At 36.4% G+C, this 144,179-nt stretch overlaps 1 protein-coding gene across 1 annotated transcript; it reads left to right on the top strand.

Annotated features, from left to right (window-relative positions):
• The first annotated feature begins 58,836 nt into the window (after positions 1-58,836).
• Positions 58,837-130,939, top strand: Fgf10 (fibroblast growth factor 10). The gene is made up of 3 exons (XM_048368449.1): positions 58,837-59,817; positions 125,711-125,814; positions 127,946-130,939. Exons 1-3 carry the CDS (start codon positions 59,463-59,465, stop codon positions 128,141-128,143), a joined length of 657 nt encoding a protein of 218 aa, XP_048224406.1. The 5' UTR covers positions 58,837-59,462; the 3' UTR covers positions 128,144-130,939.
• Positions 130,940-144,179: the final 13,240 nt, after the last annotated feature.

Below are 144,179 nucleotides of genomic sequence, written 5' to 3'. Positions count from 1 at the left end.
AGCCAAAGTTTGATACTCGTCGAGTCCACAAACTGTGGGATAGGTGTATGATAGGTATGATGGGAATAGAATGAGAATGTTCCTGTAATTTTTGTACAGTTGGTTTATCTCACTTATTGACATACCAGTGGCACTCCTTGATGTGTGTAGCAGTGTTAAACATAGAGTTGATGATCTGCAAGTATAGTGAGCCTCTTCCCAGAACCACTATTTGAGGGCTAAAGCTCCAAGTGTCCAGGATGAGGTAGGAAAGGATTATGGGGTCATATGTCCTAAAAGATCACTCAGGACTCCAAAATGTTCTGCAAAGGCATTCAAAGGAAGTAATATGTGACTATTGATTTCTGAAAATGCAACTTCATTGCTATTATAGAGAACATTGCAAAAGACTTCAAAAATAAACCAAATCATCCATTCGTTTTGAAACTGCTAACACATTCATCATAAGCATTTTGCAACAGTTTACAGATTGATTTTTATCAGTTCCCTAAAACAAGCCTTACTAATGTTGATAAAAGGGACTTAAGAGGTCCTCATCTTGAACCTACAAATAAGCCAAAGCTAAGTGGGGAGTTTATGAATACTTTTTAAACTTCTTACTAATCCTGATACCTTTTCCCTAAATTGAAACTATTGCAAAATAAAATCTGTTCTGTGGTACATCTTCTCAACAGACATTTCACTTTCATCAACAAATCACTTAATGATGTTTAGGCTATTTCCACTGGCTAGCTCTGCTCTGACTGAAGGCTAACCATTCTTCTTTAGAGTTGAAAAATGCCAGTTTAAGGTCTACCAGCCTGAAGTGGCTAAATCCATGCTAATGGACTTTTGCCATCTGTTAGCTCTCTCTTTTCTCTGATCACAGAGTGCTTCTAGAAAGAAAACCGTGTATGTGTGTGTATGTGTGTTTTCTCAAAAGCAAATGCAGAAAAGAATGATCTTTCAAATTAAATGCTCTTTAGAAACAAATTTACCCACTTGAATTTTGCCACTGCCAGAGGCCACTAAAAACCAAAACAGGATGTTTTTTGTAAAAGGAGTGGCTGGTTTACCTTACTTTCTTATTATAAAGTGCAACTATCCACCTGGGGGGTCACTGTTTTGCTCCAGCGGAAGAGCAATTAAGACTCAATTTAGGTCACTTAAATCTCTAAGTTTAAAAGTCCTTTAAAAAAACACCCTAATAGTTCTCAGGGATCACTGACAACAACTATTCTGTACCATTTTTAATGTTTTTCCATTCTGCACTATTGTCTCCACCCACTGAAGAGATTGTATCCTTTTGTCATCTTCTTAAAAATAATTTTAGGCTAGAAAATGCTGTGTGGGTGCTGAGCAAACAATATGCCACTTAACATACTGGGTCCTTTGAACTAAAAGGGCAGGCTCAAGTTCCCTTTGTCCCCCTCCTCCCTCCCCCACTTACTCCATCCTCTTTCTCTCCCAAAGAATTGGAAGTGCTTTCTCTGCAGGCTCCTTATCTAAGAGAATGCCTCCAGAAGATATGATTGTCTGGTCTCCCCCCTATAATCACATCCAATGTGAAGATTCACTCACAGTAGATAAAGGTGATAAAACATAACACTCACAGTCTGGGTAAACTCTGGCCCAAATCTTTGTCTATTCCTTGAGGTCATTGATCTCTACCAAGAAATTACTTAGGAAAATTGTCTACAGCCCTCAAGGTTCCCCTCCTTTATTGAGAAGAACATAAAAACTTCAATATCTCATTAAATTTTGGAAACTCACTTTCCTTTCAGGTCTACCTGCTGGTAAGGAAGTTGAATAGACAGCCTCCTCTTCTGTTTCAGCAGACTCAATTACCAAACCATCCTAGGCAGAAAGAAAGTTCCTTTTGCCATATACCTCAAAGACTTTTAGGGACTCTTTTAGACTTTGTATTTATTGTGTTGCTGTTAGTGGTAGTGGTGGTGGTGGTATTATAAAAATCATTCCACACTCAGAGAAAATGGCTCACACCTATTATCCTACCTATTCAGAAGGTAGAAGTTAAGAGAATCACCATTCCAAGCAAGCCCAGGTAGAAAAGTCTAAGAGATTCTTACCTCCAATCTACTGACAAAAAGGCAGAGGTGGATGCATAGAACAAGTCATAGACTATAGGAGAGAAAGGTAAGTAACGAACAAGAAGATCTGAGTTCAAACTCCAGTACTACCAATGCAAATGCACATACACATACACACACACACTTATATACATGTATATACACACACATATATATATATATATATATATATATATATTCATAGCACCAAAGATCTTCTTGTAAAGCTTTATAAATGTTGGAATATATAAAACAGAGAGCTTACCAAATATTGTCTTCAACAAATTACCAGGCTGGGAATATGGCTTAGTGGTAAAGTATTTGCCTTGTATACATGAGGCCCTGGGTTCAATTCCTCAGTGCCATGTATATAGAAAAAGCCGGAAGTGGCACTGTGGCTCTAGTGGTAGAGTGCTAGCCTTGAGCAAAAAGAAGCCAGGGACAGTGCTCAGAACCTGAGTTCAAGCCCCAGGACTGGCAAAAAACAAAACAAAACAAAAATTACCAAGCTAGAACTTTAGCTAATCAGAACAAATTTCTGAACTATTTCCTAGGTGCTGCTATCTCCCCAGCCCAGTTCATCCTGCAGAAAAGGTAGTTTGGCTACAGTGAATTTCACCACAAATACCAGCACAAAAAGCTATTGAGAAGTATGGACAGAAGAGAAAGATAGGAAGAAAAAATTACACAGAAACTAACCAGAAAAACCAAAGATGTAATCTCTTCATTCTAAAGTCCAGTGACAGGTTCTAGCCTCTTCCTCTTTTTGTAGTAGGCCAACCAGAAAATCAAAGATTTTCTGAATGAAGGACTAAATAAAAACTGGCTGAACAGGAGGCTATGTGCATCTGACAAAAAAAATCATAGTACTCTTGTCAAAAGTAAACTCTGAAATGTATTTCTTACTTTAGAATTGGCCAAACATTGATAAATTCCTCTGTCACACACAGATTATCTGTAGAGGGTGGAAGTATTAGGATTTAAAGTATTAGAGGACAGCTTTTTTACCACTCTGTAATACATAAGCAAGTTGTCCCTCAGGAAGACAAGATAAAATAAGTCACTAATATGAGTGACTAGCCTAGCACCAGTGGCTCACCCCATAACCCTAGCTATTCATGAAGCTGAGACATAAGAATCATATTTCAAAGCCAGCCAAGCAGGAACGCCTGTGAAACTCTGCTTCTCTCTAATTAATCACTAAAACGTGGTGCTGTGACTCAAGTGGCAGAGTGCTAGCCTTGACCAAAAAATCTCAGGAACACTACCTACGCTCTGAGTTCAAACCCCAAGACTGGCAAAGGTGAATAGATAAATGCATACATACATATATAAATACATATATATGTATATACATGTGAGATAAATTCCCCAAAACATATACAGAAAGACAGAAATGCACAGAAGAGAACAGAGTGCTGAGCAAATATATCTGTAATTTTAACAAAATATAATACATACACACTTGTATTTTCTTAATTGTTCATAAAATCTAAGATTATGTTAATGTAAAATTATAAAAAAATTTGCTTTGTTTTAAGCAATAGTGCATGTAATATTCATGATAATAATACAGAAGAATAGAAGATCAATAGGACTGCTCTAGAACAAGGGTTCTGTAACTACTACAAAATTAGATTCACATTAAGCAGAAGTTAAATATGTGTTGCAACATCTAAAGCAGAAAATGAGAAAAACAGTTCAAGAATATAGTTTAAATTCAACAGAGAAAGTAATGAACTAAAATGTTTAACAAAACAGAAATCTACAGAAGGTACAACATTAAAAAATCAAGCATGCATACAACAAATAGTAAAGCAAAATATGAAATTCCACTCATATAATACAAGTTCACTAAATGGTAAACCAAAAGACCAAAAATATTATACTAATTCCAAAGCAAAAGGCAACTACCTTTTGTCTACACAAACCCCACTTTGTAGTTGTGGACACCTGGAGTGGGAAGTAAATTGATGAAGAATATAACTATGTCTACACATAGCTATGTGTAAATGCAAATGTAAATAGGGCCAGAAAACATAGAACCTTCTTGTTGAGGCAGGAGAGAGCAAAGGTTAATGGTAAAAAGAGATAGTATGTCCTGTGTTCTGACTGAGACAATGACTTGCAAAATATCTATAATCACAATGATAGGTAAGTAACTTCATTGAAACATAAAGGAGGAATATTATTAGCAAAGCTGCTGTGCTGATGAGGAAGATTGAGCATTATATTTATGAGTGAAACCCCCAACTTTTATAATGTACAACCTACACAACTGCACCTAAAGCATTGATTACAGATAGCTTCCAATAAAGCAAGAAAAATTGAATTAGAAAGACTCATGTAGCACTGGTTCCTATGATGTTATTGAATTAAAATGCCAGTACTCAGTGGGCACTATGTTAAAAATTAACTATACAAATTGAGGGTAGGTATGGCGGGAGAAACTGGGGTGACATTGTCCCAGAAGAAACAAACTGATTTCCAACATAAAGTCTAATATGTACATTACAACTTGGAGAGAAGAGGAGTTGGAGGGGGTAGGAAATGGGAGAACATGAAGGAGGGGGTAGCACTGTTCAAATAGAAATGTACTCATTACCTTAACCATATAACTGTAACCACTCTCTACATAACCTTAACAATAAACTTTAAATTATAAACTTATAAAAAGAACTCATTATTTGACTTATGAAGCAGCAACTCCTTTGAATATCACCTTAATGATAATATTTTTAAATGCCAAAAACAGGCTATGTACTTTACTGTCTTTGGGATTTTATCTTTGTGATCATGAAATAGTATTAATAAAAGGGTCTCTGAAACCTGTTGATTTTTTTTAATTAACTAGCTTCTATATATTAACCACAGATTTTTTTACCATGAGACCTTCGGGAGCACATGGTGCTTATAGTTGAGGTAGGATAGCAAGATTTCACATTTTCATGAGGAATTTTAGCTTTCTGACAAGGAAGATATGAGGAAACCATAAGGCTAACTCAAAATATTAATAGTGCGCCTTGTCAAAAGTAGAAATATATTCTGAGCACCAAACTGTAACACTAAAATATCATTCAAGATCCATTCAAGTTCACAGGAAGAGTAGAAAAAATGAAAGTAGAAATGAAATTTTCTGCTTTCTCTTTGACTTAAAGCTTCTAAGATTAATACTATGACTCTGGATTTAGAATCTCTGAAATGTGACATCCACATGTTCAAGAGATTTACATTGTGATTTTGGATTATCAAGATCCTCTTGTATCCCCTTCCTGTGGTTGTCCTCATGCTATCACTGTATCTCATCTGAGTACCCTGGATACTGTATATACTGATATTAGAACTAGGGAAGGGAAAGAGAATATAAAAATCGAAAGATAAAGGATAAAAAGACAAATGACTCCAAAAGCAATACTTACAAAACCATTTTGTGCAAACCAACTGAACAACTCATGGGGAGAGAGGGAAAAAGGGAGAGAGAGGGGAGAATGAGGGAGTATGTAACAAATTGTACAAGAAATGTACCCACTGCCTTATGTATAAAACTGTAACCCCTCTGTACATCACTTTGACAATAAATAAGTAATTATTTTTAAAAACAACCCAATTGTATTATAATAAATATGAGGGTACATACTTCAAATCACATTTTGTAAGTTAATAATTATTGATTCAGGTACCAGTTTATAATAGTTCATGTATATTATATTGATAGATACAGGAAATGCCCATTTTTATCTTATTAAGAAATGAGAAAACTGAGATCCAGAGATAATAAGTAATATATCTAATAGTAGATTAGTGAAGCATATGATATGAATAACAGCCATTTACTTTGAGCATATGCAATATTATTCACAATCACAATTAATAATTGCACAAAAGGTCTATTTTTTTAAACCTTTACTATATGGCAACATTTTTTCAGCACCTAATGCATATTAATACATTCAATCTTCACAACAAATATGTGAGGCAGTTTTTATAAGTCCTTGTTTTACAAATAAGACAGTGAATGAACAGAGGTTGAATTATTTTCCCAAATAGCTAGTAAGCAAGCAGTGGTAGCAAGATTTGAACAGAGCCAGTATGGACTTGGGCTACAATAGAAAGACTTGATCTGCATCTCTCACATTAAACATCTCAATTACTGCACCGAAAATCTGGGTATTAATGTGTTCTGTTGAAAAAGAATGGCTGTGAGATAAATGGATATGTGGGAAGAGATTTACTGTAGGAATTGACTCATGTAGTTTTGGTAGCCATGACGATCTGTTACCTGAAAACTAGATAACCAGACTAGTTAAAGGTGTAATTCAATGCAAGTCTGAGTCTACATCCCCCAAACCAGGCACTCTGATTTCCAAGTATGTAAGAAGACGAATGGATGTCTTTGCTCAAGACAGGAGAATGAATTTGCCTTTCATCAGCCTTCTTGTTCTATTTATGTCTTCAATGGATTCAATGCCCACCCCTATTTAGGAGGGCCATCTGCTTTGCTCAGTCCAACACTTCAGGTCCTAATCTTTCCCAAAGATTCTCATAGCTACACTCAGGTAATATTTTGCCAGATTTCTGGATACCCCTTCACCCATTCAAGTTCATATAAAATTAACCATCGCAACCCACAATACCCCACTGTTATTTTAGTCATTATTAACTCTCACACAGAACCTAAAAAGATGTCCATGAATTAAGAGGTTTAGAATAAAATGTGATAAACATCCATACTGGATTTCATGATCTCCTGGCTCTGAATTCCTCCACCATCAGTGCTCATTGTGCTCTTTTGGATACAACCCTCTATCACACACACACACACAAAAAAAATAGCATCAAGTTCCAAGAAAAAAGTAACTAATTTTCTATGAATACAATAAAGATGTTTAACTGTATTTGAGTATTAGTTCTGGGGGACTTTGGACTCAGCCAAAGTGCACTGTGGCCACTAAAGCCACACTATACAGCCCTTTTGAAGTAGAGTATAGGATATCATTTCCTATATAGGGCAGTTTATACAATAGTTGGGATGGCAGTTGCATGCCATCATGCCCAGTCTTTTTTGTTGAGAAGGAGATCTCCCTAATTTTTGCCTGGGTTGTCTTCAAACTGCAGTCCTCCCACTACCAGCCTCTAGAGCTGAATGGTGGCTTCAATTACAAGCATGAGCCACCACATTGGTGGTTATTCTGTGGAAAGATTAATAAAACAAATTCTTAGAAAGATTGGCTAAAGGAAAAAATAGTGAGAATAAATAAATATTATAAATGATAAAGATAATATAACTAGAGATAGAGCCATGACTAAAAGAAAAATATAAGAGAAGTCTACGAATAACTTCATGTCAGTTTAATTTTGCATGCTCAAAATCACAAATTTGAACAGGCCATTCAATTTATTACTGTGATTAGTTAAAATTTGATATTCAAAGCAGAACTGAATATCCTACATAAAATAGTATCAAATGGAATTTAGGAATGTGAATTAAAAGACATGACCAAATGAATTTTCCATGCAGGGCAAGGGTGATCTTAATTTACAATAGTCATTCATGTAAGATTCATGAACAGATGAGAGGGGCACCAGCTGAGGACCTTGTGTAGAAGTTTTTTTTTATCAAGAGTTCAATTAAAGTACTCATTTGTAATTTTTCAAAAAACATTAACCAAGAAAGAACAGAAAAGCTTACTTTTGCTATTAATCATGAACCTTTAGAAGCGTTCCCAGTAAGGTTAAGAAGGATTACTTGAGGTACTAATTAGACCAAAGGAAAACAAAACGTTAACAAAATGAGTTAGCAATGTAATAAAGGGGCATTTCCTTTCCTCAGTGGCTCTGTGAATGGGCAGCCCATACTCTTTCCACATACAGACTTTCTATTGATGTCAATAGGATTAGTGTGAGATTTAAGTACAAAACAAGCAATTGGGATCTACTCTTTGTTTGAGATATTTCCTATGCGAGATGTTAAAGAGGGGCCAGAGTTCTGCCATCCTGCTTGAGGGCCAAGTCTTCATGTTTAAAGCTTTATTAACGATTTGGGTGATCAGACTTGTTGCAATAATAAATCAGACAGGGTACCCTAAGTCTCAAACATGAAAGTTCTTCCATTTTAAAAGATTTCTCATGGTCATTAAACAGTTCAGACAAACACTCGTTATGAACTAATTGGTAGCAAATGTTAATTTGAAATGTTAAGCTGGCTTTGAGCTGTGGTGGTTTGGTTTGGAGTTTTAAAAAACCAAAATAATGAGAAATTGTGTGAGCATCCTCTAATGCTTCAAAATTCCAATCACCAAACCCTATTGTTCCTTAGAGCCAGCTCTGAAGAAACTGGGCCTTCTAATTCCAGCGTTAGAGAAGCCACTTTCAATTCTTCATATCATGAAGATAATTTCTTCTGATCTGTGCCCTGCCTTTATCCAATGCCATTCTTTCAATCTGTTGAGACATGTTTGTGAAATTCTCCTCACATTGTGAAATCCTGAGGATTAAAAGCAGGCATTTTTCTATAGAGATATCTACCCATTCTTAGAATTCCTTTACTTTTCCCGTTGTCTTATGGGAAAAAAAAATTCATGGAGCATCTCAGAATGGACTAATCTAAACATCTCAGCAATTATCTTCCTGTCTACAAACCCTGAATTCCTAAAGCAGCATGGTTTCTTTTTCTTCCACAAACCCTGTGTCTGTCATTCTGTTATATAATAATGTTCTCACCTTTTGTCAATTTGGAGACAAGCAGATCTGTATATGCCAGGAAGAGCCAGTGTGATCACACACAGAGGTTCTTTGCCCACACACAATGTCATTTCTGTGTTTTCCTCTGCAACTTTTCTCTGCTATTCTGCTTTCCCACCTCCTTTCATAATGACTGGCTTGGGGCTGGGAGTGTGGCTTAGTAATAGAGTGCTTGCCTAGCATGCATGAAGCCCTGGGTTCGATTCCTCAGTACCACATAAATAGAAAAAAAGCTGGAAGTGGTGCTATAGCTCAAGTGGTGGAGTGAGAGCCTTGAGCAAAAGAAACTCAGGGAGAGTGCCCAGGCCCTGAGTTCAAGCCCAGGTCTGGCAAAAAATAAAGACTGGCTTTTAGGAATTCTATCTAAGCTAATAAGTACTCTATCTGCTTCAACTTAAAGTCAAGCTTAGAAATGATTTGGAAAACATTGTAAAAAAATCTTTGTTGAATAAATTTATTTTACTTCTGGGAATTTGTGGCATGTTTCCAGTTGAAATTATTTGTCTTTCTTTCCCTCTGTCTCATTCATTCTTTTTCCTCCTTTCCTCCCTTCTTGCAGTTTTGAAACCTTCCTTTTCCTCCTTCTTTCTGCTCTTGTCTTATTCTTAAAACTGTTCTTTAATGCTTCTTGACCAACCAAAAATTCAATTTTTGCTTGCAGATATTATAGAATTGATTAAAATCCATAAGAAAGTCAGACATATTTTATTTATAGGAGATTGAAGAAAAATAAAATAAAAGCTTCAAACATAACTACCTTATAGCACTTATAAGACTGTGTGCTTGTTTTATCATAACTGAGAAGAATTACATGTTGCTTAATGCAAAGATAATAACACCATGCTTCATGTGTTCAGATCCAAGCATAGTCTCTCAAAGGGTAACTCAGGCTAACTTAACTTACTTGTTTTACATTCATTTTTTTTTTCTGGTTGTGAAATAGTAATGATCAAACCATCCATCTTGTAAGACAGTTAGAAGAATTAAATAAATTAGTATAGAGAGAATAGTGCAATATAAAAGCATCGCAAAAAAAACGTATTCATTACCTGGCTTATGTAACTGTAAACCCTTTGTACATCACCTTTATGATATTTTTTAAAGCAACACAAATTTTAACTGACATAGTTGGAGTCTCTTACTCATAAACCCAAACTCCAAAGACTTCTGGAAATAAACTTAGTTTTCATGACTAATATTTAAGTACCAAACTTAACTGTTATATGACTATTTAGCTTTAATGCTAAAAGGCAGTAAAAAGTACAGCTATATATTATTATGCAAATATATTAATGTATGTATATTATATATTTATGTAAATTATATATGTATGTATATTAATGTATATACCAACATGACTAAGGCAATGCAATATCAATTCTGTGTATAAAATTAAACAGAGTCTGGGAACCCGTGCTCACTCCTGTAATCCTAATCAGGAGGGTGAGATCTGAGGATGGAGGATGGAAATGAGCCCAGGCAGAGAAGTCCCTGTGAGACTCTGATCTCCAATTAACCACTCAAAAAAAACCAAAGTGCAGCATTAAGAGGTTGAGAGACAGCACCCAGGCCCTGAGTTCAAGCCCCATAACTGACAAATGAAAAAAAAAAATTAAACAGAAAGAAAATCTTTTGAAATACTTCTATCTATAAGAGTTTCCAGTAAGTAATGATGTGTTATCATTTCCTTCCCTTTCTTCTCTAAGAGCAGACCTAATGTATCAAACTGTCTTTTGCATACTACATCTGATATATGTGGCAGTGAATAATCATTTTTATTTCTTGTATAAGAATGATTGACTTTTAGACATATTTATTGTGTCTAAAAGGAGGTTTTATTTTGACATTTCCATCCATGTATGTCTAACATGTACCTTTATAAGACTTACCTCTACTGCTACTCTTCCTCATCCCTCCCTTCCCAAACCAGACTTAACAAACTTCATTTTTTTCCATTTTCGGACATATACACAAGGGATTTTGACTATATTCACTCCATTTGCCACTTCATTCAGGATGGTGTTTCCATCCTGGCTAAGATCTGTCTTAAATTCCTCGATGCAAAACAACAAGAGGAAATTTCTCTGAATGATGATTTCCATTTCTAAATTCATGTCACTCTAGAGAACCTTTTGGAATGGAAGATCCTTCTTCCTTTGTGTTTATTGTTTCTTCTTTTTCTCTTTATTTTATGTTCTTCCTATCATTCTATAGCAACTAAAAATTACATTTAAGGAGGACAGACAGAAAACATGAAAACCACATAACCTTGGAAAAGTTTATATGATGCTAAACATAAACATGTCAATGTCATGGCTGACAGAAGTCAGTGATTAAAAGTGCAGGGCTGGTACCAGGGCCATTAGTCTAATGACACATCATGTCCAGGAAAGAAGCACCCTAAGTTGCACCTATATTCCATGCTCACTTACAACTGAAAGCAAAGTCAGAAAGTGTGTGTGTGTGTGTGTGTGTTTGTGTGTGGGTGTTTCCTGGGACTTAAACTCAAGCTCAAGGCTAGCACTCTACTACTTGCACCACAGCTCCACTTTCAGCTTTTTTGGTGGTTAATTGGACATCAGAGTCTCATGGAATTTTTTGCTTGGGCTGGTTTTAAACAGCACTCCTCAATCTCAGTCTCCAGAGTAATAAGGATTAGAGGCATGAGTCACTGGCACCAGGCTAACAGTTAACTTTTTTTCTTTAAGATTTTCAACTATCAACCAACTTGTAGAATCTGCCACTGTGTTCATACACAGAGTGAGAGAGTGAAATTGAGTTAGCAGTGTGTGTGTGTGTGTGTGTGTGAGAGAGAGAGAGAGAGAGAGAGAGAGAGAGAGAGAGAGAGAGAATTTGGATTGTGACTATCCCATAAAGGCTCATGTGTCAAAGGCTTGAATCACAGGATGAAAGTCTAGTGGGAAGTCTTTAGGTAATGGGGTGGGGTATCAGGGTCTCTAGCCTCCCGCACTCTCCTGACCTGCGGGAGAGATGGGGAAACACGACTGACCAATCGGGTGAGCCAAGAGGAGGAAAGGGTGGAAGGACCGCCCCCACCCAGCCCTCCCTCACCAGAGGACAAACAGACAGCCCGGGAGCTTAAGTCAGTGCAAAGGCTCATTTATTGAGGTAGATCCTTCTATTAAATAAGCACAGGAACCAATCAGGTCAAAGATAGGCAGGAAGGGGAAGGGTGTACATGCACCTATCTAGGGACTGTGAGGGGCAGCCTGAGTTGTTCATCAAGGGTGGAGGGCCAAGAGACCATTCCTAAGAGGCAACCTTATTTTACATCACAGCCCACAGGACTGCCTCAGGGTTCGCCACCAGGCACCATCTTGGCCACACGTGGTCCCAAGGCTGGGAGGCGGGCCAGCTAGAACGGCCTTTCCCGTGTAATAGCCACACATGACCCTCAGGCTGGGAAACAGGCGGAGCCAGCTAGGACCACCTCTGAGGCAAGGCATCCGGCATGCCCCACAGTGGGGGGACAATTCTCTTTCAGGGAACGCTTTCTGCTTCTTAGCCATGCTTTGCTCCATTATAATTTCCATCATATCTTCCTTCATGATGTTCTACTTCACCACAGGCCCAAACCAAGAATCCATCCAATGATAAGATTAGGATCTCTAAAAATGTGAGTCAAAGTAAACCTTTTCTTATAAAATTGACTTTCTAATGTACTTTTAGTAAAAGTTGACTAATGCTGAAATGTTAAGGAAGTATATTTCATTGTTTAATGACCTTAATGTCATCATGTGAATGTATTAGTACCTCTAATACCTTCAAAAGTGAAATAGCAAGTCTTTTGTCCTCTTCTCTTAAATATATATCCAACCTTTAACCTTGAAGCACATTATCATATTTTTCTACATCCACTAAGCCATATACAGAACTTCTTCTTCATCTTCACCTAACCATAAATACCAAGATTCTGTGAGAAAATCTATGAAATGTTCTATATAAGCAGAAGGAGATTAAGGAAGTGATTGTATGTATAAACACATGTTTGACAGTTCAGTAAGTTAAAAACAGATGGGATGCATATTATTATTAAGGGAAAGTAAAAACATAGTGATCCTTCCTCCCATACTCTCTTCTCCTACCTTTATATAAATTTTTGAACAACAAAAGCTTCCTTTTCATTCCAAACCAGTTACTCCTTTGCTTTTCATTGATCATTTTGTATTGTAAATATCTCCTCAGCAGCTACCAATAAATAGAATCATCTGTAATAACTGATAATAAGAATAATCATTAATACTAGGAATGCTGGAAATCAGTGAAACCTGTTTTCCATATTTCCCTGAAACTAGAAACCCACAAATAACTTATTAGAATATTACTGAACCCCAGTCTATATTCTCTATCACATTTATTTTACAATTATTTCATTCATTCTTTCAACTAGCTCACTTTAAGAGCACCAGTCATCTCCTACATCTTCAGCAGATAGCATGCTAAGATGCCCAGGGCTGTCTAAAACCAGGGAGAGAAGTGAACTCTGTATAGTACCTTTTACCCTGTATATATATTCCAACAATAAAATTTCATTTCTAAATTAGGTATAGTAGAAGATCTGTAATAATAAATAAGGACAACATAGAATTATTACAATAATGGACTGTTATGAAAATAATTACTTACAAATCATTTCCTTTTAGAAATTCCATTTCATAGTTTTAGATTGTTAGTTTGCCCCCAAGTCACTAAAACCTTGAAAAGCAAAACAGTATAAGTTCATGTATGCGTCAACAAATGTTTGTGCTGGAGGGTTACAGACCATTAAGAAACTATTGGCATACGTAAGCTATCAAATTTTCCTGTCATTATTTTTCTCCATGGTGCTTGTCTGTGTTGAATTTAGATGCTTTTGTGTTGATCAATTATTACTTTTTATAGTCCTCCAGAATTTATTTCCCTTTATTTGTTAAACCAAATACTTTGTCATCAACAAATTCTTCCCCCTTGCTACTCTCATGTTTTTAATATTCAGCTTATTTGACCCCAATTATCCCCATAGTAACTCCATTATGCTATTTTTCCATACTTGGAATTACTCATTCATTCTCACTCTTCACTCATTACAGAACAAATACAAAATCCATAAGATGACCTCTATTTTTTTGTTCATTTGCTTACCAACCACCATGCATGTATTTATTTTACAGAAATTAATTTAAAACTCCCTTTTGGCATTATAGTAAGTTATATTTGTGAGCATTTAGTAGTCACTGTTTACTCCTTTTAAGAAAATTTCCAACATCTCACAGAATCCTGAGGGTCAGAGGGATTCCTCTGAGATCATCTTGCTCATGTTCCTGAGTCTGGGATTATGCTCTCGCACCGTGATTAACTTTGTATGCTTTTAATATGAGATGAAGCAATCAATCCATGTTTAGCTCCTATTTGGTGTTCCAGCTCTAAGACTCTGGAAGGGTGTGGTAGTGAGGAGCATTGTGTTCTAGACAACACTCCCTGGCTTCTGGTGTTCTGCTCACACTTGCTCAGTATAACCATGACTGAAGGGCAAGACAAACCTTCTAGGATTTCTGTATGTGAACGCTATTAAGAGTAATCCCACTTTCCTTCTGGAAACAATAATACTTGAAAGCAACCTTGCTTTATTGAATCAATCAATTAACACAATTGATTGGTACAAACAACTTATTTTGCTTTTGTATTATGGTTTTTTAAAAATACTTTACATTAGTTTTACTTGCATTCTTGTTCGTTTTTTTTTTCAGTATCCCAAGCAGTTTGCCACCATTGGGAGTTTAAAATGGAGTAATGTGTGTGTATACATATGCATACATATGTATACGTATGTATATATACATACATACGTATACATATACATATGTATGTACACACACACACACACACACACACACACACACACACGGCTTTCAAGTCAACAAAGACTCAAGATCTAATGGATACAAATTTGCTCCAAAAGTGCTATGAGGCCCTCTAATGAAGACTTCTCTGCTTTCTCTCTGTAAATTAACCTCATTTACTTTTCCTCTTGTATTAAAGAAAATGAAAGTGGGTTTGTTTTGTGGCTAATTTATTTGTTTTGGATGAACAGCTGGCAAATTGGTGACTTCTTATGCTTGTAGGTCAGGTTTCATGATACACAAAAACTGTGTGTTTAAATTGTTCTTTGGGGGCTGGGGATATGGCCTAGTGGCAAGAGTGCTTGCGTTGTATACATGAAGCCCTGGGTTCGATTCCCCAGCACCACATATACAGAAAACGGCCAGAAATGGCACTGTGGCTCAAGTGGCAGAGTGCTAGCCTTGAGCAAAAAGAAGCCAGGGACAGTGCTCAGGCCCTGAGTCCAAGGCCCAGAACTGCCAAAAAAAATAAAAATAAATAAATAAATAAATAAATTGTTCTTTGGGGAATTTTTTTTTCAGTATAGAAATAGAAATGCGGGGCCTCACACATTCTCTTCTGGTGCTGTACCACTTTAACTGTACTTGCCTTCAACCTCATTTGTTTATTGGGGAGTTAGTTTTTTTAGAAACCACGTCTCACAGAACTTTTTTGCCCAGGCTAATTTCAAATTATGATCTTCTAGATCTCAGCTTCCTGCATAGTTAAGAGTGCAGGCATAAGCCACTAGTACCTGGCTAAAAGGTCTCTTATAAGACTAGAGTTGTAAACTAAGCCAAGAAACTTAATTTACAGAATAAATATAAATCTAAAAGTGAATCTTTATAATTTATAGACATAACCATATTGAGTGGAATATTGGACAGAATTTTCCATACTAATTTTATTATTATTACTATTATTAATCCTATTGTTCACTTTGGATGAGTATGTATAATTGAGTTCCAAGAGTGTGAATTCTATGCTGCCTATCTTTACCATATATTACTAAAATTGACTGAGTTGTAATCACCATAGTATCCAGTTAAAAACTTTGAGTTAATAAAATTCTCTGCTTCAGTGATTCCACTGGCCACATTCTCTTTCTATTTACTAATTCTATACTTGCTTAGTTTTAAAAAGCCATTCATTTTTACTGATTTATACATTGCTCCTGTGTTTACTTGTTCTGAGTCAATATAGGTAATTTTTCCTTAAGCTAACTCTTAAATATTACCATTTTCTTTACTTCTTATTTTACCTACACACCTTGATGCTTACAGTGTTGACCATCCTGATTTCCAAATGTACAATCTCTGTGCTATTAATTCATAGCTTTTATTGTTCATTTGCTGCCTCCATCTTAAGGTTCCTTTGACTTTGATAACATAAGTTCCTGATCTTTGCTCAAAATTTATCTTACAGCATTCCTTCATTTAGTTACAATCCACAGCTTGTTCAATTTCCTGGAAAGCTTAGTCATTTCATCTTTTGTTTTTGCAATAAAATCTTCAAAATTTGCACATTTTTCCTGTCAAACACACTTCTTGAATATCTAAAAGAGGTTCTTGTCTTTGTGGTTCAATCCAATTTTTTTTTCTTGAATTCTACAAAGCATTTCCTCAATACTTCCCCTAATTCCAGTTTGCATCAAACATACCAGTTACAAAGAATAGTACCTAGATAACACTTTAAATTTTTTAATACTTAGCATTATCTTATGCATTCATAGGGGCATAACTATTAGGCTCTTGTGATCCTCTGCTATGACTAGCCTAAGCCTGTGCTAATTATTCCCTGTGAGGGAGACCATAGAGTCCATGTTTCTTTGGGTCTGGCTCACTTCACTTAGTATAATTCTTTCCAAGTCCTTCCATTTTCTTACAAATGGGGAAATGTCATTCTTTCTGATAGAGACATAAAATTCCATTGTGTATATGTACCACATTTTCCTGATCCATTTGTCCATGTTATGGAAACAAGTGATATGTCACTGTTGTAATTACTTTCAACATGCCATGATCCTCTTGTATCCCCTTCCTGTGGTTGTACCTGCACTATCACTGTATCTCATCTGAGTACATTGGAAAAAAATATATGTATATATATATATATATATATATATATATATATATGTATTAGAACTAGGAATGTGAAAGGGAATACCAAAATCGAGAGACACAGGATAAAAAGACAAATGACTACAAAAGCAATGCTTGCAAAACTTTTTGGTGTAAACCAATTGAACAGCTCATGGGGGGGAGAGAGAAAGAGGGAGGAGGAAGGGGGGAATGAGGGAGGAGGTAACAAACAGTACAAGAAATGTATCCAGTGCCTAACATATGAAACTGTAACCTCTCTGTACATCACTTTGACAGTAAATAAGAGAAAAAATAAAATGTTTAATACAATACAATCATTACAGTCTAGTGCACTTTTAAAAATTACTGAGGTTCCATAACTGAAAATAAGAGATTACTCAGAAATTGAGCCATGGCTGATGTAATTTATTAGCATGTAATTATACTACAGTATAGTAGATCCATTATGACTGCTGTTCTTATAAAAATGAGAAATATGAAAAAGGAATACTGAAAAGGAACATGAACATAAAGGTAGAGATGGAAATGATATACCATGAACACCAATAAACTGAAGCAAAAGGAAAGGAATGGAACAGGTCCTTTCTTACAACCTCCAGAGGAATCAAATCTACCAAATCCTTAGTTTCTGATTTCTAGCCTCCAGAATAATAAAAAGATATATTTTTGTTGCTTAGTCATACATTATGTGGTACTTTGTTTTGATACTTTATTCTAATAAACTACCATAACAATGACATTTTATTTTTGTACTCTTAACAGCTTTCAATTGTCCAAAGCCACCCTTTTTCTATGGTATCAATCACAAATGTTTTATCACAATATGTAGCAGTAAATGTGACCTAGCATACATTTACCCCTATACTTGTGTTGTTCATTTTCTTGCTCACAACATTCTATTTCTCTTAGATGTTTATGCATAACAGTCTCTACTCTGTTATTCACTAAATAATTTCATCTTACCTTTCACGATGCATCTACTCTGTTTCATCCTCTGTCAGTTACTTCAATGCAGAACAGGATTCTCATTCTCTCTGCTCTCAGAATTCTCCCTCACCTCTCTTCCCACGCTTACCAGATGGCTTTCTTAGCTTTCATTAGCTTTTCCAGTCTACCCATGTATCCCTCAAACAATAAATTCTCCCTTTCTTCACTTTTTTTCTTCCTTCCTTCCTTCCTTCCTTCCTTCCTCCCTCCCTCCCCCCCCCCTCTCTTTCTTTCTCTTTGGGCCAGTCCTGGGGCTTGAACTCAGGGCTCGTGTGCCATCCCTTAGCCTTTTCACTTAAAGCAAGGGCTCTACAACTTGAGTCATATTTTCACTCTTAGTTTCAATGAATTCTTCTGAATTCTCTCTTTTCTGAGCAGACGAGCAGCCAGTCTTCCTTTCATTAAAGAAGAAAGATGATGAAATGGGACTGCTTTGCCTGCAAATCTGAAAACACATGATGTACTTAAATGCATTTTTCATAAAGTTCTTGTCTTCTGTTTATGGAGACTGGGAGTCATCATATAGGTAACAGTTGAACAACCTTACTGAATACTTTTTCTCAAACCCTAGAGTAGTGAATCATACCTCTTTGGAACTTTATAGAATACTAAAGAAATTTGAGTGTCTTTTACAAATTCATTGATCAATGAATTAGAATATTCAAGTGCCATGCAGATATCAGATACCTGTGTGCATTGTGCACATTCTGTTTCTCTCCTCTCTCTTTCTTTCTTTCTCTCATGTGTGCGTGCATGCAGGTGCACACACACACACACACACACACACACACACACACACACATGCACACACATCTTCCTTATGTAACTATGGGCAGACCAATCTACACAGGTCTGTTTTTCCATGTTAAGAATATGGTTCATTACAGAACAGGTTAACCAAGTACAGTTGAAATGTCCAAATAGGGGTACACCTGAAATAGAAGGCAGGAGAGGAGGAACTCTTCAATCCTCCATGTATTTGCTTATACTAACTAAGGGTAGATACTTTTTAAAGCATAGAGCACATTTTTGAGCACTTGCCTTCATGTTTGAATGGCATTTCTGGTTAAATGAAACCACGTCTTACCATTACTGATCAAACATGTCTCTCTTCATTATGCTTAATTTTAAAGCTCTTCCAATTTTGTGTAACCCATGGTTTTTACACTTCAGAATTTTCCATCCCCAACTACTCTTTGCACGTCATAGGAAATCTATTCCATTTAAAATAAAGAAAAGATTTTAAATTAAGCCACAAAAGATCCAGAGAACTCTAAATTCAGTCCAGTTCTTCTTGGAAACCACAACGGATGAAAAAAAAGAGAGAGAGAGAGAAGTCTTCTGCAAATTTCAGTTTGTGTTACATTCCTAATTTTATTTAAATGTAGGTATTTTGAAATTTCCGTTTCTTTTCATGTAAAAAAAGTAGCTGTCTCAGTGCATTATGCACATAAAGTTTCATGAGTTACATGTATCCTATAAAAGATGTTCTTGCATCATGCATTCATCCTCCTTTTATGAGTAGCACAAATTATATACCTGATCTGATATACACAGAGGACAACAATTGTCTATCAACAACTTATCTAGTTAGCAAATACTTAAACATTTCATACCTTTTGTGTCACAAAGGACATAAAAATGAAGAGAATTAACTTCTCTCCAGAAGCTTACATAAAACATTTTAGCCTGTTTAAAACATTGGCAATCATATTTCAGGTTTTACATGGAATTTTTCCACATTTGAAACATAATTCAGTAAACTGATATTTGAGTAATGAAACACATTCATTTTAATATGCCTCAAAGTACCTATTATATTATGTGAAATTCCATTCCCATTTATTCCTCCTTAGTGGGAGATGTAAAACTTTTAGACCATAAAGGTTGCTTAATTGATTCATAAAGGGATCTAGAAACTGAAAGGAAATACTTCAAAGGTGAGAGAAATTTCAGATGTCAAGTAGGTGTTCATTCAACAGGTACTTGCTAATTGAAAAAATAATATAAGAGAAAAGAATTTATATTTTAATAAAGTTAAGTAATTGCCTCTATTTGCTGTCCATGACTTTATCTAGTTCTAATACAGCATTCAATAATCTAAAGCTAAAATATTAGCATCAGGTACATATCATATGTTCACAAGAAGTAGAGAAATGAGAAAGCCATAAAATTATCTTTAAAAAAAAACCCATATGCTACAAGAGGGAGAAAAGAATAATTTATATAAAGACTTTAATCACATATTATGCTGGTGACTTCAGATAAATCTTGAGAGAAATTGAAACACTAGAATTAACAGATGTTTATACTTCTCAATACTGAAAAAGAAAATGTCTTCCTAGAAACATAGACAATCAATTCAAACAAGAAACAGAAATGTACAAGGTTTTGAGAAGGCAGGGAAATCATATCAAGCAAGGTACAATGAAAAACGTAAGACTTTCACATGAGAGAGAAACAAGAGAGAAAATTGATCTACTGAAACAAAGAAAGCAGTCTTCTTTAGAAAAATCTTCTAAATTTAAAGAATGTTAAGAAATTTCTAGATCTACAGAGAAGAACCAGAAAAAAAAGAGAGAAAGAGAGAGAGAGAGAGAGAGGAATTTGCAAAGACAATCAGTAGTTGTTCTCTCTTCCTAAAATATTTACCTTTGTCTTATTGGACCATTGACTAGGACTTACCTACTTACTGGTCTACTGCTGTACCTAAAACAAACTTGACAGCCAAAGCAATGAATCTTGTAGATAAATAAACAAATAATAAATCCTGTGGCTTAATATCACGTTCTCATCATACTGAATGGAGATGAACAATGCAAACAAATGAAATTTGGGAAACAGTTCTAAGAATGAAGAAGCCCGAGGCAGTAGAATGATTTGTTGAAACAAAATATTACCTGTGTTCCTATTTTAGAGGTAGAGATTTTGTAGATAGAGGATTAGAAAAAAAATAATGGTTGGCTAAAACAAAAGAAGTAAAAACTGTATCTGGTTATTATAGCCAGGATTATTCTTCAAAGATGATGAACATGTGGAAAATACTGCACAGTTTTATACTAAAGAATAGAAATGTAGGGGAGAGGCAACATTGTCAGATAAAAGTACAAAACCGAAGAGATTGCTGAACATCAACTATTTTAATAGAACGTGGTAGGTAAGTGGTATAGAAAAAAATAAATTTATGGTTTAAGATAGAAAACTAAAAGGAAGGACAATAGTTGTGTAAATGAGAGCCCAGATCATTAGCAATATTTGGGATACAAATCAAAGCAGTAAAATACTAAGAGATTGGTTTGAATTGATTATCATTGCAATGAAATTTGTACTTCATTCAAGCAAAGACTTGGGAGCACATGTAATTTGCTTCTACATGTAATGATGATATAAGGTTATATAGAAGTCTTCAATTTTGCTTTGGATATCATAAAAGAAAATACCTCAGTGAGATGAAAGAAGACAAAGAACAGTGAAATGGCACAGAAAATGTTCCAAGCCTTACATAATGAAAGGAAGTCTTCTTCTTGACCCTAGAACTAGAGTAAGCTTGGATCCTGGGATTGTGATAAAAACTGGCCACGTAGGGGTCCAGAGCAAGGTCATATTAGGGACAGTGTTCACCTAAGGAGTTAAAGGCCTGGTGGCTAGAGAAAAAGCCTGGCTCTCAGTTGAAAGGAAACAGCACTGAATGGAAGATTTAAAGATCAAGACAAGGCAGAAAATAGGAGTGGGTCAGAAGCCGGAAGGATTAAGGGTGAGCTAGTGTGTTATGGAAAAGTTTGTGGCAAGCAATTCATGATTAAAGCAATGAACAGAGAGCAACAGCGTGTTCAGATTATCCTTCTAAGGGATGTTTAGTGCATGGGAGGTGCCTGTGGGCAGGAATACAGACAGGTGGCTGTGGCAGCAGCTTAAAGAAACCAGAGAGCGCAAGGCTGGAAGAGAAGGCTAATATAAAGATACTGGGAATATTTATCTTTCCCATTTAGCAGACTAATGATATATGTTTAAATGCTTGAAATGTCTACAATCTAATTTATAGATGCATATTAGTTTAACCTTATTAATATTTAGCTAAAATATTCGTAAGTTCTTTTGCCTTTAAGTAGGTTGTTTTCTACTCAGTGTCAATGTCAGTATCAAGGAAGGTGTTTTTTTGTTGTTGTTGTTTTTTGGGGTTTTTTTTTTGGCCAGTCCTGGGCTTGGACTCAGGGCCTGAGCACTGTCCCTGGCTTCTTTTTGCTCAAGGCTAGCACTCTGCCACTTGAGCCACAGTGCCACTTCTGGCCATTTTCTGTATATGTGATATGTGGTGCTGGGGAATTGAACCCAGGGCCTCATGTATATGAGGCAAGCACTCTTGCCACTAGGCCTTATCCCCAGCCCCCAAGGAAGGTTTTTGAAGGGATGGAAAGGAAACTGCTCAAAAGTGGTGCTGTGGCTTACAGTGGAAGGACAGTAGTCTTGGGCAAAAGAGCTCAGAGATAGTAGTTCAAGTGCCAGGACAGAAAAACAAACAAGAAAGAGAGCTTGTGGAGGAAATGATCCTATTTTACCATCTAAGAGCAGTTCGTAAAGGCAATGTGCTTTTAAATCATTTGAAAGGCTTTAAAATAGGCTCACACTGACTTGGTGGGCTTAGCATAGGTATAATCGTAACTAATACTCAAGAAATTTAGTGAATAAATGAATAAAATACGAATGAATTGACCAATAGTGAGTGTAACAGGAGCTTTTGAAAAGTACTTTAAGTTTATGTTATATAGTAATTTATCCAAGAAGTCATATATTGAAGGATCAAATCTTGGATTCTTTATTAGAGCATTAGCAGTCTGCAGGCATCCAGTGGTTACAAAGGCCTGCAGACCACAAATACCCTTAACACTGTCAGGCCAGAGAGGAAAGAAAGAGCAAAAAACATACCAACAAACCAATTCAAATGATAAAGGTCTAAGGTAAAGCGGTCATTGTGTCCATGAAATTCAAATTTAACTAAACACCCTCTGTTTTATCTAGTAACTCCATGTTTGAGAAAGAAAAAAGAAAAATCCTAAGTGGAAAATTTGATAAAAACCTTCGCTATTTACCTATTATGGTAAGGAAGAAATTATTTTCCTTCCAATGTTATGTTGAAAGGTATAAGGAGATCACTGTAGTTTACAAAACAAAATTCAAAAATAATCAAGAGATAAAGGCAAATTCTCTCTAAACATGAAGGTTGTGTTTTTGAAAGTCATGCTAGACTTAGAGATGTTATGAACTATCCCCTTGTGTGTGTGTGTGGGTGTGTTTTGGGGTAAACCTTAAAACAGCTTTTAAGTGTTTTCTATAATTTGTCCTTCTTTATTTGGAGGTCATCAGAGGTGAGTTGCTGCTATTGGTGACAAGCATGACCTGGAATTTTGAGTTTTTATAAGGAAGCCTCACCAGCATTATTAAACTAAAAGTGGCAGAACATCCATTCACCTTAGCAAAATATCAAATAGAAATTATTTCATTCACTCACAAGTAGACAGGTGACTTTTTTTCTAATATTAAGCAAATCCTTCTAGACAGGTCTTACTGACCTTACTACTCTATTTATCAATAGCAAGCACAAAAAGATCCGTTTGTGATAACACCTGTATCCTAAGACATCATAAACTCTATGTATATTATCTGCAGTGTCTACATTGTGTACATTTAATGCTTAATATCGATCCTGCTATATCAAACTCAGGTATTAGGTAAATGAATCAAATCATGGAATAAACAAAACACTATCTTTCATTATTTTTTTCCTTTTTATATGATTTCTCAGTATATTTTTTTTATTCTCTCCTTATATATTTTGAATGAATTAATGAATGGAACCTTGGCACCTCCATTACTTTACCTGTGGTATCAAGGTATTATTTGGGATAAAAATGTACCTATTTCAATGTAGTTCCTATCAAGATTAGATAAGTTAATATTAGTATAGGTAAGTATCAGTATAGTATAGATATAGATGTAGTAAATTCTATTCATCACATTAGCAGCAGTGGCAATATTTTTATGTGGGCCTTTTTCCAGTGAAGCTTGCCTTGTTACTACTATTCCAGTTAGAAGCCCCACCTCAAGCTAGTGAAGAGCCTTAAGTGTTCAAACAAGCATCTTTCTTCTTCTGAAGGCTAGTCTAAAATGTTTCCTTATAAAGTCTCATCCTGCCTAAGTTTTGTTTGCTTCTTTTTCTTTCCCTTCTTGCTTTCATTGTACAACTACTTAATACCAAAAAAAGGAAAACGAATCTTCTCTTAACTGGAAATTGTGGCCCTTGAACTCTGTTTTACTCTACTGTGTCCCTTGCCAATCCCCCTGACATTCTGAAAGACTATCACAAAGTTATTTTCTCAGCTCTTCTTAATCAAATTCTCTCAATTGAAAGGGGATGTATACCCTACAAACTGATTTTTTTTATCATCTGGATCTGTTCAACAGAAAAATAATTTTATATTGCATGGACTATTTAATAGTTATATTATAACTCTACCATTTATTGCTTGAATCAACTCAGATAAATTGACACAGAATTAATATTCAAGAGATAGTTATGACTTGGAATATCCAACATGCTTAACTAGAAAAGTTCTTTCTCTATACAAGGCATCTCTCAAGTTCTCTTAGATCAGAATTATTTAAATAATTGAAATGAGTATAAGTTCAGCTTAGTAACATTAATTTGTGGTTATATAATTAAGCAGTTACAATTATTTTCCTCTATATTGCCACAGTTTCCCTCCTGATCATTTTGGATCATGGTTAAAGATAGAACAAGAAATTGTTTTTACTGGGATTTCTTAGTGTAGCAACACAACTTGCGGATGAATAATGCCCTCAAACTCTCAGAAACCATTCTCTCCATGTGGTTTCCTAGAACCCTAGAGCAGTAACCGAGTCCTAATTCCCCAACTTTACTTATCCTTTAATTTGCTCCATAAAGTATTATCTATTGCAATGAATATGGGCCATGCTCTTTAACTTTCCATGTATTTTTCATTGCTAAGAAAATGTTTCCGGGAAGAGGAAAGATGGCGCCAATAGAATAGGGAGGCACCCCGACTCGCTCCAACGGAATAGTGAGCTGGGAACTCCAACACCCAACACCCCATCAAGAACCCAGAAAAACCAGCAGCCAGAAGCAGTGGAGAAATGCAGGAAAGCAAAAAGGAGCAAAAAAGAAGAACCGAAAACCTACACGGAGCCGGAGATTCTCCGGGGCACCCTCCCCCCACCAGCCGACCCTGGCCCAAACAGGGCCAGGCTGGGAAAGGGGAACCCGGCGATCGGCAGACAGGCTGCCAGGAGCGCAGAATTCATATAGTGGGAGACCCCACGGACACAAGGCAGGGTGCGGACCAAGACACACACCGGCAACGACGAGAAGTTCGTGTCCACACTGGGTTCGGACAAGGGAACCCAGCGCGGCAGAAATCGGGAACCAGGGAAGCCACCACGACACATAGCCAACCCCTGGAGGGCCAACGGCTGCGCAGGACACACACACAAAGCAGCAAAAGTGAGTGCCCCATTATCCCCTCCCCCAACGGGAGACCAGCTATCTGAGACCCAAGCCCGACAAAGAAGCTAGATCTCCCTCCCTCCCCCTCCCCCACCCTTGAGGGAACAAAGAACCCTCAAATCAGGTGGGGAAGCTCCCATCAGGCCCTGGGAAGTCAGTATAGAGGGGAAGGGCGCAGCAGCACCAACACCCCACAGGTTCCTGAACTGGCAGAACCGGCCCCGCCCCCTTCCCAACAGGGGCCGGGAGACGGCCGGTTATGCAAACCCCACCCGAGGCGCCTGGACCTCGCAGACTCTTACAACTAAAACCACAGGCACTGGTGGGCAATAAAGCCCAGCAGGGTCACCTGAGCCTGATCAAGTCCCCCCCTCACAGCGGAGGTGAGGTCTGAAGGTGCCAAGCCACACCCGGACAGTCGATCCCACTGGGCCCCACACATATCGCCCCCCCCAACGGACTCGCGGGAGGGCGCAAGCACAACCCAACAACCCGGGACTTGCTCTGGGAGGCATATCCTGCCGAAGTGCCTGTTGTAGTGGACGCACAGCGCACAGGAGGGCAGGGCCCCCGGCGACAGCGCCCACTCTGGTAGGCGTACACTGCACTGGTGGGCGGGGCCACAGCGGCAGCACCTGCTGCCGTAGTCACGCCTACACAGGACGGAAGGAAGAGCTACAAACCAAACCTGAGAAGCCATCCAGATCTCCAGATGCGCAAATCACAAAGAAACATAACTCAGTTCATCAAAGGGCAAGCCAACTCGCCAGCTCCAAAAAGCAGCACGACTGAAGAGTAGATGGAGACTAAAGAAGCAAATGAGGCCATGTTAACAGGAATGATCGAAAGCATCAGAAATGAAATCAGAAAACAATTCCAGGAATTTAGAGCAGAAATCTGGAAGGACACCCAGGAAGCCAAGAAAGAAATGGAAGCAAAAATGGATACAATGCAAGCCTGCTTTGAAGAAACGGAAGCAAAAATGGATACAATGCAAGCTGCCTTTAAAGAAAATCTCCACATCCTGAGAATTGAAATGCATGAAAAAATAGATTTAAAATACAACTCTTTAAAGGAAGAAATCTCTACGATCAGAGCTGATATGACAACCATAAGTAGCTCTCTGACATCCATAAACTCCGCAATTGAAACCATAACACAAAGAGTGGACCATATAGAATCCAGAATCTCTCACCTGGACGATGAAGCAGCTGACAACAACCAGAAAATGACCACACTCCAAGAAAAGGTGAAGCTTCAGGGAAGACTAATCCAGGAACTAATGGACAAAGACAAGAGATATAATCTGCGCATAATTGGAATAGAAGAAGGAGCCGAATACCAGAACAGAGGGCTTAATCATGTTCTCAATAAAGTTATTGCAGAAAACTTCCCAATCTCACAGGGGACCCCATCCAGGTAACAGAAGCCTATAGGACACTTGGCAGGCCAGACCCCAGGAAAGCCACCCCAAGGCACATAATATTCAAGACTACAGACCTCAAGATTAAAGAGCAAATTCTGAATTCAGCCAAAGCGAAGAAGGAAACTTTTTTCAATGGGAAGAGGATTCGAATAACATCCGACTTATCCACACAAACTTACCAAGCTCGAAGTGAGTGGAAGAACACCATCCAAGTACTCCAGAATAACAATTTACAACCTCGGATCAAATATCCAGCGAAATTGGAGTTCACATTCGAAGGGAGAACCAGATCTTTCCACACCAAAGAGGAGCTAAAGGAGTATGTGAATAAAAAACCAGCCCTACAGCGAATATTAAGAGGGGAACCCCACCCAACAGAGATTGTAAAAGACACAGAGACAGAATCAGAAAGAAACTTCAATAGCCAAAGTCCAGCAGAAACACCAGCTCACTAAAGACAAGAAAAAAAAAGAGGAAAAAACAGCCCACCAAGAAAATGGAAGGAGAAAAAACACCCTTATCCTTGATCTCTTTAAATATAAATGGTTTAAACTCCCCGATAAAGAGGAGCAGACTGGCAGAATGGATTCGCAAACAAAAAGTTGACATCTGCTGTCTACAAGACACCCACCTTACAGCAAGGGACAAAAACAGGCTTCGAGTGAAAGGATGGAGCAAGATCTACCAAGCAAATGCACCCACCAAAATGGCAGGTGTAGCCATTCTGATCTCAGACAAGCTGGACTTCTCTTTAAAGTCCACTCAAAAAGACAAAGAAGGACACTACATATTAATACAAGGAAAAATCCAGAATCAAGAAATCACAGTGATAAATGTATACTCACCGAACAAAAGAGGCCCGACATTTGTCAAGCAAATTCTCAAAGAATTACAGAGCAAGATAGACACAAACACAATCATAGTGGGTGACTTTAATACTCCTCTCTCTCCAAGAGACAGATCCAACACCCAGAGGATTAGTAAGGGAGCTGAGGACCTAAATAACACCATTTCCCAAATGGATCTAACAGACCTATATAGAACCTTTCACCCTACAGAGACCCAATACACCTTCTTTTCAGCAGCCCATGGATCATATTCCAAAATAGACCACATCATAGCCCACACAAAGAACCTCAGCAAATACAAAAGTATTGACGTCATCCCATGTGTTATATCTGATCACAGTGGATTAAAGGTAACCCTCAACAACAAAGGATACCACAGAGCCTATACACACTCTTGGAGGCTAAACCCCACGCTGCTATCCAACACTTGGGCCACAGAACAAATTAAAGATGAAATCAACGAATTCATAAGCCACAATGACAAAGAAAACACATCACAAAGAAACCTATGGGACACAGCTAAGGCAGTACTGAGGGGCAAGATCATTGCACTCAGCACCCACATTAAAAGAATGGAAGCAGAGCAGGTGAATACCCTCACGATGAAACTAAAACAACTGGAGAAACAAGAAATGAAAGAATCTAAAACGACTAGGAGGGGAGAGATCACAAAGATTAAAGAAGAGATAAATCTGATTGAAAATAGAAAGACCATTCAACAAATAAATAAGACTAAAAGCTGGTTCTTTGAGAAAATAAACAAAATTGACAGACCCCTTGCAAGACTTACAAAAAAAAGAAGAGAAGAGACTCATATTCGTAAAATCAGGGACTCCACAGAAAAAATTACAACAAGTACACACGATATTCAAACAATCATAAGGAGCTATTTCCAAAACCTCTACTCAGCAAAAAACAATAATTTTACAGAAATGGATCAATTCTTAGAGAAGTACAAACTGCCCAAACTGAACCAAGAAGAAATAAATCAACTAAATAAACCAATAACTTACGGTGAGATACAGGAGGTAATCAAGAACCTCCCTACTAAGAAAAGCCCAGGCCCAGGTGGATTCACCAACGAATTCTACAAAACCTTTAGTGAGGAGCTAATTCCAATACTCCTCAAACTCTTCCGCGAAATAGAAACAGAGGGAGAAATCCCAAACTCATTCTACGAAGCTAATATCATACTCATTCCCAAACCAGGCAAAGATCCAACAAAAAAAGAGAACTACAGACCAATATCACTAATGAACACAGACGCAAAGTCCTCAATAAAATATTAGCTAATAGGATCCAGAAACTGATCAAGAATATCATACATCATGACCAAGCAGGCTTCATCCCTCAGTCACAAGGATGGTTCAACATCCGTAAATCAATCAACGTAATTCACCACATAAACAGAACTAAAATCAAGAATCACATTGTTATCTCAGTCGATGCCCAAAAAGCCTTTGACAAAATACAACATCCATACCTATTAAAAGCTTTGGAGAGAACAGGAATAGATGGAACATTACTCAAAACAATAAAAGCCATATACAACAGACCAACTGCTAATATCATATTAAATGGAGAGAAACTTAAATCATTCCCCCTAAACTCAGGAACAAGACAAGGATGCCCACTCTCCCCACTTCTGTTCAACATAGTGCTGGAATCCCTAGCCATAGCAATAAGGCAAGAGGAGGACATCAAAGGGATCCACATCGGCAAGGAAGAAATCAAGTTATCCCTATTCGCAGACCACATGATCTTATATCTGATGGACCCAAAAAACTCAGTGCCCAAACTCCTACACCTAATAAACCAATTTGGCAAAGTAGCAGGACACAGAATCAACCCACAAAAGTCAGCAGCTTTTCTGAACACCAGCAATAGACAAACAGAAAAGGAAATTATGGAAACAATTCCATTTACAGTAGCCAAAAAAAGAATAAAGTACCTAGGGATCAACTTAACCAAGGACGTGACGGACCTATTCAATGAAAACTACAAAAATCTAATAAGGGAAACCAAAGAAGACACAAGGAGATGGAAAGACCTCCCATGCTCATGGGTAGGCAGAATCAATATAGTGAAAATGGCCATATTGCCCAAATTGTTACACAAATTCAATGCAATACCTATCAAAATCCCAGCCACATTCTTCACTGAAATAGAGAAACCAATCCATAAATTCATATGGAACAGAAAAAAACCTAGAATAGCCAAAGCAATTCTAGGCAAAAAAAGCAGTGCAGGAGGTATCACAATACCAGACTTCAAGCTCTACTACAAGGCCATCATAACAAAAACAGCATGGTATTGGTATAAAAACAGATCGGAAGACCAATGGATTAGAATTGAAGACCCAGAAATAAAACCGCACTCTTACAGCCAACTGATATTCGACAATGGAGCTAAAGACATACAATGGAATAAACATAGCCTCTTCAACTACTGATGCTGGGAGAACTGGGCAGCCATATGCAGAAAACTCAAAGTAGACCCAAGCCTATCACCATGCACCAAGATCAACTCAATATGGATCAAGGACCTCACCATCAGACCTGAATCCTTGAAACTACTGAAGGACAGAGTAGGAAAGACACTAGAACTTATAGGCACAGGAAGGAACTTCCTGAATAGAGTCCCAGGGGCACAACAAATAGGGGAAAGACTCAACAAATGGGACTACTACAAATTAAAAAGTTTCTGCACAGCTAAGGTCATAGCCACCAAAATAGAAAGACAGCCAACGATATGGGAAAGGATCTTTACCAGCACAGCAACAGACAAAGGCCTGATATCGGTCATCTACAGAGAACTCAAAAAACTAAGCCCCTCCAAGCCCGATAAACCTATTAGGAAATGGGCAAAAGAGCTAAAGAGAGACTTCACAAGAGAAGATATAAAAATGGCAAAGAAACACATGAGGAAATGCTCAACATCCCTGCTAGTAAAGGAAATGCAAATAAAAACAACCCTGAGATACCACCTCACCCCAGTTAGAATGGCCTATACTCTGAACTCAGGAAACAACAAATGCTGGAGGGGCTGTGGGGAAAGAGGAACCCTTCTCCATTGTGGGTGGGAGTGCAAATTAGTACAACCACTTTGGAGAACAGTATGGAGGTTTCTCAAAAAGCTCAATATAGACCTACCCTATGACCCAGCCATACCACTCCTAGGCATCTATCCTAAACAGCAAAATCCAAGATATCAAAAAGGCATTTGTACTTCCATGTTTATCGCAGCACAATTCACAATAGCCAAAATATGGAAACAACCCAGATGCCCCTCCACAGACGAATGGATCCAAAAAATATGGTACTTATACACAATGGAATACTACATAGCGATTAGGAATGGTGAAATACTGTTATTCGCACTGAAATGGTCAGAACTTGAACAAATAATGTTGAGTGAGACAAGCCTAGAACACAGAAAACAAAGGGGCATGATCTCCCTGATATATGACTGTTAACAAAGGGAGACGGAGAGACAGTAGAGACCAAGTCTGTGAATACTGTATACGTGCTTGATACATTGTATATTGCATATATGTCAACCTGACCTAGACAAGGGATAGAAAAACAGGTCGTAAGATATCACAAGAAATGTACACACTGCCCTACTATGTAACTGCACCCTCTTTGCACAACACCTTGTAAAAAAATTTATGTCCAATTAATAAAAAAAAAAAAAGAAAATGTTTCCCTTTAACACAAATATAACTGGATGTATCTCTCACCTCTTTGTAACTAGCTCTTCTCTAATGTAACAAAAGTGGCTTCAGAAACACTTTTATAATACAGATCTTCTGCTCTCTGAAGAGAAAGCTTTTAAGGGTTCTTTTGAGAAATCTCATGGAAATATTCATGAGTGGAAAGATGATGTTTTCTTTTTAAATAAGTTTTAAAGAACTTACCTGTGAAATTCTTCCCATGTAATCCGAACTGAGACATGATCCACCAAAGTAGTTCCACAAGTTTTATTATATGCAGAAGACACTTATGGAAATGTACCGACAGATGCAATAAAAATAAAAATCAATATTTAAATTAAGAATGAAGCATATAGCCAACTTTTTCTTTACATCCATTGTTCTTGAGGTTGTTTTTTTATCTCTGATGAGAAATGGTGGTGATCATGTTGAAAAATTTCCTATAGTACTCTTTAAAATACATTCTACATACATAGGCAATATACTGATTGCATTTACTCGTCTTTTACCTGTTTGTGCCCTTACTCCTTTCTAACTTTTACTTAACTAGATGCTCTCCACTTCTGTCCATTTTTTTCCCAAATGAAATAACTTTAGTCTTTATACGTAAGTATAACTTTACTGTGTACATATGCAGCCACATTTTCTTTAGTCATTCATTGGTTGAACGGCATCTAAGGCAATGCAATAATTTATCTACTATGAATAGTGCTGTGGTAAACATGGATGTGCAGAGATCTCTATTATATGTTAACTTATATTCCTTCAATTATAAACCCTGGAGTGAGAAAGCAGGATCATATCTTCTTTCTATTTGGGGCTTCATTATGGAAGAACCATCACTGTGATTTCCATAGACTGTCCTAATTTCCATTCATTCAAACTGGAGGAATGTTACTTTGAGTAACTTCTGCATTGGTTGTCTAGTGCTCATGAGTTGCTTTGGTTTGTGCTTATCTGAAGAATTCTTTATTTTAAAGGATAACTTCACTGTATACAGTAATCTAGATTGTGTGTTAGGTACTTTGAGAGCTTGAAATATACTGTGTGATGTGCTGCTGGCTTTTAATGGGTTTTTTTTGTTTGTTTTCCCCAGAAACCTCAGGGAATTCTGATGGGATTAACATTAATTTTTTTTTTTTAAGTAGAGTGGGTTGGGAAGGTGGCTTAGGGATGGAGATCTTGCCTAGCATGTATGAATCCTGGGTTTGATTCCCCAGTACCACATAAACAGGAAAAGCCAGAAGTGGAGCTGTGGCTCCAGGGCCTAGATAACACTGTCTTCTAGCTTTCTCACTTAAGGTTGGCACTGTACCATTTGAACCACAGTTCAACTTTCAGGTTTTTTGGTGGTTAATTGAAAAATAATAGTCTCAGGGACCTTCTGGTCCATGCTAGCTGCAAACTGCATTACTGAGAGGTCAACTTCCTGTCTGCCCATAGCAGCTCACCTCTATCTTGAAGCCCATGTATTCTTGGATCTGGTCTCCTAATTACATCCCAGATGGTTGAAAATTTTAGTTGTACTTGTTTAATTTGTTGTATTGCTATCTAATTATAATATTTTTTGACTTTTCCTTCCATTCTCTGTCTAGTTTATCTTGATGCTTTCATTTAAGTTTTTCATTTTCAATAGTTCAAGAGTATGTGTCTGTTTATTTGTTTTAAGTCTAAATATCTTTGCTTCTGATCCATACTGACTTTCAAATATAGGTCTTGAATTGACTTTCTTATTTTACATCATTTATTTGTATTCTCCTTAAAATTATTGATTATCTTAAACATGGACTTTTGGGGGTTTTTTTCTGGCATTTCAAACAGTGGAGTCTCTTTGTATTTGGTTATTGGGGACTTATGAACATTTGGAAAAATCAAGCATTTTTTTGCTTAGAAAAACAAATGCTTCTAAGTTCTGTTTTGTGTATCTGTTGGCATGGCTATGTCTCCCACTTTTATTCAGCTGACTTCTAAGTGAGTGTTGTTCTCACATGATTCTAATCTTCAGCACTATTCAGAGTGGACAAACTAAACCACTATAACTGTTCCAATGAATTCTCTTTAGATTTTTCTTTTCCTTTTGGACCAGGAGCTTCTGACAGCTACAAGGAACTGTACAGTGGGTTGGGTGGGGTTCTACTTTTTCTACAATCTTCACTCCCTAATTCCTGACCTCAAGGGCAGCAAACATCTGAGTAGGGGAATCAGAGAATTGAGTTCTGCATTGGACAGGGAGAAATAAGGAATTCTTTCTTTACTTATTTTGTGGCCTATGAATTCGGCTTGTTGAAAAGAGCCAATCAATAAATAGTCACATTATGTAAATTAAGTTCTTTGAGTTAATTATTAGCAATAATTTGCAATGTGATGAAAAGATGCACTCATTTGAATGTTAACAATCAAGTTTTATTCATATGTTTTAAAAATAACTTGCAGCTTAAGGAAAATGGAATATATAACTGTACTTTTAAAACTTTCCCTTAATCCCAAACATATTGTATACATTTTAAGTTAATGCTAGGCAAAAGATACAGTATCATAGTACTTCAATTACCCATTTGCTCTTAATAACATTCAGAAAAGTTGCTAATCAATATGCATTGTGATTAACCAGATAAAGTCCCAAGCAGTTCTGAAGCCAAACTTCAGAAGAATCTTAGGAGGGGGGATATTTTTCATGGAAAGTTTGTACTCTTAAATTTAAATTACTGTGACTTGGTCTGTGAGTCATATAATGCACATTAATACCTCTACACACTATAATGATATCCTAAAATGGCATGTGTTTTGCTGATTCCCATTATCTATTCAAACATAATAGCTCAATTATACAGAGGTCTCTTTTCCAATTTATGAATTATTTATTCCATTGTTTTGAAAAGGGTGTAATTACTGTCAGGATTAATAGTAAAGTTACAGAATCTGATGACACTGTTTATAAGATCATTGAGCATGCATGGAAGGAAGGCACTGGTTGCCAAACCAAGAAACATTTCTTTAAATGAAGATTTGAAACAAAATGTTTCAGAATTTCAAAGAATCCTACTATAGGGATTAGTGTTTCCTGATGCTCATTCTTCTTTACTACTTCTTTGTTAAATAATCTTTTGTGCCTAATTATAAACAAATGGATCTTACTATCTGGATTATCATGCAATAACAGAAATTAAATTCTCCATAAATTTCCATATACTTTCAGCTAATAATAAAATGTAACAGGTAGCATCTTTGCCAAGAGTAGATCTAGGAATAGGACTTATACTTAGTTGACACCAGGACTATTAGCAACGCTAATTAGAGTTTTGCCTGCTATTCATGGGGTGTGGTTATTCTGAGCTCAAGATAGTTTAAGTTTCTCTAAGCAAAGTATATTCTATTTTTCCCTTACCAATGGACTAAAGTGAGGCACATATAATAAATATAATAAAATTTAACTCATAATACAATGGATCAATTATGTAGCATCCTTTTTTTTCCTGAGATATGAAAACTCTCTCATATTATAAAGGTAGAGATCAAACTTGTGAGTATACAACCACCACTAATGTTTATTATAACAAAAATTTTTAGAAGTTTTATAAATCTCACTTTACAGATACAAGAAAATAATGGTAATAATATGGACCAACCTTTCCCAGGCCTATTATATACTTTGAAGACTCATAAATACAGCTCAGTTAAAGCTTTCATTAGTTCAAGACTTGTGAGTATTGGGAAGTTATCAGATCTCACTGCCAAAGGGCAACTGTTAGTCAAAGGAAGAAGCTGTGAGATGTGTGGCTATCTAAAATCGTCATCTTTTCTAGTAACTTTACCTCTAAGTCCAATGAAAACTGTGACAAAAGTGCTTATAATCATGTATGCTTAAAAATGCCAATACATTGACAAAAGTCGATTAAAAATTTGAGCACATCAACTTTTTTTTACTAAAATATATACAAATCCAGTAGCCTTAGTTACATAATTGGTGGAGAATATAATAATAGCTGACACTAAACAGTTTTAGAATATTCAAACGTTTCCCTGTCATCATTAAACAAACAAACAAAAAAAAAAAAACAGGAAATTGGGGCACACACCTGTAATCCTAGCTATTTGGAAGACAGAGATCAGAACTGCAGTCTGAGGCCAGTACAGGCAAAACATTTAGTAAGACTGCTCAACTACCAAGCTAGCATGGTAGTGCATGATATTCACACTAGCTATGCATTAATAGGCAAGTCACAGTCAGGTCAATGTGGAAGAGAGAAACATGAGGCCTTATGCAAAATAATAACAACAACAACTTAAAAGGCCCAGTGGTGTGGGGGAGGGAGCTTGGGACCATGGCTCAAGTAGCAGAATGATTGCCTGTTCAAAATGAAGTTCTCAGTTCAAGCCTAGAACCACCAAAAAAAGAACGCCCCCCCCCACCAAAAAAAAGAACAAACAAACAAAGAAAGCATAAGACCTCTCTTGTACTAATTTAAGCATACTAAAAAGTTACTTTAAGCTATCCTGTAGCCCATTTATTTTAATTAATTTCACCTGAGATATTTAGTGATCATATGATGGTAGTCTACATAATTTTAGAAAGCATTCTTCCATGGAGAAAATAATTGGATGAAAATAAGTGGCCCAGGAGATAGAAGGGAGAACTGAAAGCTAAGTCCCCTGCTCATCTCCATAACAAATTGGACTATTTGGACCATCTTAAATCTTGAAAACATCTGTCACAACCATCTAAGTCAGCTCAGACTACTCCCAGTACTCCTATGCCGGCAGTCTTTTCTTTTTTTTTTTTTTTTTCTTTTCAAACTGATGTACAGAGAGGTTACAGTTTCATATGTTAGACATTGGATACATTTCTTTTACTGTTTGTTACCCCCTCCCCCTCCCCCTTTCCCTTCCCCCCCCCAAGAGTTGTTCAGTTCATTTACACCAAAGTTTTGCGAGTATTGTTTTTGTAGTCGTTTGTCTATTTACCCTGTGTCTCTAAATTTTAGTATTCCCTTTCCTAGTTCTAATACCAGTGTACAAGTTGGTGAACTGAAATTCTGGATTGATTCGGGTTTCTCAATTATCTCAACCAAAGAAATTTAGAGGGGAAGTTACCATTTGAAAAAAAGAAGCTTCATTAATTCAATGCAATGACACCATCACTTGAAGCCAACAATGGCTGGAACTCCCTGGACATTGTTAGTAGAGCATTTAAGAAAACAATGTTGTAACCTTAACCCTAAAAGTGAACACTTTCAGTGAAATTTTCTTCCAAATTTTAAAGTAGTGAATATGAATAAGCATGGTCAAAGTACTTTATTTGCATATGTGAAAATAGAAAAAGGAACCTATGGAATTCCGTTTGCAAGGGGTGGGGTAAGGAAAGAGAAAAGGTGAGTTAGACTGGGATACATAATGAGGTGGGAGTAAGGGAAATAATCCTTACAATAAGTTAGGAATATCAAATTATAAAACAAGGTATTTATAAAGTAATGAGATACTTAAGTATTAGGAAGAAAAATCTAGCAACATATCTATTTCAAGATACCTAAACCATCAGACTACCATCTGTCTACTAACCCTTGCAGAGAAGATATGAGATTTCAACCTTCAGATTTTCCTTGATTGACCCAAATCAATGTTAATGGAATTGTCATCCAGCCTGCACTGGGATGTAAGACTTATGAATTATCAAATGCATTTCCCAACCTTCATGTCCTCATTTTCAGTCCCCTCATAGGGAGAGGAGGCTTCCCTCTCTTTAAAAACTGATATATGCTCATAAAATGAATCTTTAAAAGGGAAATAAAATGAAAAGAAGAAAGAGGACAAAAGGGAAGGGAGGAGGGATGGATATGCAGAGCTAGCAGATCTAGACCAATTATTCTGACCACCATTTACACATTATGTTAATACACAAAATATAAGTATAATATCCAGGGTATTCCCTCAAGATTTGGGTTAAATGACTTGGAATGGGTCTTAGAATCTTGGCATCCCTAGATAATATTAATAACAAAGTTGAAAACAGTGATCCAATGAAAGTAGTTGGATTTTATCAGAGAAGTATTTTTTCATGCTTAAATGAAGTAATAATTAAAGTCAGGTACAGGATGACAATTTATGTACTCCTCATAAAGGCAAACCACTGAGCTGTTTTTCCAAACAACATATTGCCTTTACTTACACAAAGATTTGCTAGATAAGGCTAGGGATATAGATAGCCATTTCAAAAAATCATCCCTGAAACTGTGTAAGTCAAAATTCTTCACAGAAACAGAATTAATGATGGGAAGGAGAGAGAGAGAGAGGGGGAGAGAGAGAGAGAGCTCACACAAGAGAGATTATGTGTATTTATTCAGAGAAAAGAGATTTATTTAATAAATTGCATCATGTAATTGTGGAGTCTGACAAATTCGAAACTTTCAAGGAAGGCTGGCAGGCTAGTGATCCCAGGAAAACATGATGTTAAAGTTTTATTCTTAACCCTGTCTCCTCCACAAAGAACACTTATTTCTCTTAAGTGAGAGAAAAATGAGAGGCAAATCTTCATCTTAAAGATTAATCTATTTTAATGAATGTCTGTTTGGTTAAATGTTAATTTCACCTGAGTAAAATACTGAAACATTTAGACTGACATTTGACCAAATAAATACTTGCATAAGATGGTCTAGTAAAATTGTCACTTATGATGAGCATCATACTATTTTGACTACCACATACATGAATGGTGGGATCACTGGTCCTTTGTGAAATCAAATTCTATTATTTTAATTAGTAATTAAACTCCCAGTGGCCTGTGTGTTCTATCTAGCCAAACTAAAGAACTAGAAACAAACAAAACATGATTTTCCTTATTTTAGGCATATATACTTTTCCACTATATTTTGCTTCTTTTTGGAGATGTTATAATATCAAGAAAATCTTTCTGTTTAAGATCTCAAGATCCCTGTACTGAAGAATTTGACTGATCTTTTCATTTGTCTCTCATTTTTTCACTTACTGGATTAACATTCACTTCAGCTTGGGAGCTAATAACAACTTAATTGTGGTACTAAAAAATTGAGATTTGGAAGTGTGCTTATGTCAATAAAATAGTTTTTCGAAAGGGCTACAATGTCTTTGAAACTCCAGTTGTCTAGAGCCTGGGATTCGAGGATCTTGAGTAGAATGGATTATCCTGATAACATAACATCTTCTAAAGAAAGTGAAATATGAAGGAAGGAAAACAGATCTCAAAATAAGAAAAATATGTGTTTTTTCCCCCTTTCAGTTCTTTACTTTGGATAGAACACATGGATATCTGAAAATTTTAATTGACTTGGGTAACTTATTTTTTCTTTTTTTTTCAGTTGTGGGGCTTGAACTCTGGGTCTGGGTACTATCCCTGAACCTCTTTTTGCTCAAGGCCTGCACACTACCACTTGAACCAGAGTGTCAAGTGATTAGTAAGGAAATGAAATTCTATTTTATAAAAGGGTATGGCCATTCGCATAATGTGATGGTAACTGAGGTATCTGGCTGGACTCGTGTTAAATACTGGCTAAAGAGAAATTTGGGGGCTGGGGATATGGCCTAGTGGCAAGAGTGCTTGCCTCGTACACATGAAGCCCTGGGTTCGATTCCCCAGCACCACACATATAGAAAATGGCCAGAAGTGGCACTGTGGCTCAAGTGGCAGAGTGCTAGCCTTGAGCAAAAAGAAGCCAGGGACAGTGCTCAGGCCCTGAGTCCAAGGCCCAGGACTGGCAAAAAAAAAAAAAAAAGAAAAGAAAAAAAAGAAATTCTGGAAGATAAATAAGACTTCAACAAAGTCATGAGAAATTGATTCCTTACATTTATAAAGCTGAGGTTCAGTGAAAGAAAATGGATTCATGGTTTATAAACCAGATGTATTTTGTACATTGATTATAAACTACACTTGCTATATGTTATATGTCATCTTTTAATAATATTTATATGACTGATTACAAATCATATTTAACTAAGGTTTTAAAGTGCACTTCATGCTCAGAGATGACAGTTGACAGCTTTATGTCCTGATTTTTACTGTTGAAGATTTCTTGAAAACCATATCGAAGATTACAACAATTACAAATTGATTGTAGGTATTTTCAAGGTAAAGTCAGGAAGGAAAAGAAAAGTAAGGCTTATCATAAGTATTATATATTTGTGATTGTAACTTTAGTGGAGAATATAATGTTCATGATCTTCAGAATATTACTTAATTAACAACATTAAGGAAAATAAGCATCAAGACGTCAGGTCTCTCTGAAGGGACGCTAGACAGGCCTGGCCAAGCTGGATATAGTTAGAGGGGCCACCCAAATTGGTAAAAGTGACACTTAACTGGGGGCTGGGAACATGGCCTAGTGGCAAGAGTGCTTGCCTCTTATACATGAAGCCCTGGGTTCGATTCCCCAGCACCACATATATATAAAAAGGCCAGAAGTGGCGCTGTGGCTCAAGGGCTGAGTGCTAGCCTTGAGGGGAAAAAAAAAAAAGAAGCCAGGGACAGTGCTCAGGCCCTGATTCCAAGGCCCAGGATTGGTCAAAAAAAAAAAAAAAAGTGACACTTAACACTTACATACATGGTACATGGTTCCAAAGTCCAAATACCAAATTGTGTTCCAGGAAGAGATGCCAAGGGCCAATTTGCAGAAATGTGTCTAATGTGCTGTCAAAGCAAGGAAGTCTAAGAATCAATGCCAACCCAACCAAGAAATAAGGAAAGCTACATTAAGAAATAATGGGTTAGAACTTGGAACTCAAAGGTAATTACCAAGTTCTCAAGTTTCTACTATGGTTGTCAGAGGTGAGGCATAAGATGAGACAAGCCAGAATATTTACAAGACTCAAAATGAAGTAGTGAACAAGCAAGTTGGCTTTTAAAAATTAACTAGGATCAAATTGATTCCACCACAGATTTTTAGGAATATAACATAAATAGTTACAAATGTAACATGAGTTAAAAATGTCAATAGCTCTTGGCTCTTCCTAAACATAGACTTCATGGACTTCATTTTCAAATAAAGATTTGATTTAATCAATGAAGTAATTAATATGGAATAATAAACTATTAGCAGAAGATCTGTATAAAATATTAGAAACTTTTTTAAAGGCAATGAAAGTAACTTTATTTTTTTTTGTCCTTTTACCTTTTATTTTTTTTAATTTTTTTTATTATTAATTGAACATAAATTTTTTTTTACAAGGTGTTGTGCAAAGAGGGTGCAGTTACATAGTAGGGCAGTGTGTACATTTCTTGTGATATCTTACAACCTGTTTTTCCATCCCTTGTCTAGGTCAGGTAGACCCATATGCAGTATACAATGTATCAAGCACGTATACAGTGTTCACAGACTTGGTCTCTACTGTCTCTCCGTCTCCCTTTGTTAACAGTCATATATCAGGGAGATCATGCCCCTTTGTTTTCTGTGTTCTAGGCTTGTCTCACTCAACATTATTTGTTCGAGTTCTGACCATTTCCCTGCGAATAACAATATTTCACCATTCCTAATCGCTATGTAGTATTCCATTGTGTATAAGTACCATATTTTTTGGATCCATTCGTCTGTGGAGGGGCATCTGGGTTGTTTCCATATTTTGGCTATTGTGAATTATGCTGCGATAAACATGGAAGTACAAATGCCTTTTTGATATCTTGGATTTTGCTGTTTAGGATAGATGCCTAGGAGTGGTATGGCTGGGTCATAGGGTAGGTCTATATTGAGCTTTTTGAGAAACCTCCATACTGTTCTCCAAAGTGGTTGTACTAATTTGCACTCCCACCCACAATGGAGAAGGGTTCCTCTTTCCCCACAGCCCCTCCAGCATTTGTTGTTTCCTGAGTTCAGAGTATAGGCCATTCTAACTGGGGTGAGGTGGTATCTCAGGGTTGTTTTTATTTGCATTTCCTTTACTAGCAGGGATGTTGAGCATTTCCTCATGTGTTTCTTTGCCATTTTTATATCTTCTCTTGTGAAGTCTCTCTTTAGCTCTTTTGCCCATTTCCTAATAGGTTTATTGGGCTTGGAGGGGCTTAGTTTTTTGAGTTCTCTAGATGACAGATATCAGGCCTTTGTCTGTTGCTGTGCTGGTAAATATCCTTTCCCATATCGTTGGCTGTCTTTCTATTTTGGTGGCTATGACCTTAGCTGTGCAGAAACTTTTTAATTTGTAGTAGTCCCATTTGTTGAGTCTTTCCCCTATTTGTTGTGCCCCTGGGACTCTATTCAGGAAGTTCCTTCCTGTGCCTATAAGTTCTAGTGTCTTTCCTACTCTGTCCTTCAGTAGTTTCAAGGATTCAGGTCTGATATTGAGGTCCTTGATCCATTTTGAGTTGATCTTGGTGCATGGTGATAGGCTTGGGTCTACTTTGAGTTTTCTGCATATGGCTGCCCAGTTCTCCCAGCACCAGTAGTTGAAGAGGCTATGTTTATTCCATTGTATGTCTTTAGCTCCTTTGTCGAATATTGTTGGGGTCCATCTTCCCCCCTAGATGGAAGGGGCCTGATGCACCTCCCCCAGCTGGGGAATGCGGCCTTTCCATCCTCTATACATTGGAATCCGGAGAAACCGGTCCGATAAGAGACCCCCGACTTAGCTGGCAGCCAGCCTGGCGCCTACCAGCCCCGCCCTGGTTTGGCGCACTCAGAGTGACGTAGCCCCTTGGAGGTCAAGTGACCAGCCCCTTGGAGGTCACCTGACAGCTCGTGGCCTATGGGAATCCTGGCCAACCCCCTTCCCCTGATCATCTACCCTTGCCCCTCTCTCAATAAAGTTAGTTCGCTCTCAGAAGCTGACCCGTGGTCTATGTCCGTAGCTCCCAGGGTAGGATAGCGGTCACATTGCCACGCGGGTCGCGCGCCCGCCAGGACGGAGACGCCCCTACGTCTCACCCCGACAGACCTGCAGGCCGAGGGTTGGGGGAGAAGGCGATACGAGGGCAATAAGAGAGAAAATAAGCATTTGAGCCGGAGCAGAGAAAGCAGTCCCCACAGAATATCAGTTGGCTGTAAGAGTGCGGTTTTATTTCTGGGTCTTCAATTCTAATCCATTGGTCTTCCGATCTGTTTTTATACCAATACCATGCTGTTTTTGTTATGATGGCCTTGTAGTAGAGCTTGAAGTCTGGTATGGTGATACCTCCTGCACTATGTTTTTTGCCTAGAATTGCTTTGGCTATTCTAGGTTTTTTGCTGAAAGTAACTTTATTGACTACTATTCCTTCCATGAAATATCTATAAGAAATAATTACAAAATAACGCAGTCTCTTCTTACATACTTTTGGTATCATCCCCATATGATGATCCTTTCACAGAAAAGATTATTTACAGTAAATGTAGATATAAAGCTCATTGTTGCAAATACAATTGTAGACGATGTGTAGAGGCAACACATACCAAGGTGGTATACTAGCAATGGATATGTAACCAATGAAAAAATATTAGAATCTTAACAAGGCAAATTTAATTGGCTGCCCCCAGAAAATAAAAGACCAAGTGACAGAGCAAAGATTTGGGAATTGAAATGCATTGGATATATCTTAAATTCAGTTTCCTTAAAACCAACAAAGATACAAGAATCCAGTTGCAAGTTTATTTATGAAGTATTCCCAAAGCGGAGAAAATAGCAAGGCAAGAGAAGAAGCTGGACACACAAAACAAGATACACTTTCAGGCAAAACTTCTGCTCTGAAGGAGAGCCATATTTTGATTTCCAGTCCTGGGGCTTGAACTCAGGGCCTAAGCTCTGTCCCTTAGCAACTTGTGCTCAAGGCTAGCACTCTACCACTTGAGCCACAGCGCCACGTTTAGCTTTTTCTGAGTAGTTTATTGGCAATAAGAATTTTATGGACTTTCCTGCCGGGGCTGACTTTGAACCTTGATTGTCAGATCTCAGCCACCGGAGCAGCTAGGATCACAGCCATGAGCCACTAGCACCAAGCTTACAATGATATTTTAATGCAAAATATATATTTAAATCCTCCTCCAAATCTACTGTCTCAAGCTTGCTTATTTTTAACATTTCTACCTGCATTCCTGCACACATATGGGTATATAAGATTTTTTTTGATCATTATTAATGTAACAGTACATATAACTTTTTTAACTTTCCTTCTTGCTTCACAACATTATGTAACTCTCCCTAGATAGACATATGCACATTTTTCTCACTTTCAAGTAATAAAATGTGAAATAATGGATGACACAAAATGGATTAAATTATTTTTCTGTTAATAATGGACACTAAAGATGATCTTTTGTCTATATCAATATAAATCATGTGAAGTCAAATAAAATCTTTTCAAGTGTTTTCTTTTTCTAGTGGATAAGTTCCTAGATGTGGGATTTGGGGGTTAAGTGTATAGAATGTTACAGTTAAAGGGTAAAAAGAAATTCAGTTGAAGACCTTGTTTCCTATTTCACTGAGGAAATAGAAACCATCAGAACAGAACTTTCACAGACTTTCTCAGATAAATTCGCAATTTGGAAACTGTATGATGTGCCATGTTCTCATCATCTATTCATATAAATGGACTACCTAGTCTAACTCTTCTATCTGAATCCTGTGCTTCATTCTCTCAATTTTTAATTCACCACTTTTTTCCTCCATTCTCCATCTCCTATGCTATCTCAATGCTTCCCCATTACCCACAAGCAAAACATAAACCAAAAAAAAAAAAAGAAACGTATTATACATTTACTAATTTACTAGTCTCCATGACACATAGACAGACACATTGAGAAATCATATTGATTATACTTCAGTATAATGTAGCAAAGAACCACTTTCACCACTTTCCAGGGTATATATAACCTTTGGTTGAAGCTTTCCTCTTTTTTCTGGACTGAAGCAGTAGCTGCTAAAATGATCAGCTTCTACCCTTTATTTTCCTGAACTCTAGTCTCAATAGAGTAGTCGGAGGCATTCCCTCTAAACTTGAATTGGGTCATGTTACTCTATTGCTCAAACATCAGCTTCTATCACAGAAGCCACCAAAGACTTGACACACATACATCCTACATAATCTACCATCCCTCAGCTCTTTACTATCTGGTCTGACATACACATCTCTGTTCTGGCTGCATGGGGTCTCCCAGTTTCCCCTGGGCTAACTAGGTAAACTTTCGCTTTGGATCTTTGCCCTTGTTTCCCTTGACCATGACAAGTTCCTCTGAAATTCCTACCTACATATTTCCCTTAACTCTAATTTTTAACTGGGACATTCTAACTATGCTATTTTAAAGTTTTAATCACATGACCTCTCAAGGAATTAGTTTGTTTCATCTAGTTTATAAAAATACTTGGGAACATGATGTTTGTAATGTTCCTTTATTGTTATTTTAATATTCATGAGCTCTATAAGTTTTCCCTCTTATAGTTCCCATATTAATCATTTGTGTTAATATCTTTTATTATCCTGGTATAGGTTTATTGATTTTTCTCAAAAGAATGTTTTTTTTAATTTTGTTTTTATTTTGAGTTCTTTTAATTTTACTGAGTTCTACTCCATTTTATTATTTCTTTTGTGTCTGTGTGATTACTTTGAATGTAACTTTCTTTTATTAATTTCTTGGGATAGAGGCTTAGGTAATTGAGCCTCCTAAATTTCTCATATGCTTCAAGTACTTTTGATAAACTGTTTTCACTTTATCATTACACACCTCAACTGTAAAAGTTTATTCATGTCTATATAAAATTAAGAAAAATCCCTTCTGGACTAGGGCTGTACCTCAGTGGATAAGCACAGGCTTACAGTACACAAATCCCTGAGCTAGATTCCCAGCCAAACCAAATTTGCTACTCTCCAACCAAAAATCAAATCCTAAAATACCTCTCCTCTTAGTTGTTAGGGATTTTTATCATAAACGGGTGCTGAGTTTTCTTAAATTTTTCTTTGCATCCAGGTATTTTCTTTCTTATCCTACCACCATAGTCATTAATGTAGATTTGTTTCAAATGTTAAATATACACAGCAGGGGACCCAGGAACACAATTCAGTAGTAAAATACTTGCCTGGTATATACAAGCTCCTGCACTTGATCTCGAGAATTGAAAATAATAAACAAACAAAAAAAAAACACATTTTGAGGATAAAATTTATGTAAATTTAATATGCTTTCTATATATTTGCTTGATTCTACATGACAATTGTTAAGCCATTTTGTATATATTCAGGAGAGATACTCTTTAAATTTCTTTTGTGATGTCATTGTCAGGCTATATTATCTGACTCATTAAGTTAAAAATGCCTTTTCCTTTTCTTTAGTGAAATTTTTATGACACTGGGGTTATTTCACTCTTAGTGTTTCTGAGAACTCTCTGGTGACACCATCCATACCTATTGCTTTCTTTTGGTTAAATTCCCAGTGAGAAATTCACTTTCTTTAACAGGGTTTTATTCTCATTGCTTGGGAACCCAAGAGATTATATATTTACAATTTTGTATTTCTCACCTTGATGGAGAATCTTGTTCTTGTCTTTTAGTTGCATGCTTTCATGTCTTTGTTTGGGGCTACATTATTTTGAAACCTTATAATATTGGGCTGTAAATCTCAGCATTTGTCTTCATTTTGTAGAAGCTTCTTATTTGTTCCAGAGGGACAAAGTAGTATACTCCTGCAGTTCCAGTGCTCAGAGATCTGAGACAGGAGGATGGACTGTATGAGCTGTCCTACATAGCACGCCAGAGCCTGCTTCCAGAAACAAAAAGAATTTTTTACTTTATCTTTTAAAAAATCTATCATTGCCATTAAATTATGTTCATCTTACTAATTCCCTTAAAAATTTTAATTCTATTGTGTAATATTTTTAATGTAAACATTGTGCTTTTCAGTTCTAGAATTCCTTCCTTTCTTTTCTTTTTAGTAGTTTTAGTCATGTGCTTAGAGTTCTACTTGTGTAGTAATTATATCACATTTTTCTTTGCTGTAATGGGCAGAGTTTCTTCAAATCCCTTCTGTGCTAACTCCACCACTGGAGGTATTTCAATATTGGAAATATACTGATTGTCCTGGCTCTTGAGAAAGAGTCTCTGATTTTGCATGTGTTTGACTCTACAGTGGACATTGTAAATGACATGTTGTATAATGTTACAGCCCTCTCAGGACTTCTACTCAAACTGTAAGCTCTGCATTAGTTCACATCTCAACCCTGTACTTTCATCTTCAGCTGTGGTCCCTTCCTCACATGTTCCATTGGTTAGTCAGATAACTGTACAGAAGTTTTACAGAGAAATTGCAGCTTCTGTCCCCTGGTCCTCTTGTTTCCAAGCCTGCCCTTCACTTTCCAATGGCCAAGATTGTCCATTTGTGTTTCAAGCTGCAAAGCTGTGGTTCTCCATTACAGATTTATCATCCTGTATGGATTATAGATGGCCCTCAGACTTCACCCTGGATAGTCACAATTTATCTAGTTTCAGAGGCCATATCTGCATATGACAATGATTAGCATAAGGAAATATCAGTAACATCACTGGAAGCCTTCCTCTATGCCAAAATCAGTCTATTCTTCCTCTATTCTAAAATCAGTCACCTGTGGCAAAGACAATTTTATGTTGTATTTGGTCTATGAGTTATATTGCATGAGGGAGACAATGGTCTCACACAATCATTTGAAAGTAGTGTCAACAAAAGAAAAAAACTGTTCAATCAGTCTTGAGCTGGGCTGTCAATTATGTATGCCACCTAAACATCTGCATGGCAACAATCCAGGATACCTTTTTAATATAGACAGACAATAATTGTGGGCTGCACAATTGTGAAGTAAGATGCCATTAGAACTAAATAGTGAATAAATTTTTTATTAAAGTAGAATTGAAAAATGGATGAAGTGAGACGTAATCTTTATTCTTATCTAATTGCAGAGTCAGTGATATCAGTACGAATACAAATTCACTCCCACTATGTACATATATATGGAACAAGAAGAATTTTCTAGTGGAGAAAGGTGTAGGTTAATAGATAACTATTAGAAAACATGTGAAGGAAAATTATTGGACTAATGTTTTTCTTTAAAAATATTAGGGGGAGGGGAAGAAGAGGGGTGGGGAAGAGAATAATTAGGATGAATTGGTTCATATCATTACAAAGGCTGAGTAGCCCTAACAACCTTGGTCAGAAAGTTGGAGATACAGGAGATCTGGTCATGGTGTTTCAGTCCAATTCTGACCCCAGAGAACCTGAAGTATAAGTACAAAGGCCATATGCTTGATACCCCAAAACTGATTTTCCTGTACATGTCTGAAGGCAGGAAAAGACCAGTGTTATAGCTCCATTAAGTTAGTCAGGAGGAAATCTCCCTTAACTCTAGGAAGGTGAGCCTTTTGTGTTCAAATTAGGCCTTCAACTGATTGCATGAGGCCTTCCACTGTAGGGAGGAAAATCTTTATTCCATCTACTCATTCAAATGTTAATCTCATTTTCTTACTCTATCCAGACTGACTAGCCCTTAATAACTTTTACTTTAGATCTACTAGCAGTATTTTCTATTATTTTCTGTGAAAAGAAAAAGGAGAAACAATACAATACAAGGAGGAATATTTGATTGGCTTATATGCAATTATGATAGGCTTAATGTAATTATGACATTGTCAGATGACACTGGGCTTAGAACATAGGGAATATACATCTAGTTCTGACACTAGATAGGTCATTGAAATAAGATTTAGTAAAACAACTAAATGATTTAGTCTAAAATTCTTTAGTCTATGGTGCTTAGAATAATCATTAGTGCAACATACTAACATTGAACTATAGCCCCTATTTTTTGGTAGTGGAAAGTCTACAAAGTGACTCCGGAGATGTTGTGTGCTTTCCCTAAACAGAACAATTCCTAAAAAAGTCCTTTCATCAGAGAATAAACCCAGAAGAATAGTCTGCACCACAAAGCACACACACAACATCTGCTGAGGCAAACACTGTTTTGTTTCATGTTTTGTCCAATTTAAAACACATTGACTTCGTGCTGTATACATTTTGTCCTTTCATTATGAAAAGGTCATCAAAATATACAATTGAATGCTCTCAGTCCAAACAAGGAATGTGTTTGTTGGGAGTTGGGGGATCTTAAAATGGTATCATTTTTGGAAAATGGGCCGGAGAGGATCTACCACTCCATTTTATGATGCTCCTACCTCATGTGGTCTAATCTCTGCCATGGAAACCTCACACATTTCTCAAAATGGGAATCATTTCTCTTCCATTACTCTCCACCAAAGACACGCATTGTTGGGCTCAGGTGTTGACACTTGCTTGTATCTGATGAAAGGCCAAGATTTGATCCCTACCCCTCTTGTTGCCTGATGAGGGTTCAGCACACCCTTTGTCCTGCATGCTGATGGGACACAGTCCTCCTTTAAAAAGAAGCTGGATCCTAATTAATTGTACAACAACTAATTTCTTCCTAAAATATTAATTGGCTGTCATGAACTTACAACCATGTTTATTTTCAGTGGGCCTAAAACGATAGTGTTTATTAATAAAATGTTTCTAAGTACTAAAACCTACTGTATTTTCTATTACTAAATCTGGAAATGGCTTTATTTAAAAAATAGATTCTGAGATATGTATCTTTACCAAATATGTGGGGGTTTTGTTGTCTGTATTTTATTTCCTCTGCTTTTTTACCAAACGACAAACTAGTCATCTCCCCTTCACTTGCTTGTAATTTTGTTTAAATTTATAAACAATTTTATTTTAGGGTACCTTGTTATACATTAAATGTGTGTTTTTAAAGAATGCATTTTTTGAAATTCAACTGCAAAATGAAGAGTTCAAAATGATAATCAAGTGTGTTACCTAAACTGTAATGATTAAGTAAAGTGTAAGTGGGGACATTTATATTTCAGTCTCTTTTATCTTAAAAAAAAGAAGAAGAAGAAGAAGAAGAAGAAGAAGAAGAAGAAGAAGAAGAAGAAGAAGAAGAAGAAGAAGAAGAATGGCATTGTGTCTCCTCCAATCTTTAGAGGTCACTCTAGATCTTGTTTTCAATATTTTCACTGAAGGACGCTCCAAATGCTAGGGGCGACTGTCCTCAACTAGCTTGAAGAGTTTGTTCACAAATCCATAGAAGCTTTGTGCAGCTTTCCAGCCTTGTGTTTCTAAGCAAAATATCCAAATTATCTTTCATCTTAGCACAAAAGTAGACCAGGAGTTAGGTCTCTGTCCCAAGGGAAGGAGGAGAAGGGTCATTTGACACAGAGCATTCCCAACTCAGGGATAAAGACTCTCTTTACTTATTGTGGTATCAATAATCAGAGGCGGCAGTTGTACGAAACCCATGTCTGCATTTGAGAACATAACACAGAAGCAAAGGAATTCCTTTTATTTGAGCATATATTCAGAACCTAAAACCTTTTTTTAGAATAAACAATAAATTAGGTACACAAAAGAAAAACACAAAGACATCAATTAAAAACATTACAGTCTTAAATTTTTGCAACAGAGTTACCTCCAGATTTTTGCCATCTCATCTTTCAGTGCTTTAAAGCACTTAATCTGACTGCACAGACTGTGTCCAAATTTTGGACAATTCCTATATCTGGCCACGTGGGCAAATTATTTCACCTTCTTGGACTTGGACATGAAAATCTATGGTCTGTGTTCCTTTCTACCTCCTCTCCTAACTAGTCAGACAGGAAAGTCTATTCTTAAAACATTTAAATTTCATGGGTAAATTAAATGGTCATAGAAGTTTTCCAAATACAGTGCACTTTATTTTACTGGTCTACTAAATAATTCTTTTCTAGAGTTATTGCTGAGGTTCTAGAAATTGGCTCCTACAATATGATTAAGCAAGGAGACATATAAGTAACATTTAAACTAGAACTAAGCTATAATGCACATTGGTGCCATCAATATGATATGGGTAATACCAAAGCATGCAAGTGTTGTTGGTATAAATATATAAGAATTTCATCACATAGATATTCCCTGTTTTATCCAAAGTAAATAAAGCTGAAATAGTAAAAGAAAAAAATGGATAAATTGATAAACTCAAGAAATCTTTATTTCTAGTGTAATAAAATAAGAAGAATATACCTTATTCCACTAGCAAATGATCACAATTTTATGTTCAAAGGCAAAAAATAAAGTTTCTTTTCCACATGTTGCTCTAACTAAATATTTCTAAATCATCTGAATTTGAATACTGTTTGAAAGTATCCCAATCTCCATTGATAACTGAGATGGGGATATGAAAACTAGAGTTTATAGTAAATGCTTCAGGCAAGAAGAAAACAATATAAAAACTCTTGAGTAGAAACTAGTTGGAAAATGGCACACTTTAAAACTGTTATCCTTAGTTGTGTTTCAAGGTACTTATATAGATAGTCCCCTGATTTAGGTATAGCCCAGTGTGTCTTCGGCCTCAAGACATAATCTTCTAATGACACTCATTAAATTAAATTAATTACACTCATGAAAAATTCTATAATTTCTCAGGATACTAATATGAGAAGAGGGAGGAGAAAGACGGTTTGACTTTGTAGGCTCTGCTCTGTAATGATTTCTCTGACATCATTTGTGAGGTTTTTAGAATTTTCTGGGTACTGACCAATCTATAAAATTTACTGTATATCTATTTCTTCTTCAGATTTTTGATACTATACCCAGATTCTCTTACCTACCTTTTTCTTTTTTGTTTGGTTTTTGTTTTTTTGCTAGTCCTGAGGCTTGAACTCAGGGCCTGAGCACTGTCCCTGGCTTCCTTTTGCTCAAGGCTAGCACTCTGCCACTTGAGCCACAGAGCCACTTCTGGCTTTTTCTGTATATGTGATGCTGAGGAATCGAACCCAGGGCTTCATGTATACAAGATGAGCATTTTACCACTACACCATATTCCCAGCCCCCCCACTTTTTTTTTGAAGAATTCTCTTTAGAAGAAAACAAACCATCCAATTAATAGCTGTAAATAGGAGAAAATTTATTTTAAAAAATCATCTCTCTCCTTGTTTTATATACCATATTATAAATGAAGTTTAATACAATATTTTATTCACAAAAAATGACTTAAAGATTAATTGTTTATATTAAAAAACATTTTAGAATTCCACAGTAAACTGGAAAGAAGCAAGGCAGTTCTAAACCTGAACTCTAACTACAGCTTTCTACAAATGCATTTCATATGTACATACAATTTCTACTTCATTGAATTCCTTTTCTGTTATATAAAAGTATTTTATTGAACAATTCTTTAAAGTGATTGACTGATTTTCAGACCTCCAACTCATTAGCTAAATAAAAAGCTCTGAAAGCAAATCAATCAAAATGTAATCATGGATACATATAATAATAGATTATAGATTTCTTGGGAGCAAATGCCATGGGTCATCATCTTTCTCACAAAGGAACCAGTACTTTTCCACCAAAGCATTAGATTCTTCACATTGTGCTTTGTATTACATTGCACTTTTCACGCAAGTTGTTTATTCCCCTCCAAATTACAAAATCATGCACTGGCCACCTACTGTGGAGAACACACACTGTATTTTGTTTTCTCTCCTAGGAGAGAAGTCATTGCCACTGATTCAAAGGTTTACATGAGATGACTAGGTATAGAAGTATAACTGCAATTAAAAGAAAAGTATCAGTGGTTTCAGCAAACCCCTAAAAAGCGAAACTGATAACATTCCTTGCAATTAAGGGATAAAAGGAGGAAACTTTATTTTAAGGACCCCCACTAGTAGCTAGAGACATGAAGCATGGGTCACCAGGGAGAAATATAGACATGAGAAATGCAGTTCTTGTGTCATGACAGGAAATCAAAGAAGAGGAGGAAAAGAAATACCCTGCACTCCCTCCTGTGTGCTGATCCTCTGTAGATCTCACTGTCCCATTGACAATGCAGTCAATCATCCGTCAGAAGAACACTGATGGAGGCACAGATGTCAGAACAGAGATGGCAGAGAGGGAACAGAGAAAATCCTGAGGCCTAATCTGAAAGACAAAAAACACTAGTAAAACAAATATTACATTTACCATGACACAATTTCTATTATTTCTTCATCACAGAAAATATATCTTCTGATAGAGCTCATAAGGAAATGGAAGGACTTGGAAAAAATTATACTAAGTGAAGTGAGCCAGATCCAAAAAACATGGACTCTATGGTCTCCCTCATAGGGAATAATTAGCACAGGTTTAGGCTAGTCACAGCAGAGGATCACAAGAGCCCAATGAATGCATAAGATGATGCTAAGTGAAATGAACTCCATGTTATGGAAATAACTGTTATATCATTGTTCTAGTTACTTTCAACATACCATGTGAAACCATAGCTTCTATTGTTAATGATCCTCTTGTATCCCCTTCCTGTGGTTGTACCCGCACTATCACTATATCTTATCTGAGTACGTTGGAAACTGTATATACTGGTATTAGAACTAGACAAGTGAAAGGGAATATTAAAATCAAGAGACAAAGGATAAAAAGACAAACGACTACAAAAGCAATACTTGCAAACCATTTGGTGTAAACCAACTGAACAACTCATGGGGGTGGGGAAGAGTGAGGGGGGAAGGGGGGTAATGAGGGAGGAGGTAACAAACAGTACAAGAAATGTACCCAAGGCCTAACATATGAAACTGTAACCTCTCTGTACATCACTTTGACAATAAATAAGAAAAAAAAAAGAAAATATATCTTCTATGTTAAAGTATATTGGATACAAGCAAAGTTACCAAATAAATTACATAGTAGGTCAAGTTACACTTTATAATATATATGTTTCAATAGTAAGCACAAAGAAGAGCACATACATTAGGCAAATCTTATTGAGAAATAATTAAAATAATTATATACAAAGTTTACAATATGAAACCACAAGTCTGGCAGTACAAGGAAAGGAGAAAAAGTGACAGTGAGCTGACCGAAGATGTGGCTCAAATCCTCAACCTGCAGGAAAAATCTAGAATGAAAAATTGTGCTAGGAATACACAAGGGGAAATACAAGTCTTGATCCTTTGAGAAGCTAATAAACTGAAATCACAGTTCCCCAAGACTGTTTATGTAAAGCAAAACAATCGGGAAATTTTTTTTCCAAAGGTTCTTGTACTCTTCCCAAATTCTTTCCTCTGCTTTTAGAGTCATAAAGTAACCCTATTCTTCCCCTTAAGGACAATAAAGTGATTTAAATCAAGTATTTATCCATACCTGTATGTATGTCCTTTACAGGGTAAGTCTTTCAATCTCATTTAGTAGAGAAACTATAGACTATTCAAAATGTCCAGCTAGCACATAGTAGGTATTCAATAAGCACCAGTTGATGACAAACCAATTAAAAAGCCACATGAGCACATTGTAAATATCTGTTGTGGCAAGACACCAAAACTTTATAGAAAACATTATAATTGGTCTTCATCATCAAATAAAAATAACTACTATCAGGTTTAAATTTTTGACATATGTAATACTTCCTAGAAATGGAGAGGGCTTGAAGTGGAAGGAATGACACATCTACAAAAGGGCAGCTGGAAACAGAAAACAAACAAAGGTATTCAGAGACTTTGTCAAAGGAGGTCCTGCTTACCATGATCTAGGAGAGGGCAAACAACAGCTTTGTGGAGATAAGTTTGCTGTGTTTTTACCAAGAGGCAAAATTCTGCTGATTTACTGTGAGCATATTTCAAACATTCAGATATAGAACTTATTTTTTTTCTTTCCAATGTTCTTGTTTTCCATCTTGGTCATATTTCCTTTTCAATAGCAGATCCTCTAGCGTTTGAAGGCAAGGAGTATACATTTTACCTTAGTTCTGATTTTTGAAAGAAAAGGTTATTATTTGAGCAAATACCTATAATGTGAAGTATAATATTTCTGTAGAAAAACAACATTAAGACTCAAAAGGCTGAACTAAATTATACATCTACTTTTCTAAAAGGTGGCAAAAATTTCCTGGAGAAGAACTTAGAAATACTGAGTAAGTTTTTTAAAATCCCTGGATAGCCTAAAAAAAAAAAACACACTATGTAATGCTCTTTAAATGTGTTAAAAAAAATCACATAAAATAGCCCCAAAACGGAGTGATATTTGTTTTACTTTGGTTAATCAACTGGTAGTGACTAATTCCACATTAAATGACTAGGTTACTATTTTATAACTATTTTATTACTTCTTGCTAATCAATTGCTGTAAAAACATCGTGTTTGTCATAAAGCCTTCTAACCTTCCTTATCTGGCATGTCAGACATATTAGAGTGATGAGAGATCAATGACAAGGAGAAGAGCAGAGAGAGAAAGGAAAGGAAAATGAGGGAAGATAAATAGGTATGGAAAACTTTTGAGGTCTAATCTAAAGACTTCCACTGGCACCCCAAACTCCAGTCTAGCACTAAGTGACTCTGGCATCCATTCACTCATCCATAAAAGACACAAATCTGATTTGACTGCAAGTTGAGCATCCCTTATCCAAAAGTCCAAAGATCAAAATTCACCAAAATCCAAACTTTTCGATGACCAACATAAGGCCACAAGTAGAAAGTTCTACACCTGACCTTACAGGTTGGGTTGCAACCCAAATGGAAATGAACTAAAATATTAAATTAAATTACCTTCAGGCTACGTGTATGAAGATATGTAAAATATACACAGATTTTATGCTGAGACTTGGGTTCTATGAGTAAGGGAGAATCTCAGTTCAAAAATGCCCTGGTAATGGAGATGTTCTGGAGAAATTTTCAGATATAAATGATTGGGATAGTTTGAGAATGGAATCCATCATATTGACTCTAATGTGCTGGACCATTCTCTGTGGAAGCCACACCTCTTTCCTTTTATTTGGACCTTTATTTTAAAAGAAAACAGTGTAAAAATTACAATAAATAATGATGACAATAATCATAATGTAGCACTTTTTCATTTGTTAAAGTATCACTAATAATGACCATTATTTCTAGCTGCAGCATGGAGGACAATAAGCCTTCCCCATGCCTTGCCACTGGCATCCCCTTTATCTGAAAAGGGGAATGAATTGGGTACACATGCAGAAGGCCTGCACATGTCTAAATTCTGGAACTGCCTGGCTGACTTTTGACCTGACTAAGCATTATTTGAAGCAGCTTACCGACGCTGCCAATAACATCGCACATAATAGAACACACATCTTGTAACTGAGCCATAAATGGTGCTGAGCAACATAAAGACTCCAGGAAATACATGCTCAAAATGTAAACCAGTGCAACAGAATAGCTACTGAAAGATCTGCTGAGACCCACACAGATTGCCTCTTTTTCATGCAAAAGCCACATTTTAGGATTCTTTAATATCTACTGTTGTGATCTTGCTCTCAAAGAGCCGCGACAATTTCTCAAGACACCACATTTAACAAAAGACCACAGCTATTTCTCTCAATAAGGATTTGGCCTAATATTACAGGATATGTCTAGGGCATAGAAATAAAGAATGCTTTCCAGAGATTGGATAAAAAAGAAAGACGGCCTTTTAGAATTAGTAGGTACCACTCTAATCTGAAGCTTGTACTGTCCTTTTCAATCCTAGCAGAGAAACAATTAATAAAGGGACCCATTAAGACCTGATTATTGCTGCTAAAAAAGGAAGGTAGAATTTCAGTCCTTTGAAGTAACTGAGAATGATTCAGGCCTCATTACAAAGATATAATCTACATTCATACATTTATGTTAGTGATTCAAATCTATTGGGAGAGATTGAATTCCGTTAAATAGTGCATCTTTTCCTGCAGAAGTTTTCTCAGGCTTTCTCAGGCTAATCTAGGAGGTGACCTAACAATGCAAAGTAGTAGGGTATTTAGGGATTCAACTGTGCTATAAAAGAAAGGCTGTACCGAAAAGAAAAAAAGAAGAATGCGATATAATCTAAAAAGCTATGTCAGCTTTTCCTTTGGGATGTATTGTAAATGCCCTTCCTGTCATCACACTGTACAGAAGAGCAGCGAAAGGGACCTAGAACTTGCAGACACTGCACCTGCTGCAGCCCGATTTCCATGTGGAAGTTTTGAAGATGTCTTTCTCCACTTTACACAGAGTGAAAATAAAATTCCCAGTTAAAGGCTGACATAACTGAGTAATGTCAACTACAGCAGAAAGCTATTAGAAGTGTGTAAGAAGGAGAGGAGAGAGAGAGACACAGAGAGAGAGACAGAGACAGAGAGAGAGAAGAGGGAGAGAAAAGGAGAGAAAGGCAAGAGAGTGTGTCTGGTGTGAGTTAAAAAAAATAAAACCCTCAGGCTGAGACCAATAGTGTTAGTTCTCGGTGTGGAGAAACCCCAGAATAATAACTTCCTGTGTTTTGTAACTTTTCACAGCAGAATCTTTATTGTATGATTTCATCAAATATATTTTTCAAAAAAATACCATGTAGTTTTAATTACCTGTCAAGTCAAACAGGAGCTTTCTAAACTATTAGGCAAAATTCAAATCCCTGAAAATACTCTCTTTCAGTCATTTGTCTACTCAGGTATAAAACTGTGAAGTAGGAAACTGAAATTTAGCACTGTGGGTTCATTATTCAATATCCATGCTTTAATTAAAGAAGTAAGAATTTGACGTATGTTCTTTATTTGCTTAACTTTCCAATTCATAGCTACAAAAATAAGAGCTAATTTTGATAAGCATTGCAAGAATTTATAAATAACGCAATTAAAAGTCTGATTCTGACATTAAACGGTTGTATTTCAAAGGCACTGTGAACATACAGGAATATATAAAGAATTCATGCAATGCCATTTTTGAAATCACTAAGCAATATGGTTGGGTACTCATTCTTAGTGCCCATTGCTAATGCTAAATTTCTCATTTCTTTGTGTTTTCTTCAGTTTACAATAAAGATTGAAACCAAATGCACATTGTAGGGATTCTGGCTTGTGTATACAAGCTCTTCTGATTAGTTCCTTCCAAATTACAGTTGCAGTTTTTCAGCTCCCAAGTTCACTTTGAAATGTTTCCATCTTAGATTGGCAGCCTATTATGTTGAACCATATGAAATTGCCACTTTTGTAGGTGGAAAGCAGTCAAATACTGGCAATTTCATATGCCTCAACAAAACGCTAATGTCCAGCTGCCTAACATAAGATGCCAATACATGTCCAAGTGGTCCGTTGCAGTCAGACTGTGACTGGTTCGGAGTGTAATTTTAAGAAGTCATCTTGTAGGAACTGTGTCTTACTCATGTTGGAGTGGATTACCAGTGTTGTTGTTGTTTAATGACTTTTAACTCTTGGCAAAGACTTCCTAGGCTTGGATTTACTTGGATCTATAGCCTGGGATGTGAGCTAGTTACAGAGAACAGTAGGAAAGTTGGGAATACTAGGTGGAGAAGAGCAAAGGCAACTGGTAATGTAGTTGCATTGTAAAACAGGGACTTTTAAACAGTCAATTTGAAGATGGAGAAAAACGCCCCTTGTTAGTAAAGTGCAAAGGAAATTGCATAGAAAAGAAAACAGACAGCAGGGTATTGAGTCAAATTGTATAGTAAACTCTGCGATCTCAATAAAGTGCGTTGGCTTTGAAGTGTACGTGTGATTCAGTAAAGGACTCATGTTAACAATTAGAAATCGGTCGTTTGGGACCTTGATTTCATTTGCGCCAAGAGAGAGGCGACGTTTAAGGGTGACGATAAATCTCTCTGAGCTTAAAAGGCACAGAATGCCATAGTGTGAACTTTTTGCTTCAGCAACGGAAGCGAGAAATCAGTGATTCATTAAAGCAAGAGACCTCCTTGGAAGCTGGCAGAAGAGAAGGAAAGGAAGCTAATTATGTCTCCTTTTCTCTTCTCCTTCCTACCAGTTTATAATCTGCTGTTTTCAGAGAGTTTATCCTCAGCATCTTCTGTTTTCTTTCCAGCCAATTCCCACTTAGGGGAGCAAGAGAAAAAGAAAAAGAGAGAGAGAAAGAGAGAGAGAAAAGAAAATAGCCCAGCACCGGTCTCCAGGTGGCTCCCCAGTACTTTACTGCCAAAAGCGGGTTTAAAAAAAAAAAAAAAATCCTGCTCTAGAGAACTCGTGAGAAAGGGGCTCCCCAGTGGGGAGTGGTCCGGACTGGAAGGTCTGAGGGCAGCTCGCGCCGGTGATCGGCTCTGGACAGGAACAGCAATTACTCCGAGCTGGCTGTTGGCGGCCACTGCGCCTGCGGCAGAGGCTAGACAGGACCCGCAGCCCCCCAGCTCCCAGCAAAGGCACCGCGCGCACAGCTCGCTCCCTCGCTCGCTGGCTTGCTCCCCTCCCTTCGCTGCCCCCCCTCCTGGCCCCTTCCATCCCTCCTCCTCCCTCTCCCTGGCGTTCCCTGCAGCCGAGGGTTTCAGATGTCCCACCGCCATTTGACCCCCCCCCCCCCGCCCTCCACCCCTGCAAATGAGGTTTGACCGGCACAGGCAGAGCCCACCTCTGGCTGAGAATCACTGACATTTCCACTCCAGGCTTCAACCTGTTTACAAGCGGGGTTTCCAAAGAGAAGGCGGGTGGGGGGCGGGTGGGGAGTGGATAGAGCCAAACAAAACACCAGCCGCCATCTCACCCCCCCACCCCACTAAAAAACAAGAAGTGACTTCTGGAGACTTCACATCCACAAGCAACACCACCAAAAAAGAGAAAGGAAAAGAGAGAAGAAAACAAGGAGCGGGTAGCCGCCTTCTAGTTCTGACAACTGCAAAGGGACCCGCTGGGCAGAAGTGGCCAGCAGCCCAGGGCTCCGCTTCGAGGGACCTGAGACCTGCCCACCGCAGAGGGGCGCAGCTATCTCCCTCCTACCCTGCCCACCCACCCCCTGTGGGTTTTGTTCACCGGGCTGTCATCTGTTTTTCAGACTTGTATTTTTCTTTTTGCATCTAACATGGTGAAGAAAAGAGTGAAGAAAAGAACAAAGTAACTCCTGCGGGAGCGACCTAGCAAGCGCTGGTGACCCAAGCAGCCACCACCCGCCGCCACCAGCTGCTCTTGCGGCCACCCACGGTCCACCATTCACGGGGAGACTCGAGAGACGCGGCTAGGGGATCCCCAGCACCCAGCAGCAGCAAGAAGAGGCACCCGGCCCTTCCGAGGAGTTATGGATGTTGGTGTATTCACTTCTGGCCAGATCCGTGCCCCGAGGGAGCTGACCAACCGCCGCCACCTCCTCCAACTATCTCCTTGTCTTGCACCAGGTCTTACCCTTCCAGTATGTTCCTTCTGATGAGACAATCTCCAGTGCCCAGAGTTTCAGTACAATGTGGAAATGGATACTGACACATTGTGCCTCAGCCTTTCCCCACCTGCCCGGCTGTTGCTGCTGCTGCTTCTTGTTGCTCTTCTTGGTGTCTTCCGTCCCTGTCACCTGTCAAGCTCTTGCTCAGGATATGGTGTCACCGGAGGCCACCAACTCTTCTTCCTCTTCCTCTTCCTCCTCTTCCTCCTCCTCCTCTTCCTTCTCCTCTCCTTCCAGCGTAGGGAGGCATGTGCGGAGCTACAATCATCTCCAGGGAGATGTCCGTTGGAGAAAATTATTCTCTTTCACCAAGTACTTTCTCAAGATTGAGAAGAACGGAAAGGTCAGCGGAACCAAGAAGGAAAACTGCCCATACAGTAAGTAACAAATGCGCGCTCCCCTCCCTCCAATTATCCACCCCCACCCCACACGGGGGGGAAAAATAGGTTCCAGATGTGACCAGCTAAATATTTACGTCCCCAACCCCTGTAAAATGATTAAGTGGAATACTTTCACACTAAATCACCCCCCCATACATGCTGCTGCTGCAGGCATCCCTCCCCTAGGTGAGCAACTACACACACACACACTCTCACACACACACACACCTTGACAACCTAATCCACACCTCTTCTCTTGCTGGCTGGGTTGTGGCTTGCCTGACCACGCAGGGCGCCCTAGAGTTGTTAGGGCACAGAGGACCCCTTCTGTGTCCAATGCTTTCTTGCATCTCATTCCCAAGCAAGGTCCCCTTTCCCTCCCTTCTGAAAATGGCTCAGGTAAACACATTATGACTCCTTGCATTCCCAGTCTTAAAGCGTTTCTTTGGGACAGGCTCCTGGAGCTGAAAGTAATTCCTCCATGTCCATCGCAGGGGCTTTAGGGAAAACCTTAAGAAACAAAAGTGAAAAGTCTTTTCCACTGTCTCCCCTTCACCTTTCTACATAGGAGCACTTTTTTCTGTTGTTGTTCTGCTTGGGATGATTTCTGTTGTTGGTGTTGTTTTCTGGTTGGGTCCCTCCTGTTGGTGTGAGTGATTGCAGTCCATGAAGTTAGCTTTTCAGGCACCACCGTGGCTATTTGTCTTCTGCCTGGCTTCTCTCTTGGTAACATGATGCTCATGTCTGCATTGTCAATAGCATCTGCTGTGCTTTGTGGTGTCCTGTTGTACTGTTTCTTCTGAAACCTCTCATATTGCACAGCCATACTGCTACAGCATTGTAAACATCTGGGACTGGATTCACACAGACCTCACACAAATTTCCTTGTCATTCTTTTATTTTTCAAAGTAAAAGTCATAAGTCTGTTTCCATGGTGATGGTTGATCCCATAGGGTGAGGTTTCCCCCTCCAAACACAAATTCTGCCTGGTATCCTGGGATTTCCTTCCTTCCTTTTTTTCTGTCTTTCTTACAAGGGTGTAGGCTGGAAAGGGAGAGGGAGAATGCAAAGAGAAGGGGTTGATATTGTGTTAGCTCTTGAATCAATCCAGCCAAGCCCAAGTATTCTGTTGGCTTCCTTTCCTAGCTACTTTCAAGTGGGAAGACTTATTCATTCTCTACTGATTGTTTTTTGAAAGGATCTGAAGGCTATGTAATGGCACACGAAACACCATAGACAATGACATTTAAATGTTATAAAGGACTATTTAGCTTTATCTCTTTGGTAAATTACAAGTCATCTTTCAAGGAACTTTTTGTGTCAGCACTTTAGGAATTCTACACATATTATGTACCAGTTAACTTAAATATATGGAGTATATATTTCAAGGTTCCTTAGCCTGGAAAGAAACAGGTAGTCATGAAAGTGACACTTGGCCAGATTCTAACATCTTATTTTTAAATAAATATTTGTATAAATTAAAGCTTAGTTTCTTGTTTAGGAATCACACATATAGCATTAACTTCTGTTTCTCCTAGTGCTTGTTTCAGCTAGTGCTTGTCTTTACTATAATTAGCAATAGTTTACAAGTAATACAAATATTTGGAGAAATATTTTAGAGTATTCCATTTCAGTTTTAGTAGTAGATACATTAAATATATTAAAGAATATTTAAGCCATATATATCTGATATATAACATATGTTACATACATGTAACATCCAAATTCCTGTATGTCTTTTTCATTTGGAATAACAAAATGCTGCCAAAATAAAGTCATTAATTATATTTATTTTTGCTTAAAAGTCATGAGATTTTGATTATATGGTTTTTGGTTTACAGATTAAAATTTAATATTTACTTCTAAGACCAAATGGTATGGTGGAATCCAGTTTGTAGGAAAGACAAGAACCTGCCTGGTCAGAGGGAGGTGGGAGTGTGTGTGTGTGTGTGTGTGTGTGTGTGTGTATGCATGCATGCATGTATGTATGTATGCATATGTATATATGTTTATGTATATATGTATGTATACACACATATCTATATATGTGTGTATGTATGTACTTTTTTTTTTCATAGATTGGACTTTGAAGTTTTAGTTCCCAGGTAAAACCCAAAGAAACACAACAGAATTTCATGAAAACCTGGAGCTACGTGATTTTCCATTGCTGTATTTTAAATATCTTTATGATGCGAGGTAATGATGATACTGAACCATTCAGTTTATGTAGCTGAAATTACTATTGTCCAAAATAATGATCACTGTGATTAATTAATTGGCAAAATGGTTTATAGGAAATATAATAAATTTTATTGGTACAATATGAACTATTTCAAAAAAGAAGAATTTCCATCCTAGCTAATCAAAATAGGCAAACTCTTCCATTTGATAAAGTCTTTTTAGAAGTTACAAGCCAAATATATTTTTATAGTAATTCAATCTTAATGAATGGTTAAAAAATGAAAAGGAGAAAGGCTTACACTGATAACTTTTGTCAAACCACAACTAGTATAAACTGTCCAAGAGCATCTGTATCTAAATCTAACAAGTGAAAAGTACAGGCTGAAAAAAACAGAAACCTTCATTTCACATGTGGCACAGTAATTAGAATGCTGCTATAATTTCCAACTGGAATGGCTCAGCTGAACAACATGATATCATTAAGATATTGTGTAAATGTTGCATAATTACATGTGAACAAACGTTTGCCATGCCTACAGGGTAGCCAACCAGTCAGCCCACCAATCGGTAGCCTGTTAAATGTTAGGCTATCTCACCTTCGAAGGGTTGTCCCCCAAATGTATTTCAGTAACTTTTTCCTGAACAAATTATTAATTACTCTCCATATACAAAGCTGCTCTTTTGACATTTGCTTATTTGAAGATTAATTTTCTTTGTTACTTTTGACCCTACTGTTATTGCTATTAAAATACTGTGACAGCTTATCTAAGGAGTCATATGTTTGTCATGTCCTGGGCAATTAAACAACTGTTTTACAGGCTTTTCTGGCCAGTAAAATACTAACAAAATGGAATTGGGGAAGGAAATCACCCATAAGTGTAGCAAAATCATTTTTAACTTCTCCCTCCAAAGCTAGTTCCTAGAACCTATTGCTAATGAAACTCTTCTCAGTTTGGATGATTATTATAAAAACTTTTTTTATGAGGGTGTATTTTTGTTGGAATGTTGCCATTCAGTGAGAGAAGAATAAAGATAGAGTAGAGATTAATTTTGTTTCTCTTGTTAGAAGTCTGGGAAAGCTTGAACAATTTAGAATAGCTGTGGTATATCTGTCACTAGATATGTGCAGGCTCATTTTGGTTTAGTTTTATCATTCATTACATCTACAGCTTTGCCCTTGAAACACTACCACACAGCTCCAGTTCTGGTCTATCAAGGCTGCATACACTGTTGTACCCTTGTAACTGGAAATGGTTCACTTATTTGTAGATGTGAGTAAAACAACTGAGAGCTTCTCCCATGATTGGCACTTGAAGGGAATAGGAAAATAATGAAAAGAAAATCTATCCTCAAACTTGAGAAAACTGAAGATGGATATTCACAAAACAGATTCCCAGAGCTTAATATCTTTTCTCAGAAAAGAGGAAGGGAGAAAATGGAGAAATCAATATGCACTGAGCATATGGTATGATTCCTTTCTCTTGAAATATATGTCACATTGATACTCATAATAGTTCTATGATTTTGATTGAACTATCCAAAGTTTTCCAATATGAAAAAAACCCTGAAGAAAGTAAACTGCCTGCGCTCATTCAACTAAAAACTGACAGGACCAGAATTCAAAACTAAGCCTATTTTGTTATCTCTTCTTATATACCATACATCTCTGCTACTTTGCACAGTACAACTTTTCACCAGAAATTTCCTGACAATTGGTTGTCCAGACCTTATGTGCTTTTTGCTGTGAACACCAGTAGCTTTTACAATTGAATTTGAAGTGTAACAGAAGCAAACTGGTTAAAAATTATCACTGCAGATAACTACACAGTATCAGACACCACTAGTATATCTCTCAGTGTTATGTTATGGGATATATTTGCTTATGAACACACACAAAGGACACATATATCAATCTCAGTTACATTAACAGAGGTCATTAGGAATACATGACTATTTAAGAAAATCCATGAATGTCATTGTATATGGTAATTGTTTACAGCTGAGAGCCAAATGCTTAATTGTTCCCATGTGTAATAAAATAATTTGATTGTAAATACCTGTGGGAAATTGGACTATGGGAGAAACTTCTAACATATGACTCTAGAAAGGACACTATCTTGGTGACCTTAAAGCTATATATATTAAGAATGCTTTAAAATGAGTCTGTGAATCAAAAAGTTACTTTACTCAATAAATCTAGCAGACTTCTGTCTAGGGCTAATGATTTGCATTATAACTGTTTAATCAGAGTTACAATGAATTATAGGAAGTTAAAGTTAAAAATAATTGTTTAAGAACATAGGGACTCTCAAAAGTCTTCTGGAAAGAAAACCTGTAGACAATTTATGGCTTTGCACTGGTGTCTTACTTAAAATTGTGGTTCTGTCTAGAATTTGGTTGTATAATTTATAACCGGCAGCATTTAATCATGAGCATAAAGAATTTATGAAGGTGGAAGTCACTGTATTTAATGTTTACATGACACTATCCTATTACCTTTACTGTAATCCTACCATATGGACCCTCCACTTTGATGGCTCTGTCATAAATCCATTAAAATGAATACTTTGAGAGTTTCCCCTTTGTAAAAATAATTTATAACCATGTAGTAGAAGATACCCAAGAAAACAGTTGGCAGGAATCACATGTCAGTACTGGAAGAGAAGAATATAGAGATGCCAATTTCTAGGTCACAAGAGTTTCACTAACCTATTACCCAGCGCTACAGTCTCCTTTTAATAGTCCATATTTTCAAAATTGTATTTAAGCATATAATCCTAGAATGAGGACAAGGAGAAAGAAGTGAAGGAAGAGGAGGACAGGAGGAGTGAAAAGAGGGGGAAGAAAAGGTGGAAAAGATGAGGGATAAGGAGAGAAAGAAATATAAAAAAATCAAAGAAACTTCAATATGTACATATTTTCTTCTCCAGCATAAACTTTATTCCAGTATATTTCCTCACTATTCAAGGAACAATTGCCTTAATGTTTTGAGGCAAACCCCATGTATTATCCAAACATCTAACTTTCTACTAGCCAACATAGTAGAAAAAGTTGACAGTTCATTTGAAATGGACCTAATGCTTCTCATGTTTATGAGCTGCCCACGAATATCTACATCTTTCCTAAGCCTTAAATGTCTGTATGATTATTAAAAATTGTAGCGCAAATGATATTTCTTTATTATGCTTCAGAAGGAAGAGTTATACATGCGTATTAGCTCAAAGTGATTTTAATCTATCCTAACATTAATTCTGTGAACTTTGCAACGAGGAGTAATTCAGATGACAGTTTCAGTGTTACTGTTCCAACATTTGTCAACATTAATAGTTGATGTTTGCTTAATATAAGTGAGTCAAATACTAGCATTTCCTTTATAGAAATGAAAGAGATCTTTTAATGTGGCAATAAGTTGGGTTATAAGATTCATGTGTGTGTAGTTTTTGCATAGTTTTATCATAATCTAGAGAGATAATGAACTTTGTTTTGTCCAAAATCTTCATGTAGGAGTATGTTAGTCTCTCAGGAAAAATTGCAATGATTTAACGTCTTTTAAGAACATTTATCATTCAACCAATGGTGTGTATTAGTTTATCACATTTTAAATACTTACTTTTTAAAATGTCACTAGCATTCTTCTTTCTCGATGTGTGAGAAATACTACCTGCTGTCTGCGGCCATACCACCCTGAACATGCGTGATCTCGTCTGATCTCGGAAGCTAAGCAGGGTCTGGTTAGTACTTGGATGGGAGAAATACTACCTGTTTAAGTAGTTCAGTATATCGGAGAATACCTAGAAATGTGACTTCAAAATGAGTGAAAGGAAATATATCTGCATCCCACTATGCCACCAGTGACACTATGATACCAAAATAAATGAATACAAAAATTCAATGTTTCACAGACTCTATTCAAAATCCAGTACCTAATTTGTTCAGATTTTTCACAAATAGCAACTTTCAAGTTATCTCAAAAGGAGCCAGGTCATCCACGAAATAATGGCCTTAAAGGCTCCCTTGCTATTAAATGAGGTCAGTTATGTTCTTTCTTTGAACACTGTGTTCTAATTGGAACAATAAATCAAAGAAGACACTCAGAGTAGATTCCCATGTAAGGTGGACAACTGGACAGTGACTTTTTACTGCTACTAACACGTGCAACCAATTACCATTTGATAGATTCATAGGGCTGGCAGTAAAGCATTGCCTCATTTTATAGTTCACCCAATAATTCTCCAACCTAAACCTGTCTACCTTTACCTATACCTAATCTGTCACTGTATGTTATCATTAATGAGGAATTCTCAAATGTTTGGCACGCTTCCTACAATAAATGCTGCCACTGAGATGCCAATGAACCAACTTAGGTAAAATACTGATGAAGTATTTACACATTTTTGTCAACCACACAAACCTAGTAATTCCACCAACTATAACTGTATTATGTGCAGTGTAGGTAAACCCCAAGTTTATCAACTATTTAAGAAGGCATTTTGTTTTTCTATAATTATTACTTCTTTTTGGTGATACTGTTAGAATTTTTTTTACAGATAAACTAATGCTATTTATCATTGATCTTTATTGAGGCATTTCCTGTTGAAGACAATTGTCATCTTCAATTGTTCTTGTAATTCAGGGCTCAGCTACTTCCTAATAATTCTGTTTTGAGGTACTCTGTGACAACACTGCTTCGACATACTAGCTTTGATCACTGATTCACCACTCTGTTGTTTTCTCCTCCTTTATTTTTGTGTACGTATAAGTTTATCCTTCTTCCCTGGTTTCCTTCTCTACTACATAACTTTGGGGATAGGGAGTTATTTGTTTTACTACTTAGCACCAGGTAGCATTCAGATATGTAGCATCTTAAAGAGATAGCTTAGATTCTATAAATAAATACTTCATTGATTCAAATTCAACATTCTCTTCAGATTCTAAATCTTCAGTTAGTTCTATTTTTTTTTTGTCAGTTATGGGGCTTGATCCCAGGGCCTGGGCACTGCCCCTGCCTCTTTGTGCTCAAGGCTAGTGCTCTACCACTTGAGCCACACCACTACTTCCAGTTTTTGAGTTGTTAGTTTGAGTTAAGAGCCTTATGGGGACTTTCCTACCCAGAGTTGGCTTCAACTCAGATCTCAGCCTCCTGAGTAGCTAGGATTACAGGCATGACCCACCGGTGCCCAGCCAGTTAATTCTTTCTTTGTCCCAGTCTCTATGGCAATTTCTCTCTAGTGAAGTGGGGAAGCCCCGGGTCAGTCACCTGCTGTCCTTTCCTTATTTTGCACCTCTTCTTCAGGTTATACTTGATGCTCAATGTCCCTTTCTTAGGGTGATTTTACCTTCCTTTTAACTTTTGTCTGTACTTAAATAAGTTATTAGCTACTTTGTCACTCTTCTTACTCGTATAACTTAAAAAAATTGCATGAGAGAAAGAAATATAACTTATGAAATTTATTTTTCCTCAACTATATTAGATGACAAATACTGCCTTGGAGATCTTTAATATTCCCAACTTTCAAATGACAGTGTGAAAAGCAGTGCCAAATCTACTAAAACTCAAGCTGTCATTAATATTGGCTACCAATGGGAAACAATTAAAATATACAAAGATATATACTTCATATTGACAAAATATAGAATTGGACATGTCTTTTTTAGTAATATTTTAAAGCAGAAACAAAAGTTGAAATCTTAATCAGTATATAAATATATATAATTTATCTGTTGTGTTAACAAATAAAAGTCGAGCTTTCTTTTTCATTGTTTTCAAATTGTTTCAAAGAATTAATAATCTGTAGCATGAAGACAGTGGTAACACATATCTGACTTACTATGTAAATCTCATGATCAAAAACAATATTTATAACCGGTATTAGTAACTGTCATTATCAGAATTGTAAGCCTCTGGGGGGTATAACCAAAGAACCTTGTATCATAAATGTGGGACAAGAGTGGTGAGGATGCTCATCTCATTGTTGTGTAAAATCCTGATGAGTAGGAGTGCTTCAAAGCTCATCCAGAAGCAAGAGACATAGGTGGTTACAAAAAACAACAATGAAAATGTTAGAAGCTAAAGGAAAGGAGATATGCAGCAGAGGCTGTAGAGCAGTGTTAGGCATGCATTAAAAGAAGGAGGGGACAATTTGATGGAGTGATGAAGACAAGGGTTCTGAACTTTTGAGAAAAAGATCAGGCTCAGTTAGTAGCACTGCTAAGGTCTGACATGACAAAAAAAAAAAGTGTGAAGGAAATGTAACCCAAGTCAGAGCATCCAAATGATTGTTAAATTGACTGAAATAAAAACTTGTGATGGAAAAGGAATCCCATACAAGTCCTCACTGCCAAGGTAGCAACATTAGAAAACCGCAGAAGGAGATCCTGCTAAAGATCCTGTATACTAGTGAGTAAATGTGCGGGCTTTGATTCAATTGGTTAATAGTGTGAGCCCAAAGTGGAAGAGGACTTTGAAGCCACAGGGTACCACTTGTGAGACAAGATCGTCTACTTTAGGGCAGGTTTTCATCAGTAAAACAAGGTTGCTTACAGTAGCTATTTTTTTCTTGCATGGTAAAGATTAAGTAAAATCATTTCCTTATTCATTGCCTCATTCAACAGAAATGGTAAGTGTCTGCTTTGTGTCAGCTACTGTGTGAAGCACTGAGTGGATGTGGTGTTGGAAGAGTTGCCATTAATGGTTCTCCTGGACCGCACAGGCAGCAGTGTAAGAAAAAAGCAAAACAAAGTTAACATCTACAACCAAATAAGTAAGCTAAGAGCCAAGGGAAACAGAGGTGTGAGCAGCAGAAGAAGCAAGCAAGGGTCCTTAGCAGAAAACAACCCGGAACTATTGCAATCAGCGTTGCTAGAAAAGCCTTTAGAGAAGATGGAAAGAAGGAAACTAGCGGAGATCTAGGAGCCGCCTCTTGCAGAAAATGTAGAGAACAAACTCTGTGGTTGGACTTTGCAGAAGCTTGGAGAAATAAACCAGTACATGCAAGAGTTTTGTACAAATCCACAAAGTAAGCATGAAGTTTCCTCCTGATAAGGGGCAAGGGGATGAATCATAAGGTGAATTGCTCATTAATGGCATTGGAGCTGAGAAAGAGAAAGGAACTGGGAAAAATAGCCAAGATATCAGAAATTTTATTTGTAATTGTAGTATTTATTATATTCTAAAGTTTGGAGGAAAAGTTTATTTTTTAAGACTCGAGAAGATATTGAAAAAATTTAAAGTGGTCTAAGGGTGTGGATCAAGTGGTAGAGTGCTTACTTAGCAACCACTAGACTCTGATTTCAAACCCCAGTGCTGCAATGACAGAGACAGAGACAGACAGCAATAGGGATTGACAGAGACAGAGAAAAAGAGACATAGAGAGAAAGACAAGGAGAGGAAAATAAAGAAAAAGAGGAAAATAAGAAAGAAAGAAAGAGAAAAAAGGAAGGGAAGAAGGAAGAAAAGAAGGAAAGAAGGAAGGAAGGAAGGAAGGAAGGAAGGAAGGAAGGAAGGAAGTCAGGGAGGGAGGGAGGGAGGGAAGGAAAGGAAGGAACGAAAGAATGAAAACTAAATGATGGTTTGAGGCAACAACAAAAAACAAAAAATAAAGAGTAGATGATATATATATATATATATATATATCTTCAAGGACATTTAGATTAGAAGAAAAAACACTAGCAACAAAACAGATAATCATGGATAATTGAAGGAAGGTTATAGGGAGACAGAAAAATAGAGGAAACATAATCAAATGTACCAAACCACATTTTCTTTATATAAGTTATGATGTGACTTTGAAATAGCATTATCACAGGTGCTAAGCTCTCAGAAAGCCCTGTAGTTAAGTCTTATTCTCTTACCCCTCTGATTTTTTTTGGTTCTCACCTCCCACATTTGCAATGTGTAGCTAGAAACAGGAACTTATGACAGAGTTGGGAGATCATAGAATATAGTTTGTATTCAATGCCAAGAAGCAAGGTAGAGTTTAATTAAAGAGCAACCTCTCTGTACCTGAGGAAGTGAGAGAGGTGACCCCAGGCACACTGAAGAATAGGGACCCCAGTTAGAGGAGCACTTGGATAAAAAGAGTAAGGATATCATAAAAGCAACCCAGAAGCATGCAGTTGCAGAACCAAACATAAAGTTATATCACACAGAACATTAGGACTTCCTGTCTGGAAGAGGGAAGTTTATAAGCAGCCCTATATTTGAGGACATAAATTGTAGTTAAGTATTATATTAACATAATTTTCATTTAAAGTTGATCCTTATATTTTATTATGAGATTTGTTTACTTTTTGAGGTAAAGGAATACACAAAACAAGAGTACAAATATTTTTCAAAATTTCTACAGACTATTATGATTGACAGTCTAAAGTAAACAGCCAAATTGGTGGTTAAAAAGGGGGAAGAGGGGTCAGGGATATGGCCTAGTGGCAAGAGAGCTTTCCTCGTTTACATGAAGCCCTGGGTTCAATTCCCCAGCACCAAATATGCAGAAAACAGCCAGGAAGTGGCGTTCTGGCTCAAGTGGCAGAGTGCTAGCCTTGAGCAAAAAGAAGTCAGGGACAGTGTTCAGGCCTTGAGTTTAAGGACCAGGATTAGCAAAAAAAAAAAAAAAAAAAAAGAGGAGGGGGGGCGAGAAACAGCTATGTTATACCAAAAATATGTCGGGGGGGGGGGGAAGATGTAGTTCTTCTGGCTCAGTATCATCCTTATACTATTCCTGATTTGTCAAATGATTGTGCTTTAAAATTTTTAAATACTTCCTCCTTAATAGTTCTCAATAGGTACAACTCACTGGCAAGGGGTTTTGTAACTTTAAGCACATTCCCAAAGGAAACTACTGAGACATTAATATCACTAGATGCAGTTGTGTATTTGTTCTTGTCATCCCTGATCTAAATTGTCTTAGATTTACTGGATTCTGGTGATTAGAAAAAGAAACAAAAGAGACTAAAGCTCTTTTTCTTACAAAAAGATATACGTAATTTTTTTTTAGGAGCAGTGGACTGGCAGTGTATTTACAAGTACATCCACTAATGAAACCTTGAACTCTAGAGTCAGGCTTTTTGATATGGAATCTAAATTCTAAAACTTCATAGCTGTATGATTTTGGCCAAGCCAAATAGCACCCACCCCCAAGTCTTGATTTCTTCAGCTAAATAAAGAGGATAACAAGTTCACACATACAAACAAAAATACATATGAAATCTTGTAAATAGAAATGCTGGAACATTTTAAGAGATTAAATATTTTGGCTCTTGTTAATATTTTATTCCATGAGTATCTTGAATTGTTATTAATGCATCATATTATCTGCAAGATTCCGAGATTATGCCACCAGGTTCTGAAAAGTAGGCAGGAAATTGAAATGAGACCGCCTAACTTTATTTTATAGCTTACAAAGTATTTTAATGTTTTCAACAATTGACTCAAAAAATATACTGTGATATAGATAGTATTATAATACAGGTAACCATTATTACCTCATACCATGTATAGATGATAAAGGTTAGCCTAAAAGTTATGATGTCAGACTGTAATCTCATAGTTAGCATAAGTGAGTCTGTGTTCAAACCTAGCAGTCTGGGTGAGGCTGATCTTGCTTTTCTTTAGACAGTCACAGTAAATACCTCTTGTTCTGTCTGGTACATTTGTTAAAAGCCCTCCATTCCATTACAAAGCATCCTATTATGAAATCTCCATAGGCTTTGTCAGTCTGGCCGATGTGAGGTATACATCTACAAAAAACATGTGCCCCAGTAGACACATCATTTTCTTCTTGACATTCTTAGAATAATATCAACATGTATTCATTGTAAGTCTCTCGTGAATTTCTCTGCATCAAGCTCATAGCCTCATTTCTCACTATTTACTTATTGTAAATCCATTATGTATACACAAAACAATGTTACATTTGATTACTTAGCCGTTTTTCCATCTAGTTCCCTCACAAACTGAAAACTTGTTGACAGTACAGACCATATTTATTGATCTTTGGGTATAAGCTCTTACTTTGGTGTCTGTCATATATATTAGATCTTCCTTTTCTATATATTATTAAATGAATTACTATTTTTTGAGCTGTATGACATTGACCAAGTTACTGAGGGTTTTTTTTTTTTAAATCAGTGATCTGTTCTGGAAAATGTGATAAATGTACCACCTAGTTCAGAAAAGTATATTGACATAAGTGACCTTTCCAAATTCCATTAAATTCTAATTTTCCAATTCTGACAACATGGAAGTCAGCAGAGGGAGTGGTCATTACTTAACTCTCTGTGATGTACTTCAAGTCATTCAAATTTCTGCATAAAAAACTGTGTGGTCATGAATTTTTTTTTAATTCTGCTTCTTTAATTCTTCCATTTCAGATTACTATTTATCATACTCATGATAATGACTTTAATCCTGTTCAAAATTCTTACTGGCTACATGATAGTTTATTTCTGGTTCCAGAGTTCTATTTGACTTCCTGAATGACACATGAAAAATAAGAAATGAATACTTAGTAACACTGCTAGAGAGAAAGAATAGTGTATTGCAGAGTGGAAGGAAAGGGATATGGCTGTAGTGCTGGCTTTGTCAAAACATTTACTATATGATCGTAAGCAGGTCATTCACTTTATCTTGGCCTCTAGGACTTAATCTGCAAGATTAGTGCACTGTACTGAACTAAATTATAAGCATTTTACTGCAGTATACTAATTTTTATTGTATTATGAACCAAATTCCAAAAGCATGCCTATATTAGAAAATAGAAGCTGTAGTATACTCTGAAGTGTTCTAGAACCGGTGATGAAGTGTTACAAAACATTTGTCACCTCTTTGAGATGAGAAGATGATTTTAGTTATTTAGGTGGCCCTGAAGTTCCAAGGCCCAAGTCCTTATTTAAGAAGCAGAGGAAAGTTAGACAGACAGAAGGACGAAGGCAATTTGATGATGAGACTGAGAAAGATTTAAAGGTGTAATGTTGTTGGCTTTGGAGATAGGTCTAAACTAAAGAGCCACAAACTAGGAAACGTGGCTCCAGTAGCCAATTAGGAAAGGAACAGATTGTCTTCCTGGAGCCTGCAGCAGAGATGGGCCTTATTGACTCCTGGAGATAGGCCTAGTAAAAGTGATATTGGACTTTAGATTCCCAGAGTCATAAAAAATATACATTTACTAAGACACAAATTTGAGGCAATTTCGTACAGGAGCTACAGGAGACAGATACAAAAACTGAAGTGGCACTGTAACAAAGACCTGAAGATGTGCAAATGGCATTGGAAAGTTGAATTGGGTAAGAACATAAACCAGAGGACATTTAAGAACATGAGGTTTTAAAAGCCCAGATTTTCTTAAATAGCTACCTGGTAGAAACGTAGAAAAAAATTACTTTCTGGGGAGAAGTTAAAAGGAGATGAACAGTGCAGCAGAGACATCACACATCATTTAGAGAATATACTTACCATTATAAGCAGAATGCTGGGAGAAATATGTAAGTGCTTCTGATGAGAGCACAGAAAGAAATGACAGTGTGTTCTTGGAAACAGGAGAATGAGTAGTTATTGTGAGGGAAAGTAGAACATGTAAGTAATGAACATTAGTATTTAGCTAACATAGTTTCCAAGTCAAATGTTAATATGAAGGATCAGTCTAGGTTTTTTTATGTGCTTATAGGAAAGTTCAAGAGAATAGAACTAGTAAGGATAGAAAGCAGTTGATTACTTGGGAAATTCTCAATCCATTCAAATTTCAAAGAAGTTAAATTATGCATTCATTGTTAGCAAAGTAGGCTGTGAAGTAAAGGCCAACAGAATGATTAGACTTTGTGCTAATGCCTAAAAGATAAGAAATATAATAGATGGGCTTCTTTGAGCATCTCAACAATATCCAGAAATTAAAAAAAAGTCAGATCCTTCATGAAGATCTATGGGTTTCCTTTCATGGCCTAAATCTCTAAGACATACACAGGGGAACTCATATAGTTTGTAAAATGGCTCTATCCGCAGAAATAATGCCAATTTGGACAAAAATAGGGCAAAATGAAGGACAGTTGTCAGATGTCCCAAATTCTACTGGCAACTAATAGAATCACTTAATTAAAATTATTCAGCCACTAGTATAAGCCATTATTAAAGAGAAGGTAAGGATTGTCTGATTCATAATCTTGAACATGGTAAGAACTGGGCACATAGCCTCTAACTATGGGCCTAGAAGATGACATTAAGATCAAAGAAGATTATGCTAGGATCCTGATATAAAATAGAATATGCCATGATGGATTTTGAAATTGTTTGGGACTGATGACCTCCTTCTTCTTTACATTTGTCTCTTTTTGGAATGGGACTATTATTGCTATTTCGTATCTATCTAGCTATTGATTCTTGGAAAATAACAACTCTTTTTCTTAGTTTTACAGATTCATTTGAAGAGAATAATTTGCTTCAAGATGGATTATGACCATATTCATACGTGGTTTAGATTATATTATGATATTTGAGATCTTTGGGCTGATGACATTTAAATGTCTTTTTTGTATTTCATGCCACAAGGAGTGGAAACTTGGAAGGATGTAGGGAGATGGCAAAATGTCTTTTGCATTTTAGTGTATAGCCCAGTGAAACTGACAGTGGTTTTCTCACCTTCAAATCTAGGAAATAATAAATTTTGTTATTTTGAACTGCCCATTTTGTAATTATTTGTTACAATGACCAAGAAACTAATATAGTGAATTATGATTGATTTCTGTGGACCAATTTGGTATTTGGTCCACCAAAAGCAGTGTATTCTGGTAGACAGTATTAAATAGGGACTCCAATACATATAACCTCCAATACTTGATCCCATTTCTTAATTATGAGACTGAGATGGCTGCATGCTATGGCATCTTCAGTCTACGAAAAACTAAACAAGATAAATTACGTAAAAAACTTAACAAAGTACCAGTCTCATAATGGGACCTCAGATTTACTTAAATCTAAATGAATGATAAGTTTAAGTGAGTATTAATTGAGATATACAAAGATATACAGTTTAGTTGATCCAGTCATGTGGACCATTGGTTACTGCAAGCGCAGAAAATATTGTCATTTGGTACAGAACATGGCTACCTAGGAGGTCTCTTTTTTAGTGAGAATAAACTTTTTAATTTCAGTTAAAGTTTTTCCTCCAACTGTTCCAAGAACATCTATGTAAAAGAGTCCCCCTGATAAGGTTCATAAAATTCCAATTCTATAAAGATAGGTAATTTAATGCTATTAAAAAGTCAGTAAATAGTATTTTCTGAGAAATGTTTTCAGAATTTTAATACAGTACATCACAGTTACTTTTGAAAATAACATCTAGCATTATGTCTGTCTTGCAGCACAATTCTACAATTGACAGTTCAGAAAACTTGTTTCTCTCACAACAGTAGAATCTAAGAGAATGTAAACAGGAAATAAGCATCTCACTGTTAAGTATTGAGATAATGAGGCTTTTGCTAAGCAGAGACTGACCATGAACTCCTAGATCAATGTTAAGGAGCTCACTCATTTTTCTAGACGCTGTGAAATAAGTGTTGGTTTTATAGGCATTTGAGAAGATATTTAATAGTGAGGATATTGGCAAAGAAGGGTGCAATTATTAGGAATGGAACACTGGTATTACGGGACTGAATAATAAATGTAGCGCAGGATTACCTTGAGGACAAAAATTTACTTACATTACATTCTCTTAAACCAGACAAAAAGCATAAGCCCATTCAAATTGCTAGAATTTTCTAGGTGATAAATGGCCACAGGGGACTACACATGCTTATGTGAGATCCAGCCCGAACCTATTTCTCTTGAAAATATATACTATATATAGTATATGCTATATACTATATATAGTATATGCTATATACTATATATAGTATATATACTATATACTATACTATAGTAGGGAATCTAAAGCAGAAGGAAATGCAGGCCAAATTGGAAATGTGTGATTATAACAGCAGACAACAATAGATCTTTTTTTTCTCAGCCTTAGGTTTAGGGCCACATGATAGAGTGAAACAATGTGAATAACCAAATGCAATTTATGAATCTAGTCTAGAAATAATGTATGAGCTGGAAATAGAGCAAACGAGGTTTATATACATTAATCTGAATTTAAAAAAACTCCTCAAGTTATTCTTAGTGGTAGCAAAACTCAATAAAATTTGGAGTGACTCTAAGTCTAAATGGGGAGGTAATGGAAGGAAAAGCCAAAAATGGTTCAGATAATCTAATGTTTTTGAGAAAGAAAATGTTGGCACATTTTTCATTTTTACATATAGTCTGGCAAAGAACATGTCACTATGTTCCATAAAAGGAAAATCGTTTTAAAATTTCATTAAAGCATATGTTTAAGCTGTAATATTCCCTATTTGGTGACAGAGATTTTCTGATAGACCTTATAATGAAGTCAGCGTTCCAGCATGTCAGTGTGTATGTGTGTGTGTATGTGTGTGTGTGTGTGTGTGTGTGTGTGTGTGTGTGTGAAAGGGAGGTAGAAGACAAACTGATTTTCACCCCAAGGTAGCCTTTTTTTCATCATGACAGAGCTCCATGACTCTTATTTATGATGAGTTGGGATTCTAAACCTGAGAACAACTGTGTAAACAAAATTTTAGAGATTTAAATTCTTCTCTCCTGACTCTTCTCTCTTTCCCCCCTCTCCTCCCCTCCCCTCCCTCTTCCCCATTCCCCTTCCCTTCTCTACTCTTCTCCCTCCCCTTCCCCTTCTCTCTCCTCCCTTCCTTGCTTTCAGAAACTTGCCTCACTTGCCTCCCTTCCCTCCCTCCCTACTTCCTTCATTTTTTTTCTCTCACTTCTCTTTCTCTCTTTCCACAGGATTTTTTGTATATAGTCTTCTAATGTCAAAAGTGTTGACAATACCAGAGCAAGTACTTAAATTTTAAGTGCAATTTTTAGTGTTAGAAACATGAAAAAAAGAACAATGATGAGATTCTATAGTTCCTTTGGAGCTAGCTATCTTTGAAAATCAAGTAGTTCTTTAATAGCTTAGGCTGTATTGAAACAACTCCCTCTGTATGTGATATATTCTTCTTTCAATTGTGAAACTGAGTTTCAGTTCCTATATACAAGTCTTTTCTAAAATGGTTGGGATTGTTTCTTCAGTAAAAGCTGTGACTATGTCCACTATGGATATTGCATGAGTATGCAAATAATAGGCCAATTCTAATATAAATGCCATTTTTATACCCACCCAAAGAGACCTCATACCACAACTGTATCCCATGTGACTCATAAAATCAAGAATTTGAAAACATTTTAAAGAATTAGTGACAGACAGAACATCTCGGATGTATTTTTCCTATTATGTATTTAAAATATTTTTCTTTATACTATAGGATTCAAAATTATCTAATCAGTTTAATCAGAATAGATAAAACTGAGTTTAATACTATGCATCACTGACTATAAATTATTCATCTGAGATCATTATTGAACTAAGCAAGCACTGTTCTTGCATTTCTAACATTTTCAGAGGAAATGTATATTCACATGTCAAATGTTACTGTGGAATTGAAATTACTTATATCCTACTTGCTTGTGTTATCTTCTTCCTGGACAAAAGCAATTTCAACATGATGTTTCCTATTTCAGAGACAGCATGAGATTCTTTTTTCTATTGAAAAATCAGAATTGAAACTACCAGTGTTTATTTACCAGAAAATATAATCTATTAATCATCATATTCTGAGTAGTATCTCTTTGGGTGACAAGATCTATAGAATGAAATCATGTCCGAACAGTCTTAGATCACACAACCTTCTTATTCAGTGAAATATACTTCAAATGTATGATTATTTGTCATAAAAAACAAGGGGTGCTAATATCATCATCATCATCATCGCATTTTACCAACGAGAAATTCAAGGTCACTAACTGACTTCAACTGAATTCTTTATTTACTTTTTATTATCAAGCTGAAGTACAGAGGGTTGCAGTTACATACATTAGTTAGTGAGTACATTTCTTGTCCAACTTGATATCCCCTCCCCCATTTTTCTCCCATCTTCCCTCCTCCCCATCCCTTCCCAGTGGTACAGTTAGTTTACTGCATATTCTCTTGTAAGTGTTGCTGTTGCAGTTTTGCCTTTTACCTTTCATCTCACCATTTTAATGTTCCCTTTCCCTTGCCCCATTAGTAAAAAAAAATGGGAAGACTTAAAAAATTATGCTAATGAAGGTGGCTGGGGATATGGCCTAGTGGCAAGAGTGCTTGCCTCGTATACATGAGGCCCTGGGTTCGATTCCTCAGCACCACTTATACAGAAAATGGCCAGAAGTGGCGCTGTGGCTCAAGTGGCAGAGTGCTAGCCTTGAGCAAAAAGAAGCCAGGGACAGTGCTCAGGCCCTGAGTCCAAGGTCCAGGACTGGCAAAAAAAAAAAAAAAATTATGCTAATGAAGTGAGCCAGACTCAAAAAAAACATAAACTCCATGGTTTCCCTTATTGTTAATAATTAATATATGTCTAGTACAGTCATAGCAGAAGATCACAATAGCTCAATAACTATGTACATATGAACATATACGATGATGCTAAGAGAAATGACCTCCTAAATCTGGAAGCAAGTGATTTATTGTTGAGGTCATTATTTTCAACAAACTATGTGAATTAGGGACTTCACTGAATTCTTACAGTTAGTAAGCAATTGCACTGGATTTGAACCCAGAAACTACAGCTGTATATCAGATGTACTTAATCACTCTGCAATTTTGCTCTTCAAGAACATACAACTAGGATAATTTAACTAGGAAACAAACTCCTCAGTCATGTTACATCAGAAAATTGAATTCAATGGGTGGAGGAAACTTAGGTAGCACTTGGTAATTTATTGACTAAGTTCTTTCCATATAATTTTTTTTAAAAAAAATCTCTTCTAGCCATCTACAAAGTTTTAACTGCAGCTACAAAACTCTGGCTCTTAAACATTTTTTTGTCTTGATACACAAGTTAGTCCAAGAATAAACTGAGTGAAAAAAATACATATTTTTTCACTGGTAAACTTTTCAAAGGATGTAAACTAGAAGTGTTTTAAAAGTAGTTTTGTTTTTTTTTTTTTTTGCCAGTCCTGGGGCTTGAACTCAGGGCCTGAGCACTGTCCATGGCTTCTTTTTGTTCAAGGCTAGCACTCTGCCACTTGAGCCACAGCACCACTTCCGGCTTAAAAGTAGTTTTTAATGTGAATTCATTTTTCTGTCAGTTCTTTCCAGTTTAAATTCTCATGTCATTCATTTAATATCAAAGTTTTCTTAACCTATTCACATGTGAGGAAAGATATTTATTTTGTTATCTTACAATTTGAGAGATATATGTCTTGATGCCATACCGTCTGGAGAAACATTCTTTTATAAAAGAAGCACAATTTTAAGAGATGTTTACTTAGGATTGCTGATATTTTTCTTTTTATTTAATTTCCCCATAGTTCCTAGGTTCAAGACTTGAAGTATTCTCTTTATTAAAAGTCATTCGTATTAAGTCACCACATTTACACATAGCCATTTCTAAATCCAAAGGATAACTTCAGAATTATCAGATGACTTGATCAAATAAAAGATTTATTCTCTCATCTTAGCAGATGCTTTCCCTAATGAATTTCAACGAAAGTAGCCTAGAATCGTCTTTTGGCATACTTCATGCTAATGGCAGATTTGCTTTTTTGCGTTTGAAGGCAAATTGACAATCACAAATCATACGTCACAAGCCACTAAAAGTGTCAGAATCCCACAGCAGGCCATTGGTGGCTTGTTAATCTCTTCTGTTTAAAGGAAACAGACTAATTCACTTAAATGTAATGAAAGCCATGCCTGTTTTAGCCCAGTTCCTCAAAAAGCTTCAGCTCATGGAAGTCCTGCCTTCTTTCTTCACCTCCTTCTTTCCTGGCTCTGACAATTAAACATGAAACTAAGAAGCAATGATTTCCTTAATGTTGCCATGTCTGAGTTATTTCAGATGTCACATATGTGAAAAATGCAGAAGTTCTCCTTTTTTTCTGGCATTAAATATATATAAAAAGGGGTTCCTGCCCACCTTTCACCATTGTTCTCACAAAGCATATATGATAAACCATGTTGTTAAAATGCAGGGGCCAGATGTATATATAACCTTTTGCCCTCATTATTCTAAATGACTTCCATTAAGAAGAGGGAGAAAAACCAAAATAACACAAAATAGTAATTAATTGATGCACAGGTGAGAGAGTAAACTTTTAATGTTCAATTAACTAAAATCTGGGAATATTATAATCATTTTGATAGGAAGGCAGTTATGAAATATTCAAGGAAAGATGACTAGTTTAGTATTAAAAGGAGGAAGAGAAATAATTTAGCCTTATTATTGGCACCCAGAAATTATCCAGCTTTGGTCTGTTGTGCCTAAATTGTATTATTTTTTAACTCTTCTCATATTTGTATTTATTTTTGTACTTTAAAGGATGAATCTCTGTCCAGATAGGAGCAATCACATGTTTGGCTCACAATGTCTCTAATTAGTTATTCCCTTTCCAATCTTAATTACTTTCCTTTATAATAGCACTGACAACTTTGGTCCTCCATGCTGAAACTAGCCGCAGTTTGCTGTGAGATTTGATCTTCTTCTCAAGTGCCTTAGTAACAAAAGAGCAAACCTGGGACTGAGGTGAAAACATACTGGTAATTTCAATATATGTATTAATCTAAGCTTAGAGTCAGAAGAGTGAAAATCTGGAGTTAGGACAGTTAGGGGAAAACAATTTTCATTTCAAGCATACTGTACATGTTAGTCATGGCTCAGAGTAGAGTAGGAATTTTATGGAGCAAGAAGGGGGAGGGACAAGAAGGTTTTGAATTTCCTACCAAATGTATTTTTAAATAGCATTAAAGAATCAGGGCTTATGAAGAAAAAAATAAGAAAATATTTTGGGAAGAGGGGAGAAATTATTTGAGAATGGAATTGATCACCATAAATGAGGCATGGAGAGACTAAAAGACAGTGGTTTAAAGAGCTCTCCCATATTACAATATCAAGAATCCTACAAGACTACCTGTCATAGCCTATTGGCAGCTAATCTTAGAGAATGAAGTCTGAGAGGAGGTCTTAGGAAAGGAAGATTTCAGATATCATTAGGATTAGGTCACTTTGATCTGCCTCCAAAAACCATAGTCTTTGCCATTTTAGATGTCTCTCATTCACTTTGATATTTGACAATAGGAACAAGTAGAGGTTTACAGTGTTCATTGATATTCAATCCTACCGCTTGGCTTAAATCCATATACATCTCTATTTCTATATCTCTCTATGCTTATATGCATATATGTATCATATATGTTATATACAGATTTATTCTTATATATGCATGTGTATCATACATGTTATGTACAGATTTATACATACACATATAACATATGTGATACAGGTGTATATATATGCATATGTTTATATATTATTCTCTAGTTTTTGCTCATTTTGATAGTGAGCAAAATAGCCTGCTTTGAATCTTTATACTTTCTAGGTAAAAACTCTTTACAGAGATTGTATGGTCAGATATCTACCTTGGTTTCTTTGAAGCAAAGGAACTCAAATTGTGGTTTCATTATTCAGAGACTTCCTTTGGTTTACAAGGTAATTTTACACATGAGATCTTGCTTGGTTTTCACAATAGCTCCATACATTTGGAAGCTTAGTAGTCATTTATTCAATAAATATGTGAGAAAACTCCTCTTGCATTCAAACCATAATTTGTTCCTTTGATTGTTAACTAACCATTTCCCAGTTATACTTCTGTATTTCTTTTAGGTCAAGGCTTATCAGCCCCATTTACATTTGAATCACATACTTCTTTGTGATAGGAGGCTTCTCTATGTATTACAGGATATTTAGCAAAATCCTTGGCATCTACCCACTTGATGTCAGTGATACCAGCTGGCTAGTTATGAAAACCTCTACTTTTCATTGTCACAGGCAATGGTTGAGGCACTGAAAACCTGATCATATGTGAAGTTCAACTCTACTTAATTACTGTTAAGTATCATGAAAATTCCCAAATATAGAATATATATCTTCCTTTTAGTATACATGAAAATCTTCAGCCACATTAAAATATAATAACCACTCATACAGGACTGATTCTAGTAGTTTTTCTTAATACTTCTAAGATTTTCCCATCAAAAAGTATTTTTCTCCTTTTCTTTAAAAAGAGTCACTGTAAGATGGCGTTTCCTTTTCTTCTAAAAATTCAGACTGTCAGAGAAAAGTATAACTCAGATGATTTGTGGGGAGTCCTTTAGCCACTAAGTTTTTGTGTATGGCCAAGATCTGAGTTCTGAAGTTTTCTTTATTTTTTTATAGTTTCCCTGAAGTTATGAATTTCTGAAATAAATAGCCAATTATATAATTTAAGTCAAATATAAGGAATATTATGTTAAATTCAGTGGCTAGTTTGTTGCCTCAATCCCATGTGGTCCAGGGTTCGAGTTGTACAAGAGAATCAGAGAGTCATACTATGTAGAAAAATGTACCCCAGAAAAAAAATAAAAATAGAAGCCTGAGGATTTCCTCATCAATTACAAGTGATCTCAAATAGATAATGTTGTCAGTGATAACACACAAACTTAAAACAAGTTTCCTAAAGATATAGGAAAAATACTAGGTTGCTAGAAATTGCTTTCTTCATATTGCAAGGAAGGTCTTTCAATAAAAAACAATACAGCCAATTATATTTTTAATCTCTTAAAAATATTAACCTTAGTTGTACAGAGGAGTTTCAATTTGGCATTGACAAATCAAGTTATTTTTACTTTCAAGAAACATATATATGCATATATATGTAAAAGTATACATATACTTCGTAAGGTATATAAAACAATATGTGTGAAGTCTCAACTTTAATGAAACTTGCTTGGTCCAAAGTGATCATAGAAAATTTAGAGCACCCAAGTTTCATTTGAAATGTATTTAGATCTTCCATTCTATGCTCCTAAAATTGCTGTTGTTTTCAAGAGTGTGTAATGGCTGAGCCTTTACTAGTTTGCTGCAAGTATAATTATGTTTTATTATAAAATACTAAAGTTCCCATTTCACTAATTCTATTTATCTAAAATTTTTATGTTATCCACAATTAGCAGTTAAGGGGAATACAGGCTGGGTGCCCAAGGCTCACACCTGTAAACTTATCTACTCAAGAGGCTGAGATCTGAGGATATTTGTTTGAATGCAGCCTAGGCAGGAAAGTCCATGAGACTCCTATCCCTAATCAACAAAAAGCTGGAAATGAAGGTACAGCTTAAGTGATAGAGCAGTAGCTTTGGGGAAAAATTTGAAAAACTCAAGGACATCACACAGGGCTTGAGTTCAAGCCCCAGGGTGCCCCTCGTGCACAATCACAGAAGCTTATATTTGAGATTCACCTGTTGCTTAAGTGTAAATTTGTACTTATCTTTGCATTTGAAGTTTGTAGTTGAAAACTACATTAGTAGTGCAGCACATGACAGAAGTTTAGAGACCAAGGCAAGTGACATATTTTTAATGACATGTAATATTTAATTCTGCTCATTTCTTGTTTTATTTTAACAGACTTCAGGAAAATTGATATTCTTAAATAATGAGAACATTACAGAGCACACTAACTCAGAAATAAACCATATTGAGTTGTTTAAGGTCTGGAAAATATTTGAGGGGCAACAAAATGAGTCATTGCTGTATCCTACATGTTGGTCAAAACCTAGAATGAGAGAAAGGCACATACATGCATAATCTACAGTAAGTAGAGTGACTGAATAACAGGTCAGCACAAACACATGAAAGAGAAAAAATAGTTCATCTTTCCTAGGTCTGGAAATTTGTAATGAGAAATCTCAGGGATGAAATATGTCAATCCAAGTATCTTCAAGAGAAAGTTATCTTTAACAGAATATAAAGGGTAGAAAGAATATCTTTAAGATACAGTACTAAAGATATTATGAGAAGAGAAAGAGTGACACATAAGGGTAGAAAAATTAGAATAATTGGCATCTAAGGCAGCAAAAGGAACTTTAGTAATTAGTATTTGATATCTGTAGCATATGTATCTATTGACATTATATGATATCTCTATGAAAGTTAGAGAATATGACAAAATGAATATAGGGACAGCAAGTATGAATCCTATTAGTTCAGTCAAAGATGAAGAATATAATCAGTGTTGTATGCTGCCTACTGAACTAAAGGAGCTTTCCATACGTTCTATCAAAAACAATAGGGAGCAAGTGATATTTCCGTTTGTCCAGAAAACTAAGAGCTAATTTATCCAAGTTGACAAGATCAGCACATAGCAGAGCCATAATGGCAAGCTAAATTCACTTGGATTCAATCACTACTGATTATGTTCTTCCTTTGTGTGTTTCATCTGGTTTACTCAACAGAATGCAGTCCCTTCCTGGGACTCTCAGCAATGGAGAAGATAGCCTGAATGTATGGGATTTATCTAGGCAAAATAGACCCGATCACCTTTTTGATAAAGCTAACAATAGAGAGTATGGTAGAATGAGTAGGAACAGAGTATGGTTGTGGATATTTGAGCCACGTTTTGCAAATGTAGACAAAAGGGAGAAGAGATGGTAAGTAGGTCCTTTTTTAAAAAATGGAGCCTACAAAACTGCTGAGCAGAAAAATCAAAATCAGTGAAAAATTTCAAACTAACTTGCAGAAAAATATCAAATGCAGATTTATTGAGTGCAATGTAATAATGAGTTTGTAATGCACAACGAACCTGTAGAAGCCCGATGTTTCTAAATCTTGTCAGACTATGCAAGACAGAACTTCTCTCGCCTCCCTGGCTCAGCTCCTAAACAACGCTATTATCTAGATAGATAATTCCAGATGCTCTGAACCCTTCCAAATTATTATTTGATAATCAGTCATCTGGAGTGGAACTCTCACTCTCCAATGAGTTTTCAGAGTGATGCACAAAGCTTTGCTCTTCTAATTAACACTTGAGCCATCCACATGCACGCAACAGTTCTTAAGAGACTAGATAGTCGTTCTCCCAAATCAGTGACATAGCTTCTTGGGAGGAGAAAGAGGAGTGTACCTACCCCTTCAGCGGCCTTCAAATACCTCGGGATTAAAATAGAAAGCTCTCATGAATGCCTGAAAACTCTCAGCTGTTTCTTCTCTAAGTAAAAAAAAAAAAAAAAGAACTCAGAAAGCAATAAACTACAAGCTAAGAAGACCCAGGGAGCTCCTGTGGAGCAGCAGAAGCTGCTTTTAGCTGAACTAGCAAACCTTCTGATTGTCATCATTTTAGTCAAGATTTCAACACTGAAGGATAATCATAACACAGAGTGGCTGCTACAAGGCCATGGTTTCCATTTAATTTTTCCCATTTCATTAAATCATGGCTTGTAAGTATAAAGAGTACCTTTTAACAGACATATCTGGGCACTTTTTTGTGCTCTGTATATGATCAATGAGTTAATGGAGACATTCACTCAAGGAAGTTAGAGGTTGAAACTAGAAAAAATAAGGGATACATCTACTTTTCAGCAGTTAGTTCTGGCCTTTTTTCAAAAAGTACACATCTTAAAATATTGTTGCAAAAATGTTCTATAGGTAAAGTCATGACAGTTACATTTGGGCAATCACTCCACTAGTGATTGGATTGCTGCAAGCATCCTGCCTCATTGCATTTATTGATTATCATTTATTGATGAATGTCATCCTGTGCTACAAATAGCCAGTAAATAGCTGCAGACATTAGCTAAAGAAACAGAAATTGGGTGTTGTGGCGCAGATCTATACTCCAACAATTTGGGAACACAGAAGCAGAGGCCTACCTGGACCACAAACTAAGACCCTCAATCCCCAATAAAATAAAGAAAGAGAAAGATCACCTCGGTGCTTAAAAGTCTTACAATCTGATTTAGGAATCGGTGCTGATAGTATAATATTAAATCCTTGTAAAATTCCAATTGTTGAGTACCTAGGGAATGGCATATAAAAATGAATAGAGAGGCAATTATGAACAAGCCATGGAGGCAAACACTCAAGAGATGGTTTTTGAAAGGGTCACACAATCTAGAGGAAAGGATACAAAGAATTAAAAATAGTGGCCTAGCCAAATTGGAAATGTGTGCCATATATTTAGGGACCAAAAACCAGATGCATATGGCTGAGTGAATGGCTGTCCCCAGGAAGGTAGTGAAGGAAACGAACAAGGAGCATTCAATGGGCCTTTGAAAACCAGGCCTTTCCCACTGACTTTGATGAAACATATTTTTAGGAAATGAAATCCTATTGGATTTAATTAAAGATCATTTTGATGTTATTGGTATCTCATTTTACAGAAGCATAATGAATTATAGAACTGATACTTCAAAATTCATCAAGGGAATATTTGCAGTAGCCATTCAGTGAAACTAGGATATGTCATTATGAACCAAAGCATTGAGTACATACCCATCGTTAGCAACTTTAATTTGTATTTCTCAGGATTGTATGGATTGAGATGGTTTGATGGACAGTTCCTGCATCCACAAAAAGACATAGATGTTCCTCAAAGGTCATTTAGTCACGGAAAGTGGCATTTTTTAAAGAATCACAGAGCTAAAACGCAATCACATATTTTCCAGAGAGTTAAATGTTCCCTCCCAGTCAAATCATCCCACTATTACCTTGTCAGCTCCAGCTACCTCATCAGCAAAATAGTGACCCAGTAAAGAGAATTTAACATTAAAGAGATTTCGAAACAGTCAATTTTCTGAAGTTATCCAAACCAATGAATTTATGACTTTAACTGAGTCTCTTGAAGAAGTCTAATATACAAAACACTGCCTTGGATTCAGTCTTCAGCACTAGCCTCAAAGCTCTTGCTGTAAGGTAGAATTCTGGTTGTGGATGTTTTTGTGAGGTACATTTCTCTAAAATGCAGCACAATGACTAATGCCAAGTTGAATAATTAAGAATTGTGTTTCTATGAGATCTAGACTATCATGTCAGTGTCTTTGCATTTATATCTGAGTTTTGTAATGCTATCTATCCAGTAAGTCCCAATATAATTTTTACTAATGTAAAATCCCCTGTACAAAAATCTTTCATGTAAAAAAGGGTAATTTCATCATGGCATACACAAAAGACATCATTAGCACATTAAGTACTATACAAGGTTCTGTGAATGTTCAAAAGTAGTGACTTTATGGGATTTGGAGTCTCTCAGTGGGGTATAACACTACACATAATCAACTGCTGAAAACCTTGAGCCAGTTGTGCACACTAAAGGTTGAACATGTATGTATTGCAATATGCAGAGAACAAATGCCCCAGGGGGAGTAAAAAAAACAATACTTATCTTGGAGATTGTTATCCTGTGATTTTTATTTTGAGAGGCTAATCTTATTAATTATGTAATTTCCATTTTTTTCTTGGCTTTTAAAATAGATATTTCAATTTAAGATACAATGTACTAAGTTTTAGTGTTGTTGTGGGTAGAGCATGTACCATTAAAACTGATGTGTGGAGATAATACACACCACATGGTTTCTTACTGTCTATACGTCTGGCTTTAATCACAGAATCTTCATGAAATGTTGCAATCCTGGGGTGAGCTAGCTGTTAGATTCTTCTGGGGTACAAGCTGGACTGTAGATTATAGGTGACACTGCATTCTGAGGCGATTGAGGTCAATTATGCCTGAAAGTTTCCAGTATAATCTACATCAGTTGACACTCTGTGCATACTACATAAACAGTCTGGAGGGAGACCTTTATTAGCAGAATAAGAAAGCAGCTAGCTGTCTGTGTTCTATAATGTCCTTTTGTTTTTTAGTATTTCTGACTCTAATGGCCTTTCTGTTTTATTTAATGGATGGTTAATCAAATGGGCACTTAGAAAGCCAAATCATTAAGAGCCAAGAAGATCAAGACTCTCTAAGGCAAGTCTCTGCATTTAGGAGCAGTTCTACATTTAAGAATACATGCTCCATTATAGAGTCCCCTTGTACCTCAGGGAAACATGAACATGCTTACCCTACAGTTTCAAGGTACATGGTGCAGTACTGTGAGCAATCCAAATTATTTGAAGTTTCAGAAAGAAATTAGCCAATAAGTGTTAAGTTAAAAAAATGCCCTAAATATATGTTGCTTGAACTTCTGCAAGCCTTCCTAATTCCTCCTTCCTACTTCCTCCAGCAACCATAATTTTCTTGTCTGTAACACTTTCTGTTTTTAACTGCTAGAAAACATTAGGTGGATGGACAGTAGAACTTGATAGTATAAGCTGATCTAGAATTGTTTTTTCTCTTCATTAAGCCTGTTGATTTGGTGCCATTTATGCCATGCTCTACTTTCCTTAATATAGTTTTACATCTCCTTATATAAACCGGAAAGGGTGGTCCGTTTGGTAAATTTTATCAAAGATAGTGGCAAATTTCCTGCTGCTAAAGGTCTGCTGAGACTTCCTGGGGAAAAATATGTTTAGGAAGGTTTTAGAGTTCTGATAAACTTGTAAATTAGAAAAGCACTTACTTATATGTAGCTAAAAAGAATCTATATTTACTAAGATATGGAGAGCACTGGAGAATTTGACCTTAAGTTGGCATCTTTGTTCCTGAATCATCAAGCCCCTCACAGATGTTTAGAGTCCTGCCTTCATCACTTAGGAAGTGCGTGACTTGGACAAGTAAGCTACTGAATGTCGTATGCCCAGTGAATTGGGATTCTGACAATACCCTGCTAAAGGCTTTGGTTATTGTTCAACGAATTGATAAGTATCATCTGGTAAGTGTTAAAGTTAACTTTAAAGTTTAACTCCATCCAATTTTCTGATATCAGGTTCATGGATGGAGATTTACATAGAGAACAATGTTTATAACTTTTATATCTATAAATTAATGAGAAAAATGACTGCACACACATACACACACACACACACACACACACACACACACACACATTGGCAAGCTGTGACTTTGCACTATTACCCAATGGTTCAAGTTTCCTCAGCTGTAAAATGAGGAGGTTGGAGGAGATTATTTGTATAGCTCCTTTCAGGTCTAGCATCCAATTACTGCAATGTCAGGGTTTTGTTGTTGCAAAGCCAGAATTACTCATGGTGTTTCCAGATTGCTTTAGAATGTGTTTTTCATAAAATCTTAGGAAATTACACGTAGTGCCAGTGATCTAAGTGGCATCTCCTACTTACACATACATATATTTTCTTTGTAACAATCTTTTTTTTCTAACACATTTGGCAGTTGAAGCAGGAAATAGTGAAACATCAAGTTTTTTTTTAAGCAAAGTATATTGGGAGGAAAAGGGACATAAGGTCATTTGTTAGTCTAAAGTGTGTAATTCTTTTCTCTCTCACCTCATTGTTGCTTATTCAGAATGGCAGTTGGGTAACACGGCATCAGGTTGATAAGGTTTCCTTACCCTTCCTAACCACTAAACTCATCCTAGACACCTTTTGAACACTCCCTCCATTAAACTACCAGAGAACTTCAGAACTGCTTTAAAAAATAATTTTCTTGAGTAATACTTTGCACCAGAAAAGTCTGACTGAGGGGGGAAAAAACACAGTTAATAATGCCATATTACATCCTTATACTAAATAAAGACTTGGAGTCTTTCTGCTTCCAGAAACATGCTCAGAAAAGAGCCCCGGGTCATTTATATGAGAGAAGGAACAGACGCAAACTCCATTGCATTTGGCTGCCAATAAAGAGCTCATTTTGTTTACATTATTACTCTCCAAAGAAGACAAGATGAGATTGTCATTATCCAAATGTTGTTCAGGGTTTTCCAAGTTAGTTCCTGAGCTAAAGTACGAGATTGCCAAAAAACCATGTTTACAACATTGAATGCATTGTGTAATAAAGTGTTAGGTAGATCAGCTAATCAAATTACTTATTTTAGGCTTAAATCTAAGTGGAAGTTGTGTTTAATTCACCAATGAAGACAAAGAGTTCAATTTTCTGAAACTTACCCAACTTTTTGTTGATAACAGCAGTTAAAATTCTTTATCTAGACTTTACCCAAGGGATTCCCTTACCCTTTTGCAGTGGAAAAAGCTGGCCAATTTTAACTGAATTGCTAATGGTTATCTAATTGATTTTGATTTCCAAATTTGTTAAAACACAGTTGGCAAAGTATATAATTTTTTTTATTGTCCCTGATGTTTGACCTGTGGACTGTGAGCGGGAAAAGAGTAGGTGGATGTTTCGGGATGGAAATGAAACTAAGAATTCCTAGGGGAAATTCTAACAACTTTATCTGTCTCCCTTTCTTGACACTGAGACTTGTATGATCAGCATTCTTTTGTTGAAGTTTTAATGAATCAACCCTCTTGGGAAAGGTAATGATAATGCTTTGAATACTTAGCATGTAGTACCACTTAAGATAATTTATCTCAAACTTCTTCTACTTATGAAACACAGAATAGAAAAATTGAATCATAATGCAGCAATCATAATTGCACACTGCTCTCAAATCATGTTTAAATCTTCTGGGCTTGTTTGTATATCATTGATAGCACTTTAGTTTTGATACACTATTTCAGAAAAATATGAGCAAGTATATCTTCCTTTTTCTGTGATTCTGTATGATAACACCTGTTTGCACTTGTTTTGCTTCATACTCAGGAGTCTGAGACGCTTGTTCATTTTCTACTTTCTAGAGCATTACATACATAGCAAGCTGTGACAGCATCACCATCCTGTTCTTAGGTTAGAATCTTGTTACTTTCACATTCAGTTTAATCTTTCCTTTAGTCATGTTCACACAATGATAATATCCTGCACAGAAATAACACCCTCTTTTGAAAACCATTTTAATATTAGGTTGGGTCATGTATATAGAATAGATTGTTAAAATGAAGACTTACACATTTTGAATAGTCCAGGAGATAATGACTATATGTGGTCAATCAATTATCTTCATTTCTATCTCTCCTAAATGAAAGTAAAAGAAATGGTCTTTCTTGTAAATTTTGTTTCATTTTAATCTCGTGTAGACCAGGATCCTTTACTATATTGACACATAATCTAGAAGTCACTGCTCTTCTAAGGTTTGAATTGATAACAACACTGCCTTGACAGAAAGAAAGCTTAATGAAAGAAAGGAAACTTGTATTATAAGAATAGTGAATCATGAAAGCTAATAAAACCAAGATCCAACCAAAGCTGCATCTAGGAGTGAGGTTTTAAGGCGCAGGCAGGAATGTCTGCTAATTATTGTATTGTTAATATGTTACATATGTTCTGGAGTGGAGATAGTGTGACTCAGGCCAGGCAGTAGCTGAACTAGTAGTAGCCTTGAGTTGTATCCATCCAAAATTTAGTACTAAAGCTCCAGATGCATTATACATTTCTAATTGCACACACAGTTCCTACTACTATCAACATAGCACCACTTTCAGATATTTTAACATGCACATGGGGAAGGCTGACTATTTAGACATGCTCTAAATAAATGAGGATTACAGCTATCCTGTGACAATGAACACATTTTGAGGGTCCTCAAGGTTTTCAGATGCAATAAAGTTTAAGATTAAAGTCAAATTATTATTTGATTTTAAAGAGCCAACATAATTTTCTTTTAGTACAAACTACCTTGAGTCAGAGAATATATGTCACATCTCCAGCCAGTTTTTGTGTTAATTACGTTTGAGATAAAATCTTGCTTCCTTCCACACTCTGCTTTGTAATGTCTCCCATCATAGCTGAGATGTTAGATGTATGCCAATATGCAGAGCTTCTTCCCTTACAGTGGAGTCTAAGAACATTTCTGACTAGTCTGGCCTTGAACTGTGATATTTTGACCACAAACTCCACTGGCCTCTGACCTGTATTCTCTTCTAGAAATAGGGCTTTCCAATTTGAAACAGTAAGAGAATTCACACCTAAACTAAGAAAAGGTCTCCAGAAATTTACAGCTGACAATTCACCATAATACTTTGTGCTTTGATTCTTGCTGAATATCGTTATACTACTACCAATGACTGGCAAAAATAGAGGCAAAAATTTCCTCATTATTTATGAGGCACTTAAGTCCATTGTTTTTACAACTTCATTATGTTTTCCAAATAGAAATGTATGAAGTTAGCTGGATAAACTAGAAGAGTTGTTTCATATAGTATCAAGAAAAACAAGAACGTTTAAAATGATTAGTTTTTCTACTTAGTGATGTCTTTCTACAGAATTCACTTGGTCTTTAAGTAGGAAGATATTGTAGAAGACTCCACCAATTTCCTTTCTTACCAGCTTCTTTGTGTGAAAAAAAATATGTAGATTGACCCCAACATTACTAGATAATCCATTGTGATATTTTGATAAAAACAAGATTATTTTGCTTATTGTTTTGACCTACTCAAGAAAGGCTTAAAAGTAACAGAAATATAAATATATTTATGCAAAACAAAACCGTTAAAGATAAGAAATGAGACTAAAATTTAAATGAAGAAGATTAACTTGTAATAGTTCGAACACGATACTACAGATTGTTCTTAAGTATATCATTTAGTGCTAACCTGTTTTTTCTTTCCCTCCCTCCTTCCCTCCCTTCCTTCCTTCCCTTCCTTCCTTCCTTCCTTCCTTCCTTCCTTCCTTCCTTCCTTCCTTCCTCCCTCCCTCCCTCCCTCCCTCCCTCCCTTCCTTCCTTCCTTCCTTCCTGTATTGAGAACCAAACAAGGAGTCATGTGCATACTACGTAAATGCTCTACCACTAAGCTATATCTCTAGTACTTGATTTTTTGAGACATGGTGTTTCTCTGTGGCCAGTACATACTCAAACTTATGATCCTAGTACTGTACCCTACCCAGTGCTGGGACTAAAAGCAAGAACCACCACAAGTGGCCCTTTCAAATATGTTCTAAATTAGCAGTTCTCCTAGTAAAACTGGAATATATCTAAATAATTTTTCTCCCACTGTAATTTCAAAACCTAGGAATTTCTTAGCATTAAATTCTCAGAATAACTTCAAGGATATTTTTCAGATTTGGACTGCTGATCTTTGTATTTTTAAGCGTTTTTATTATCTTTAAGTAGTTGTACAGAAGAGTTGCCATTCACCAAAGCAGTTTATGAACACCATGCATTTTGATCAATGCCACCCCTTTCAACATTCTTACCCCCACTCCCAAACTATCCCTTCTTCACTTTTCTTAATTTTTAGGTTATATGTTGATCTGTTTACCATTTAACAAGACAGTTTACATATACAATACATTTTTATCTGTGTTGTCCCTTCAACATCTCCTTACCCCTTTGGCCCACCCCTTCACTTATCTTTCTGAAAATTCAGTGGCATATAAAATGAACTTCTACTTTCTCCCCCCACCCCACACCCCATTTTTCCTTTTTTTTTTTTTTTTTGACCTGTCCTGGGCCTTGAATTCAGGGCCTGAGCACTGTCCTTGGCTTCCTTTTGCTCAAGGCTAGCACTCTACCACTTGAGCCACAGTGCCACTTCTGGCTGTTTTCTGTATATGTGGTGCTGAGGAATTGAACCCAGGGCTTCATATACGCCAGGCAGGCACTCTTGCCACTAGGCCATGTTCCCAGCCCTTATGAGAGGATATATTTTTATTTTGTTTTGCTTTTGGCCAGTCCTGGGGCTTGAATTCAGGGCCTGAACACTGTCCCTGGCTTTTTTTTGCTCAAGGCTAGCACTCTGCCACTTGAGCCATAGCGCCACTTCCGGCTTTTTCTATATGTGTGGTGCTGAGGAATCAAACCCAGTGCATCATGTATATGAGGTGAGCACTTTTACCACTAGGCCACGTTCCGAGCCCCCCCCCCATTTTTCTACCCCTCTCCCTTTTGCCCTGCCCTCCCCTCTTGCAAGTACTTATTTCTTGCTCCTTATTTTGTTGGGTTTTGACTTCATCTTTTAAAATAAATTATACTGTTTGAGTTCTTCATAGGGTTTAATTCCACTTCAGTAAATTGATTTGTAACCACTTGTATGGCACCCAGAGTTTATTTACAAATATATAGGCACATTCTAGCTACCACAGATGAAGAATAACTATGAAACCTGTGTTTCTGTGGGTCTGACTTACTTCACTCTTTTGTTGATACAAATCATCATACAAATGTTTATATAAATTATATCATTACATTGCACCTTATTATAATTAGTATGCTGCAAATTATTTTATTAAATCAGACACTATTTTCCCAGATTTATTTCTATGAAAGTGAATATTTATGGTTTAATCCAGCACTTCCAAGTATCAATTTAGTAACCATAGCAAAATGCAAGCTGGGCATGGTTGGCCAATGCCTGCAATCCTAGCTAGTTGGAAAGCTGAGTTCCACAGGACCATGGTTTTAGGCCAGCCCCAGGCAGGAAAGTTCACTTACACTCCATATCTGGAATAACCATCAAAACCTGGGATGGAGGTAAGGCTCTCGTTGTATACTGTCGGCTGGACAGGCAAGCCACTAAAGCATAAGACCTTAAGTTCAATTTTTTTTTTTTTTTGGCCAGTCCTGGGCCTTGAACTCAGGGCCTGAGCACTGTCCCTGGCTTCTTCCCGCTCAAGGCTAGCACTCTGCCACTTGAGCCACAGCGCCGCTTCTGGCCGTTTTCTGTATATGTGGTGCTGGGGAATCGAACCTAGGGCCTCGTGTATCTGAGGCAGGCACTCTTGCCACTAGGCTATATCCCCAGCCCCTTAAGTTCAATTTTTTAAAACACACAAAAAGAAAACAAAATAGAAATAGAAATATTATCATAATATTAATTACAGGCGACCTGAAAGTTTTCTTTCCTTAGTGAGTCAAGTTTCCAATGATGAGCTGCCTTGGAAAGTCTGTACTTATTTACAAAAGTTCCTATTGTAGCATGTTCTTTATTTAATTAAGTAAACACCATCTAATTAAAGTTTCACTTATAGTTCTGAAATTATCAGAAAATTTTCTGTTTTCCTAATATTGGGAAAACCACATTAAAAAAGAATTGCATCCAATAACTTAATTAGAGCCTGGGACATTTCAATGCAACTTCTAGTTGTTAAGAATATAAGAAATGAATCCATGACTCATGCTATCAATTGAATGTCTATTGTTGAATAGTAAATTAAGTCACTGCATCCAAGAAATTCTAAAGATATGTCTTTGAGACATCCTTTTGTAGCTATTAATTTACTCTGAAAGATAAAAATGCTCTTTTAATAGGTTGTGCTGTATCCCCAAGGAAATAGAATAAAAGTATTTTAGAGCCAAAATCACTCCATTTCTAATGTAGGCTAAGTTGAATTGGCCTATTTTATTCCACACTGCCAAAATAAGCAATCTAATCAAAGAACTTTAGTTTTAAATAATTTATAAATTCTTGGACATGTGCAATATAATAAAATGGTGATTTTATTGGGCCTTACTAATATTCTCAATGATGCAAATAAAAAAAGCATTCTCTACTTGGAAGCTGAACTTTAGTTTACTAAAATGAGATTCTTATAAAAGAACGACAGCAATGCCATCTAATGCATGTAACAAAACCAGAATAGGAAGCGTGCAATTTGTCTAACACTTTGATAAAGCCAGTTATTTCTAACATGACATAATATATGAATAGAATAAAATTTTTTCATTTCTAAAAGATTTTATGGCACATTTTAAATTGAATTAACTTCTTAAGTTATAGAATGAATTCTTTGGACAAAAAAGAACATATATACACATTACAGGTAACTATACCTTATACATGTATCTTATGCATGTACTATATATACAATTTCCGTGTTTCTACTAGTATTATGTGACCATTACTTAAAATATATAAAATAAGGAAATGCTAAAATAGTAATTAATTATAATTCACTATTCAAAGTTACCTGTTGTTCTATTTTAGTGAATTACTTTTAGTCCTGTCCCTGTATCTATGATCACCTAGTTATATATTATATAGATAGTCTAAGTGGATAGAATATCATATAAAACCGCTTTTATGACAGTTATAGTTTTGATTTTTCTCCTGGATAATTTTCATACCATTAAAATATTCATGTTTTAGTTTAACACTTAAAGTACACTAATTTATAGCTATAGCATAGCTTACCTAACCATTTCTGTATATGTTATATATTTTAAAAGGTGAACACCTCATTAGTTAAAATATTCATGATTATCCTATTAGTTCACAATTCTTATATAAGTTTTTAAGATAAGCAAATTAGATTTAGATTTTGCACATATAAACAAACACTTGAATGCAGTCCTATGTGATTCTAAAGATGACACCATAAACATTGAAATTCATGGCTTCCAAGTGCTTTTGTAGAAGTCAGTATTTGAGGCTAAAATGTGTTCAGGTTTTTAATGTAGCACATTTTTTTCCTGTTTTACTCTAAAGGTATTTAACCACAACAAAATTAGAATATCAAACTATTTTCAAAACCAAGTATGAGTCAAACTGATAATAACTACTTATCTAAACTAAAACTAACTCATTTATTTCAAAGTGGAAATATATTAGAGCAGAAAACAAGACAATTTAAGAAAAAGCAATGAGATAATCATATACCTGTGAAAAAGGGTGATATGTCAAACACACCGACACACACACACACACACACACACACTTCTGACATATACAAAAGAGAAATGCTCTCATTTTTTTCTTGTGGATAAAAACTATTTAAAAAAAAAATCCAGGGGGCTGGGGATATAGCCTAGTGGCAAGAGTGCCTGCCTCGGATACACGAGGCCCTAGGTTCGATTCCCCAGCACCACATATACAGAAAACGCCCAGAAGCGGCGCTGTGGCTCAAGTGGCAGAGTGCTAGCCTTGAGCGGGAAGAAGCCAGGGACAGTGCTCAGGCCCTGAGTCCAAGGCCCAGGACTGGCCAAAAAAATAAATAAATAAATAAATAAATAAAATAAAAAATAAAAAAAAATCCAGGCCTGGGAATGTGGCTTAGCAGTAGGGTGCTTGCCTAGCATGCACAAAGCCCTGGGTTCAATTCCTCAGCACCACGTAAACAGAAAAAGCCAGAATTGATGCTGTGGCTCAAGAGGTAGAGTGCTAGCTAGCCTTGAGCAAAAAGAAGCCACGGACACTGCTCAGGCCCTGAGTACAAGCCTCAGGACTGGCAAAAAAAAATTCAAGGCACTAATGATATAATTTATAAAGTGATGATAAAAGAGACGAGATAACTAACTTGTTTTGCATGTGAACATAATAAAGATCCAAACACTGAGGGGAATAAAATATAGGAAAGAGAAGACATAGGAAAACATAGGAAACAAAACAGAGGAAACAGAGGATAATGTAAGCAAGTGGACAGCAAGAAATTTGCTGATAGTAGAAAGTAGCAGAACAATATGGAATGTGACCAACTTAGTCTGGAAAATAAGCGGGGGGGGGGGGTGGTCGTTTGAATGTAATGGCAGGAAAGCACTCTAAGCTACATCCCCAACAATAAGCATACCTCTTATTTAATCTTAAATTATTTACACTGAAATGATCTACAGCCACCTCCTTAGTCATAAATGATCAAATAAATCTGCTTCATACACAAGTGCCTTCAAAGAGTTTTGGGGAAAGAACACTACAGGAAAAAAGCCATGCTTTACAATGCAGCCAGTACACTGCCTAACAACTAGAAGAAAAGGGAAAAGCAACACTGAGATTTTACTGAACACACAAGATGGAGCATTTAAGGAAGGCGAGAATTTAGAGAAAGGAATGATGAGAAGACTAGGACAAACCACTCTGGCAAGTGGTATGGAGATTCTCAGAAGGCTAAACATAGAGCTCCCCTACAACTCAGCAGCCCCACTCTTGGGCATCTACCCAAAAGATTACAAACAAGAACACACTAAAGCCACCAGCACAACAATGTTCATCGCAGTACAATTTGTCATTGCCAAAATATGGTATCAACCCCGATGCCCCTCAGTAGACAAATGGATCAGGAAAATGTGGTACATATACACAATGGAATTTTATGCCTCTATCAGAAAGAATGACATTGCCCCATTCCTAAGGAAATGGAAGGACTTGGAAAGAATTATACTAAGTGAAGTGAGCCAGACCCAAAGAAACATGGACTCTATGGTTTCCCTCATAGGGAATAATTAGCACAGGTTTAGGCTAGTCACAGCAGAGGATCGCAACAGCCCAATAGCTATGCCATTAGGAACACATAAGATGATGCTAAGTGAAATGAACTCCATGTTATGGAAATGAGTGTTATATCACTGTTGTAATTACTTTCAACATGCCATGTGAAGTGGTAGCTTTTGTGTTGTTGTTGTTGATTTTCTTACATCCCCTTCCTGTGGTTGTCCCTGCGCTATCACTGTATCTCATCTGAGTACCCTGGATACTGTATATACTGGTATTAGAACTAGGGAAGAGAAAGAGAATATCAAAAATGAGAGACAAAGGATAAAAAGACAAATGACTCCAAAAGCAATACTTACAAAACCATTTGGTGTAAACCCACTGAACAACTCATGGGGGGAGAGGGAAAGAGGGAGGGGGAGGGGGAAATGAGGGAGGAGGTAACAAATTGTGCAAGAAATGTACTCACTGCCTTACGTGTGAAACTGTAACCCCTCTGTGACAATAAATAAGTAATTATTTAAAAAAACAACAACAGTAGGACACCACCTTCCAGAATCATCCTATTCAGGGTTGCCAGATTTTTATCTGCTAAGACCTCTCCTTAAAGAAATGTGCAAACCCATTAAGGCCTTATAGAATTTCCAGTTAAGTGCAGATTTCAGATAAACAAGTAATCCTTAGTGTAAATATATCCAATATATCACATGGAACATGCATACAGAAAATTAAAACTATGCAATTGTTTTTCTGAAATTCAATTTTACTCAGCTATTTTTTATAAATTGGGCAACCTGCTCCAAAGGGAACCCCTCCCCCAAAGAAAAGATACTGAGAAAAATGACAGGTTTCACCTTATCTGGAATGGGAGTGGTAAGAATGTGCATTGACCTTTCCTTGCAACTGGGCTGGTCGGGTGAGCACAAATATGCACAATTAGTGTCAGGATGATTATAAAATCCAGATCCCAAGTTAAGTGCCCTTTCTTCTGTTTCCATTTATGGCAACAGTATTCCATTAGTATGTTTTACTACTGTTAACTTTGTTTAATACTTATAGAATATTTTATTCAACTATTGCCAGTAATGTCAAAATTTTGCATTTAATAACATATTGCTAGCCCACTTATAAATGTATGACTCTTCAGGATAGTAAATATTTACATAAAGAAATGTTACCTTGATTGTCACTTGAGCCACTTCTGCAACCTAGAAATGTGAACTATATCTTCTATGCTATAGCCAGAAAGCAAGTGGAATCTTTAGGAGTTTCTGTTTATTTTCCATTTATACCACATTTTGACAGTTTTGGGGGAAAAAAGACATTGTCAAATAATTGTATGACAATTCCTATATTAATGATCAAAATTAAATAAAATCATTACAGTCTGGATAGAAACAGAATTATAGTACCCAGTCACTAAAAATGCTTGTCTTATGTAATAAAAATGGAAGAAATGATCCTTTGATTATAAATTTTGACCCAGAGCCAGTGGTTTCCAACCACCATTACAAGAGATTTCTGCTATAAGGGCAAAGTTGAGTTTAATGAGCAATTACTGGATAAGCATCCACTACCTGCTAGTAAGTCAGTCCATCACAACCCCCCCCCACACACACACAGTTATTGCCAACAGGTACCATGTGTTCATGTAACAATCAATTTGTAGTCAAAGTTTTATAAACACACACACACACACACACACACACGTGCATACACAAAACGATTCTTAGTAAGGGAAAGAGTATTTTCCAAAGACAAATACCACATGGAGAAGTTCTTTAAGATTTTGAAGGTGACTATGCTTTGACAACTTACAAAATGAAGGATTGTTCATACTAGCCTGAGCAAATGAATGTGACTTGATCTAACTAGAAACATTCACTTTCATAATGACATGAAAGGGAGGTTTGATTGAGATAGGATAGTCTGGACAAGAGATGCTAGAACACGGAATTAAGTTTAGTAAGAAGCAGAGAGCTGAATTTATCCCTTCATTAATTTATCTATTTTCCCATATTTGTTGAGAATCTACTATACACTAGGCCTTCTTTAGGTAGTACATATATAAAAGAAGAGATCTATCACCCCATTAGAGAAGAGAAAACATTTTTTCTCTTTCAAAATCAGGCTAATAAGTTTACATATACAAACATTATTTTTAATTCTATTTAATAAAAAATGTAATAAACTATTGCACTAAAACTGTGCTATTTAATATGGTAGCCCCAAGTCATGCTGAACAATTTTAATTTAACCTATTAACTTGAAATAAGTTCAATAAAATGATGTACCTTTTTCAGTATCAGTAGCTACTTTTTTTTTTTTTTTTTTTTTTACAGTCCTGGGGCATGAACTCAGGGCCTGCGCACTGTCCTTGGCTTCTTTTGCTCAAGGCTAGCACTCTGCCACTTGAGCCACAGTGCCACTTCCAGCTTTTTCTTTGTATGTGGTATTGAGGAATTGAACCCAGGGTTTTATGCATATGAGGCAAGCATTCTATCACTAAGCTACATTCTTAGTCCAGTGGCCACATCTTAAGTGTTTAGCAGTTGTATATATTGAATAACATCAAACATTTCTCTTTTTTTTTTCTTTTTTTTTTTTTTTGGCCAGTCCTGGGCCTTGGACTCAGGGCCTGAGCACTGTCCCTGGCTTCTTTCTGCTCAAGGCTAGCACTCTGCCACTTGAGCCACAGCGCCACTTCTGGCCGTTTTCTGTATATGTGGTGCTAGGGAATTGAACCCAGGGCTTCATGTGCAGGAGGCAAGCACTCTTGCCACTAGGCCATATCCCCAGCCCCACATCAAACATTTCTATTGCTAATTATCAAACCTTTCTATCATTGTAAAAAGTCGATCATGACACTACTTTAAGTAAGATTATTCATATCAGGTTATCTATTTATGAATGATAATATTTGAATTGAAATTTGAATGATGAAATTTAGCAAGCTATATCAAAATCAGGAAAATAAAACTAATGAATATAAAACCAATGTGTTCACAAAATAAGAAAGGATGTTTAGAGTATATTCACAACATTCAACTTACGGAATCATGGTACCTGCTGAGTAGAGGACTTGACAAGAAGAATATGTGATATATATATATATATAATCTCAAATTAAGCTTTACTCAGCCATAAAGAAAAGTAAAATTGTGTTGTTTGCTGGAATGATGAAGGAACTGGAGATCATCCCATTCAGTGAAATAAGTTAAGCCAAGGGACATGTTTTCTATCAGCTATGGAAGCTAGAAGGAAACAAAGCAAAGAAAAACAAAGGTTATGAAAGTAAAAGGATGTTGGAAAAGGAAAAGAAGGAGTATAGGAATGTAATGTAAGGGGTGGATATGATTAAAGTATATTATACACATATATGGATGTCATGATGAAAGCCCTGTGCAGTTTAATATAAATCAATTTTGAAATAAGGAGAAATTGAAGTATTGACAGAAAGTGTTGCAGAATACATTTTAAAAGTTGATTATGGCCTGAAGGCTATGCTAGGAGTCTGCCATCTATCCTAGCTTAGTAGGAAGCCACTGAAAGGAATAATCTAGGTTAATGGCAAAATGTAATGTGTGTTGTTGTTACAATTGGAAGAAATGACAGGAGATAAGAGAGACAAATGAAAGCATTATGCAGGAAAGCAAAACGTGGCTTTAGCTAATAATAACTGTGGAGCTGTATAAACGTCATAGCATTGAGACACATTTTGGAGGCAGAACAACTGAGGTCTTCATGTTTCATTGTAAACGGGGCTGAAAGGTGCAGAGCTGAGAGAAGAATGAAGAAGAAAGTACTGGTTTGTTCTTAGATGAGGAAAACCTATGGAAACAAAAACCATTTCAGGAGGGCAGATTGGTTCATTTTGGAGATATCGAGATCACTGTTAAAATTTCAAGGTCATCTGTTAAGTAGTTCGAAGTTTATGAGCTTAGGAAAGAGGTCATGGCTGGAGATGTGTTTGCGGTCACCAGCATATGTTTGGAATTTAAACTCAAGAAATGAGGTCCCCATGGAAACATCATAGAATATCTGGGCATGAATCCAAAGTCAAAAAAAGTATTTTTAAATTGAAAAGAGCAAGAGAATAAAGAAAAAAAGACCTGAAAAGGAATGGGGCAGAAGATAAGGATATGTTATTCCAAAGCCAGTAAGAAAACTTTTGCATCAAATATCACTGAGAAGAGTTAGATGAGAAAGACCATTGACCATTGGAATTAGCAATATGGGTTAATTACATGTAGCCGAAGTCAGACAAGTTCCTAGGAATAGACAACTGATTTTCATCCAAATTCAGAAAGTTATTTTTCAAGTGGAATCCTTTGAAAGTCCAAACACTTCCTTTCCTTTACTGACCCTTAGAAGCCACTGACCCAGTACATACCATAAAATCAGAACAATGCTGAGGCTCACTGTTATTATTAGCAAATGTTCCTCTGAAAAGAAGAAAACTTGTACTTTATCCTAAGCACTGGAAACATGGAGTGTTTGTTTCTCTAACAGAAGTGGACTGGAGTGTCACTTAAAAAAAAAAAAAAGAAAAAGGAAGATAGAAAGAAAAGCAAAAACTTATTTTTGGTAAAAATTTAAAAGGTCATCAAGCTCTTCCCCAAATTCTAACTTGGCTCAAGAATAAGATTTTTACTCTGTGCTTGAAATTTGGAAATCAGAAGGAAATTTAGAAATCAAATCCATATAACCTTTTCAGCCTTTTCAAAGTATATGACTTATGGTTCTACAGAAATCGACTGACAGGTACAGTTGGGCCAAATGTTCCTTTCCTAAGCTTGCCTATTATGAAATTTGGTGATTTTGCCAGGGAGAAAGTTGAAAGTGTTGTGCATCTATGGGACCCAGGAAGTCCTTGCTCAGCCTCAGGAGCTCAGTCAACCTGTCATTTCAGTCTCACCTGCCTAGACACAGTGAATACCCATTGTTTTCTCTTCTGATAAGATCTCTTACCATTCACCATGGCTTGTCTTTGGGGTCTTTACATCTAAATTCATATCAGCCCAATTCTCTGGTTTCCTATTTATTTTGAGGATAGGTCTCTTTAAGGACCCTAGTCTTCAACTCATGGTCCTCCTGTGTCAAGTCTCCCAAGTGCTAGCTGAGGTTACAGATGTGTGCCACAATTCTCAGTTCTATATTGATTATTTATTCTTTTGGAAGTAGTAGGGATGGAAGTCGGGTTTTCCTCTCCTTAGCAAGGTGTTCTGCCACTTGAGGCATACTCCAAGTCTTCTGCTTGAAGTTTTGTTTTCCAGATAAAGTCTTGGGGCAGCCATTGAACCTTCGTGTTCCTCCTGCTTCTTGAATAACTGGGATTAGAGGAATGCATCACCAAACACAGACCACTCTTGTTTCTTCACTGCTTTCAAGCCATGCCCTGCTTTTTCCACCTGCAGGAGATATCTCTAAATTGTTATCATTGGCATTGTTTTGACAATGTTAGTTGTTCAGATACCAATGTTACAATTTTATTGTATGTCTGGCCACCATCCTTATAGTTTTAACTTACTAAATTTTACTAAAGTAATGGGAAGGTCAATCCTTATTTCCATAAAAATAATAAAATATTTAAATATAATAAAAATAACCTATTGCTAAATCCTCACTATATGCTGGGTGTTCAAAAGATTTCATTGAGGACCAAGATTTCCCTTCTTAAAAATAGAAATTTCAGCTTTTCAGAGGTGTTAAGGACACATTAAGCATGACCAAGAACTTTCTTTGAAGTAAGCACAAGGGTTGAAAAACAGGGTCTCATTTTATGGTTCTAGTGTGATTTCAGGCTTTGTCTATGTTATGCCTCAGGAGATTCTCATGTGTTTTTACATTATTCCATATCTAAAATGTTATGGGTATCATATTCCAGAACATGGTATTTAAATATGCAACTACCCATCAAAGAGTTTGTGTGCAACAGACACTTAAGTGGATAATACTATTGGATAATGAAGGATCTTCAGCATTATTCTTTCTGATTGAGCTGTAGAATTAGTAATAAACATCATGGATCTTTCTTTATACTTCAAGGATCCAAGTTAAGTTAATGATTACAATTGATTCTTTTTACTTTGGTCAGTTAAGAAAGCTTCATTGGGTTTTATAGCACAAGATTTCAGGAATGACTTTACATAAAGTGAGACTTTTGAGGAATGAGTTTAAATGAAAACACATATCTTGCATTTATACAATCTCTGAACTGGTTGCTTAATTTGCTTCTATAAATGTAATACACACACACACACACACACACACACACATACACACACTTGAATTTGGACCAATCTGTGAGATTTTTCTCCTCCACAACTGGGTAACGTTCACAAAGTGAATGGAACATGCTATTGTATAACAGTGAGATTCTAACAAATTATGTCATGAATTTATAAATAAGGTTAATGTATTGAACCTAGTAGATTATTCAGTAAAAAGCTTGAGGTTATCTTCATTGTGCTAGAATTATCTTAATTTTCCAGATTTTATTTATTAAGAGTTGATATTCCCAAATTTTGAAGCACCATTGAATTTCAAAAAGCAAATAATTGGAGTTTGTTTGTTTTTGTTTTAAAGAAACAGACTAATTTTACTGTGAGGAAGGTTATGAAAAATTCCTAAACATTTTTATTTGCTTTCTTGCAGAAATCCCTAAGTCTCTCACCTCTGCCTAAATTTTAAAGTACTGTTTGACCTGTAACTGGCAGTTAGTATGTACTTTGAATAAAAGATGATTGTTTTTCCCATAAATACTCTCATAAGACTCCTAATATGCTTTGTTTTTGGTTTTTTGTTTTTTTTTTGGCCAGTCCTGGGCCTTGGACTCAGGGCCTGAGCACTGTCCCTGGCTTCTTCCCGCTCAAGGCTAGCACTCTGCCACTTGAGCCACAGCGCCGCTTCTGGCCGTTTTCTGTATATGTGGTGCTAGGAAATCGAACCTGGGGCCTAGTGTATCCGAGGCAGGCACTCTTGCCACTAGGCTATATCCCCAGCCCCCCTAATATGCTTTGTTTTTTAATCACTACTAAAGTTATTACTTATGCAATTTGGTGATTATTTAATACATGTACTTGTACAGCTATCACAAATACTTAACTTTTCACAAATTGTTTCTTTCTTAATAAGATAGTTATATAAATTATGTAGTGAATTTTGGTGGTTAAAATTAAGGGTAAAGTTTAGATGCTAAATGAAAGAACAGAAAACATCCCTAAGTGGGACCTGAAATGACAGGGCAGGAATCTAGAAGAGTGGATTAAAAATTAGACAAACTTGCACTTAGGTCTGCTTTATTCTCTTGGGAGAATAGATATTGCATGAGGAATAAAATGGTTAATGTATGCAAAGTGCTTAATAAGCAATTACCTCTTTTCATATTCCAATAAACCCTGTGGAAATGATGAAAGGAATCAATGAAAAGACACATTATTCTCTATATAACACTCTATAAAAACTATGTGTATCTCTTAATAATTCCTTTATACCATAATACTAGGGAGTTTATTTGAAAGTTACCAGATTTATATTTTCAGTCTACTATCTTTTGTTGTGCATTTCCTAATTGGTTGACCCCTCTATAAATTTTATATAATTTAAAATTAAATTTTATTTTTATGCACATCACAAATCAATACCATTTGTGAAGTAGCAGTTATGTATCCTTTAAAATATAATACAAAGAAGTTCCCCTCTCCTAGTCTTCCATAAATCCTTATTAGCTACCATTTATTACAAAATACTGGGGAAAGAAAGTGGAAAGTTAAGAGAAATGGACAAGGCTGTGCCTTATTTTAAAGCAGTATGTAAGAATGGAGACCTAAGTCACCCAATGTGAGAGATGAGTGCTGATAGGATGTGGGAAGAATGGGGGCAGATGGCCTAAAGTGCTGGTCCTTTGTTTGAGATAATAAGGAGCCTAAAGGAGAGACAGAATTTAGTCAAAGTGGCAAGGTGAGGAGTTGAAGAGCAAAGAGCAGGAAGCATGACATTACAGATAGGGGTCAAATGGCCAAAGGAAGCCTTTAAGATAAGAAGACACCATTCAAAGGATCTCAAAGTGGAAAAAGAAGCAAGTGGACATTTCTCAGCATGGGCCTAATAGGTGACTGTTTCACATGGAGAGTGTTGATAGGAGGTTATCACTGCATTTTAGATAATTGGCAAATACACAAGGAATTGTTTTGATACAACAGAACAAAGACCATTCAGAAAAAGAAAGAGAATTTCCCTAATAGAGTTGAGTTGTTCTGAAGAATTTCTAAGTTTTATGTTTAATTTCTGTTTAGTTTATTTCAACCTCAAATCTCTGAAATATACTGTAAGGATCATTTGTACACTTAGAAGTTTATACCAATTAAACATGGTTGGCCCAAAATAAACAGGAAATTAATTGATTTGACATTATGAGAATATCTATCTATATTCTGATATTCTTAATATGCTTTAAATTCATCACCAAGTAGTTGATCAAATAATCTCAGTCTAGAAATAACTTGTTTTTCTACATTCATTTTCTAACTTATCTCCTTATATTCCTCACTAAATAACAAAATGTCTATATTCTTTTGTCTTTGATACTTGGAACAGAAAGGATTCTTTTGTCTTTGCTATTTGAAACAGAAGGTATTAGTCACAAACAGCTAATGAAAATTAACAGAGTACTTTAACTCAGCCCTAGGAGCATTTCTGATAAAGTATAGAGAAACTACATTGTAATTCAAAGCTGGGAGAAGCTTTTGTTATTGTTTAGCCTCATCATACTAAGTGTTTCTTTGAACTTGTCCAGCAATGAGGGAAGACAAGGGGAAAAGCTTTGCTGATCTTTTAAACACATGAAAAGCCTTAAGAACCTGAACAGGCTGGACAGATGCTTTGTCAACCTCAGTGGTAGCTGGCAGTTTTTCCAGTGTAGACATGTCCTTTATTGCCTGTAAGTGGCAGAAAGATGTGTTCTGGTCACCACAACAAAACCTGGAGGTCTATGCAAAGATTCAGGATTTCTGCTTCAATTATAAATAAGTTTATTTTATATTATTCTATGATTTCAACTTTAATTATTAAGTCATCTTTCCTAAAAATCAATTTTGTATGAAGAAAAAATAAATTATGAGTGTTGGTTTTAGAATATATAGAGATGATTACAGAAACACAAAAATTGCCAATAATATCCTCCTTCAAAACAATACTAGTATTTTAGGTGACCTTACTCCTTTCTAATACATAGAAATAGCTTGAGATATATAAGGTAAGAATTACATTTAAATTTAGATTCTACATGGAATTGTGAGTATGTAATAATCACACTGTGGATTTTGAGTGTGTAATTTAAAAAAGGAAACTATTAGTTTAAAATGATTATGCAGGAAAAATAACTTCAAGATATATCAAATTTCAGTGTATTGTTCGTATGTCCTTCCTTTCTTTCTTTCCTTCTCTATCTCTCTCTTTCTTTCTTTCTTTCTTTCTTTCTTTCTTTCTGTCTTTCTTTCTTCTTCCTTCCTTTCTTTCTTTCAATTGAGTCCTAGGGCCTGGGCACTGTCACTAAGTTTTTTTGCTTAAGGCTAATACCCTGCCATTGGAGCTCCAGCTGTACTTCAAGACCTGGCTGGGTTTGAGCCGTGGTTCTCAGATCCCAGTCTCATAAGGAGCAAGGATTACACTTCTCAGTAAATTATTCCTTTGTAATAATTAGATAATCTTATTATCCAAAAATAATGCCTTTTTCAGTGCTCATGCTTATGTTTCTTGTTATACTGCATTAGCTTGAACTTTTGATTACTATTAAATACTAATTATACAAGTAGATATAGTTAACTTAATTGTAAAATATAATTATTAGGATCTCATTAGCTTGTTTTATCTTTGACCTGCATTTTACTTCAACTGATTATGATTTTTTCTAGGATTCAAAGCTAGCTTTTCCTTGTATGAAGTGACCATATTCATTGTGGCCATCTAATCCCATTTGTATTAGAATATGGCGTCTATTTGTTTGTTTATTTTAAGGAGAGGCTAGAGACCTTATGTTGGCATTGGATTTCAAGAGATTTTTATAAAACAGCCTAACAATCTCTTAGAAGATTCTAGAAGAAAGTTAGAAGAAGCAGCATTTTCAAATCAATTCTTATTATAGAGAATACAGATTGTAATTTGTAGATTAAGAAGATGGAAAGCCTGAAATGGTGGGTACAACATGGCATTATATCTCCATTCAGGGAAAAGAGAAAAAAAAGCATAGAGTATTACATTTTCAGGATAACTGGGTCTCACCTAGGGGTGTTAAATTGTGAGAAAAATTTGAAATAACATTTACTATTATAATAAGAAAGATATAGTAGCAAAAGAGAAAAAAATCACTTTTTCCTATTCTTTTCTTTTTTTAGTATAAAGGGTAAGACCCATAGGAAAGAGACAGCTTGAGGCTCAGAGTTAGTGGAAGGGATGGAAGTTGCCAATGAAGGTTCAATTAGTGAACTGGGCCTAACACACAGCTACAAATAGAGATTCTTGCTTTCTTCCTCCTGCCCCTGACACGGCCCCCTTCTTCCTACAACCACACCCACTGATGTTGAATGCAAATGAAGGAGGGAGATGCTTAGGGCTAGCTGCACATGATTTATTATTCATGCTGGCAGCTTAGGTATCGACCACACTTCACCACATCAAAGAAGCAACTGTTCAGAACATGAAAAAAAACAAGGGAAGGATTACCTTTACCTGTTATGGAAAGGGAACGTTTTGAAAATCATCAAGCATGTCACATGATTTAGTAGTTAAGGCTTAATGTCATATGTGAGTTTAAATATGAGTCTTTTAGTTTCAGCTTCTTCCTGCATAGAATGCAGTGTACAGTGGGGCCATTGAAGTAGTAATGACAGAGGGTTAAGACAATTAGCATGCCCATCAGAAAGTGAGGTGGTTATATCCTATAAATTTTATTACATTGTAACATAGACATATGCCTATTTACTTACTTTCCCTTTGGAAAATAAACTCATGTGAAAATGCTACCATTGGCTTCCTTGTTTTGAGCTATATCATCAGAGGTGAAAACAGTGCTTTCAGCACTAAATCTTAATCTTAAACCATCTGTTACCTGGAAAGGAGTCTGATCATAGAAGTTCAGACTCAGTGCTCAACCACCACAGTAATATATTACATCTATAATCCATTATACAATAATGATTAATATTTACTCTCTAGATTAATTATAATGTGCATTTTTGCATTATTTGCTTATTTGATGTTTTGGTTTTGGAGACAAGGTCTTTTGATGTCATCCTCGCAGGCCTCAAACTTGTACTCATCCTGATGCAGTCTCCCCAGGAATGGAATTCCAGAATTTTGTCACCATATCTGACATGTGACCTATTTTTTTATTAAACTTTACTCATATGTGAAAACAAAATATCAAAGGGACACAATGGAAATCCTAATGTGTCTCTTGCCATAGTAAACCTAGATTTAGAAAGTCTGTATAGGTTGACTGTGCTCAAGTGCAATATTGCTTTCCTACATCAGCCTTTCAGTACAATGGACTTAATTCTTTCCTTTCCACCCATTTCCTCTTACTTCTGCTTTTCCTCCTTCCCCTTCTTCCTTCTTCCTCAACTACTCAGTAGAAATTTAGTTTGCATCACATGTATCACAAGTGCAAGTTTTCCTTTCTACCCCAAGCAGTTATGTATCAAAAAGAGTAATCATCTACATTGATTCAACTCAAAGTGGAATTGTTGGACCAGCAGCATGAAAACCACGTTGGAACACAAACACTGAAGTGTAGGCATCACCCTAAGTGGTTTGTATGCAACCTGTGAAAGGCGCTCTTCTTCAATTTTGTGGGCTATCTAGGGAAGATACGGTTTCATCCACTAGAGGGCAGTAGGATATATGTACCACTGGACATTGTATTTAATTCCTAGGTAGGATTAAAAATTCTCCAGAAAGACCCACTCACAGTTGCAAAGGAATAGTAACCTTAGTTCCTTTACAGAGAAAGCAAAGAAGTCAAACCAGTTACATAGGGAATCCAACATGTGAGATTAATGAAAGAGCCTCATGACACCAGCAGTACAAAAATCATGTGCCAAATCCTAAATTGTAACTTTGGCTGTTGTTCATAGATTAGAGAGCTGTAGAGCTGGAAAAGACTTTTGATCCTCACTTCTGAGGCGCCCTCCTCATGTGGCAGGTGAGAACTGAAACTCTGAGAGGTGAACTAGCTTCTCCAGAGCTATACAACTTGCACTTGGCCAACGCAAAACCGCATTTACTGTCAAATAAATCCCTACCAAAAGAAAAAGAAAAAAATGAACATGACAAGAAATTTCACTTTGCATTATGTCATGAATAAGAGGATTCACATTTGCAATTTGAATATCTCATGAGATGTAGTTGTTTCTGTGGAGGTGGGAGACAGAGAAGAATCTGTAGGGCCTTCTGTTCCCTCTTAGCTGTACTACCATCAAAACCCAGCTTAGATATCTCCATCTCAAGCCCCAAAGTGCCCACATGTAAATACCAATTACCAAGTATTGAGTAACCACAATATGGCATTGCTTCACATTCCTTTTAGCATGATGCTAGCATGATTTCTGTTCTTGGTGGTCTTTAGTTATGTTTGTTATAATAGCTTGGCTGCTAACTGCTTTTAATTCTCAATCCCACATGTTTTTTGCATGCAAAATGGAATCACAACATTGTGTCACACCCACAGATAAAACAAAACAAAAAAAAGGTGCTGAAAACTGCACTAGTAGATCCTCATTCATCTAAGAAATTGGACAAACTTTACAAAGAAAAAACACTCTAATTGCACGTACAACACCCTGAGTATGACTTACATGTCTTCAAAATGACCTTCTAAAGAATGTCTTAAATGTCAGGGCTTTTTAGAAAGCACTGAGCCAAACATGGAAACTTGTCTGAGAAAAATTTGTGTCTCCAATGAAAAGCACACAGAAGCACATTTTCAACTTTCTCCTATCAATGAACTTCTTTAATAAAAAATTAGAATTATATCAAATTTATCAGCATAAACATCTTGAAGTAAAGAGATATTTAGCAAGCAGTTTCTAAAGGTCTGGCTTATTGACTGAAACTTGAGAAATGTGATAAAGCCAAGTCTATGTGGAGTGACCTCAGCAAAATAGAGGTTCTTCAAAATATGTGTAAAAATCAGAATGACTATCTAGCCTAATTTCCACTCTTAAAGTAGGAAGACATTTAACAGCAATGTAAATTTAATTCCCAGATGAATATTTCAGAGTCATCTCTTTAAAGCAAAGCCCTCAGTACCAATACCAGAAAAAGAAAAATATATATATATGGAAAGATGGCTAAATGGAACCTTGTTTTTTTCTTTTTCTGGTATTGGTACTGAGGGCTTTGCGTTCTTGATTAGCTTTTTCACTCACAGATTATGCTCTACCACTTGAATCATGCCTCCACTGTAGCTTTTTGCAGGTTAATTGGAGATAAAGGCCTCTCAGATTTGGCTGTGTGGTCTGGTTTCCAACTCAATCTGCAGATCTTAGAATCCTGAGTAGCTAGGATTATAAATATGTCACAAGCACTAGGCTTTCATTTTACTACCTCCACCCTCTCCATTTTTTTCTTTTTTTAATATTATTTTTGTAGTTGTAAAAGAAGGTTTCAATTCAACATGTCACTCTAAGTACAATACATCTTGATTCATGTCACTCTTTTCATAATTCTCCCCTCTCGCTCTCCAAATCCCAGTTGTTGCCTCAATTTTAGTAGCTTCATATTCACCTATGTACATTTAATATCATGACTGCATTCAATCACCTTCCTACCTATTGAGTGTAGTATGTTAATGAAGTTATAGCCAAGTGTCCCAATGTGGCCAAGAATCACTGTTTGGAATGTTTTCTCCACAAGCTCACTTTTAAGTTATGGGACCTAGTACGAAAATGATTTTTACAAGTCTGAATAGCTGGGTGCCTATGGCCCATGCCCGTAATCCTAGCTACGCAAGAAGCTGAGATCTGAGGATTGCTGTTCAAAGCCAGCACAGGCAGGAACGTGCATGAGTCTTATCTCCAAGTAACAATTAGAAAATAGGAATTAACTCTGCAACTCAAGTGGCAGAGCACTAGCCTTGAGCTGAAGAGTTCAAGGACAAGACCCACTACTGTTTAAAACAATAAAAGTCTGAAGAAAAGATGCAAGTAAGTTTTGTTTTTTTCTATTTTGGATTAAATAATTAGAAATAGTACCAAAATCTGATGGCATCTCCTCAACTGAGCTTCTTATCTCTAAGTTTACAATTGGAACAGTGTAAATTATGATTTTGATATCTTTCTAATGATAATCTAGGTTTTATCCTATGCATACAAGGTATGTATTTTCTCTGTCATAGCAATAGTATAATAATCATGAAGAAAATAGTAGTATTTAATATTCCTTGTTTTCTGAATTGCAAAAGTTATATATACATGTATGTATATATGTGTGTATATGTATATGTGTATGAATGTATTTTAGGAGGACAATACCATTTATACTCACTCTAGTTATTTCATCTGAAAACATCTTTTCCCTTCCCATTATTGTGAAAGAAAGTGTCTCTCAATCACTGCCAGTAATAGCAGTGGCACAATCATGTTTATATTTCAAATATGCTTTTAATTTTCTAAAACAGAGGCAGATTCCTGGTGATATCTTAATGTTTTAAGGTAGTTAATGCCAGAAGGCTTGGATCTAATCTAAAAGGGAATACTTCCCATATGTGTGGCAGGGTGAAAGGTGGAACAACGAACAAAAATCAACTTCCTATTCATGTTAGCCTAACTTGGGTGAATTTTAAGTAAGGATTAATTAGATATTGGAACTTTCTGAACAGTCAGCTTCACAGCTTCCAGAGATAAAAGCTGGAGGCTGGCTCAGTTGTAACATAAACCTTATGTTGGGAAATAGAAGAGCAACTGTCACTGTCTCTTTGTGCCTTATTTATAACACTCCCTGAACCAACTTGGCTTTGAAAATGTTGTATTTGGGAAATGTTTTTTTTAAGTTATTTATTAATAGGTTAAACAATTTACAAGTTCTGAACAGGTGTTAAGTAAATGTTGAGATACTACATTATGGAAAATATTCAGCTTCTATGGATAAATGCAAAAGTGAGCTTGAGAATAACAAAAAGAAACTGCTATTAATGTGGCTTGTCCTAGACTAGCATGGTAGCTGCAGATCCCTGAGGGCAGATCCGTATGGCTTTAGAGGTTCTGAGTCTCTGAGAAGCCAGGCTGCCTGGTAGAGACAGAGAAATTTGGTCTTCTTCTAAGACTTCTCCAAATGACTTACTGAACTTACTGAACAGACTGATAAGACAGTCTGTTAGCTCTTTTAGATGTAATTATCGTGCAAGTTAAAAGGAGAAATGTATGGAATCTAAGAAAGTAGCTTCACAGATAAATGACTACATTTTTTCCCTGCTGATAATAAATTTACCAGCAGAATTTCCTACCAAAAAAAATGTGTGTGTCAATAATTTGTTTCAATTTCAAAGTCAAAAATATCTCTGACTTTCTAATGTGATTTCCTATTATAGTAGTCCGCTAGGAAGGGCAACTGAAAAAATGCATGACTATCAGGTTCCAATGAGAGGTACACTCCTCATTCTCCACATAGGCTAAGTGTATTCAGAGAGGTTAAATGAAGGTGAAAGCAGATGCATGAAAATCAGATTTCAAGTGCAGCCATTAAACAGGATAGCAAGGCATAGCCCTTGAAGTTTGTGAGTGGGAAGGCAGAGAAGGTAATGTCTCTGAAGCTCTAGTTTTGGAAATCATCTTCTTCATGTAACTGGACAGGACATGTGGCACAAGCCTGTTCAATTAGATCACAGAGCCCAAGCCCATAAACCTAATCATTAGCGGCTGTCTCTGTCAACTGGCAAGTTGGAGAAACAATAAAAAGAAGAGCTGAGAATGATGTAAGAGGAAGGGTGTGAAATGCTGGTGCTCTTTCTAGCAGTCTTTTAAGTCCCAATGTAAAGAAAAGGCTTTGTCATTCTCCCTCCCCCCACGTCCCGCCCCAGTTAAAGTGTTGAATGACAGAGAAGGCAGGGAAGGATGAGAAGGCTGTTTGTTGGCTCAAGGAAGAAAGATAGGATCTCCTACCATGTCAGAAAGTCAGAAAGCTGTTAAGCACTCATGATGAAAACACACACCACAGTTTTAGCATCAACAAGCAGTTGTTTATAGTTGGTTATTTGCAGCAAACCTCATTTACCTTCACATCCTCTACCAAGTTACTGAGACAAGGAACTGGGCTCTGTAGTTAGAAGGCAAAAAAAAATCATTTTGAAAAGATTCTCATGATTGCACACTTCTGTCAGGAAAGAGGACAAAGTGGTCCTTGGCTTTTGTTGTGGGTGAAACAAGTGGACTTCGTAGGAAAAGCTTGAGCTAAGGGTTGAATAGTTTAGGTGTAGGCTTAAGATCTGTTTTATTCCTTCTCTTTCTATGCATGTCTCAGTAGCTCTTTGATTGTAAAGTAGGTGGATTTTTATATGCAAGAATCATCAGATATGGTCAGTGAGATTTTATATGCTCCCCAAATCCTCTGAGTTCAATACGCATCCACAAAACAAGGTAAGGAATCAGTCTTTGGGCTGGAGACTATGTTGAGGATGGGGTGGGAGAGTACCTAGGCTGTTCTGTAATTCTGCTACCCTCAAAAGGACTTTTGACTTTACCCATTGAGGGCCTGAATAGAGCTACATGCCAAGTAAGGAAGAAAATGTAACTTGTCAATGGAAAGTAGCTTCCTTTTTCCTGTGGTGTCCTCTTTCAGCTCAAGAAATGAACCACAGTGAACAGCAAAAGGACCATGCAGCCCTTCTTCCTTCTTTCCTCTTTGAGGAATATGAGTTTGACAAAGTTCAGATGAGCACTTGACACACAAGTGCATTCAGGCAAGCTACTTACCTGGGATTAAGAAGAAAATACATTATTTCATAAAGAAGTTAGTGAATATGGTTGACATTTTACTGCATCTTTACCTTAAATGTCTGGAAGCGCATGGCCATCCATTTTGGAAATGCATCATGAAGCTCCTTTCTAGAGGTACTTGGCTTAGCCCCTCCATTTCTCAGGACTCCCCTATCATCGATTACAGAAGAGAATGGGGCAGGAAACACATACTGTCTACATTTCTCCAAGTTATTCTCTGGCTCGGGGATTTGCTAAAAACATAGCCTTTTCTTAATCCTTAAGTGCTTTAAATTTTTTTCCCACTGGCAAAAAATATAGTAGACATTCATTATTTCCATTCATGTTTGAGGCATTTAAATCCATACTTTGAATTAGACTGACCAGAATTTTTTTTAAATTTTTATTATAAAACTGATGTACAGAGAGGTTACAGTTTCATATGTTAGGCATTGGATACATTTCTTGTACTGTTTGTTTGACCAGAATTTTTAATAGCACATAGAAGGCTTTCAAAATGATCTAGAACTTAATTTTGGGGTGAGGAAGGAAGTATGACAATCAAGAGACTTTCCAACACCTCCTTATCAGAGCAGATCCAATTTAGGGAATCTTTTTTAACACATGACAAATTTAAACTATTATGTGAGGTTTTTTTCCATATTTTTTTCCCTATAGATTTCCCCCCTTATTTTTATACGATTTATGCATGGAACTTTTCCTATATGGAATATCAGAATATCCTGCCTTCTAGTTTTCTTTTTTTTTTCAAATTTTTATTATCAAATTGATGTACAGAGAGGTTACAGTTTCATACGTTAGGCATTGGATACATTTCTTGTGCTGTTTGTTACTTGTCCCTCATACCCCCCTCCCCCATCCCCCTTACCCTTTCCCCCCCTGAGGTGTTCTGTTCATTTACACCAAACAGTTTTGCAAGAATTGCTTTTGTAGTTGTTTGTCTTTTTTTACCCTGTGTCTCTCAATTTTGGTATTCCCTTTCAATTTCCTAGTTCCAATACCAGTATACACAGTTTCCAATATACTCAGATAAGATTACAGAGATAGTGTAGGTACAACCACAGGAAGGTGATACAAGAACATCATCAATAATAGAAGCTACAGATACACATGGGACGTTGAAGGTAGATACAACTGTGATATAACAATTGTCTCCATAACATGGAGTTCATTTCACTTAGCATCATCTTAGGTGTTCATAAGGGTATAGCTATTGGGCCTTGTGATGCTCTGCTATGACTTGCCTAAACCTGTACTAATTATTCCCAATAAGGGAGACCATAGAGTCCATGTTTCTTTGGGTCTGGCTCACTTCGCTTAGTATAATTTTTTCCAAGTCCTTCCATTTCCTTACAAATGGGACAATGTCATTCTTTCTGATAGAGGCATAAAATTCCATTGTGTATATGTACCACATTTTCCTGATCCATTCATCTACTGAGGGGCATCTGGGTTGGTTCCAGATTCTCGCTATGACAAATTGTGCTGCGATGAACATTGTTGTGCTGGTGCCATTACTGTGATTTTGTTTGTGGTCTTTTGGATAGATGCCCAAAAGTGGGGCAGCTGGGTCATAGGGGAGTTCTATATTGAGCCTTCTGAGGAATCTCCATACTGCTTGCCAGAGTGGCTGAACCAGTTTACATTCCCACCAACAATGAAGTAGGGTTCCCTTTTGGCCATATCCCCTCCAACAATTGTTATTGTTAGTTTTCGTGATATAGGACATTCTTACTGGGGTGAGATGGAATCTCAATGTTGTTTTGATTTGCATTTCTTTTATGGCCAGTGATGTAGAGCATTTTTTCATATGTCTCCTGGCCATTCTCATTTCCTCCTCAGAGAAGTCTCTTTGTAAGTCTTTAGCCCACTTGATGAGGGGGCTATTGGTTCTTTGCAGTCTTGTTTTGAAGGAAGATAATTTGCCTTCTAGTTTTCAATGAGATGACAAGCCACCTAAGCAATTCCTAGAATGTTTTTCCCAAATGTGAAATGCAGGAGTTTCAATAACAATAATACTATAGTGAAATGTGGATGTGGCTACAATGTCAGCAAGAAATTAAGAATTCTAATTTTCTAAACTTTTTAAAGCATTTCAGTACCCAAAAAGGAATATGCAGAGAAAAGACAAAAAAATAACTTTATAAAACTTAAAAAAAAATATATCTTCTGGTATAGAAGTATGGTTGCCTTCACAGGAAGAAATATTTTAAGAAATATCTCTTTTCATATGGTTCTGCTATCATTTGAATGAATTTTCCTGTGATTTTCTAAAGTTACCTGCTGTTCTAGAGTCCTCTGTTATGAGCTATTTCCTCCCCTAAATCCCATTGCTGAATGGGCCTAAATGTCAATTATCATAGATGAAACACAGGTTTTCTAGGTACTTATGTCTCCCAAACTAGCAAAAGAATCTTTGCTCCTTTTGTGAATTAGTTGAATTAGTATACATAGTTATGAAGAGTCACACATGAATGCTGTCCTAGAAAATATCATTTATATCTCACTATAGATATATCCTAAAAATATAGATGGTAATATTTGAAACCAGAGTACTGTATTTGAAACCAAAGTTCAGTATTGATAAATAATTGGGTATTCCTAAACATCTTCATGAACTTAAATGAACCAAATTTCTTCTCCACGAGTGAAGAAAGGAAAGTAGAAAGAAAATATCAAGTTTTTATTTTGTGGAAATATGTATTAGATGACCTTCTGCCAATATTGACTAAAAATGATAAACAGAAGACCTGGAGTCCTATTTCATTTGGAATTAAAATTCAACAAGAAATTGATCTTGAACATGATTCAATACTGTATGTACAAATTTAGAATAGTATTCCTACATTGCATTCCAAGTTTATCATAGTTTTAGTAGCAGATTAATGACAATTATCAAATGACAATATCCATTAATGAATGAAAGCTTAGAATTTACTATTGTCCTCATCCACAAGCTCAAGCTGACCATTGAGTTTATCTTAAGACTTGAAGCACCATCTGATGAAAGGATAGTTGATCTTCAGGAAATTAGAAAAGATGTTGTTTTTATTATTTCTGGAGAGATGGCAAAGATTTTTCTAATTCAGGACTGGTTTCTATCTGTAATTCTAAATCAATGTCAAGGGCATGTGAAAGAACTGTGGCAGGTAGAGAAACTAAATAGCTCTACTGCATTGTGCTGAGAAGGCAGCTGGAGTTTGTAACAGGGTAAGGTAGACTTGACTTGGATTAATGATCAGCCTATTCTGGTATCCTCCTTTAAAAGATGAGCTCATTCTAGACAAAAAGCATTCTTTCCACCCTGAGTAAAAATGGTGGATACAATGAATCTCTATTGCTTTGCAACGATTTCATGATGATGAGTATAACTTTAGTGGGCCATAAAAGCCTTTTGACACAACTAGCCATTTGAGATTGTCTAGGAAAGTGGGTGAAGACCCTTTGGTTTCCACCTGCAATTCTATGCTCTTATTAAGAAGAAAAACAAGAAAGATTCTGATGATCATTTATTGCAAGTTTTTTAAAAACCCTGATCATAAAATACAATGTATGCTTTGGTATACAAATTCCAAAATTCTCCTTATGTAGGTGTCAAGAATCCCACAGCGATCAAAAGCAAACAAAAGAAAACCTTCTTCTTGGCACAGTATTTTAAAAAAAAAAAAAAACAACAATGTTTAGTGGTAGATTGCTGCCATTATTTATGCCTCTTCCTGTTTGTGGTTCTGTGTCTCTGCACATGTTTCTGCCAGTGTCTTTTCCCATCAAAGCTGTGTACTGCCTCTAATTTTAATGCATAGAGCAGTGTGTGGTCCCTGGACCCTGCAAAATCAATGCTGTCTGGAAATCAATATGGTAGAGCAGCTAATTCTATAGCTTCTGCATAGATCTACAAAGTCAAAGATCTAGCAGTCTGTTTTTAAACTATCTTCCAAATGGTTCTGATGCAAGCTGGAGTTTGAGGACCACTGGTATAAATTAATTTACCACCATTCTGATTCGACAGGTACATATCGAATACCAACTGAGACTCCACAAAGTGCGGTGAGCCATATGCAATTAGTCTCAACTTGAAAATGAAAGGCCAAGAAGGAACAGGGAGTATAATTGGCTAATTTAAGCTAACATAGCTATTAAGTCACTAAGCTGAGGTTCAAAGCACTTTAGAAGAGCTATTACTTGCTGTCTTCCCATTTACACTAAACTCCTTCCTTCAGTTCATGTTATGACTTAACTTCTCCTTGAAAATTTTGAAAAAGTGGCCAGGTATGGTGTCTCTCATTTCTTAGCTACTTGACAGGAGGAGATTGGTAGATGGAAGTTTGAAGATAATCTCAAAAAGGGGGCATAGGAGGAGGAGAAGGAGGCAGAGGAGGAAGAAGAGGGAGGAGGAGGAAGAGGAAGGTGGGGGAACAAATAGAAGTTTGCGAGACTCCAATGTCAACTAGTAGGCCATTCCTAAATACAATTAACATAAGAATCTGGAATTCAATTTCTTTTTTAAAAAATGAGTTTTATTTCATCGCTCTGATATTTTAAAAAAGATTTGAGAGTCTGATCTTATGTCACTTTACAAGTACAATGCGTCTGGATGAATGTCACCTCTTTTAAATTTTAACGCTTCAGCTTTAGCAAGGACATTCAGATCTTAGTAGGAAAGAAAAGTGTTCCCTACACTTAGGGAGGTAAAAAGGGGGCCACAGGCTATGTGGAAATGAAGGCTTACAGTTATTGTTAGCAGAAGACCAAATAGAACCAGTGTCCCATACTACTGGGCTCTGCATTCATGAGGCTCTGATGCTCACTGAGGTTCTTCCAAGCTTCAGAATTCTTCCTGCAGTACATTCACTTGCTGAAGCCAGGCTGCTACTCACAGGATCCATAGTTTTCATTGGACAGACCACCACTGTGCTATGGGGAAATGGAAGACATTGTGGCTCAAACATGGCTGAGCAATCTTTCATGTCCTTCATTCTCTAAACACTAAAGAAAAAATGATTATGTGTTGACATTTATAAAAGAGAAGACAATTTACATGAAAATTGTGACCTTCCAATTATTTCCATGTGCAGATCATCAGCTAATGGATAAGAGCTGATATTTTTTTTTTAATGTATGTGACAGTACTAGAGCTTGATCTCATGGGCAGGACACTCTCCCTTAGTTTTTTCTTTCACTCAAGGCTGGCACCCTACTATTTGAGCCACATCTCCACTTTCACCTTTTTTCTCATTAATTGGAGATAAGAGTTCCTTGGATTTATCTGCCTGGACTGGTTTTGAACCAGAATCTTAATATTTCAGCCTCCTGAATAGGTAGGATTACAAGCTTGAGCCCCTGGCACCTGGCTTGCTCCAATACACATTTTGAAGCAGTGTATATTTTGGGTGAGTACTTCTAGTCTCTACAAGCTGTTACAAATCTGAGTCTGAACTCCTAACATCACTTTTCACCACTTTCCACCTGGTTGCCTGTATTCTAGTTGGTAATCCCAAAACTCTGATTTTTATGAAAATGTCATACTGTCTCACCTTTGTGATTTTGCTTCTGTCTTCCCAGCCCTCCCCCACTGAATATTTCTTACTCTTCATATCTGATTTTAACTCTCATTTCCAGTGATTATGTCTGTGTTAGCAACTCAGCTGGTACAAGTTGACTTGTCATTGTTCTAGGCTTCCTTGTAACATGTTTTATCATGAATCTCTGGGTATTTGTCTTCTTATTCACAGTAAAAAACAAAAATTTCCACAAACAAAATTACAACTTCATCTGACTTTGTATATTTTCAGTTCCTAATACAATGCCTTTATCTTCTTAGGTCTTTGTAAGGGTTATGGGGTTTGAGGGAAGGGATTTCCTGCCCACCCAAGAGTCCACCACTCTGAGACAGTCTCAAGCAAAAAAGGTGAAAAAAAATTAATTTATTGGGGAAGTAAAAAGCGAACCGACCAGCCAGGGACGCAGCCCAGACTCTGGAGCTGCAACCACGACTGTAAAGAGCAGGCTGACCCACCAGGGTTGCAGCCCAGACCTGGGAGCTGGGACTAAGAGCACAGGGCTGCACGCTGGATCGGTTTATAAAGGCAAATACCACATGATCAAGCTTGCCACACTCAAGTGGCCAATGAGGTTACAACACTTACAGAGCATGCCAGATCACATGCAGGCGATAATGTTACTGTCTGCCCCGTAGTATTTGTTTGAATCAACCTATCATTCTAGTTAGAATTGGCACTCGAATTTGGATGGTCCCCACATTATACAGGCAGGTACGCCTACTCATGCTCCCTGATGGAAGGGTACAGGTTTAACCTTGACCGTTCCACAGCTCAAGTGGTCAAGCAGTTTACACAATCTTATCACAGTGAATGGGACCTTCCCTGGATCTTCCCTGGATCCCAAGCACACAGGGCACACTTCCAACCCTCAGGCTCAGGGGTGGAGGAGAGCTTATTTGAAGATGGGGTCAGCTTCTGCTTTCTTTAACTAATGTGAAATGGAGTCAATCCAACTCCCCTCAACAGTAAGTATTTGAACTAAACTATCCAGAAGCTCTAAATAGATTGTCAGAACCAACAGAGCGATTCATCACAAAAATTCACTGTTATAATATGTCTTATTTGCATTGATGAAAATGTCTGTTATTGATGATAAACTCCTGGGATGTTGTTTTCTTTTTAAAAAGTAAACTGATTTTGAAATTATATAATTTCTAGATTTCTGTAGAGAGAGTCATTTAAGTTGTTGGTAACGTAGGGAGTTGCAGTATCTTCTTCACTCACTTTCTCCCAGGAAGCTCTTTCAATTAACATTGAATTTTATACCAAATACACACCTATAAAATCATAAGCCACTCATGTGAAGATCATCAAGTAAAGTTCTGGAGACCAATTCCAAAAACAATTTTACAGAAAGTTTGATCATCCTCCCCAAAGAACAGAGAAAACTGGAAAAATTCCTTTTGAAAAAGTAGAGAAGTCCTCTAGTTTCAATCCTTCAGAAAGTCACATTTACATTCATAGATGTTTAAAATAAATATAGTCACTGTTCATGACTCATAAGATCATCAGCGTATAACTCACTGACATGGTGCACCTAAAACTTGTTTTTGGAATGTAAGGGGGTTATAAATCACCTTTTTCCTTCTATCCTCTTCCTTCCTTCTTTGCTTGCTTTCTCCTTCTTTCCTTTCTTCCTTTCTTTCCTTCCTTCCTTTCTTCCTCTTTCTTTCCTTCTTTCTTTTTTCCTCTTTCTTTCTCTCCTTCCTTCCATTATTCAATTTTCTGTATTGGGGGTTGAACCCGGAGCCTTACACCTGCTAGGCAAGAGCCCTTATTAAGGCAGTTTACTCCCACTTGAGCTACATACCCACTCCTCATTTTGTTTTCCTTGTTTGAGACATGCTATTTCCAAGTAGCTTAGGCTAACCTCAGGCTTGTAATTTTCATGCTTCCACATCCAGAGTAGCTAAGGTTACAGGTATATGTCACCATGCCCATTTCCTTTTGTCCTTTCCTGAAGTAGTAGCACACTTTTTCAAGTCTAAGGAGACAAACATACACATTTGAATTGGACACAAAACAACGTAAACATGTGTTAGAACATCACATAATTCCGTATGAGACGTAAAACAGGTTACAAATTTAAAAAAAAAATCCTTTTCAAGTTAGCATTACCTAGAAAGGTTGAGTGATTCTTTGGGTACTGACTTTCCATTTGGGACAAAATAGAGACCCAGGGGTTCTAAACTAAATGTAATCTACCTTATGCAGTACAATCTTAGTGAAGGGTTTGGTAATATTTATATCATAAGCTTCTTGCTTTAGTAACCTCAGTCTTGTTACTGTAGCATAATCCCATTATCAATTTTCATTTGCTTTCAGAAATCTTCATTTTTTCTTAGCTAAATTATTCCTTATTCCTGTTTTTTCTATTTACGTCCAGTTTCAAACCAAACATAGAGAACACTCTGTAGTTTAGTAACATTATGCATTTGCTTTGGGGGTAAAAACAAAAGTAGTAGTACCCTAAATATTTTACTTCAGAATTTGACCTCCTGCCTTGCTCTATATCATGTGGTGAGGGATATAAGCTTTGTGTGTGTGTGTGTGTGTGTGTGCATGCATGTGTGTATGCTATAACTGGTATCTTCTGTCTGTTCAGCTGTAATTATATAAAACAATACCTCCTTAGGAGGCTACTGTGAAAGTTAAATAAATAAACATAAAAAGTACTTTAAAATATGCAAATCAATGTGGTATGTATGTTTGTATATGCATGCACATGCGTGTGAGTATTTAGTGGTGGAAGGCATAAGGGCTAAGATGGAATACATTGAAGGCAATGGCCAGTATAAGAAAGGACATGTGAAATATATCAATAGTGTCTTCTTCACCCTTCATTTTTTTTGTGTTTTTTTTTTGTTTTCTTTTTTTTATTGTCAAAGTGATGTACAGAGAGGTTACAGTTTCATATGTTAGGCATTGGATACATTTCTTGTACTGTTTGTTACCTCCTCCCTCATTCCTTCATTTTTTCTTTTTTTGCCAGTCCTGGGGCTTGAACTCAGGGCCTGAGCACTGTCCCTTGCTTCTTTTTTTTTGCTCAAGGCTAGCACTCTACCACTTGAGCCACAGCGCCACTTCTGGCCTTTTCTACATATGTGGTGCTGAGGAATCGAACCCAGGGCTTCATGTATATGAGGCAAGCACTCTTGCCACTAGGCCATATTCCCAGCCACCCTTCATAATTTTTATTTGTTTGGGTTTACAACTAGAACAATGTACTTTTCTGTGCTAGATCAGATACTTTGTGTAGGGTGCAGGGAATAATCCACAACATATAACCTTAGCCCAAGTCTCTGGTTATGCTTTGCAACTACAAAGCTCTAGCATTTCCATTAGTACAAAAAGCCAACCTATAAAAAATGAGGAGCTAATCCTGTCTTAATAGTGTGCTCCTGTACCCCTCTGGGAAGCATATGAACAAACCATTTGTATGTAATAATTAGTACAGTGTTTCTCATGATAGATAATACCTGAATGGTTATAACTTGTTGTCCTTTTTTGGAATGTCGTGTATTCTATCCAGGATATACATTGGCATGATGAAGTTCCAAAATGTAAAACTATTAGGGGGGAAACTTCCTTCTAAAAATGAATGAGATCCTAAACTCTCTTAACACTGTGTTGCCATCATGAGATTATGAGAGTGATGTTATTATGGTGCCCACTTTATAAATTAAGTGGAGACACAAAGTCAGTTCTGTGATATCTCCTGTGGCCATTACTAACACATGCAGAGCTGGGAGTCAAAACTAGATCTTCTGATTCCAGAGTCCACATGCAAATCATAGTGCTACTTCTCTAACCTACCTTTCTAAAAAGTTGTGAAATAAGTGGTTTTCATTCCTGAGATTTTCTTACCATGATACATGTGGGCTGTTTGAGCACAGTATCAAATACCTTCCCTAAAGCTACCTATAAACTTTTCAGACAAAATTATCTTTAGATGCACCAATCTAAACTTCTCTATTAAAGGGAAAAGGTCCTGCTTGTTAGTTACTAATTCCATCAGTTTTCCCCTCTTTCTAGAAAAAACAATTCTGCAACCCAGGGTATTGATTCTGTTATTTTAAAGACAGTGTGGATGTTGGAGTTAATCAGTCTGTATCTCAGAATGTCAACACGTTTGCCAAAAATGAATTTATCAGTTAAGTATAGCCAAGAGATTTAGTTTATCTAAGCATCCTAGAAAAGAAAAATAGTTTACCAATGTTTTTACAGATTGAGGTAAATCTGACATATTATTGACATATGCTATGGATTTAATTTAATACCATAGTAGAGATGTGGGCTCTGATAAGGTTTTGTGAAATCTAGGCTAAGATGAGTAGAGTTGTTTCAATATTTATGGGGTTGAAAATGAAGAGTTAGCAAAGTAAGCATTTTAATTAAAACAATATTTTCCTGTATATGGAAGAGAATCCTTTTAAAGCTTTCTGACTTGTTCCCTGGGTTTTCTGGAAATACTTGCTGGATTTGGGGGGGGGGGGGGTTGACACATTTAAACAGGTTTGCTCTCCATTGTTTTCCCTGACGCCCAATTTTTTTGGCCTTTATTTTTAGAGCTGTCAGAAATATACATAATAGTTTACATGAGTGTTTTACTTCTTTTTGGCTTATTTACCTGTCTTTTGGAGTGGTTAAATGGGGCAAAGAAATGGAGGGACAAAGGGTGAACAAATGCAGCTGTGATACTCACTAAACACTATATTGAAAATGAACTATACAACTCGTGTGGGGACAAGTGGGAAAACTGGAAGGGAGAGAAGAAAAGAGGTAACAATGTTCGTCAAGACATGTACTCATTACCTGACTTATGTAACTGTAACTCCTCTGTACATCATTACCCTTACAATGAATTTTTTTTTAAAGAATGACTTTGTCGCAAAAGAAATGTGCTCCTTCCCTGAGGCAACCCCTTTGTAGAAAACCTTTTTAATAACCATGCAAAAATTCTAATACATATATATCTATCCATACATATACATGTATACATACATACATACATACATACACACATAATAGATAACGGTTTCATCCTATTTTACTTCCTGTCAACTAAATTTGTACAACTCTTCACGATTATCCTTTTTTAATGATATGTTTTAGGTATCCTGGAGATAACATCAGTGGAAATTGGAGTTGTTGCCGTCAAAGCCATTAACAGCAACTATTATTTAGCCATGAACAAGAAGGGCAAGCTCTATGGCTCAGTAAGTATTCTGTCCTTGTTTTCCAAATCCACTGAAACAAAACCATGCCACCGTTTGGGAAGGTTTCTTCCAGATGATGAAAAGCTTTGTGATTGTTCTATTGCTAGTAAATAGAGCACAATGGACAGATCATTGGAGTCTCAGGGGCCCACACCGCCACTTAGCCAACTCTGCCACACAGGCTGTTGCTGGCATTTGTGAATCAGACTTGAAGAAGCATCTGGTCAGATTGGCACAGAAGCTGCAGAAAATTTGGGGAAGAAGACTCATTTTAAACAAAGATTCTGAACTGAGTAGAAAACCATATACGAGGTCAGCTGTGTGTGTGTGTGTGTGTGTGTGTGTGTGTGTGTGTGGTGTTTTACAGTTAAAGGAAACAGGCTGTTTTACATTTTGTTAAAAATCAGAAGTGAGGAAGCATATAAAAATACATTGTTTTGTATGTTATTCAATGAAGCCTAAAATTCTCATTTTCTAGACAATAATAATCAATTTCTGTCATTCCTGAACATCAAAGATGTAAAAATATTTCATGCCCTGGAATCCATGTAGAGTGATCATGCCTGTGTGCAATAGCAAGTGTTAGTATGTTTAAATTCCTCTGCAGTGAAACTCATTCCAGTTCTCTTATGGTCATACTTAAATGAACAAAGAGCTATATTAGAATTGAAGTCATTAAAATTGCAATTGTAGGGCTGGGGATATAGCCTAGTGGCAAGAGTGCCTGCCTCGGATACACGAGGCCCTAGGTTCGATTCCCCAGCACCACATATACAGAAAACGGCCAGAAGCGGCGCTGTGGCTCAAGTGGCAGAGTGCTAGCCTTGAGCGGGAAGAAGCCAGGGACAGTGCTCAGGCCCTGAGTCCAAGGCCCACGACTGGCCAAAAAAAAAAAAAAAAAAAATTGCATTTGTAATTAAAACTAAACCATAGACGGTATAACAAGTTATTCTGCTCTACATTGTCACACAGTAAGACCAAAGAAGGATATTCTTAGGCCCAAAGGAGGATATTCTTAGGTGAGGATCACAAAGGCTCAATAGCTATGTGCAAATGACCATATAAAATGATGGTTATTGAAATGAACTCCAAACAATGGAAGCAAGAGGTGTTTTGATTTTTTGGTTTTGGTTTTGGTTTTTCTTCTCCTTTGTTACTGTCTTTGGTTTCTGTACCCTATGTCTTGTATATAAGTTTACCTGTTTGGGGAAGGGTAAGGAGGAGCACAGAACTGGTAGGACAAAGGGTGAACAAATGCAGCAGTGACACTAGACACTATGTTGAAAATGAACTATACAACTTGTTGAGGAGGGAGGCTTGGAGGGGAAAATAGAGAAAACAAGGGAAGAGGTGATACTGTTCAAAACAAAATGTACTTATTACCTGATTTATATAACTGCAACCCCTCTGTACATCATCTTTATAATAAAAATTATCCTATTGCTCTTTTTTTGCAGTCATAGGTTGATTAATCATATGAACATCTATCACATGTCAGATACAGTTGAATATATCTTTGATAAGCCTTAATTTCAAGTAATTTATTACATATAAACACATAAATGTGCTAACACGTAGGAAATAATTACATAAAACCTACTTGTTACATATAAGGAAGACTTGAGAACTGTGCTTTAGTCTCTTAATTACTCAAAGGGTGACAGAACTTGATTGGCTTGTCACTACAGCTGTGTTTTTCTGTCCCAGCCTCAGAACTTGATCAAGGAAGTCCTAAGTGAATTTTAGTTTTCATTTCTGGGTTCTATTCTAGAGGAGTATATTGAAGCCAACGATAAAAGTTGTTCTACATGTTGGAGGCAATATACCAGTATCAATGTCACAAAATAAAACATAGTTCACTTAAAACTCATGGTTTTGCTCACCTTAAAGCATTAATTCAGATCTAAATATGTGGATATAATACTGATTAAATAATATGAGCCATGTGCTTTCAAACACAGAATCTTTTCTGTGCTTAAGAGTTTTACGTTACTGTGGTTGACATTATGTATTAAGTGCACAACTTAAAATGACAACTTTCAATTAAGACTATGGACTGTAGTTCTTCACACGGTTGATGCCACTTCCAATCATCACCTTAGGAATGAAATATTATGTTTTTCCTTTGCAGAAAGAATTTAATAATGACTGTAAGCTGAAGGAGAGGATAGAGGAAAATGGATATAATACCTATGCATCCTTTAACTGGCAACATAATGGCAGACAAATGTATGTGGCTTTGAATGGAAAAGGAGCACCCAGGAGAGGACAGAAAACACGAAGGAAAAACACCTCAGCTCACTTTCTTCCCATGGTGGTTCACTCATAGAGGAAGACAGAATTTGTGGATATCAAAGGCTCTTGGCCAAGAACAGTTACTACTCTTCATGAACACAGTGGTACTGAAGGCAAAGACATCGCAGACATCTGCTCGCTTTAAAGAAAGGAAGCCTTTGGAGATGTTTTCATTCACTGCTGACATACCTATGATGTTCTTTTCATTAGCTCTGTGTCATGCCTTATAACCAAGATATAGGCAGATTGAATGGGATGGAAATTATTCCCAAGCCAACAACATTGTAGTTGGGTATTTATCTTTGTCCTCATTGTCATCATTGCTGTTTGGTTGTTTTGGTTTTTTTCTTTTCTTTTCTTTTTCTTTTTTGGTTGAGCTTTGTTTTTGAAATCTCTGAGCTAGAACATGGAACAATCTGCTGAATGATCTTTGGGAAAGTTATTTATGGAATACAAACTCATATCAAAGACTTTCTTTGCTCATTCAAGCCTAGTGATTTGATGAGCAGGAAGACATGCAAGCATTTACTGGAAAAGCACTTGGGTCATACCATATCCACAGACAACCAAAGGAGCTTTGAGTGAGGTACCATAGAAGAATTGGATAGGCGTTAAAACATAACACATTAGGGCGAAACTGTTCTAACAATACAGATAGTATGGTATGCTTGTGCATTCTGCCTTCATCCTTTTCTATTTCTTTCTAAGTTATTTATTTAATAGGATGTTAAATATCTTTTGGGGTTTTAAAGAGTGTCTTCAGCAGTTGCCCTCTGATTTACCTTCTCTTTTTTCCTTCGGCACACCACATACATTTTCATCATAAATTGTTTAAAAAAAAAACCAACTTGGCACACACTTCAGAAATAGGAGATGAGATTAGGGAATCACTACGAGCATCCCACGTGTTGTCAGTTGACTTGATTTCCACTTCTGCAATAAGAACCATCAGTGATAACTATGGCAGTGTGCCACCAGGGCTTGGGTGAAAGATACCTGCCATCATTTAAAAATATCTATTACTTCTGAGGCTTCCATTCCTGAAAAACAATAGATGGAAAAGCCTAATATTTCTTTTTCAAATACATTACTTCACCTCAAAGAATATATTAAGCGAAGGAAAATTAATGGTTAAATACATTTTAGTAGCCAGGCCTCATTATTTCTTAATTTTTTGCCATATTTCACAGCAGTAAGTGGTGAAGAGACTGCATATATAAGAACCTTTTGTAAGTCCCACATAATTAATTCCCCCCTAAAGGGACCATCAAGGAATTTGGTTAGAAGTAAATTCTCCCAGGGGCTTAAACTGAGCAAATATATCCTGGTATATGTGTAATCATATACAGAAACCTGTTCAAGCTGTATGATCTAGTCTTTACAAAACCAAATAAAACCCACTTTCTGTAAAGTTAAAGAGCTTTAGGAGGTTCCATACTGTAACCATATCAAACTTCATTTTGTTAGAGCAGGTATAGGAAACAATACATAAGATTACCAGTCTTCAACTTGTATTCCACTAAATAAATACATAAGCCTTATTTGCAGTGTCTGTAGTGATTTTTAAAATGTAGAAAAATATTATGTGCTCTAAATACTTTTAAATGATAACTATAAGACTATATTGATGCTGAAGTTTTATCTTCATATCTCTTGTTTTGTTTTTAAAATCTGGTTATTATTTGGACACTGTATTTTGGTGCAAGAAAAAGAATCACCAAAATGTGTCTTTTTACTAAAGTTGAACCTGGATAAAAGCTGGTGCTCTTTGATTCTCCTTTAACTTACTTGTACCAATGCTTAACCAGAATTTCTATTAAATTTATTATTTTAAAATTAGCTTTATTACCAAAATTTCCCACAAAATAATTCCACACAGGTCAAATTTTTATGACTCTTTTATAAAAAAAGTTATTTCCCACAAAAATGTATTTGAGGCACAATATTTTGGCTTAAGTTGCATTTTGTCATACTTTTCGTCCACCTTTGTGTCAAATAGGATACTAGAATGCTAATTTTTTTGTAGTTGGATACTGTATGTTAAAATTTACTTGGTAACTGTGTCTGAGAACTCTAATAGAATGTATTTGTGTGGGAAGTAAGTATCCTTTTCCTTTTTTATTTTAAAGTAATAATTGTACCTGACACAAGAACACAGACCACCCAAGGCCAAAATTAAATGTTTGCTAAGACAAATGTGGTATTAGATGACCACAGTAACAACAAAGAGGGCAAAACCTGGACTCTTATTCCACATAACCATTTAGATTACCAAAGAGATTGTGTATAAACAATCATCATTACAGTACTCAAGACACTAAAACAGCTTCTAGCAAAATGTATCAAAGCTTGAAGTATTCAAAATTAGAACACATTTATCCCCTCTCCACCAACATCATCTCCCTCCACAACAATCCCATTAGAAATAGGTACAGAAATAGTTTGATAAGGAGAAATGAGATTCTTCTACATTTAAAAAAAATCAATGACACCTTTGATCAATTATTAATAGATAATTCTGGTCCCTTTTGCAACTACTGAAGGAAAAGAACTTTCATTTCAGAATGTCATAAGAAGTGTGGGCCCTAGCCAATAAATTGAAGGTATGTCAGCCACAAATATGTGTCTATGTGAGTGCCAGTCCTGACAAGAGTCCTAAGGATAGAGTTACTTCCTTCTCCTACCTCCCAAAAGGCTGAACAGTGTATAGTATGTTACATTTAAATAAAAACAATAAAAAAGCGCTGGGAAAAGAAAATACAAATATTGTCTTTGTTTTATCAGCCTCAAACTCTACCTGGTAATAAAGCAAGAAGCCGGAGGGTTGTGTGCATGGCAGGATGTGGCTAAGTGCCCCATGGCCACAAACAACAACAACAGAAAAAAAATTACTCAAACATTTGTAAGGTTTCTTTAATGTTTTACATGTGTGAGTCGGCTATCCTGACTCTAATAACAACCAAATGCTTTCAGTTTTCCTAAGTATTTGGGTCCCCTCAGTTACTCAGTGGATAAAGAAGAATGAATTGAAAACAAGGACAGCTTGTGAAACAATGAAATGCTCTTGGAAGAGAGCCAAAAGCCAAGAGACGGAAAAATAGGATTTCCAAGGGATAGAACAGGCCAGCGAATTCGATTTGCAAAGTGGAGAGAAAAAAAACACGTAAGTGTGCCAGTTGTTCCCAGGGCTCTAGTAAGATGACGGACATAAATTAGATGTATCACTATTAACACTGGATAGTTCTAACAATTTAGATGATAATTTAGGATTAGATAATTCAATGAAATAAAATTAATCTTTGGCCTATCAGTAAGTTAAACATTGTCTAAATAAAAATACAGGTAGGAAGCTTGAAATATGTAAGCATAATAATTCCACATGATAAACACCACACACATGAGCCAACAAATGTCAATATTGAGCTCTTTTCTATTTCCCTAGACAGGACTTTTTTATATTCATGATTATTTATTTAAGTGTTAATCAACATTTGTCACCATAGCAGAAATTTGAGTTCACTTCTATCTTTGATCCTAATTTTATTTGTTCTCCAGACTAAGGAACCAAATTAAGGTGGCTCACACCTGTAATCCTAGAAATACGGAAGCATATAAAAAATCTGAGTGCATTGGAAACTGTATATACTGGTATTAGAACTGGGGAAATGAAAGGGAATATCAAAATAGAGAGACAAAGGATAAAAAGACAAACAACTACAAAAGCAATACTTGCAAAACCATTTGGTGTAAACCAACTGAACAACTCATGGGGGGAGAGGGAAAGGGGGAGGGAGGAGGGGGGAATGAGGGAGGAGGTAACAAACAGTACAAGAAATGTATCCAAGGCCTAACGTGTGAAACTGTAACCTCTCTGTACAACACTTTGACAATAAATAGAAAATAAAAATAAAAATACAAGCCTTTATCTGTCAACTCTATCTGGACAAAAAATAAGACTTAGATGGAACTTTTGAAATCAAACTAAGATGAAAGAAGAAAATGACATCTTATAAAGATAACAAGGGAAAGGTGGCAACTCTAATTTCTACCAGAACTGGAAAATGAATCAACTAGGATCTACTCCTTCTTATCTCTGACTGAATTTCTGTGGTTGGCTGATGTTTGCTTCCAATTTACTTCTTTCAGATCCCAAATTCAAAAGTCTTCTTTATTAGGATCCAAGAATAGGAGCTCACAGACCAACTTCTAGACTAATTACTATGTCAAGGAGTAGGTCATTCTTCTCTAATATGACCATCAAGAGGGAAGTCAGAGATTTTGGTAGGCCAAGGATTAGAATGAATGAAAAACAGTGCATGAACATAAAAGCAAACATGGCAGATGCAAAAGTAGAATAGCTGTTAGCCTTATCTGTTCAAAAGAGACTCCTAACATAAATATATTTATTTTTATTCACATATGATTTTTAACAGTTCCAGTAATTCTCCATTTGTCAAAAATCAGATAGATGTCAAGTATTTTTACCTGTTCACACATTTTAAATGAATAAAAATTATACTTTGTTTTAATTCGAGAATAGGGCTCCAAATATAACCTAGCTCACTGAGGTTCTATAACCTTTATAAAATGATCACTAGGATAAGTATAAGTTTTGTTGAGTAAAGGCTTTTCCTCCTTGCCATATTACAATGTGATGTTATTAATACTTCTATAAGTTCATCCCAGAGTATGTGCTAGTATTTTCAAGTATACCAATTTATAGAAAATTATTTGAAGCTCTATATGCCATTCATCCATTTGTTACTTGTAAAATAAAGAAAAAAAAGGCTTGCTCTAGATTTTGTATTATATCTTATATATATTAATTATGAAACAATCTGCATTTCTGTTTCTTTTTTCAGGCTAGAAGAAAACATAAAATGCATTTGTGATTGAAAAAAATCTAGTAAAAACACATTTATAAACGTGATGTGTTAGCTGAAATAATCATGATCAAACTAATGCAATCAAAGAAATGGGTCTTATTCCTAAGTGGATAATAATGAACATTAAATCATGATAGCAGCTAAGGGCAAAAATTCTGTACTCAGACAAGTCATATGTCAACCATACATACATGTGGCATGTATTATTTTGCACATTTTATTTAACTTTTTTTTCTTTCACAAAAGAGCCTATGTTCAATTCTTGGTGGAGGGAATTGCATCCTCTAAGATGAACATGGCAAATGAAGAATCAAAACATTCCATGTTCCTCATTACAACTGTAAATTGAACATATGCCTCCATACAACATAGGCAATGACCCCAGCTGTAGAATAACCAACGGCAGTATGTCCTTAGCCCTCTTAAAGTTTGGTTTTAATTACTTTCTACACATCTTAAATGTCTAAATCATCTTACGATTTTCTAACTTATTTAGTTATCATTTCTGTGGTTAATTTAAGCTGCTGACAATGCAAATATTCTCAGAGAGGTCTTTCAAGGAGAAGTAAATTAAAACCAGTGTATTGTGAAGTATTATAAATTTTTTAAAAGATTGTTTTGAAATATCTATGGAAAGCATTAGAGTCAGGGGTCACTTATCAATTCAATTCAACATTGAAAATATTTTAACACGTGATATTTAAATACCAGGGTTCTACATAGCCATTTCTGACATTATGAATCAATATGTTTAGGGTGGTATTTATAAGCCAAAGTATTTGAGGAAAGTTTCTGTTTTCAAAAGTTGTTCTAACTGAGAAACACTGAAAGATGATGCTGCATGTAAATAATAACACACACACACACACACACACACACACACACAGTATCTTAGTTTTGTCCTGCTACATTGATTTCTGGATGTGAAATGCAAATGAAATGAAGTAGGAATTTTTTTTAATTCTCCTTTATTGTCAAAGTGAAGTACAGAGGGGTCACAGTTTCATATGTAAGGCAGTGAGTACATTTCTTGTTCAACTTGCTACCTCCAAAACCATCAGTAGTTCCTCCTCATCTTCTCCGGAACAAGCTTATTTCCTGGAACATGGAGGCTGCCTATCTACAGGATTTCTGAAGGCACAACCTTCAAATATAATCACATCAGCAACTAGGATACGACAAAAGAGTTTGGGAGAGACAAAGATAATCTACAACCAGAGCACCACATGAGTATGAAGGCAAAGATCAGTGCTCCTTGGCCAAGCCAGGGTGATCCTTACACCAGTGATTACAATTAGGAAAGAAGTGGGGTGCATTCTCCCCCACTGTCTTCAGAAGAATGGAGCCTTGTCAATACCTTGACTTCAGACTTCTAGCTTCCAGAGCTGTAAAATAGATTCTGTTGTTGGATTTGTCTAGTTTGTAGCATCTTTTCTATAGAGATTTAAAGAAACTGACACATGGGCTACAACTTAAGACTATAGAATTCATTATTTGAAGGATGTGTGATAGATTTTCAGTCATAATTCTTTCATACAGAACAACAAATTTGTTTGGCAAGAACTTCTATAGAAACAAACCCTAACACACTTCTAAGACATGTCATTGTCAAACCACATGTAAAATTTTGCTCAAGCTCCCCTTATTCAACACATAGATTTTTATCCTATTTCCAGAATCATGTCATATTTTACTCTTACCCTCAAATGTATTGCATAGGTTGCCTAATGTCACTCCCCTAGATACATTCTAATGACTACATTTAACTTATTTTGACACACAAATTGGATGAGTTCATTGTAGGCACAAAAGTTTAGTATGAAATAGATATCCCATTTTGGGTTTGATTCTTGAAAATATGGAAATTCCATTTTCTAGAGGAATAACAACCAAAAAGAAATAATTAACCAATGCACAGTATATAAATTTATTTATGGAAACCTCTTCTAATTCTTAATCATGTTTATTAATTTGTATGAATAAACACAACTCATAGTTATTTTACACAATAACATTTGAGATTACACAATGAAAAAGCATTTCCTAATTCAGACTATAACATAAATCCATCTATATTAATAGACTTTATTTTAGAAACTAAATACTCTCTTAACCTTTTTTCAAATCATATTTTTGCCCAAGTGACTGTATGCTTTATTCATGAATAGGCTCCTGGATTCACAATAATTGCACATCCTACGTTGTAAGTTTCAATGGCAGGATCAACGTTTGGATCCAAGTATATGGCTGAATTAATTCCTTTCCTGTGTTCTTACTAAACACAATTGCAAGGTATGTAAATAAAAAGATCTCCCTCATCTAAAACTTTCATAAATCTACCCAGAACCAACAGTATCTAAAACAAAGGGATGTTTGTGTTATGTAACCCAAAACTATCCTTAATAAACATAGCTGTATTTTCCAAACTTCTTTCCTAATTCATTTTTTACATGCTCCATAACAGTTATCATCTCCGTCAGTTTAGCACCATTTTTCCTCTTGGGAAGATGAATTTTCCACAGCATCAGAGGGGTACTGAGAAGCAAACATAATGCAAGAAGTACTAGACCAAAATGCAACTATCTAAGCTCTGCTAAAGAGATGACATCACTATTGCAAAGTTGTTTAGGATCCAGAAGAGTTTGAGGTTTCCAGATGTTCCCTTGAGAGCTGGGCATAAGTTGTTGATACTTGTGATGCTAGCTACTCAAGATGCTGAGATGTGGCTGACAGAGATTGGAAGCTAGTCTTGGCAGCAGAATCCTCAAGTTTTGGCAGCCCTCTCCCTCTCCCTCTCCCTCTCCCTCTCCCTCTCCCTCTCCCTCTCCCTCTCCCTCTCCCTCTCCCTCTCCCTCTCCCTCTCCCTCTCCTCCCTCCTCTCCCCCTCCCTCCTCTCCCTCTTCCTCCTCTCCCTCCTCTACCTCTCCCTCCTCTCCCTCTCCCTCTCCCTCTCCCTCTCCCTCTTCGCACTGTCCCTGAGCTCAAGGCCAGCACTCTACCACTTGAGCTACAGAGCCACTTCTAGTTTTCTCGTGGTTAATTGGAGATAAGAGTCTCACGGACTTTCCTGCTTGGACTAGCTTTGAACCATGAGCCTCAGATCTCAGCCTCCTGAGAAGCTAGGATTTCAAGTGTGAGCGACCTGTGCACCACACCTGTTTCTTTTCTGCTGAAGCAACTTACATGTTCATTGTTTAAACATACCCAGTGAAGGTTTTTCTGTGTATTTCACCCTTTCTCCCTTTTCTACTGGAGATCATTTCACACAGTTATCCTCTGCAATTAACTAGACATTGTTTAAATCATTTTGTGTCATTTCAACTTTTACTTTGTCTCAACCCTGTTTCCTTAATATCTTCATTCCTTAATATCTTCCTCATGTAATGATGCCAAGAAAACTCAACAAAACGTTTTACATGAGGATTTCTGTCTCAGAGTCAGTTTCCTCTAGAATGAGCCATAAAATACCCTGGTCGTGCAATTTGTTTATGAGGTGGGTATACATTGAGTCCATTTGGGGTTGCTATGGTAGAATATCTGAAACAGGGTAATTTTTTTGGGGGGGGAAATTGCGCCTTTACAGTTGGGAAGCAAGGAAGGGACCAAGGGAGGGTCTTCCTGCTGTATCATTCCATGACAGAAGACAAAGGAAGAGCAAAAGAGAAGAAGGAATCTAAGTCACAGCCTCTATATCTTTGATAATCCGAAGTACTTCATTCATGAGAACAGTGCTGTAGTCACTTAAGTACCTTTCAGTCGGTCCCATGTCCCAACAGAGGTGCATTGGGAATGAACTTCCAACACATGAACTTTGAGGACATATTTAAAGCATAACAGGGACTGTTTGCGAAAAGGGGAGCATGTAGCTACCTCTCAAATGATGATCTTTTTGGTTCTAATTTATATATCACTGTGAGTTTAGTAAATCCACTAAAGCTAGCTAAAAATGCATAACGTTCTTACAGCCATGTGACAAGGAAAATACTGATTCTTAGGACTAACTTGGAGAGAGACAGCAACATAGCAGAGTGAGAATGGATTTACCAGTTTCAGACTATGAGTTAGAGGCATGTTGGTGCCTAGTAAATCTGCCAAGATCAGGTCTTGATAAGAGAGAAACATCAAGTTCTTTTCCTTTAATTTAATAAACACTCATTGAGAGATGGCAAGCACTGTTGTATTGCAGGAAACATTTTTAAAATCATATTTACAGGGGAAAAAGGTGGCATAATGATAATTAGAAGTATATAGAAGGGCTGGGGATATAGCCTAGTGGCAAGAGTGCCTGCCTCGGATACACGAGGCCCTAGGTTCGATTCCCCAGCACCACATATACAGAAAACGGCCAGAAGCGGCGCTGTGGCTCAAGTGGCAGAGTGCTAGCCTTGAGCGGGAAGAAGCCAGGGACAGTGCTCAGGCCCTGAGTCCAAGGCCCAGGACTGGCCAAAAAAAAAAAAAAAAGAAGTATATAGAAATATAAATTAAACCCACTGAGTCAAAAATATCAAAGGATAGTCATAGTAAATTCTCCAAATACCTTTTTCAAGATTTTCTTTGTTTTTGCACAGAAAAGCACTGATAACAATTTGCTATTTTTATTTCCCAATATGCTGTGTTGAAATTCCATTACTGGGAACCCCAAATGTCATTATCCAGGACAATTGTCTATTATTATGTAGGACATGGAGCTTAATTTTATGTTTCTAGCTCCAAATCCCAAGATGGATGTTAGTGTCAGAGAACCAAAGCCATACAATGAGATCGGATGCTGACATAGGTGACACTAACCAGATGTTACCCTAACAGTTACCATGCAGTGAAAACCACTCACAGAAATGAGGTGGCAGGCTTCTCACAGTCAGATGTCACCCTGCATTGTTGCTTAGCACATTAGTATATGCCAGGTTATGTTCTAATGAACATGCCCTTAGTGCCTCTGAACAAATCCATTATAAAAGGCAAGGAAGTAACTGGAGTGCTGAGATTGAACCAGGCCTTTTGGTATGCTAAATAAGCAGTGCATCACTGAGCTACATATCCCCACCAAGAGGCATGTGTGTGTGTGTGTGTGCGTGCGTGTGAGTGGTGTGTGTGTGTGTGTGTGTGTATGTGTGTGCGCACGCGCACTGAGGACTGTGAATGGTCCTATGCACTCTCTCTGCTCTCTTGCTCATAGCTGGCACTCTATCACTTGATCCATTCCTTTGAGTTTGGAATCTTGCTGAAGATAGTCTCTTGCATGAGCTGGCTTCCAATCAGGATAATCTAGAACTCAGACTCCTGGATAGCTAGGATTATATTATTATATTATCACAACCGATGAGCACCCAGAAAACTAAAGACATTTTTAAAGAAAGTACATTCTAGTTGGATCCTAGCAGGACAACTTATATTACCAATAATAATACCATCCTAAAACTTATTAAGTACTAAAGGAAGAAATTAAAGGTAGGTATGGTGCCACATTCTATAATCCAAGCATTCAGGATTTCAGTTTTAAACTAGCCGAGACCAAATAGTAAGACCTTGTCTCAAAAAGAAAAAAGAAAAGAAAAACTATTTGAGAGGAAGTAAAACCTTGACTAATTTTCTAAGATGTCATCGACACCATTTGTTTCCCCACCTCTTTCACACTACTGCTTGCCATCTATGGAATATATAAAAAGAAAAGAAATGGGAAATTATAACTGATCAAAGAACTAGAGCAGCACCTCTCAATAACTCTGAGATTGTTATATATTTTTATAATATAGAATGTATATTATTTATGTGAACCTCAGTCTCTGTTTGTACTCCTCAATGTCAACACCATATTTCCAGTCTGAGATAGTAAGCCATTTGTTTCCAGATGGATCCATTCATTTACTTCTCAATTCCAAGTTTCAACACCCTGGTAAAGTATTGGCCAGGAATAAAAGCAAAGATGAAAAACAGAAGCACTTTGAAGACACTGAAATCTCAGTGAGATAAAGGGAAATATTAGTTTAATGGAATAAGGAGAAATATTTCCATATCCACAAGTCAGAAATACATATAAATATAAACTATAAAGCCTTTGTAAGCATCAAAATGGAGAGGCAAAGGGTAAAAGATGAACCGATGCAATAGCAATACTTACAAAAGTATATGCTTTAAACCAACTGTACAATTTGGCGGGGGGTTGGGAAGGGGTAAAGGAGGGATAAAAAGGGTGGAAGAAGTAACAAGTTTGATAAGAAATGTAATCATTGCCTTATGTATTAAACTGTAACCCCTCTGTACATCACTTTGACTATAAATAAATCAATTTTTAAAACAAGAAAGCAGATGCAAACTCAGATTAAAACAAGAGGTAAGTTTGATCATAGGATGTAACTACCATTTTGACCCAAGAAAACTGATAATGGTATATATTTAGTTTACTTTGTATGTATGTTGTTCCTTTCCTGAACGTTCTAAACCATCCTTTCTATAGTTTAATTTTTATTATATTTTTATAAGCTTAGCATCAACTGAGAATCTTGAAAGTGTTTAAATTTTAAACGTGTCTTTGGGTATTTTTTTCTATGATATAACCAGTATATACAGCATACTTTCATAGTGACTAAAGTGCAATAGACTACATATTTTGTTAGCATATATGACTTTACAAAGGTATTTCATTTGGTATTTCTCTTGGCTTGGATAGTTTCTGATGTCTAAGCACAATTAAGGATCAAACGTTTTTTGTTTGGATTAAAACATACCTAGAATTATTTTATAAATGACAAAAGGAAATCCTTATTGAAAAGAATAAAATTCTATCCACATTTACACTTTAGCAAAAAGTTTCCATCTAATTAGAATCTAAATGTGAAAAAACATTAAATCCTTTAGAAATAATTGCAAGGGAAATACCTTTCAACATTAAAATTGGAATTTCTTTACAATGATACAAAAATAAAATAATATAAAATTTAAATCTTTTATATATTCTAGAGAGAACTTGAAAACATGTGGGGAAATTAAAAGATATCCTAACTCTACATTTTCTGTTTAGGTACACATTGAAAAGACCTTTGGATTTTCACACACAGGAACTTGTACATGATAAATCCAACCTCTATTCATAAAGTGTTAGGAAAATCCTATAGAAGCGTGAGTTTAAGGAGAAAGAAATTTGTTATTTTTCATAAAAACAGAATGCAATATAGCAATCAAAACAAATGGACCAAGTAAAAATTTGCACAGAATTACATTTTCTCTCATATGTGAATGTCAGCTCTAAAAGATAAATGTACATGTAAACACACAGGATTATTTGTAATTGCGTCTTTAAAGTAATGTTAGGAGAAGAAGAGAATGCTAGAGTGAACAATACTGAAATATACTGTGTACGACATCGGTAAATTAAGACAGCAAAACATAACTCACTGAAAGCTATTGCATAAGAAGTAATAGGAATGGGAAACAGACAGTAAGCAGGGGTTTCAATTTGATTACAGTATTATATATGCATTTGTGAAATAATAAGGTGAAATCCCCTTTGAACATCCTAGTATATGTTATAAAATAGAAATGACAGGAATGTAAAACAGGTGCTGTTTGGGTGGGGCTACTAGATGGAGGGAAGGGCATAATAGAAATGATGAAAAGGAATGGATATGCTCAAAATATGTCATGTACATATGTGAAAATGGAGCAGTAATGCTTATTGACACTAATTTGGGAAGGGATAGGGAGGATGAGGGAGAGTGATAGTGGAAGGTAAGTTTGATCAATGTACATTGTATGGACATGTCAAAATGAAACTCCTGTACAACTAAATGATGCTAATGAAAAATATGTCAGAAAAGAAAAGGGAAAGGGAAAGGAAGAAGATATAGCATTTGGAGGTTTTGATTGAAGTGTTTGTAATGCATGGGTTAATTAAGTAAGAGAGGGTTTTCTTTTTTCCCAATTTCCTCCTTATATTTGAACAAGTTTGTTTTTACTTTTCCTTTGCATATGTATTGCCTTCTTTTAAGTTATATTTCAAACTTGTCAATTACCTTGACAAATTTGATCAAAGGATGTTCTAATCTTAAACTTAGTTAACACAGTTGTAATCTTTTCATGTTAACACAGCAACTAATTTAGTGAGCTTTCTGTGTATGATTTCTTTCACACATAAACATATATTTTAGATTGAAATGTTTTTCCTGATAGCCTGTATATGTCTTTATCAGTCCCTCCTCCATAGTTACTCCTTTCTCTCCATAATGTCCCTTTTGCTTCTTAATCATGAAAAGCACAAGGGCCCTGCACAGAAGTTGTTCAAGTTGTTCAAGCTATTTTTCCCCAAGATATCTGCTTTGCTCAGTCACATATCAGACATCTGCCCAAATGTCACTTTCAGAAAAAACAATTCATGAACTTTTTATAAAAGCCCTATTCTTGCATGGATTCATTTATCTACATGTCACTAACAAAGCCAATTCATTTGTTCCTGGAATTTAAGACCATAAGGGCAGATATTTTGCATTCAAGATTATATGATCAGAACATAATTATCACACCTGGAAAGCAAAAGTTTGTCAAGTGAATGAATAAGTAAGTGGGGAAAAGGGGGAATTTTACAAGTTGTTTGAATGCTTGTGTATCCATAATGATTCAATAAGGTCAGGTCTTATTAAATAATTTTAAGGTAGGAAAATTGAAAGGAAAAACATTCAAGAGATACGTGGGAAAGTAATCATAGAAACAATGGCAAAGCAAAGAAAAAAAAAAAAACAGGTCTTACTGTGTCCCCTACCCCCAATACACTTATAATAATTCCCTACCTTTGCACTACTCCCTGAATTTTGCTATTACCTGAAATCGTTACCAACCCACAGGCAGAGACTGTTGGGGGGTGGGGAGGTTGTTGTAGCACAACATTTAGAGCAACATTTTGCTTCCTAGATTCAGGTCTAAATTATCTCAAACAAAACTTCTCTATAGTAACATGACACTTCGCCTTCTGGCTACAATCAGATCCTAAAGACCTAAAGGTGTTTTGAAGCTAAAAGTAAGAGGGGAAAAAATTGACCAAGCTCCTGAAACTTCCAAAATGATTTTATTTGAAGTCACATTTGCATTTTGGTATAGATGAATCATGATTGGTGAAAGAAACCATTATTATTATTTTTTTTTTTTTTGCCAGTCCTGGACCTTGGACTCAGGGCCTGAGCACTGTTCCTGGCTTCATTTTGGTCAAGGCTAGCACTCTACCACTTGAGCCACAGCGCCACTTCCGGCTTTTTCTGGATATGTGGTGCTGAGGAATCGAACCCAGGGCTTCATGTATACGAGGCGAGCATTTTACCACTAGGCCATATTCCCAGCCCGGAAGCATTATTTTTATTTCAATCTGAGTGTTCAGTATTTAGTTTCTCTCTTCATTTAAATTTCTCCTGTTTCTTGCTGACAACTCATTTTTAACAATTTCTCCATCATGTATATTTAGAGAACTTTAACTGGAGCCAGAACATATTTAACGTAATCAGGATGGACCTTATTAAAGAGAGGACAGGTGGTGACCCTTACATAATGCATGGAAATCTTGTAAGACTTCTTTTTTAATTGAGCATGAAATCTACAACACATTTGTTGCCACCTAAGTAGAATTACAGATTAAAGAACAAATATACATGATGGTGTGCACAAATATGTCACTTTTTAAACATTCAAGAAAAAAAAATAAAAACCTGTGGAAAATATTTTACATGTTACTTGTTAGGTCATATTAGCTTTTGAGAAAGAACTATCACTAGTGTGAAGAAAAGCATAAGCACTGTTTGCCTTTCCTAATTATTCTCCCTGCACACAGTTAAAGTAACATGTTTTAACAATTTATTTCACAAGCTTATCAGAAACAATCTCACTCCTGTAGAGAATCTATAGACGTTGGGATCAAACATACCAACATTTCAAATCAGGCTCAATCAATTATTTGCTAACTTAAAGGTCCATTAGCTTATGATAAACAGGAATTATAATTCATCCTTAAGTGTTCTTGTACTTGAAACAGCCCACCTAAACCTCCTATCACAATTCTCCACTAGTAGAAAGGGGTTGGTAATGCAAGAGAAGTTATACTCAAAAAGGAAAAAAATCTAAATAATTTACTACTATTATTTTATTCAAATGAAAAGCTGATTTGGTTCCTAACTTTTCCAGATAAACATTCCTTCTACAATATATAACTGAGAGGGATTATAGAGATGACTAGTTCAACAGACTCATTTTGGAAAGGATGAAACAGACAGATTGATACAAAGTCATATTAAATGTGATACATTATGGTCCTTATGAACTGAAGTTTTGTAAGAGTAAAATTCATAATTTCTCATAATGAAACTTTCATTTTTATGGTTTTGCCAATCACATCTCTTTTCATATGATGTTTCATCCTATATGTTGTGATAAAATCTAGACATAATTTTATTCGATTTTGAAACAATATCCTCTTTTAAGAACTACTGTTATTTGATATTAATCCCTCAATTGACTTCCCATTCAATTGGAATATCACATATGGGTGTATGCACTCGTGTGTGCAATTTTCAAATTTGATTTCTATATCGTTCCAATTTTAGTATATGTGCTGCCAAAGCGAGCACCAAATTTGATTTCTAAAGTATTTTTTCTAAGCCTAAAAGATCAGTTCAACACATTAGGGAAGTAATAGGTTTCACTTCCACCTTCCTCTGCCCAATAATCAAATTATTGCCCTATATTATAAGGGAAGCTAAAAAGACTCTAGGTACTTTTATCTCCTATCTTCTTGCAAAGACTACTTCTTATTGCTTCAAATAATTACTCCAGCCTGCTTTCCCTAAGACATGACCCCATTCTAAACAATGAGCTCCACAATTAAGTCTTCAATGTTGTTCCTTCATTTCTAAGTTTCTTCCATGATGAGTAACTTAAGTGTTTGAAGACACAATGTTTCAGCCTATGAATAAAGGATGTTTAAAAGGAAGCAGTGAGGAAAACATGAAACTTTCTCATGCTCAGAATGGTGAATGGGAAATGGACGCATGATTTCTTCATGTCCTCATTACAAACTTCACATTTTCTATCTTCCTCAGATTCAGCCTAATGAAGTAACACTTTTACTCTAATTCTGACATTTATTTTGGGGAGGGGGGAATGTGCTGGTCCTGAGGCTTAAACTCAGTCAGGACTTGGGCACCTGAGCTT

The sequence above is a fragment of the Perognathus longimembris genome, chromosome 19 (assembly GCF_023159225.1).
Source record: "Perognathus longimembris pacificus isolate PPM17 chromosome 19, ASM2315922v1, whole genome shotgun sequence".
Classification (NCBI taxonomy): Eukaryota; Metazoa; Chordata; class Mammalia; order Rodentia; family Heteromyidae; genus Perognathus; species Perognathus longimembris.
The sequence above is the reverse complement of the archived record's forward strand: the minus strand, read 5'-3'. Positions and strand labels throughout refer to the sequence as shown.

Coding starts and splice junctions, on each gene's coding strand:
- Fgf10 (XM_048368449.1), top strand. CDS start 59,463: ATGTGGAAATGGATACTGACACATTGTGCCTCAGCCTTTCCCCACCTG. Junction 59,818..125,710: donor GAAGGAAAACTGCCCATACA/GTAAGTAACAAA, acceptor GATATGTTTTAG/GTATCCTGGAGATAACATCA. Junction 125,815..127,945: donor AGGGCAAGCTCTATGGCTCA/GTAAGTATTCTG, acceptor TTTCCTTTGCAG/AAAGAATTTAATAATGACTG.